This window comes from Megalops cyprinoides, chromosome 10 (assembly GCF_013368585.1).
Source record: "Megalops cyprinoides isolate fMegCyp1 chromosome 10, fMegCyp1.pri, whole genome shotgun sequence".
Taxonomy (NCBI): domain Eukaryota; kingdom Metazoa; phylum Chordata; class Actinopteri; order Elopiformes; family Megalopidae; genus Megalops; species Megalops cyprinoides.
In genome coordinates this window covers 7,910,172-8,051,582 of record NC_050592.1, presented here as the reverse complement: position 1 = coordinate 8,051,582, position 141,411 = coordinate 7,910,172, and the positions used below count along the sequence as shown (strand labels likewise).

General features: G+C 40.5%; 8 protein-coding genes, 1 long non-coding RNA gene and 1 pseudogene across 9 annotated transcripts in view; 4 read left to right on the top strand and 6 right to left on the bottom strand.

Annotated features, from left to right (window-relative positions):
- LOC118784406 overlaps positions 1–1,821 on the bottom strand; it is an 8,249-nt gene extending 6,428 nt beyond the window's left edge. Inside the window, exon 1 of the mRNA XM_036538638.1 lies at positions 1,153–1,821. The gene's annotated coding sequence lies outside the window, so the exon portion shown is untranslated. The remainder of the gene's footprint in view (positions 1–1,152) is intronic.
- A 5,278-nt stretch (positions 1,822–7,099) lies between these two features.
- On the bottom strand, positions 7,100–15,818 carry LOC118784405 (annotated as a pseudogene).
- A 4,633-nt stretch (positions 15,819–20,451) lies between these two features.
- Positions 20,452–32,193, bottom strand: LOC118784404 (carcinoembryonic antigen-related cell adhesion molecule 1-like). The gene is made up of 5 exons (XM_036538637.1): positions 32,148–32,193; positions 29,654–29,932; positions 29,064–29,321; positions 21,496–21,774; positions 20,452–20,732 (listed from the first exon to the last, which is right to left on the bottom strand). Exons 1-5 carry the CDS (start codon positions 32,191–32,193, stop codon positions 20,452–20,454), a joined length of 1,143 nt encoding a protein of 380 aa, XP_036394530.1.
- Positions 26,645–27,177, bottom strand: LOC118784241. The gene is made up of 4 exons (XR_005005239.1): positions 27,167–27,177; positions 26,983–27,050; positions 26,830–26,883; positions 26,645–26,724 (listed from the first exon to the last, which is right to left on the bottom strand). It is a non-coding gene; the product is annotated as an uncharacterized LOC118784241 (long non-coding RNA).
- An 8,759-nt stretch (positions 32,194–40,952) lies between the features above and the next one.
- Positions 40,953–43,461, bottom strand: LOC118784403 (V-set and immunoglobulin domain-containing protein 10-like). The gene is made up of 5 exons (XM_036538636.1): positions 43,399–43,461; positions 43,087–43,168; positions 42,051–42,389; positions 41,243–41,521; positions 40,953–40,990 (listed from the first exon to the last, which is right to left on the bottom strand). The coding sequence occupies exons 1-5, from the start codon at positions 43,459–43,461 to the stop codon at positions 40,953–40,955; spliced, it is 801 nt and encodes a 266-aa protein (XP_036394529.1).
- Positions 43,462–48,622: 5,161 nt separating this feature from the next.
- Positions 48,623–59,437, bottom strand: LOC118784402 (carcinoembryonic antigen-related cell adhesion molecule 1-like). Its single transcript, XM_036538635.1, has 11 exons — positions 59,333–59,437; positions 58,600–58,935; positions 56,971–57,249; positions 55,979–56,071; positions 54,780–54,790; positions 52,145–52,238; positions 51,169–51,507; positions 50,532–50,810; positions 50,072–50,323; positions 49,480–49,625; positions 48,623–48,795 (listed from the first exon to the last, which is right to left on the bottom strand). The coding sequence occupies exons 1-10, from the start codon at positions 59,379–59,381 to the stop codon at positions 49,483–49,485; spliced, it is 1,875 nt and encodes a 624-aa protein (XP_036394528.1). The 5' UTR covers positions 59,382–59,437; the 3' UTR covers positions 48,623–48,795; positions 49,480–49,482.
- Positions 59,438–66,826: 7,389 nt separating this feature from the next.
- LOC118784177 (carcinoembryonic antigen-related cell adhesion molecule 5-like) lies at positions 66,827–77,044 on the top strand. The gene is made up of 7 exons (XM_036538243.1): positions 66,827–67,087; positions 68,737–69,015; positions 69,326–69,583; positions 69,980–70,088; positions 73,592–73,626; positions 74,778–74,809; positions 75,914–77,044. The coding sequence occupies exons 1-7, from the start codon at positions 66,841–66,843 to the stop codon at positions 76,076–76,078; spliced, it is 1,125 nt and encodes a 374-aa protein (XP_036394136.1). The 5' UTR covers positions 66,827–66,840; the 3' UTR covers positions 76,079–77,044.
- Positions 77,045–92,750: 15,706 nt separating this feature from the next.
- Positions 92,751–97,023, top strand: LOC118784401 (carcinoembryonic antigen-related cell adhesion molecule 20-like). Its single transcript, XM_036538634.1, has 6 exons — positions 92,751–92,822; positions 93,578–93,625; positions 94,455–94,703; positions 94,990–95,253; positions 95,797–96,075; positions 96,923–97,023. Exons 1-6 carry the CDS (start codon positions 92,756–92,758, stop codon positions 97,021–97,023), a joined length of 1,008 nt encoding a protein of 335 aa, XP_036394527.1. The 5' UTR covers positions 92,751–92,755.
- Positions 97,024–99,681: 2,658 nt separating this feature from the next.
- Positions 99,682–110,828, top strand: LOC118784399 (carcinoembryonic antigen-related cell adhesion molecule 5-like). The gene is made up of 8 exons (XM_036538631.1): positions 99,682–99,763; positions 103,915–104,223; positions 104,805–105,083; positions 105,284–105,550; positions 105,866–106,168; positions 106,529–106,807; positions 107,182–107,421; positions 110,761–110,828. The coding sequence occupies exons 1-8, from the start codon at positions 99,682–99,684 to the stop codon at positions 110,826–110,828; spliced, it is 1,827 nt and encodes a 608-aa protein (XP_036394524.1).
- A 2,941-nt stretch (positions 110,829–113,769) lies between these two features.
- On the top strand, positions 113,770–120,906 carry ceacam1 (CEA cell adhesion molecule 1). Its single transcript, XM_036538630.1, has 13 exons — positions 113,770–113,780; positions 113,840–113,964; positions 114,878–115,156; positions 115,508–115,771; positions 115,891–116,166; positions 116,262–116,513; positions 116,912–117,187; positions 117,283–117,534; positions 117,804–118,079; positions 119,066–119,317; positions 119,748–120,023; positions 120,407–120,661; positions 120,806–120,906. Exons 1-13 carry the CDS (start codon positions 113,770–113,772, stop codon positions 120,904–120,906), a joined length of 2,895 nt encoding a protein of 964 aa, XP_036394523.1.
- The last annotated feature ends 20,505 nt before the right edge of the window (positions 120,907–141,411 follow it).

The following is a 141,411-nucleotide window of genomic DNA, read 5'->3' as shown; positions in this document are numbered from 1 at the left end:
ACTCATAGTTGAACCCCACAGTTTAGATTAGACGTGCCAAGATTATGTCGATCAAGTACAAAATTAGTCACAAATATTCGTTCACATAGTCTTATTGTCGTATTCTGTTGAACTCATTTATCATCCATTGAAACACCAGAATGTAGCCTACTGATGTTAATAGTTATCTGTGTATGACTTCATGCCAGCGTTTGAAGAGGACCATCGCATTACAGCGTTATATTCACAGTTCATTTCAAACGAAGCTGTTTGTCATCCTGTGTTGTCATTCTAAAAATAATAGAACCAAAAAAAAAAAAAAAAACAATAGAACCAAAATGCTCACTGGGTCTCCAATTTAATTGTTAATATTGCTTTTTGGTGAATTCACAAATTAGGTAATTGTTTTCCTGACATAACCATAATTTGATTACATCCTAGAGCATTGTCTACCAGAACAAATTGCAAATGGCTAGCTAATAGTAAACGGACCGTTTGTGTACCAGGGTTTGATACTACAACTTACTAGTAGTAATAATAACAACAATAATAATATGCGGGTTCGGATCCCTCATGAATCATTTTACCGAAGTACAGTCCTTTCACTGTGGATAATAATAATAATAATAATAATAATAATAATAATAATAATGAAATCGGTATTTACAATGACGCTAAGAAATGAACCAGAATGGATTTTATAGCCATTTCCTCAAGCTGTGAGAAAAAAATCGGAACAAAAACAATTAGTTTCCTAAATACCTGTGTGTTTGGTCTTCTAATCAATAAAAATGATAACCATAACAGCGACGGAACTCACATCGTCGGTGATTTTTTTAAAAGAATATTTAAATGAAAATCTTATGAATAACTTACCTTTATATCCTATATTCATATAGCATATACTTACACGTATATACCAACAGCGGCATACTTGGAAACTGTTCTACATTTTATTGCTAATTAACCGCTGGCTGAACAGAAATATTGGGTCTTGTCATTTACTAAAAAAAAAAAAAAAAACCCTTGCAAAAAATGAGATCTTCAGGATTATCACCATCCGAATACAATGTCTAACGTAACTGTATGACATGAAAGTACATTTATTAAACTAAATCTCGCTGCTTCGAACAGTTACACAAATAAACAGTTAAACAAATAAACGTTTCTTACCTGTGAAAAGTGACACGCAGCAGTTAAACACAAACAGAAGGTCACATCTACTCAACTCCATGAGAGGTACTTTTTAAGGAGATGACACCGTTGAAAGAGAAGCGTTTCAAAAAATGTCCGCATGTGGTTTCAGCTATCCGCTTAAGACGGAGGTTAGATTCCAGCTGTAAAACGACGCACTGGATCATTAATTTATTAGTACCTTTGATTTTAGACCCTACTGAAATGTTTGGTCTTGTTTTCTATAATTACATCAACTGTAAGATGTTAAACGACAAGATGTCTGACTTAAAGAGGAAGAAAAAAGCGGAACCTCATCAAAAAATGTTCTTACTGCAGACATTTTGCAAGTGATGTGGAAATGCTCTAAAATAGAATTTGTTTAATGATGCACGTGTCTAATTCTTCCGTTTATGCTACTGTTATTTCACCTTAAAATCTATATCATTGCCCCAGAAGCGAAACTGCTCCAAAAGCCAAACTGAACGCTGTTTCTGCCATATGGCTAACAACTGCATACCTTACTTCGGCATTTAATGTACTGTGATACCACGTTTACAGCATTCTCATGTAGGTAATAAATTAATCCGTGGCTAACGCTTTCTATGTATTAATGTGGTCTCTGTAATCACTGGTCTGATTAGGACTGCCATCGTTCGTCACGCACTCCGTACGAACCCTCTGTGAACCCTGGCTGAGTTGCGACATTCGCATAATGGATACCATGGATTACGGAATACGGATACAACTTCGTCTTTCTGATTGAGCAAATGAAGCAACGCGTCTGTGTGTGCTCACAGTAATGCAATGATGACGCACTAGCTTGTTAGAGATGAGGATGACAAAGGGTGCGCAAAGACAGTCCGAAAGACACCGCAGGACTGCGTGCAAGTGTGTGTTGGTAGATACTGAATATATAATCTACCACTTACTATATAATCTAGTTCCTCTTCTTTGCATACAATGGGTTTCTGCACCTGCTATTTATTTTCAGGAAGTGCAGATCCACACCTGCTATGCAAAAGTAATGAACACGCTATATAAAATTCATGACAAAAAAAGGTATTTTCCCCAGGCTAAGTCCTTACTGACTCTGAAACTACGTGGGACCCCAGCAACTCCTTTCTTTGGCAAACATCCACCAAACAACGCACTTATTTAAGTGTACTCCTTCCCAAAAAAGAAAAAGAATAAACAAGTAATGTACAATTTGAAGGCATGGAGATATGCAGATATAAATGCCTTTAAATTTGACTCTATAACCAATTAGCAATATTAATTAGGAGAAAATGATTGATTAGAATAACTGCCTATATCTAGTGTAGAGAGAATACTAACAGAGGGTTAGTTTATTTCTGGGAATGGCTGTAGAACAATCTAACCCAATCGGAGAAACAGGGCATAGAATAGGGCAGTTTATACTGTGGCATTTCAAAGCCAAATTAAAATTGCAGTAAGTAGAACATGTGCTGATCAGCTACACCTCCAGGTGTACGGGTACGGTAGAATATTAAACATAGCGTTTGGTGTGTTATCATTGAAAGCATGGCATTTTCCCCAGAAAGAGAGGCTATTCATCTGCCAAACTAAAGAGTATGATGTAATTGGTCATGGAGAAAATGTTAATGATTAAATGCTTTAGTATTTTAAGATTTGTAGTGCTCATGGCACTGCTCGAATATGGATTTGATGAGGATCTCGTGTGTCTTTGAGAAGTTCTGTTCTGCGGCAGGTCTATGAATGACACATCAGCCCACAGAGAAACTGCACAAGCTGCTGAAAATTACTGCTCCTTACTGCTGTTTGTCTCCAGCTCAACTGGTTGAAGGGTGTGGGCACTCCTAGTTCATTCAACACTAATTCACAATTTCATTCCATAATTATTTTTATTTTATTTCACATACAAAAATAATGACAATAATAAAAATAGAAAGCATTGACCTGAATGCTTTCAAAGCACTGGGGCTGAGTCATCAAAATAACTGGTTTTCAGCGAGTTCCCGACCTAGAGAGAGAAAAAAATTAAAAAGATCATTAGATCAAAAATAACCTGAAAACAGGAAGTATTACAGTTACATAGCAAGGAGATGAATAGTATAGTAAGGTATTACAACAAAATAAAGAGAATGAGAGTAGGATCCAACTGAGAGAAAATGCACTTCCACAAAAGAACATCATTTTACGAGCACAGATTTAGTTAAAAAAAAAAAAGATCTGTAATTCTCTCTAAAAGTCTTGGAATGTTTGCATGCAATCTGGGGAGGAGGATGCCTTGTCCATAAAAATAAGGACAAAAGACTGAAATAATGATCAAACTGTTGACTACTGCAGGCCAGAGCAGTTGTAAGATCACGGTCTTAACAAGGGTTTTGTATGCTGGGTTCCTGGGCCTCAAAATAACATCCAAGTCGCCCTTTGTTGTGGGGGGGGGCTAAACCTGAAGACAGTACTGTTTAAGCTACGCGAAACAGAATGAGGGTGATGGTATTCTGCTAGGTGCATTGTAACTGAAGTAAGCGTGGATTGTATTGCATGCGAATGCTGAGCTGTAATGCACACCGTCTGTAGGACAGGCCGGAATCCATGATTACATCTGGAAGTAACCAAATCAAAGCTGCTATCAGAGGTGTAAATGCCTGAGCCATCCACAGAGAGAATGTATGTAGAGGGACATAAATGATTCACACAAGAAATAGCAAGTCACCGTGGATGGACCCTTAGAGGGCTTTTGGTGATAGCATTTGGTATGTTATCATTGAAAGTATGGCATTTTCCCGGAAAGACATGCTATTCATCTGTCAAGCTAAGGAGTACAATCTAATTGGTCACAGAGAAAATGTAAATGATTAAATTGCTTTTGAATTTTAAGTTTTGGTATGTTCATGGTACTGCTCGAACATGAATTTGATGAGGATCCAGTGTGTGTTTGAGAGGGTCTGTTTTGCGGAAGGTCTATGAATAACTGACGGCCCTGCTTGGCCCTGCTGGGCCCGCCCTGCTCTCTCTGTTCGTTTGCTTGGTCTGTGTGCTCTCTCTCGTTTTTCCCGCAGTGGCCTGCAGGTGGGGATGTGGAGTTGGTGCTCAGGTGTGGGCTGTTGGCGTGGAATGAAGGTTATTGAGAAGGGGATAAGAGGAGCCTGGGTTTACAGCTGGGGCGGCTCCCCCTTCCCCCTCTTCCTCCCCTGTTGGATTTTGTTTACCTTTTTGCATGCATATCCATGGTCTGACTTGCACTACACTTTTTTGGTTTGTCTCACAATTACTGACTTTTTGTAATTACTTTATTTACTTAATGAATTTCTTTAGTTAAATATACTTTGGTGTGGTCTCCCCTTCATGTTGCGCCACCAAGAGCCAGGTGGTCGTAACAATAACACATCAGCATGCTGAGTGTTATTGGAGGGGATTTTTTGATGTCTCTTTTGTAGGTAGGAAGACAACACTGCTAAGAAAAGGTGAGCTTCAATTATTGGAGTTAATTAGCAGCAGACCATGATTATAAGCAGCAAAACCATCTTAAAATCAATTTAAATTTTGCTCCTCTCACTTCTCTGGAGATACTTTTCTTCCAAGTATGCAGTTAGCTGGTTTAATGAGAATTTCTGTCAAGGATTTTTGACATCAACATGGATGCTTATGTTTATGGGTCTGTAATTGGTTCCATGTGTCAGGTCACTGGTGGGACTTACTAACAGAAAAAGAGACTTTTGACAGCATAAATTGACAAGATGAGGCAGGAACGTACTTAGGATGGTTTCAAGAAATTTAATATTCAGACCATGGGTGGGTAAAATCAGTTTGGGTTTGGGCCAATTGAAGCAGACTTCTTGTTTTAAAGAAGTGGACGTGGACAACCAAAACAAACATGAGTGTAATTGTAGAGGTAAGTGATTCCACAATGATAACTTAACACTGTGAGTAGTTCACATTTAGCACATAGTATAAAGACTCAGTTAATTAAAAACAGATAATTCAGTCATATTAATGTGCAATATTACTTGAAGGCAGCAGTGTGTGGGTTACGACTGACATTTTGAATCTCCTTGGAAACAAAAAAAAAAAGCTTTCAATAAATGACTGAATCACTAATCTGATAACAGTTAGTTACGCTTTTTAGTATGTTCTAATGCAGGTTTTATGCCATCAGTGGTTTCTTCTTACCTATAAGCCCATTCTTGCTTGCTGGGTTTGTCCACAGAAAAGACCACTCTGCGTGCAATCTCGGTAGGTAGCGGCTGTCTGGTCGATCCCCTTGTGCTCATCTGTTGATAGCGCTTTCTGTTTTTGAGGCGCTCCTCCTTCTCGTAATCTTCAGACACTTTTATCCTGTCCATCAGCTTCTTCTGCTGGTTGGTGCATTTCCGCAAGAGGGTAGCTTCCTTCTGCAAGGGACGTATGAGCGCAAAAAGGTTTGCTTCATCCGCGCTATACTGGGCATTTAACTTGCTGCACAAACCATTGGTGCAAATGAGTGAACTCGCAAGGTTAACCTTGTTTTACGAGCATTATTAGTGACTTTAATGGGACCTTTTCTTCTTGTTAATTTACAGTCATGAGGTACACAGTAATGGCCTGCTGCATGCAGGTACCTTTTTGTCCCTCTTCTCCTGGGCCTCCCTGAGGTACCTTTCCCTGTTCCACTCATGTCTGACTTCGTTTTCAATCCTTCTGAGCCGAGAGCGCTCCTCAATCTTCCAGTTCATCAGGCTCTGGAGCAGTACAGCGTCAGAACATTATTTCATAGGAACAGAGGTCAGTCGAGAACACACACAGGGAAAAGAGGCTGGGAGCATCAGGTATATTTAGGAATATAGTGCCCACCACTCATGGATTCGAGGGCGAGTGTGAACTGCCCATGTCATGGGAGTACAGATTTCCTTGCTGTTTTGTTGCTTTTGAATATGCACACCTATAAAACTGGGGGGTCAGGTACGACACATCCATAACATTTTGGCTCTGTGGTGGTTATGCTTCAGTGTCATGCCTTTTTTGCCCCCCATATACAACCCTGTTTGTATTCACCAATAATAACTGGCTCTTCTCCCTGTGACAGCTTCTGCCTTTGTGCAGAAGCAATAAAGCGACACGAATGCAAGCTTCTGATACACTTGCACACAGCTGATGGTGCACCACACTAAGGGGGGGAGCCAGCTGGAGCATAGCTGCTACTCCACTGTTACCTGGGCAACTAGCCGGCAAGCGCCTGGTGAATTGCAGGGTGCCTGAGAACAGTGAGAAGAGGAAACCCTACCCACCCCTATCTCAGGGGGAACAAACCCAATTTGTTACAGTGCTGTGGGCTCCCAATTATTTTTGGTTGATGACATGGTTGAGATTGAAGGCGGGCTGTAGCCAGTATTTACCAGCCGCCTGTATTTAGGTCTAGTGCTTTGCCATCTGAGGCCTGGCCTCTCCTTTAAATTTACATTCACAAGGAGTAGCTGTAAAAATTCTTACCAGTTCCTTGTAAAATTTTTCGTCTTTGTTGTCTTTTCGTTTTCCCTTGCTTTTTCCCCTTTATATAAAAAACAAAAAACAAACAAAACAAAAGATGTTATTTTTGTGGTAGTTTCATACAAAATCTCTCACATCATGTAAAACACACAGCTTGTTTTCTTAGGATATTATTTTCAACACGTGGACCACAGGTGCCCGATCGACCAGCAGGTGTCGCTGTTGCTAATGGGACCGAAGCTCCTGCCGGCGTACCCACCCCTATCCCCGGCGGAACGAAGCCAATGTGTTCCGCCTGCGAGCTCCTGGTCACTGTCAGCTAGTGACACGGTCGGGATCGAACCCGGGCCGTAGCGTTCAGAGGAAACTACCTTTTACCTCACAGCCCTCTCTTGTTTGTGCTTTCTGTTTGATGGGGGGAAATTCCCCACGTGGACTTTGTCGGTCCTTATCAGTTATGGTCCTTATCAGTTACAGCAATGGTAGTTTATTCCTACCAGCCAGTTTCAGCCTGAAGCTGCTGCCGCAGACCCAGCATTTCCTCGTCCAGCAGAATTTCCCGCATCTCTGCCAGGGTCACGTCTTTGGGAATCCGGCCCTCTTCCCGGCACTCCAGGAACTTCCTCAGCTGGCCCCTCTGCGCAGACACACAGCCGGGCCACTTACTGCGGGCTCACCGAAGACACGGATTCCCGTTTTCTCTGGCGTGATGCGGTGCTCGTGTCGAGTTCAAAAGTGACTTTATTTCGAGCACAGCGTAATGGACGGATTGCACGGTATGCTTCACAACTGAAGCAAGAAGACGGATGTCTCATGTGTATCTCACCTGTATCTCACCGATGGCTTGATCTGAAACGCGCTTGAGGCTTTCCAGGTACCTCTGGTGTGACCTATATTCCGTTATGGTACATAACACCTGGGAAAAAATATAAGAAGAATACTCAAAGTCGAAGAGAATATATACAGTATATGCACATCCATGAAGAAGACATGCATATCAGCCAAATGATCCTTTCCCCAATGCAATTCATCTTTGTGGCAGCTACAGCAGCGGTACAAATCACAATTTAGTAAAAATTATAATTATGCACTACAATGCACTATACCATAGGAACATCCCACATACAAACTGTAAGGTATGTTACACGTTTCAAAACCTTTCACAGACCCTACCCCAAAGTGCCATTTGTACTCTTCTGTACCAATGTCTGACCATATCTTTCACATGGGTCTCAATTTATAAGAAAACATTAATTTATCTGCAGTCTAAAAGTTTGAGTATAAGTTTGACAAGGCACTGCACCAAGATTTAACCCCTTATTTGCTGTGGCCACACACATCACATTTGCTGCCCATTATGGAACATTTGATTCTTCAGGAGTTGTTATGAAGATGAAATAACTACCAGCTAACCACATAATAATAATTAGTTGCAGATAGGAAACAGATAGGTTGCTTGATTTAATTCAGCATTGGAACGTGAATATATCTGGCCAGAATCACATTGGAAAGACTAAGTGGGATTGGTATTATGGATCTGATATGGTTCCGACTTCTGTGTGTACCAGTTATAGCAGTGATTGGAACTGCTGGAACCATATCAGATCCATAATACCAATCCCACTTAGTCTTTCCAATGTGATTCTGGCCAGATATATTCACGTTCCAAGGGAGTGATCTGTGGTAGCAGATTCTTTACTTCACAACTGTACACTCTACCACCCATTGTGTGAAAATTGCAGGTAAGTCATGATCTACAGTTGGACCACAGTCACTGTTTAGCTTATATAAGGTTACAATTGTGGTGAAGGAATCTGGTCCTAAGATCAGTACTTATGGGCCACTGATTGATTCTACCACACAAAATGGTTCCACCCCATACTGGGTCGATACAAAAGGCTGTGACCACCTACCGATGGAATGAAACTGTAGGCATTATTATGACAAAGTGGCCTTACCTCATTCTCCGGAGTGACAAAGCCGTCCTTCCTGAGGCCACTGAGCATGTCCTTCCGCTGAAAGTATTTACGGGAATGTGGATCGTGAAACCTGTTGTAGCTGGGTGTCATAACGTACATGTTTGGGTCGGTGAGGACGAAGTCGCTTGTTATGTTGTAGAGCTGAGGGAATGAAATCGATAACAAGAAACAAGGATCGTCGTGGACATGATCACTATGTTATTAAGATGTGATGCACACATACATGTTGTAATATGTTTTACACTGCAGTTATGCTGGAAAAGAAATGCAAATATTCAGAAGCATTACTGGGCTTCACACATTTTTTAATGGATGAATACCAACCCTTTTGATTTCTATTCTGTATTTCAAACACACACACACACACACACACACAGCATAATGCAGTACAAACACAAAAGCACCACATACTTCAGTGTACTGCTGTATGTAAACTAATACCATAGAAATCCAATGAGACCAGTATTAAGATAAGGTTTATTGCTTTTATTCAAACTGCTTCGACACTTTGTGGTTTCCCTGAAAGAAATAATTGTAGTAATAATGTAACGGTAAATACAGCATTGATGAAAGTTGTCTGGACTTGAGATTAATTGATATGAAATTAGTATGTGCAAATGATACATACCAGGAGTGTAAACCTCTTGAGTAATTTATGCCATGACTTCCAGATGCTTACCGTCTCGCCAAGTCTGGCCCTGAAGACCGCCATCCTGTTCTTAGTTTGACTCATTTCGCGTCTAGCAGTGGGTCCTTGTGGTTATGTTAATAGTTTTCTTCGGTAATGGAAAAATCGGTTGTTGTTCGTATAATATCGTTCGTTTAATATTGGATCATACTGTCACGTCACAAGGGACTTAGCAACAGACGCGAGGCATACCGTTCGGCAGTAAACTACTTTGTGCTTACGCCTGCCCAGTGTTCTTCTTCATTGAGCTCCTTAGCGAATCTGTTTTAAGTATGAAAAAACAACTCTTTCACATACTGTTAGTAAATGTATAAACTGTAAGAAATAAATAAATAAATAAAGTGCAAGACAGGTGTTTTAGAATATCCAGCGGAATTCCTTTCCAAAAAGGAGAGAGTGATCGGGAAAGCCTGCTTCAGTTGCAAGGCGATATCAAACACGGTGAACACCAAGTTATTATTTAAATAAAACGGTCATTTAAAAATAACACATAATACCTGAAACGTAACGACGAAAACGAGTAAAAAACAATCCGGTTAAAAATAAAATATAGAATCAGTTCTGAGTACAGAGCAGATGTAACTACATCATAGAAACCACTAGAGGGAAGCAAGTTCATTTTTAAACAAGAGGTTAACTCGCTGGGTATCTTAAAATGACTTATGTACAAAATTATGGAAAGTCGTTCATTTCAAAATTATCAAAACCTCTCATAACTATACCAGAATATCAGAAATATATAAATGGCATATATAAACTATACCATATCAGAAAAAACCACACCATTGTTATTTTAGCAATTGGTACCGTGTTGAATATGTTTAGCTGTTTTTCGGCTTGTGCATACTTGATGTAATTTTGGCGGGTTTGTAGTACTATGTAACATAGTTGTTCCAGCTTTACATATTTTTTTTTATATATATCAGACATAAATCTTCAGACTCAAAATATCAGAATTTGATGAACGATCGTCACAATGGCTGCCCTAGGGAAAGAAGAATATTATAACGTCACAGCAGAGCACACGTCCGGCGTTCTGATTAAGAGATGCAATATATATGCAGTATCAGTCAAAAGTTTGGACCCAACTTTCAATCTTTATTTTTGCTATTTTCCACATTTTAGAATAATAGTAAAGACATAAAAACTATGAAATAACAAAAATGAATAACACAATCTTATATTTTAGATTCTTTGTAGTAGCCAAAATTATGAAAATTATGAAAAAAAAAAAAAAAAAAAAAACATTTGGAAAGAAATTCATACATATGTATCATCTTATGGCTTTGAATTATCTTAATCAGGTGTGTCCAAACAGTTTGACTGGTACTGTGTTGTGTGTGTGTGTGCTTGTGTGTATCCTTTGGGTTTGTCATTTGTGCCACCTCTTAGAACTTGTTTACACAGAACATGAACATGTGTCTCTACAATACAATTATACAAAAACCTCTACTTTTTATGAGTTTGGTCTTTTTTTGTTGCATTTCTGGATACACAGATTTCCTTTAAATGCAACAAAGTTCTGATGGAAAATTGTAACTTTACATTTACATTACATTACGTCATTTAGCAAATAATTTTACCCAGAGAGAGATAAAGAGGGAGGTAGACTAGAGATAAACCTTGAAGGGATGAGTTTTCAGCTTTCTCTTGAAAGCACCCAGGGAATCTGTTCTACGAATCTCAGCAGGAAGCTCATTCCACCAGTGTGGAGCAAGTACTGAGAAGAGGCGGGTCCGAGAGATGCTACCCTTGTATTTCGGGACGCAGAGACGACCCGAGGCAGCAGAGCACAGCATTCTTACTGGCTTGTAGGCCTTGAATTATGGATTAATGTTAGCATTGTGTATTTCTAAATTCCCCACCCCCTCTCCCCATCCATAGCCCTAATCCCTAGTTTTAAATTGTTTCTTGTCGCCGCCTTTACCCTGACACTCATTGTGCTGTTTGAAGTTGTTGATGTTTGCTATTTGAAGGTGTATCGTATTAGTTGCTCTATACGCTGTAGTTGTACAAATCTGATACTACTGTGTCCTCAGACAGACCTTGCTCTCAGCTGAGAACTGTCTCATCGTGGAACTGTACACATCCTGTCCCCGTACTGTCGCTATACTTACTGTATGCACTCTTGTACGTCGCTTTGGATAAAAGCGTCTGCTAAATAAATCAATGTGAATGTAAATGTAATCCTTAATATTCGTCCCGCATACATTCAAAAGTTACCAAAACCTGTATTCTACACTTTGGGATGAGGCGGGGTGCACATTAGCGCGGTGGGGGGGCATCGGGCACTGTAATGTAAACCATAGATCAGACAGACATCTGCTGCTGAAAGAAACAATATTTGTGAGCATTTATTTATGCAAAGCTTTACCATTCAGTCAGGAGTGACCAAACGGAAACGTTTTAATGCAACGTGCACGTTTAAAGTACCGTGCAAACTGTGCAGCAGCATGCAGTGATGGGTGGTATTTGCTGGCAGAGCATTGTACAGGGCATGTATTCTGATTAACCAATGTTCCATCAGCATTTATTTCTAAATACATCTTTAAATATCCCATCTGCTCAAAATCTTAGGTGTATTTATTAGATTTTTGTAAATTAACGAAATGCATTCGAATTGCCCAGCGTGAAATGCCACGCTCAGCATTCAACCCCCAAACAATCGTTCACTGAAACGCTAAATCTCAGTGAGCGGCCGCCAAAGAATTGTCTCAGCTGTCCTTCTTTGTCAGCAGTTTCTCCTTTTCCAAGGTCAACACCTCCTTCTGGAGGAGGAGGACCTCTCTGTGCAGCTTTGCATTTTCTATCAGGAGTCTGTTTTTCTCCAGCTCTGTCCGCAGAACCTCCTCTTGGTCCGGTGTTCTGCATTGCTCTTCATTTGGTTTGTCTACATCAGAGAGCTGAATCAGTATAAACTTACGAGCAGAATCATTTTCATGCCAATCATATTCCTCCACAATGCAAATTAGGTAAGATGGTAAAAGTCTTGTCAGGTAAATTCTTTCTCATTCTGCTTCAAACGTGGAATATTTGTAAACTCTGCATTTAAAGGTGGAATATTGTATTTTAATGTAGGGCATCCTATATTGTTGTTGCATTAAGGCAAATCAATTCAAGACCAAACTCCATGCAGTGATAATTTTGGTCTAGATATACTGTCTTCTTTGATATGTTTTTATTTATTCTTCTCATTGCTTTCCCAGTTGCTTTTTTGTTCATTGCTGTATTTATTGCCATTGGTGTTTTAATCATTGTTATTACAGACACAGGAAAATTTGCTTTCCAGGATTTACTGAATGTGTTGTTCTTCAGTCATTATAATGTTTTCATGGTCTCATGTTCTTTGCTGCTTTCTCACATTGCATTGAACATTGCACTTGCGAAAACTTCCCTTGGACCAATCAATATTTACTCTGAAACAACAAATGTTTAAGAAGTGTTCTATTTCATTGCAGTCAACACGCCACAAAACTGAGTCTTTTCCAGCTGAAGAGCTGCATTCTGACAAATTAAGCGCTACATGTCAGTAGCCTACAATATATTATGCCACTCAGCCACATGCCAGACTTTTACATTTTACCAGCTAGGGTCCACTGCACATCCTCTAAGTGACTCCGGTATGTGGTGTGTTGAATCTTGATCATAAATCCAAGCATACCTATGGGCCATTTTGGGGGGGTTTATCAATAGTGTGTGTTAAAAACCTTAGTAGCAAATAAGAATAGTACATGTGATGAGGGATGACAGTTCAGAGGTGAAAGTAAGATGAGTACAACAGTAAAGTGTGATTGAGAACCAAAGCAAACTGCCTCACACCAGCCTACTCTCCCTGTGGAAAAAAAACAGAAACCCAGAGAGGGAGCCACAAGTAGAGCTCACTAACCACTCAGCAAGGCGTCAGGCGTTTATGCATGCTTGTGCGCATGTGTTTTACCACAGAGCCATTTAGTTTTGATAAAGGAAATCTCCAGGCTTGCTGCAAGCTTCAGTCAGCCCTGCAGACGCCCCAAAGCAAGGTGCGTGTTCTGCAGCGGGTTGACATGGCGACGTACCGGGGTGCTGCACGCGGTTTGCGCACGCTTCTTTCGGTGCCTTACCTCTGACCACTGCGGTGACCTGGTCCCTGCCGACCCCGAGTTGGTTCCTGACCTCGCACACAAAGGTGGTGTTGACAGAGCCGTCCACCCTCAGCACCTTCAGCTTATTCTCGCTGACCAGCACTGTATCCGGGAATAGTCCTGAGACACTGCGAGACAGAGGGACACAGGGAAAGGGTGTTTTCCAATTGTTGCTGAGGGACAGAGGAGTAACACGTATTACCATGTAATTTACCACGTTATCTACCATGTATTTTTACCATGAAACTCTCAATACCAAAACTCCACCAACACCCAACTGTTGGGTTCAGAGAGCTGACTAAGTCATGGACTTCCTTCCTGGCATAAGTCCAGTATACCCACAAACCAGTCCTTCAAAGCATCACAGGTTGGCAAAAACGTTTTTCTCTAAAATCTAAGACACTTTCAAACTCTTTTAAATAAACACAAACATGTACAGTACATATGCACTGCCCACTGCCACTCAGCACACAAAGCCCACTCTGAACCTCACAATCACCAACAAAGGAATGGCACTCACACTTTCCAGGTGAGAATAGTTGGCACAGGGTTCCCAGTGGCCTGGCAGGTCAACATGGCATTAGTGCGGCCCACATACCAATTATTATCATACCCCTCTATCCTCACCTTTGGGGCAACTGCGAGAGAGAGACAGAGTCAATGTCGACACTGGAATAGTTTGAGTGAGTTTTGTTGAAGTGCATTGTAGTGTTACATTACACTATAGTAGCATGGTGTTGAGGTGTAAATAGTGTTTGTGACAAGAAGCGATGATCTTACACCCAATGACCAGTTTCATCTGGATTCACGCTTGTCTAGTGTGCTGTGCGAAACCACACAAGTGATGTCTTTGCCGTTGTCATCAGCAGTGGGGACCAGGAAATACTCGCTGGTCACAGTGTGAGTGTCTTCTGGTCCTGGTTTTAAATCGACGGTTGCATCACCCCTGACTTCTGTGACCCAGTTTATCTTTGCCGGTAGCCTGCCGCTGGTGGACTCACAGCGGGCAACGACAACCGGTGCTGTTCCCTCAGGAACTGTGACTGCGGAGGCTGTGCTTCTGGGAGTGACTGAGGTAGAGGAAGGCAGGTAGAGAGAAGCAGTGCTGACTGTAAAACACACCTTCAGATGCACTCACTCGCTTGCGTACTGAACCTGAAAGTTAACAGCCACCTCTCCCGAATACTCAATATCCCTGCTGAATATTCACTGACACCGTCATCTCCTCTAACTTACGTGGAATTTCTAGCCGGCCCTGGGGAACTAAATAATCGGCCACTCTGCTTAAAGAAAAGAAACCTGTATACATTCATTTATTGTTTTACACGAGGCAGCATCTGTTGGCTGTTTCCGCTTTTGTTTGGCTTCATAACCTGTCAGGAGCGGACCTTGCCTTGCGGATTTCTTTTTGCCTTTGTGTTATCAGAGCAGGGGGGGACTTTTGGGCTTTAACAGGGAGTGATGTCAATGATTAAATAGGACCACTCCCTTATGTACTAACCAACTGTGATGAGAAGAGTGGTGCCCTGCTCGTTTCCGCTGGGGTAGGTGGCGTATTCACAGATGTACTTCCCCCCGTCTGCCATCCTCACATCAGTGATCACAATGGTGGCGTTTCCCAGCATGGGATTGATGAACTTCACTCTTCCTCTCAAAGGTGAGTCGGGGTACGACGGCCCAAATGATGGATGAAAAAGAGCAATGGCCTCTCTTCTCCCATCCACTTGTTCCCAGATCCATGTCACCTAAAAGAACCTTAATTAGACACACCTTGATTTAAAGAGGCACTTGAAAACAACAGGAAAGTAAAACGGCGATTATGAATGAGTGATGGTTTTACTCTCCAGAGCCGCTGATAAATCTTAAGGCCCACTTTCCTGTGAAATGTGTGTCCTGTTTTTCCGGTTTACCTGTGTAAGCTTTATCCCACCCTCATTGATGAAGCTGCATGGCAAATGAACTGTTTGCCCAAGGTGCGACACAACCTCTTTTTCCACTCTCACCCTCTGATGTGCAGCACCTGCAGCAAAGACAGATTTGCAGACTTGCACTCTAAACACCAGCAACTTACAATGCTTACAGTCCGGTGAGAGGCGGACATCACAGCTCCGCTGGTGGACATTACCACTCCACTACCACACAAAACCTACAAGACGCCATAGTTATGCCAGTTTTGTTTAACAATGCTTACAGTCCGGTGAGAGGCGGACATCACAGCTCCGCTGGTGGACATTACCACTCCACTACCACACAAAACCTACAAGACGCCATAGTTATGCCAGTTTTGTTTAACAATGACATCTTTGTCCTACCTGTGAGCAGGGTTATAGTGAAAATTGTTTTGATGATAGTGTAGTAGCACCTCATGTCTGCAGGGATCCTCTGTTAGCCACAAGCTCAAACACTGAAGCAACTGTGGGATTAAAACAGCTGGAGAGCAAAGGGATCAAAGTCCATCAGCGGAAACAGGAAACTAAGCGCTTGTCCTATTACTTCCGGCACCAGTCAAGCTGGCAGCCAGCCAACAGTCACTTTTTGTCTTGTTTTTTCTCACCTTTTACCATCTTATGATCTCAAAATCTATTTGTTTTATATTTTGCTGGTGTGAGTGAGTTTTTACACTATGGTGTGGTGGTGGAAACTTCTGACACGTTTTTTTTTTTTACACTTTTTACAGTTTTTCTCATTGACACAGGGGATGTAGGTCAGGAAAGAAACGGTGTGCTGGGATGAGGAATGAGCCTTGTCTGCCTTCCATTACAATGGGTAATGTGAGCTGGCATGTGAGCTGGCAAATTGGCAGTTGTGACACTCATATTTCCTTCGAGATTAATAAAGTATTTCTCATTCTTATTCTTATTCTTATTCTTATTCTTATTCTTATTCTTATTCTTATTCTTATTCTTATTCTTAAATAAGATGGACGAACTATCCGTCCTGGTGTGGCCATCCTGGTGCGGACTCAGAGAGATTAACACGTGTTATGTGTTTAACGAAGACATGGCCACACAGGCACATTCCTGACTAATGTGTGTGTGGATGCTTTCAGACCGTTTGAATGGCCCAGAGCTGCACAGTATGTAACAAGAGGAGATGTGGGGGACTTGCTATTCTCATTAGCAACAAATGATGCAACACTGAACACAGTAGCCCTGACTTTGAACTGCTAGCTGTCGGCCTCCATCCGTGTTATATTCCCAGAGAATTCTCCCATGCTATCGCAGTGGTTTTTACATTCCACCGTCAACGAACACCTCATACGCAAGTGATGTCATCCATTCAGTCATTGCGATATTACAGATGCGACACCTGAGTGCTGTCACAGCAATATCTGACTTCAACCACGTCACCTTGGCCTGTACCCTTCCCACCTTCACCCAGTTTTCAACAGGTTTGATGAGGCTGCTCCAGTTCGCCCTCCCCCCTGCCCCTCTGATGACTCTTTCTCTCAACCCTCCTGCCCTGCCCTTTTTTCTTCCCTCTCCCTGACCCTCACAGCAGAGCAGGTGAGGAGAGAGCTGAGCAGACTCCAGCCGGGTAAGGCTGTGGGTCCCGATGGTGTCGGACCGAGGGTACTCAAAGCCTGTGCCTGCCAGCTGCGTGGAGTTTACCAGCACTTATTAAACCTGAGCCTCAGCCTTAAGAGAGTCCCTGTGATGTGGAAGACATCCTGCCTGGTTCCTGCACAAAAGGAGACGCACCCCAGCAACGCCAATGACTACAGACTGGTGGCTCTGACCTCCTACATTATGAAGACACTGGAAAGACTGGTTCTGACTCTCCTGCGGCCCAAGGCGAGGGCATCCCTAGACCTCCTGCAGTTTGCCCACCAAACAAAGGTGGGTGTGGAGGATGCCACCGTCTACTTGCTTCATCGCTCCTGTGCTCACCTGGATCGGCCAGGCAGCACAGTGAGAATCATGTTCTTTGATTTCTCCTGTGCAATACCCAGCTTTCCCTGCTGGGGAACAAACTGGCGATCATGCGGGTGGATGCCCAAGCAATATCCTGGATTATGGACGAGCTGACCGGTCGACCACAGTATCTGTGGCTTCAGACCTGCATGTCAGAGATGTTACTGACTCATCTTAAAGGGTCTCTGGAACTCAACAAGGAAATGTCATATTTAATGTGTGACTTTTATTTCCTCATACTTTAGCTAATCAAATAATGACAACCAAGACTTAAGCAGCAAAATTTTATTTAACAGACACAGTTGTTTCTCCCTGGTCATCTCTCTACCCCTTAAAGCATATATTTCAATCAGATTCGGGTGAGCTTTACAAACCATACACATTGTGGTTTGATTTTTATGCCTGCTTCTTTTTAAAATTATAATACTTCCACATGGAATCTGATTACACTATTTTCAATATCTGTAAACAATTTCTTCCTGTTGTTCTAAAAATGTTATTTAGTATGTAAAAGGCATAGAATGCCCATTTTAAAGCCGTCTTCCTAACGATATATACAATTTTCACCAGACACTATATACAGTACAACTTGAAAATGATTGCAACTTGTTCATATGGCTGAGGCTATGAACCACTAGACTCACAAATGAATGCAGGCAGACACGCACACACATCTTTCCGTGTTTCATACTACGCAAGTGTAAACATTCAAACATTCAGTCTTATGTTGGCCGCGCTGTCATAGTTGTCAAGCTTTTTGGCGCTGAGCAAGTACAACTGCATGGTCTGTCAGCTGCTGTGTCTTCAATACCTTCAGTCACTGTGAACATAAAAAAGGGAAGGAAATGCAACTGAACTCCGCTTATATGGGAAAAAGATTTTTGTAATGCTGACAATTTAGTCATGCTGCGTTCAGCTTGCTCAGTCTTGAAAGGGTGGGGAAATCTACTGTAATTGCTAGCTGACCTTTATCTGCTTGTCGTAAGTGGAGTCCTGGATATCCATGTCCTGTCCCAACAGAGGCAGAAAGTTACAATTAGACGGAGAAAATATGTGGGGGAAATAGCCAGGGCTATCAATCCTTTTCAACAGACCAGCAATCGAAACCGCATTTCTGGTGAGGAACTGATTCAGAGTGCTCAGACACATTAAACTGGATTGGAAAGGAATGATTTCTTACAATGTAGGTGCTGACAGGACTGGGCACCGCGGGGGTCTGCTGGACCATAAATATAAGTCAGTGCTCAGCAAATGAGAATGTCTGCATACATGACCGCAGTATCCCTGCTAATGCACAAACACATACAAACACTGCGTGAACAGTGCGCATAGACTTACTCTTGGAGGTAGCGGTGGAGGTAGATTTTGGCGTCTTATGTTTTCATACACATGAATATGTGATCCTAGAAGACAAAGACAGTTAGTTCACTCGGGAGAAAACGCTGGACGGAGCGATCACCAGAAAAATGTGAAGGCAGCGTTTTATACTCTGACTGCGTGTCCTATGTATTCATGTGAGCGGGTGGCATGCCCTTACTTTGGCCAGGCCTGTTAGCACTCATGTGTTCACTGCCTTCAGGCTGGATGTCTTTGGAGAGTTTTTGGTGCACCTTAGGGGATGGCTTGCCACTGGACCCCTCTCTCCCCTGGACCCTTGCTCTTTCTGTGTCTGTGGTGAAATAGCAAAGCTTTAATCTGCAAACCTGTGTCCATCTTCCACTTGACTCCTCTGTAAAAAAATTTCACACTATTTCACAGTGCTCACACTAATGATTCTGTATTCATGTAGTAATGCTGGATTCAGCTCATTTCTATTTCTCATTACTATTTTCTCTTTTCTAGACAGTCCAGACTATACTGGCAGTCAATATGGGAGGCATTCACTTCCTGTATAAATTTAAATGTTAAAGAACATTTACATCCTTATCCAAAAACAGAGCTGGGATGACATTTGTGGCAAGATCATAGATCTGTTATTGCACATATAATACAATTGTATATGGAGATGGAAATGTCTCACCAATTACTCACTATGTCTCAGAAATCATTTTTCTGTATTGCAAACATCCCTGGCTTAAATGCTTCTGATCACGACCATCAATAGTGTTTGTTACTTGTGTGTGGAATAGCGTCAGTGTTCATAATGTTTGAAAGTTACCTTCAGACAAGTATAATATACTGAATAAAATGCAGCAAGAGAAGTCCATTTGTGAAAATGGCAATAGAAGGCAAGTAGGAAGACAAGATAAAAATCAGACATACTATTTCCAGCACTTTCTTGTCCAGAGCCATGAGACTTGATCCTACACAACACACAAAACAAAGCACACAAAAAAGAGATGTGTGGTCACACAGAGGAAATAAAAATAGTTTTGCAATTTCTTATCCTGTCTAAAATGCTTACTTTATCTTACTTTCTCGGGGCATGTCATCATCCCCTTCGACATGCTCTTAAGGCATTTTACATACAGTACAATAGGCTGGTATTTCATGGAGCAGTTTCACAGGGAAAAAAACAAACAAACAAACAAACAAACAAAAAAACCACTGGCCCCTGGGGTTTGCACCTATCACCTACAGGCGGAGCTCCTACAGCCCAGACCACCATGCTGCATCACCCCATATGTTCTCAAAGCAACCTCACCGAAAGTGTCTTATGCCAAAATACACAGCCAGAACCAAGATGGCCACTCCTGCTATCGCCCCAATGGTGACCCCTGCAGCCTCTGCTGGAGTCAGAGGGGGTGTGGGACAGCTTGGGGCTTCCACTGTAACACACACACACACACACACATACGCACACACACACACACACACACACACGCGCACAGTATTATTAGTCAAAATCGCATAACACAATATCAGTATACTCCTGAATAAGCAGAATATTGGGCTAATTGACATCTTCTTGTCTGAACCGTTTCTTGATTTCTGTTTGTTGGTTTGGTTGAGCGCACATGTAACACTTACACTACAGGATTCAATACGATAACTGTAACACTTTTATACGTATTGCCCAGGCATTCATAAACACTATTGCCACAACAATATAAGTAGCCTACAGACAAATAACCCTTGGAAAAGAGATACTGTACTTGCACATACATACATGCACTCACACATGCGTGCACACCCACACTCCCCTACAGGATACGTTTCTGCATTTCACCTTTAACTGTCAGTTCGTGGCGAGCAGAGGCACTGAGTCCCGTCACGTCATTGGTGGCCAGGCAGGCGTACGTCCCGCTGTCCGTGTCGTTGCTCATCTCTATGACATACACGGCGGTCCTCACGCCCGTCTGTGTCCCGTTCACCTCCCAGGCGAAGGCCGGCGGCGGAACCGAGGGAGCCGAGCAGTACAGCACGACGGTCGAGCCGACCGCTGCCGTGTCCTCTCCCAGGATGACCGCATCCAGTGGTCCGTCTGCAACACACAGCAGAGCCTTACGCCCTCGGTGCCGTCTGGGCTGAGCGTTCACATTCACATTTATTCATTTGGCAGGCGTGGCGCTGTGGGGGTGCTTAGGATTGCACTGCAGCCCTAGAGGGACTTCAGCACACCCCCCCGGGTCTCCTTGTGTTCCGATGTCTACATGGTATTCATGACTTTTTGTGCACCCCCCTGGGTTGCACTTGCACCCCTCTGTATTTTCTCCTGGCGCCGAGCCTGCTTAGAAGTGAGGGCGGAGCACGACACAACAGTCACATAATGAATCAACAATATTAGAGGTGCCGCATGACCAAGTTTCAAAAGTTGACCAGACAAGGTACAAGTTAGCTAGCAGAGATACAAGCGCATGAAACTGTAGACTTGAGTTTTTTTATTCTTTTTTTTATTTTTAAGGAAAACAAAGACTTAGACATGAGAAAGTGCTTTAGGTGGTAGTGTTTTAGGTGTTCATGTGAGTGTGGAAGAGCTGTGCCTTGAAGATAGTGAGGAGCTCAGCAGATGGGAGGGGTCAGCACTGCAGAGGGTGGTGGGCCGACCAGAGGCGGAGTGCCCTGATAGAATGAAATATTGAGGCTGGTGATAGCTCTGGAGGGCATGTTTTTCTGGTCAGTCAGCGCTCGCTGTGCTTTGTTAGGACCACCTGGCTATAAAATGTTCACACAGTCTCAGTGTGTATTAGATAAGCATGAACCCTTGTAAGAATACGTAAGGTAAGATAAGGAAGACCTCTACTCACAGATGACGGTCAGGGCGTAGCTGACAGTTTCAGTGCTCACAGGGTTGATGAGTGTGCATTGGTATTCTCCATTATCACTGCCTTCTACAGGGTTAATGGACACAGAGCTTTTGTCCCCTGAGATGGTGATTCTGTTGCTAGGAGACAGTGGTTGACCATCCTTCAGCCACTGTCTGGAGGAGATGGTGCCAGCGGTTGCCTGGCAGCTCAGGTTGGCAGAGCTGTTACCTGCTGTTAGTGCTGCTGTGGGGCCTGTGATGGTGGCACCAGATATCCTCTCTACAGAGAGAGGAGAAAGGGCAGAGTTACAGACACTGAAAAGTCAGTTACCTCAGACACTCACAATGATTACATACAGTTCCATATCAATAACACACCACAGTGGTTTTGGACACAGCAAAAGACATTGTTACAAAAAGACATGGATCCACATTCACACACAGGGAGAAAATCCTAAAATTTGGTTTTCGCTGTATTGGCATACTATACTTGCACCAATGCTGAAAATGATTTGAGATTTGATATGAAATAATTTGCTTGCCATCCGTGGCAAAAGAAATGCATACTACTTAAATCATTTTAATAAAATGGAAGTCTGTACCCAGGTATAAAACCCATAAGGCATCAGTCATGTGAGATTTGATTGAATGTAGAATGTAATCTTAATAACAGCAAAAAAGAATTAATTCAAAATACATTAAACATTCTGTGTGAGCCAAGTCCCACTTATTGGTGGAGCAGTAAATGATCATGAAATCATAAATGCCTACTACTATGCCTACTAAATACTACTTGGTCAAAGTGGATGTTGTCAAATAGAGACAGAATGTCAACACAGAAGCTCAGCAACAGAATGATGCTACCTCTTTGTTTCAACACCATTTCTGAAGAAATTCTCAGGTTGTACTGATGTTAGCAAACCCGTGTGATTTTGCCTGGATCTAGATACTCTGTAAAACTGGCTGACTGGTAGACATTTTCACAATGTCATAATCATAATCAATCATAAGGCATGGGGTGAGTGCTGCAAAAATGAATCCGTTCATTTTTCTGTACAGGTCTTGAGTGAGGGTGTTCTTCTGTTCGTCAGTCAGCAATCACCCACTGCTCTGCAGATTAATATGTGGAACAAGCACAGTTCATCTGTAAAGTTATTGCCACCATTCACTGTTACATTCTTCACTGTGGCCCTAGTGAGGCTAACTCAGTTATTGACCTTTGGCGAAAAGCCATGAATCTGTCCTTCGTCTTTGGGTCATCATAACTTAGAGCATAATGTTATAGTCACCGTATACTCTCAGTGCAGTCTCTCCAAAAAGGTCTTCAGCTCCATTTGCAGTCAGGTTCACAGTGTATTCCCCAGCATCTCCCAGCGTCAGCTGCCTGAGCTCCAGAGAACCAGTGATATTGTTCACACTGATTCTGCCTTCATACCCAGGTCCTGGAACTTCACCACCAGGGCTAGAGGTGATTACATTTACAGATACAGGGCCATTTTTGAAAGTCCAGATTATTGCAATAAACTGCGGTGCTGTTGAAGGATCAATGGTTGTGTTGAACGTCACATTCCCTCCTACTGCTCCATTCACAGGTCCTGGTGGGAGTACATTCTGCCCAGCACAGCATCCTGGAGGATGATTACACAAGTTAATCAAATCACTGAAAAATGAAATCAAATTCAATCTCTGTCAGAACCCTCTCATTTTATACAGAGTGCGCCATTCACAACCACCCATTATGCCAGTGCAGCAGTGTCACAAATCCATTCAGAGAAAGATTCATTTCATTGGACATTCAGCTGCTTACAAAGTATGAAAATCTAAAGTTAAAAAAAAGGATTTTCCTGGATGTTCTCAATTTAAACATGTGAAACACAGACTTGTGGCTAGTCACAGTCTCCAGTGCTGCAACAATCATTTGTGAAGAGATGAAGGTCTCAACCTTTCCCTCTAAGCTTCCTTTAAGCACCCCCCCCCCCAAAGGTTTAGGTTATACTTAGACATGCAAAGTAAAGTCAGTCACAGATATATGTTAGCTGGGCCTTTCAATCACTGACTAAATTAGAGTCCAATAAAATCTGAGTTTGAGATTCAGTTGGCTTAGTGTTCAAGTACACAACAGAAGTTGATGTCATTACCACTGAAGTGTGTGGGAGACATTTGTACAGGCCTCTTCCAGTGGAGATCAAAATCTTTTAGTACAACAGGGAATAATCTCTTAAAGAAAGTTGTAGGCCACAGTATTGTAATTGTGGAGTGATTTTAAAAGCATGTTAATTTATACTGTATACGTTTCTATTTTAAACTATTGATATCAGTTACATAACACCAAATCAGTTTTTTTGCAGTTTTTTTTTCTCAGCCTGATCAATCTGCCAGTCAGAATGAGCACTGATGAGTGATCACTATGAATTCAATTACAATGCTTACAATAACAGTGGGGTAATAAAATAGCTCCTTAATTTTCAGAACAAGAGTGCTACACATACAATTAAGTTATAATTAACTTTAGAAATGATAGTTTACCTACTTCCTTGTAAGTTTGAGGACAAAACAAAAGTGACATCCATGCAATAGACAACAGTCATGTTTTAACAGATTTGAAACACCAGAAAATTGATACATAGAATGATATAAAGTGCAAACTTACTACAAGCTAGCATGCACTGTTTATATGGTTTTACATTTTGATTGTCCGTTTCAATTTTATTCTTATACTGAGAGCTGTGAAAATTGGGGAAGCATAAACACGAAAATCTCACCTGTGATTAGGGCCAGGGTGACGGCTGTCACTGCTACGCTCTCCATTACACACAAAGAGCCACTCAGTGTCAGACTCTGCGTGAAACTGCTCACGCAGGTGTGGCAAATGCTTAAAGGTAGAAATATGGAACTTCCTCTTCCATGGTAATCAGTGCTAACCTTTGTAACTTCTTAACAGCCCTTCAGGAATTATACATGTCATATAAACCCTTTTGATTACATTTTCATAGAAAGAAATTAAATGTTGGCAGTGCATTTGAAGAAAGAAAGTGAATAGATTTTCATTTATGGTACAGCGCTATGGGACATTGAGAAAGTTACTGTAAATGCCCTTGAAAGTAAGCTTCATATTTACAAAACTGCAAATGTTTGCACACCATTTGTGATAATGCCAGTAATAATTAATCACATAATGAGGAAGTAGACTTGATCTAACAGGGAGACATGCAAAGGTCATGGCCAAGGATGGAAAGAGAAAGAAAGTATGTGTTTTTGTCTGTACAGGATTCATGTTAACAGTATTACCAAATGAATAAGGCAAAGCCTCATATAGAAAACACTGTAATAATACGCAGTTCCATTCAGTTCATAGTGTGATATTATAACCCACAATGTTGTTTGTTGTATCGCTACGGTTGTTTGGTATTTGTTGTTGTCACTTTGACGTTGTATGAAAGTACTACGAGAGACACCGAAACCGGAGTCAAGTTTCTTGCATCCGTAGAAGCAAGCTTGGCTAATAAAGTCCGATTCTGATTCTGACTGTCAGTTCAGGTCAGTTCAAAGGTGTCATTTTCAGCAGGTGAAGTATTTTAATCCACTAAGCTCATTTGTTGAGAGAATTGACTCAAAATGTTTCATGATGTCAAAACTTGTGCTGAAATTGACTTCCTTCAATTGCACTTTGAATACAACTCAGAACTGCCACATTCAGTACAGTATAGTACAGTACAGCACAGTACATTCAGGACAGTACTAAAGGACTAAAGACTTTTATTTTGGCTGATAATGAATCCAATGACATTTCAACAACGCCGGTAATTCACATGTTACATGTGTCCTCTGCAGGTTTGTACACTCAACCTACCAAGAATGCAAGGGCACAGCAAACGCAGGAACACAGGGCACTCTGACCATAGTTCACTGCGATAAATACAGGATCAGGAAGACTGATGCCCTACTTTCCGTCCCAATGTGGCCTTTTGGAAACACTCCCCTGGATCTCACCCTGGCCCCTGTGATGCCCTCTACAGGTAAGAATGCCTGAAAAACACACTGCATGCAAACCACTCGTAGTGCTCCCCCTGCTGGTTGTGGAAACACTCTTGGCTTAGGTTTGCCAACACTGCATAGTTACACAGTTTCCCCAAGTTTTCATCCCCAAGACCCTGACCCCAATGCCTGGCTGAGATCCCACACACGTGCACGCGTACATGCAGATCCAAAGGGGACCTCCTTCCTGTTTCAGTTGCATGTTTTGTGAGGGAGACAGCATAACCACATTTCCTCTGTTGCCTCCCTGTCTGACAAGGATTAGCAAGGATTGTTCAAGTGTGCTTCCACTTTGCATCACTAGAGGCAGCATTTCTAGATTTTCTAGACTGCTAAGGTGATGCTGAACAAAATTTTAGTCCACTTGAGCAACACCTTAACCAAAAACCCTTTCAACCATGAAATCCCCTTGACTTCAATGTTAATCACATGGGACTTCATGGTTTATTGGGGCTTAATAGATAAAACTCACCTCAAGTGCATCTGTTTTTTAAATTTATTCTTAAGAATACTGGAGACGAATTAATTTTTCTAAATAACAACCCAGAATCATATATATGTATGATCATATATACATTTAAGAAAAAAAGCATTGAAGAATTTAGAAACAAAAAATACTTTTATTATTGACGATTCCAGAAATGTTCTCCAATGCGATCCAAAAGCAACTATGAACCACATAAGCCCTTCTAAATTATTGGCATTATTGGAATTCTGATTATTTTTAAATGCAAAATGACAGAAAATGAATGCATTGCAGACATATCGAGAATGTAGAATGCATTGCTGACACATCCAGACACACACACACACACACACACAAGACGCACACACAGTAGCTCATATCTCTTTGTGCTAATTATCATTGTGCAGATGGATTTCACATAGTTTATTGAATAATTTACAGGGACGCTACTCCTTATGTTCATCAGCAACTGAGAAACAGAAAGTACAAGAAGGAATAGGACAAGATGGGAACACGGAGAGAGACATGGGCAGTAGGGGAGATATTTGGAGATGGAGAAAAAGAGAAAGAGACAGGTTATATGACTTTCAGAGCATTTATCAAAAATACAGAACCATGAAGCAATACTTCAGGAAACCTTTGATTGAATTGTGGGAAACTGTTTCAATGTTTTCTATGAACTGACCTGTGCAAAGTGCTGTAAGTGGCGGTATCCTTGAATGTCAATCCCTGAACAGACAAAAAGACATAGAAGAAGATGGCTGAAAGTTCAGTGGCTGTACAAGGTCACGTGTTCTCCAGTTGCTACTGGGTGTGAGGTGAAGAGTTTCTTACAGTGTAGGTGTGGTCTGAGTCTTCTGGAGTTGGTTGATCACCTGGCTTCTGGAACTGGATGAGAAAAATGATATGGTTTATTGAGCCCAAATATAATGATGACCACAAATAACAGAAATGCAAAATTACAAAGCGGACAGCACAAGCTCTCACCCCAGGAAGGTTTCCATACACAACAGGCGGACTCAGGTCCACAGTGTTTTCATACACGGCAGACACATCTGAAACACAAAACCAGAGCAACAGATAGAGAGAGGACGATTCCCCATTTGTCAGATTAATGTAACTGCAGACCCTCAAATTAGGGTGCACCCACTCACAGACCAAATCAACTCACCGTTCCTGGGGGGGGTTTCCCTCCTGCAGAAACACAGACACCTCACATCACCAACTGACACACACAATATTATTATATTACTACATTAATATTACAATATACTACTATGCATCACTATTGGAGATACACTTTATTATTGAAAAACAATACATTCTACATCACTGATGCAGAAACACATAGAATAGAGACACATATTACCACCAGAGACGGAGATAGAGAAACAAAAGTTATGCAAGTGACGGAGACATACACTGTGTTTCTAACACACAAAGTCCCGTGCAACTTTAATTACTGTCACCCTCCATAGCAAACCACCATTGGTGCTGATTTTTTTTAATGAATCTTCTGGGGTAACAGAAGCATTGCTATACATTACTGCGCACTATACATTATTGTTCTCTTTACTGTGTCTGCAGTTTTATTACAGGGAAATGGAATACCTGAGGCTTGTCTTTACAGTTGGAGCATGCTGTGTGGGTGAGTCTTTCACAACTTTTCTGAAAAGGAAGTGCTGTGACATGCAGGAAGGCTTACGGGTTGCAAAAGGCCAGCGCCAATAAGGAAGCTGCGTATGTGCAAATGGCAGCAAATATTAAAGCTCCAATTTGAATCCTCTGCGTAACTACACTGGTAATAATACTAATACTAATATTAACACTAATACTTCTACTACTACCACTACTACTACTACTACTACTACTACTACTACTACTAATAATAATAATAATAATGCCAAAGGCAGAACAGGAAAGGTAATTGTACTAGCAGAAAAGAAAGCCCTAGAATAGGATAGGAAAATCAGAGACCCATTGTACTTACTTCTTTTTCCTCACAATGATAATGACTACAGCAGCACATAAACACCCAAGGACACCACACACAAGCCCAGCGATTGCTCCGATGGAGAGACCCTGGACAGGCACTGTAGAGACACAGGACATAGCCACACAATACCGGTTAGTACAACACTATACAATGGCCAACAATGCAGTTAATTACAGTACAAATGCTGTATTACCACAGTTTTTCCAAGGGGAGTACTACATTATGATATAATACCACTAATCTCAACAGCAAATGAAAATGTACTGTGAGATTCATCTGCGCAGTTCTCTGCACTATAGGTACGATATCTGTGTTGCTGTATCACAATGATTTGCAACACCTCCAATACGCATTTTTACACTGGTAAAATTCATTTTAATATAAATAAAACATCATTCAAAAACTGTGCCACCACGTACTGTAAAATTATGGAAATCAAACGAAAAGTGCAGTCTAGTCATTACATTTTAATAATACCTCTATAGCACAGAACATTACATTAAACTGCATTTCATGCATGTTGCAGACGCTTTTATCCAGAGCAACTTCCAGTACAATAGAACACAAGCATCAGTGTCAGACCAGGCTAACAGCACTCCCAGACCAAAGAGTGTGAGCTTAACACTATTCAAGCTCTACCACAAGTCAACTTGTGCAATCTGACTAAGCAATAGACGCCAAATATACCACCATACATCAGTTGCTAGAATCCAAAATATATCGCAATACAACACATCAAATACTAGAGGTAGAAGGTGCTGGGGACTGAGGTGGAACCGAGATGCAGTCTGAAGAGGTGGGTCTTCAGTCTGTGTCGGAAGGTCGGAAGGCCACTGATTCTATCATCCTAACCCCCGTGGGGAGTTCATCCCACCACTGAGGGACAAGCACAGCCAGGGATCGTGTCCGAGAGGAGCGACCCTGACGGGACGGGACGGTCAGTTTCCTCACAGGTTGCCTCTCTGTACACTGCAGGACTACACAAGCAGTGCAACGCTCTTATTATAACATGTTACACTGAAAAATGCTTTGCTGCATGGTGCATCGCAAAAAAAGTTGTGGGCATTCTCACCATAAACAGCCAAAACGTGGACAGGAGAAGCCTGAGTTGATTCAGTCACTGCATTGCTGGCCACACAGATGTAATCCCCACTGTTGCCATGGGTGGCTTTCTCTATGGTATATTCAGCTGTCTTCACATCCGTCTCTGTCCCGTTGACTGTCCAGGTGAATGTTGCAGGAGGTATCGATAAAGCAGAACATTTCAGCTCCACCCTCTGACCAACTTCTACCTCACGTTCTCCCTGTATGACAACATCCTGTGGTCCGTCTGTAACACACAGCACAGTCTGTTAGAGATGTACACTCTGCAGGGCCCAGGAGGCTGACAGAGGTGTGAGTGACACTGGGTCTGTGATGAAGCAGCTGGTGACTCAGGGTGATGACAGCTGTGAGAATATGGATTGGGACTGTGAGTCAGTATTGACCACTACAATTTGTATCACATCTTTACTATGGTGTACTATTAAGATGGCCACTTGATAATATATGTTTCCTCAATAACTTTAAAATGTGCAAACCACATTTCAGACTAATAATATATATACAATGTATTATTATAATATAATATAATAAACCTATGATACACAGTCCTCTACTCACAGTTGACGATCAGGTTGTAGCTGGCAGTGTCATCGCTCACAGGGTTGATGAGTGTGCATTGGTATTCTCCATTATCACTGCCTTCCACAGGGTCAATGGACACAAAACTGTTGTCCTCTGAGATGGTGGTTCTGTTGCTAGGAGACAGTGGTTGACCATCCTTCAGCCACTGTCTGGAGGTGATGGTGCCAGCGGTTGCCTGGCAGCTCAGGTTGGCAGAGCTGATACCTGCTATCAGTGGTGCTGTGGGGCCTGTGATGGTGGCACCAGATATGATCTCTACAGAGAGAGGAGAAAGGGCAGAGTTACAGACACTGAAAAGTCTGTTACCTCAGACATTCACACTCATTACTCACAGTTCCAAATGACTCAATGCCACATAAATATTGTATGTGAAACTTCAAACTGTTTGGTGAAATATTTGCATATTAAGTAAAATAAAAGACAACCTCTAGTCTAAAATATACTCTGTATCCTGGTATGTGTCAATTTGTCTAAGTCTGGGTCACTCTGTTAATATGAAAGCTGCAACCTCCAAACATAATTTGACTTTAAATCCTCTGACATAGCCCCTGAGCACCCAGAAATTGTAAACACAATTTTAAAAGTCAGGCCATGCCAAAGTCTTTTAAACCATGCTAAACATGAATATTAATGCATAATTTTTAATCCAAACTGTGAAATGAAGACAACCGTGAGGGACCTCACTCACAACCGAACTGCTCAGCATTGGACAATACAGGAAGAGGAAGTGAGGAAAAAAATGAGGACTATGCTGTGTCTCACTAAAGTCTGATACTCTGACCGATCTGTCAATCTGATGCATATATTCCACCAAATACATTATGCAAAACATTAGGTTACAAGCTTACAAACAAAAGAAAAATCAGCTTTTTCAAATTTGTTGTTTCCTGCATTTGAAATAATGCAGTATGACAGAGGACATTGGTGACAATGTTTGTCGTGGAGGTGGTATAGGCATATTATGTCCTCACAATATCTATACAAAGTAGATTTCTTTTGTATCAGGACTTTCCTGTTGTGTGTAAAGGCAACTCAACTATATAGGTGGATGTGTTTTTTTGTAATTTGTTTTAATTTAGTGTGCCAGCAGGTCAATATCTATATGTGTAGTTATATTTTGTCTTTGCAGTTTTTTTCAGCTACACACTCTCAAAGTGTAAATTTTGTGTTTTACCATTTTAAAACACTTTTGTAGTTTCCAAACAGCTTGCCACTTAAATTGGCAATAATGTAAAAAAAAATTATAATAGCTCAAATATATGTGTATTGTTCAATAGATGTGATAGATATAATTGTATGATGCAATGCATGTACACACAAAGTGTTAAATGATGTAAAAACACATGTAGACCAAAATAAACAAGCAATGTTATCTGACCACATACAGTACCTTCTATAAATACCTGGCATACTGGACACTCACCATATACTCCCAGTGTTGTCTCTCCATTCAGTGGTGCATCTCCATCTGGTGTCAACTGCACAGAGTATTCCCCAGTATCTCCCACTGTCAGCTGCCTGAGCTCCAGAGAACCAGTGGTCCTGTTCACACTGACTCTGCCTTCATACCCAGGTCCTGGAACTTCACCACCAGGGGTAGAGGTGATTACAGTTACAGATGCAGAGGCATTTCTGAAAGTCCAGGTTATTACAATAAACTGCGTTGATGTTGAGGGATCAATGGTTGTGGTGAATGTCACATTCCCTCCTACTGCTCCATTCACAGGTCCTGGTGGAAGTACATTCTGCCCAGCACAGCATCCTGCAAGAAAATCATTATTTCATCGTTATATGTTCACCTTAATGATAGAGGCAATTTCAGCTTCTCTCCTCACTGGCTGATCCCAAAACATTCAGTAAAACCTGTTATAAAGGGAACGGCTATGAACTTTTTTGCATTATTTTTTCCATTGGTAGCTTAGTTGTGAAATATTGACTTCATACTGAAAATAATTCATTTTGCATTTAAAATCATTCAATAATTAATAATCATTCTGTGGTACCCAGGGGAACTGTAGCATGAATTAATGATCATCAGGGAAATCAAAACACAGATGTGACCACTGACCACTACAGCACCCATTGGGTTACAATACGTTTAAAGCACAGCAAATAACATGAAGTTAATCATTAACTCTGAATTTTTAAAAATATTTGTAAATATTTTTAATACTATTTTAATACATTTTGAATAGTTTCATTAGAGAAAACAACAAATGAATTCAATTAAGTACAGCATGCAATAATACAGTATATAATCATTTTATGTTTTCATGAGAAAACCTTGATCAAGCAGTAGAATGGGTTACTCTTATTCACTCTTGGGCAGTTCCTCCTGCTCTAACTGCCTTTGGGTCAATGTTATACTTCCTGAAAGTACCTTTACATTACAAGACAGAGCTGTAGAAGTTATGAATCCACGATTAGTTTCCCTGTTGTAAGTTTGATTAAAAAAAAAAAAAAGTCTCACCTGTGAGTAGAGCCAGGATGACGGCGATCAGAGCTACAGATTCCATTAGACTCGAAGTGAAGCTGCTGAGGCTCTCTGTAGACTGTGGTAATGTGACACAGGAAACAGGACCTGTGCTCATAGACAGATGTCCTTCCTTGATGCAATGAAACCTGACTGTCTCACAAGCGTTTGCAAGGGTTGTTAAAGGTGGATGCAACATTATTATGCACGGGGAAAACATCATTCGTGAGTGAAAACATAAAATGTGATGTTAATGAAAACGTGTCTTGATTGATCTGAAAGATTGGACTGAAAGTGCAGTGTAATGTAGTTGTTTTACCTTTTTGACTCTACTTTGTTTTTTCCACATCAGCTTAGTATGTGGTATTTATGTTAATATTTTAGGGTGCATTGATAGTTGCAGATAGTTTTTATTGGCCTATTGTGTAATGATTGATAGATAGAACTATCTGTGAGATGACAAGTTATGCTGTTTTGATAGACGTATTTGTTTTTGTGGCATGCATCTATTTATTTATGAGTGTCTTAAAGCATTTTGCAAATGAAATGTGTCATTTTGGCAGATGCGATTCAGTTTTTGGGACTGTGTTAACTGTTTTGCAAAAATGACAAAAATGTCTGAAGTGATGATGTGCTCAAGCCATTGAGAAACACTAAGATTCTGAGTGAGGTGAGAGCCACGTCAAATCAAGACCACTACCATGAGTCAAAACAGACACTTTTTACATGTAACAAAGAGACATTTCTCTCGGAATGAGCCGCTGGAAGCACTGGAAATACTTTTGTATGTGATATACTAAATACAGTATATTTCTAGTATATTAAATACTAAGGACAATTGGCTACAATGAAACCAATGCGAGACACATCACTAGGCATACCGGAGTGTCTGCAATGCAAATTACCAACAATTAAAACTGAGATGAAGAATAAAGCCAGATGAGGTTATGCTGCCTTCTCCTCTAGTGTTTCAATGCTGATAAGCAATCATGCAATCATCATAATCATAATGTTAGAAACACTCCATGACCAAAGTCATTATTGTTGTACTGCAGTCTTGGGTAATGTGACACAGGGAACAGCAGCTGTGGTGATGTACTTCCACTTTGCAACACCAGAGGCAGCATTTATACTACAACTCTGAGTGAAGTGACAAAACCAGAAATGCTCACACTCAGAATTTTTGCATGTCACACAGATTCACTTTCTTGCAAATGGAATAAGCTGTTGGAAACACACACACTTTTATTTGTGATATTTGTGATTTATATACTGAATACCAAAATGGAATGGTTACACAGTTAATTCTTTAAATCAGTGTTTTCCTTTCACTTCTGATTTTATAAATAAGCCATTCCTTAAAAATGCACTCTCACATTAATGTACTAGATGATATTTTTACTCCTTATATTTCTAAACTTTAATGCCATCTTTAATGTCTTCCTAACATTTAATTAGTTTATTATTTTCTTGGTAACGTTATGCTGGTCAGGACACGCTGCCTGAGGAGAGACAAAAAATTGTTTTCTCTCCAGCTCTTCTTCGTTTGATTAGACCAGTTTTTTTCAGGTTAGCCTACACCCTCACTTGTGGTTCAGGACATGTGTCTATAATAACCTCTGCCCCCTAGTGGTGGCTCTGTAGATCATGAGTGAACAAGCAATGGCAGTGACAGAAGGCACCTAAATGAAGCCTAAATTCTATTCTATATTTTATGTATAACAGAAATATAGTTAGTAAAACTGACAAAACCTTCATGGGATTCTGGGACATCAAAATATATTTTATGTATTTCCATTTGTACTGCTTACATTCAATGTCAGGACAGGCAGGGTAGTGGAAAAATAACAGGTGTAACTCATGAGGTGCAAAGACATAAATGCAGCCCGAGTCAAACCACAATGCTGGTACAGGTCCTGTCACTGTATTCTGTCTGAATTTTGCTGACTGTTCAATAGCCAATCATAAGGGTTGCACCATATTTAAAATCACTAAATGCTGACTTTCTAAGCTCAAATGTTGTTCCTTTCTTTCTTTACCACTTGAACTAAAGGCGACAAAATTCAGCTAAATTGTTTAGTTATATTTAATGCAAATAAAATTGTTAATAAACAATTTATACTGAATATACTGAACAGTTTATATCAGGATACTTACATGAAGGCATTCATTTCTGTGTGCATTTTCTGTTTTTGATTAAAGAATTGGCTACATTATTTAATTTACCTCATTCACAATTACTTATACAAGCAAAAAACAAAATCTGAACAGGCACTGTGCTAAAATAGTTAGGAAAATACATTCATAACACATACATAAAATACAAATGTGTCAGAGATGTTGTGATTTATATTGTTTTCCTTTGTCTGTCTAAATTAGCTTCTGACTTTTTTGGACAATAACAGAAACAGGGTTCAATTAAATAAAGCAGTTTATTTTCTCTGAGTTTCAACATCAACTCATCAGTGTCTCCAAGTTTACAAATATAACATGAACCTTACTGAATAGATTGAAGCTCAGTAATTGACATTTCCCCAAATGAAAGCTCACATTTATTTCCAGCAATAATAGTTTGTATGATATTCCCTGTAAACTTTGTGTAGTTTGCCTTGTTGGCAGTATAGTTGTATTTGATTAAGTTAGAAGTTCAATGGCTGAGAGAGAAAAAAGACAGAGAGAATGGGGGAGGGATATGGAGAGACAGAAAAAGAGATAGGTTACTTTCTTCTTGACACTGAGCTCAGAACAGTAATCAAAAATACTGATTCTGACAAACACTTTTCTCGTAATATTCCAGTATCCATTTGCATGGACATGCTCTTGAACTGACCTAATATATGTGCTGTAGGTGGCGCCATCGTTCACTTGCAGTTCCTGAAACAGACAGAAAGAGAGAGGGACAAGGTGGCTTTGTTAATTTGGTGGAGGTAAAAAGCCATTCATCAGTTTATAGCTTTAAAATTTATGGCCGCGAGGTGAACAGCTTCTTACAGTGTATGTGTGATCTGAGTCTCCAGGACCGGTCTGATCAGCTGGCTGCTGGAACAAAGCAACCCAAAATGTTTGACATGATGACCTCATCAATAACAGAAATTACAACTTAATAATGCACATGTATTTCACTAGCAAATGGGCTGTGCCGCGGAAACACAGGTAATTGACTGTTTTTACTGTAGTGACTTGGTAAATGGTTAACGAACACACAGTCAGAAAGTAGAAGCTGAGATAAAGTGAATAACACAGTCTCTCACCCCAGGCAGGTTTGCATACATAACAGGTGGACTCACATCTCTGGTGTTTTCATACACAACAGTCTGATCTGAAACACAAAAATCAGAGCGACGAATGTAGAGACTATGATTGTCATTTGCCCGTAATACCACTGGTTATACCCATACCACACTCATCAGTCAAAGGTATCTTAAAGTGTTTAAATGCAAGATGTGGGGACACCCAAACCTAGACACAAATGTCCTGAGAACACAGGTCCATTTTGACTCACCTGTTTGAGAGGGTTTGTCCGTCCTACAGAGACACAGATAGACATTATAACGACATCCGAGAAACACAATATCAGTGACACACAGACACACATTGCTGGACTTTACCCTCAGTGACACTCTATTACTCACCCACAGAGGCACACTACTGTACATTACCATTGAATACAATGTTACTGACACTGAGAAACAAACTATTTTACCTTCAGAGACACATTCCAGTCTGTTACTCAGGCACAGAGACATACGGTACATTTTTGTCAGTGATTGTGACATATCTTATTAGTGACATACAAAGGCATACATAAGCATTACCTATGCCACTATAACTATTAGAAAGAGACTACCTGCTTTGTCATTCCATATTTTATATCACAGACAAAAACACACAGAGTTACAATCCAAGAAAGGTACTTGAAATAGGTAGGGGTATTTGGAATACAGAGACAAACCTATGGTAGTGACAGAATGAACTAGCTTTCTGACATACAGATTCATGTGCAAGATTACTGAAACTCTCCAAAGCAAATGGGCAGCTCTTTCTTCTTTGTACGTTTGCATACCCTAAACCAGGGAAACTTTAATCACATAAATAAATATTTTGCTGGTGCAAAAGGTGCATTTTAATACAGAAACACATACAATGAACATTTTTGTTCATATGCCCACCTACTAATACTAATTATAAAATCAAAATTATAACATTAAAAAGTATCTGAAAATCTTCAAGCTGTTGCTTACAAACTTCCGCCCTTTTACAGGCTGCCAAATCAGTTTGGTAAAACCTGACATTCAGAAGGTCAGTATAGGCTAAAGGTACAACTGAAAAGGAAATGACAGTTGTGCACTTGTAATAAAAGGGGAAGACTCAGAGGCGAAAAGGAAGCCATGGTTTATGAAACATCCACCTCCAGAATGAAAAAGGCAGATTAGAGATACCCATTGTGCTTACTTCTTTTTCCTTATAGTCATGATGACGATAGCAGCACCCAACCCTAAACACCCCAGAACGCCAAACACAATCCCAACGATTACTCCTGTGGAGAGACCCTGGGCTGGCACTTCTGAAACACACACACACAGCAACATAATACTGGTTAGTGCAACAATATACAATGACCGGCCTGTGCACAATTAATGTTGTTAATTACAGTACAAATGCCATAATGCCACAGTTTTTCCAAGGGGAGTACTCCAATATGATATATTACCACCATTCTCAATAGCAAATGAAAATACACTATGAGATTCATTTAAGCAAATCTGTGCACTTCAGATATGCTAAATATGTTGCAACATCACAATATCCTTTGCAGCACCATGTTTTTACATTGGTAAAAATGACTTGAATACAAATTAAACCATTCCAATAATTGTGTCACCATGTGGAGTAAAATTAGGGACATCAAAAATATTGAGCAGCCTAGTTATTACATTTTAATAATGTCTCTGTAGTATAGAACATGGTGACACTCTGTACACTGCAAGACTACACAAGCAGTGCAATGCTCTTAATCCATGTTAGACTTGAGAATACTTTGCTGCGTGGTTCTTCACAAAAAAGTTGTGGGTATTCTCACCATAAACAGCCAAAACATGGACAGGAGAAGCCTGAGTTGATCCAGTCACTGCATTGCTGGCCACACAGATGTAATCCCCACTGTTGCCATGGGTGGCTTTCTCTATGGTATATTCAGCTGTCCTCACATCCATCTCTGTCCCGTTGACTGTCCAGGTGAATGTTGCAGGAGGTATCGATAAAGCAGAACATTTCAGCTCCACCCTCTGACCAACTTCTACCTCACGTTCTCCCTGTATGACAACATCCTGTGGTCCGTCTGTAACACACAGCACAGTCTGTTAGAGATGTACACTCTGCAGGGCCCAGGAGGCTAACAGAGGTGTGAGTGACACTGGGTCTGTGATGAAGCAGCTGGTGACTCAGGGTGATGACAGCTGTGAGAATATGGTTTGGGTTTGCAGATGAATGTTGGTTAGAAGAGCTGCAATAAACCTGAAACTATTCACCACAAAGGCAACCACATAAGCATGCATGTCCCTTCCATAATTCTGAAATTCACGAAACACAGTTTACAAAGGACTGAAGGGGTTAAAATAAACCTGAAGGCCAAACAGCCCTCTACTCACAGTTCACAGTCAGGTTGTAGCTGGCAGTGTCAGTGCTCACAGGGTTGGTGAGTTTGCATTGGTATTGTCCATTATCACTGCCTTCTACAGGGTTAATGGACACAGAGCTTTTGTCCCCTGAGATGGTGATTCTGTTGCTAGGAGACAGTGGTTGACCACCCTTCAGCCACTGTCTGGAGGAGATGGTGCCAGCGGTTACCTGGCAGCTCAGGTTGGCAGAGCTGTTGCCTGCTATCAGTGGTGCTGTGGGGCCTGTGATGGTGGCACCAGATATGATCTCTACAGAGAGAGGAGAAAGGGCAGAGTTACAGACACAGACCTGAAACATTAACACTCAATACCACATAAATATCATGTGTGACACTTAAAACCACAAAACCATTTGATCAATGACTTAAATATATCCTATATATAACTCATGTTCTGGTATATATAAATTTGCTTTTGAGGCTGGGTCTCTCTGAAGATCACTTCCTATATGGGCTACTGCTAGTGTCCCGTGGTTCTGTTTGAAACACGGAATATTAGAGAATATTGGAGTGTAAATGTTATATTTTTGTCATTATTTCATGGGCAGTAATAGTCACTGATAGGTTTGCACATTTACGGTTACTGCTGAAACAGCCAGCATTACTGAGACTGAAATATGCTCAAAGGAAAACTGAGGTTGTGCTACACTGTTCCACTGATAAGAGTCTTTCTTCCTTATTGCATGGTTCTATTATTAATTGTATTTTTTGTTGTCAAGGGTTTGCCACTAGTTATAACAGTGACTAAATCCTGTGAAACCTAAAAGAATCAACTTTTTTCCAATATACTTGTGTAGACGGAACCTGGCTTACAGTATAACCGGAAGTAATTTAAATTGTACATATCACAAACATGCATGTACAACATTTAATATGCAAGCAAAACATGCTATTGAAACTAGAACAGCTCCAAACGGACCATGTCTCATTCGTGCATATTTGCCAATGGTACAAACAGTGTAATGTCTTTCAGTTTACTTGTAAAGCAGTGTAGGGAGTAAAACATTCACTTTCATGAAATATCAATACACTCAAAGAATGAAAAGCATATGTCACAAATATTATATTTTTCATACCGTAAGAAAGTGAAAAGTTCTGAGCTCTTCTGAGCTCTTAATTTTTTACACAAATACACACTGTGTATATGTATATAAATTCACTCACTCATGATATTATCACCATTGCTGTATTTTACCATACCATATTACTTGGTTTAATTGGCTTTTCCTATTTGTATGTTGTTCATGTACAATCAAAGGTTTCATCTTTTTGTGTTGTTATGAAAATAAAAAAGACTTTAAAACTTAAAACAAAACAAATTTATTTCTGTACCAATCATGGATGGAGCGGGATCAGCTTTAATGTGCTGTATCTCAGTAATCAGGGGAAGCTCTGGTATGTCTGAGAAGTATGCATTTTCAATGAAAGATAGACAGGTGAATTATCTTGGTGGATGAGTGCAAAGTGAAAAAATTGCAAAAATGCCATAGGCTGAATTATTGTGTTAACTCAAACATTCATAAATTAAACATTCTGATAAAGCTCAAAACGTATCGTATTTGCATGCTAAAAGTGTAGACACCATTTTCAAAAGATGTTCCCAACCCCCCTGCACATATGTGTAATACATGAGGTGGACCTTAGATACATCAGACCTGCTCTGCCTTGGACACAATGTAGGAAGTAGAAATGGAAGGATTGAATACAGTGGAGAAAAAGGTGAGGATGTACTGCCTCTTACTAAATGCACAAAGAATAACAGACCTTTTCAGATGTTTTAGCATCTGAATACATCAGGGATTGTGATGGTGCCATAATGTGATAACGTTTAAAAAAAGAAAAAGCTATGCTTTCAGAATTAGCTTTGACTATATTTAAATGCACACAGTCCCAGACTGGAACAGGACCACTGCCTGGCATGACCTCTGAACTTTCTCAACAGACATTGACCAATGGAACATGGCCTCCTTACAGAAAAAGCACAACCACACACTGGCCACAATGTATGGATACGTATCCAAGCAGCAATTCCTTATCTCCCCCATGACATGTTATCATAATCTTACACTAGATAATTCATATGAGATACAATATATCTATACTTTGTCATCAATAGTTACATATTACTACAGCCTTTGCTTTCCGCCACAATTCTATGTACATTATGCCTCTGACTTACCAAGGACAGTTATCTGTGAGGGATCAGAGGACTTATACCTCAGGGTTCTGGTGTTGTGGGCCCAGCAGGTATAACTGCCACTCTGATTCTCCTGAATGTTCTCCAGCCTGAGTTCCTGACCCTCTCTGTTCAACATCCCTCCATTGAAAGCCCACTGAAACTGTGCAGGAGGGCTGGACTGAGCTGAGCAGGACAGGGTCAGGCTGGACCCTGAGATGTGGAATTCCTTCTGAGGGGCCACAGTCACTGTAACTTTTTCTGGTCCAACTAAACACACAGCCCACACAGCTCACGTTAGTGTTTAAAAGGTCGAAACTTCAAAGTGTGACATGAAACTGTATATGAAAATGCTTTTTAAGGGTTTCAGCTTGAAGCAGCTCCATCACCAGCAATGAACCCAATGCGTTACACGATTGGCACAGCAGTCATGGAAGAAATTAGCATATCCTTGAAAATAGCATGAAATGAAGAAAGAAGAAACAACAGGACAAGTTTGCATGAATGTTTTTAACTTTGATGCATTTTAAAATGAATTCATGTACAGAGATGTATGTTTGCTTCTCAAGTATCATTCCCTGTAAAACTCAATGTCCATTTTAAAATGAGCAGAAAATGGTAAGAATTCAGTTCTGCATTCAGATAGTGTGATAGAATGCCAGGGAAATGTGAGTGTTAATGTATTTTATTTATTTAATGTCCATATGGTGAATTTTAATGAAATTATTATACATTTTATATTTAAGGTGCATTTGATGTGGTTTCTTTATTAATTAACAATATTTTGCACTTTATCTAAGTCTCTAAGTGTCTCTGTAAGGAAATGTCTTATTGCAAAGTGACCTTTTAATATACATCTACTTAATTAAGGCACAGTACAGTGAAAGGAAACATTTTTATAAAACTGCATTTGCCTTTAAAAAGAAAGAAAAAGAAAACCGGGGTTCATTTACATATCATTGTTAAGACACAGGAGGTACTCAAAAGCTGCAAGTATCACAGATAGTCATAAATTGGAACAAAGCAGCTGTCTTGTCAATTGCAAAACAGACACAACATCTTACTTTACATTATGCTAATGGAGTCAGATGAGCAGACTGGCAGTGCAAAGCAGCAAATCAGTACCACAGTTTAAAAAGGGCATGGCACTAAAGGAAGACAATACAAAGCAAACACTAATTATGTATTATTGTCTACAGTCAGAGAAGTGCCATGCATGCAGAGCTGACAAAGACTCACAGCTGATATTGAGGATGACGAGCCGGCTGGTGGCTTTGCTGATGACGTTTGACACAGTGCAAGACAGAGATCCACTATCAGACCTCAGCACACTGGATACGGTGAGAGTGCGGTTATTATCACTCAGATGGATACGGTCGCTGGTTATGATGTCAGAGCTGCCATTATGCCATCGGAAAGAGAGGGAGGTGCCAGAGGCAGAGCATGTCAGGCTGACAGTGTCATTGAACTCCACTAAGTCAGTCCCATTGGCTGTTACTGTCACACTGGAGACTGGCTCTGTGGGTTAAAAACACAGAGAGTAATAGTAATATTGCAGTACAGGTATGTATACGTTATGGTTTGAAGACCCGCTGAGGTGTCTTGTGTAATGTCTTGTGCAGTTTGTGTAAAGTGACACAGGCTAATTGTTTAATGTAACTCATTTTATATGAAAAAATGATTAAAGACCTGTTTCTGCTTTTTAAGGTCATGTGATGAAAATTGCCTCTATATGTTGGTTACACCAAATGCCGTTTGATAAAATATTTCAGTGATAAAACTTATTTCATTCTTTTTTTTTCCAATCACATACTTTCATAAATTTAAGCCAAAGTGATTCAGCTACAGTTCTGTCCTTCATTTTACCATTTTAAAACACTGTTATTGTTTGTAAACACCTTGGGAGAGTTTAACATGTGAAGTGCCACATCAATAATGGTAAAGGAAAAATACAGCAAACACACATAAATCAAATGTAGAGGACAAGAAACACACAACATCACATGCCATGTACCATTTGTAAATACCTGGCATACTGGACACTCACCATATACTCCCAGTGTTGTCTCTCCATTCAGTGGTGCATCTCCATTTGGTGTCAACTGCACAGTGTATCCCCCAGCATCTCCCACTGTCAGCTGCCTGAGCTCCAGAGAACCAGTGATCCTGTTCACACTGACTCTGCCTTCATACCCAGGTCCTGGAACTTCACCACCAGGGCTAGAGGTGATTACAGTTACAGATGCAGAGGCAGTTCTGAAAGTCCAGGTTATTACAATAAACTGCGTTGATGTTGAGGGATCAATGGTTGTGGTGAATGTCACATTCCCTCCTACTGCTCCATTCACAGGTCCTGGTGGAAGTACATTCTGCCCAGCACAGCATCCTGCAAGAAAATCATTATTTCATCGTTTTATGTTCACCTTAATGATAGAGGCAATTTCAGCTTCTCTCCTCACTGGCTGATCCCAAAACATTCAGTAAAACCTGTTATAAAGGGAAGGGCTATGAACTTTTTTGCATTATTTTTTCTATTGGTAGCTTAGTTGTGAAATATTGACTTCATACGGAAAATAATTCATTTTGCGTTTAAAATTATTCAATAATTAATCATTCTGTGGTACCCAGTGGAACTGTAGCATGAATTAATGATCATCAGGGAAATCAAAGCACAGATGTGACCACTGACCACTACAGCACCCATTGGGTTACAATACGTTTAAAGCACAGCAAATAACATGAAGTTAATCATTAACTCTGAATTTTTAAAAATATTTGTAAATATTTTTAATACTTTTTTAATACATTTTGAATAGTTTCATTACAGAAAACAACAAATGAATTCAATTTAGTGCAGCATGCAATAATATATAATCATTTTACGTTTTCATGAGAAAACCTGGATCAAGCAGTAGAATGGGTTACTCTTATGCACTCTTGGGCAGTTCCTCCTGCTCTAACTGCCTTTGGGTCAATGTTATAATTCCTGAAAGTACCTTTACATTACAAGACAGAGCTGTAAAAGTTATGAATCCATGATTAGTTTCCCTGCTGTAAGTTTGATTAAAAAAAAAAGGTCTCACCTGTGAGTAGAGCCAGGATGACGGAGATCAGAGCTACAGATTCCATTAGACTCGAAGTGAAGCTGCTGAGGCTCTCTGTTGACTGGGGTAATGTGACACAGGAGACAGGACCTGTGCTGATGTGATTCCACTTTGCAATGTTACAGGCAGAATCTATACTTATGACTCATAGGGAAGTTCGAGTCTATATACCTATACATATATAGACTGAAGCAATTAGCAAGCAATCAGGCTGAGCTGTAGTTTAAAGCTATTTTTTTATTATTTTAATTAAGTAGGTTTAATAATGGATATGCCATGGGTTCAGGCTACCTTGACTGGGTCCTGACTGGCATTGTTCCTGTATGTGGCCTTCCTCCTCCTCCCTCTGTGCATTTTGCATTATTAAAAATGCATTTTGAATAATTCTCGCTCGCTTCATTCACACTGTGCAGCGTGGAGTGAACGGGAAGTTAAACATTAGCTGCTTTCACTTTCATGCCAATAACCTCTTTGGTGCAGTGAGAAGAGGCTCACCTTTGAATTCATGTAGTCACATGTAGCCTTTGGACAGTGAAGAAGCAGGGGGAATTCCCTGGAAAACAGTTCCTCCTACCAGCTAGAAAGGGATTAAAAGTATGACTATGTAAGATGTAAATGTATTTATTTATTTAATAATTGTAGTACTTTCCAGTACCTTTCAGGTCATTAGATATATGATTTTATTAATCAGTTTATCAGCATGAAATATTTAATTTGGGAAATAATCATATAAAAGCATGTGCTTGATGATATCAGTTATTGGTCACACACCTTTCCCTGATCTTTTAATATACAGCCATGTTTACGTCTCAGCCCTGAACTGACGAACTAGTGCACTTTTACATCGGTTGTGGTGCGAGTTGTGGTGTTTTCGAATGCTGGTCCTACCATCAACTTTTGTGAACTTTACTCTTATTGACCAATTTACTGAACCTTTTTATTTTATTTTTATATTCCTCCTTTATTTCTATCTTCTTTCCTACTTATCAGATAATCTTCTGCCAATAAATGCATTATGAACTAGCACTATCTGACACGTGAGAACTTCACGGATTTTTTATAGCCTACAATTTGCCTCTCAGTGCACATGTGCAGCATGGTGTTATTGAACACAAATATTTGGTTTTATATACACTATATGGACAAAAGTATTTGGCCACACCTGTTTTTCAGGGTTTGGGCTAGGTCTCTTATCTCCAGTTAAGGGCAGTCTTAATGCTTCAGCATACCAAGACATTTTGGACAATGCTATGCTTCCAACTTTGTGGCAACAGTTTGGGGAAGGCCCTTTTCTATTCCAACATGACTGTGCCCCAGTGCACAAAGCAAAGACTATAAAGACATGGTTTCATGAGTTCAGTGTGGAAGAACTTGACTGGCCCACACAGAGCCCTGACCTCAACCCCATCGAGCACCTTTGGGATGAACTGGAACGGAGATTGCGAGCCAGGCCTTCTCGTCCAACATCAGTGCCTGACCTCATAAATGCTCTACAGAATGAATGGGCACAAATTCCCACAGAAACACTTCAAAATCTTGTGGAAAGCCTTCCAAGAAGAGTGGAAGCTGTTATAGCTGCAAAAGGGGGACCAACTCTATATTAAAGTATTGTATATGTATTTGAATACAATGTCATTACAATGTAATGGTCAGGCGTCCAAATACTTTTGTACATATAGTATATATATGTGTGTGTGTGTGTTTATCAGCTAAACTGAAATCATATATATAAGTGTTTGTGTGTAGTTATTTCCATTAGCACTGTATTCATATTCAAGTATATTGTATTACTATGGCTGTAAGTCTAACCTATCTTTTTATACAAGTATCAGTTTAAACATTCCTTATCAAACAACACTGCAATAGTGTTCATTCAAATCTTTCCTCTGATCACCATAAAGTATTGCTGCTGGTTATAGCCTTGTTTAACTGCAAGTACTGCAAGATTACATTGGGAATTGATGTTGTTCCATGGAGTTCTATGGAACTCCATGGAACTTCATGGAGATGCTCTATGATCATCACATAGCTATAATAGAAAAGTATCTTCATGCATGGTGACATCCCATAAAGAAAATATACATTTTAAATGCATTTTCTATATATTCAAATATTGGAAATGGATCCAAAAATATTTCTTTGTATAGTAGTCATTGATTTTATTTGCATGGCTATATATTTTGCGATAGAGTACTTGTCTAAGGGGAATAATATTTTTATGGATGTAAGCATTCAAAAAGCAGCTTTGGGGGCATTTTTGTAAGAATATGGCTAAATCTCTACATTTAAATTGGAATCATAAATTAGAAATCCTAATGTAGCACAACAGAAATATAGTAGCTAATAATTTAAAACATCAAAAAACAAAATGTCAGTAAAATCATTTCATTCAAAATGCTCTGGATCTTTTTTTTTAGGTGTCTGAGTGCTCTAAGCGAGTTCATAAAGAGAGGATGCCTTCTTTCAAACATAAAGGACACGTTATTTGAACATTAAAAATATATTTAACCTGATTTGCCATATAATTGCTAGCAGTTTGAAGTTATGAACAGGGAATAGTTTTTGTTTTAACAATAACTTATTCAGTTTGAAAGACACATACAGCCAAAATGGGATGCAACTAATATTTTAAATGAAAAAATAATCATACACAGAATTATATAGACAACTGTAACTTTTTAGGTGGCCAACCAATTAATGAAATTTTATTTTGAATAAAAAAATAAAATTTGGCATGAACTAGCTGTTGTCATGCCTCACACTTTAGATACATTTTTACCTGCATCTCATTAGTTTCATGATTAGTTGCCATGGTGCTGATGGCACGGGCAGCCCAGTATGCTTTAGTGGTACCATTTCCTGGCCAGATAAGGTAAGTGACCAAAATTAAATCCTCTTTGGTTTCACATGGATGAGTCTACAGAAGGAAAGTTAGGATAATTCCTCACAGCACAAAACAAATGATGGCAGCTGATTTAGGGGGGAGGTCTTCTCTGAAAAAAATGTGAGTGGGCAGACTGTTACATGTGCAGGTAAAGCAAATGTGGCAGGCTCATCGTCTGATATCATGCTTCTGAAGGCAGCAGTGAGGGAAAGCTGTTTGATAAACCAGAACCTACTGTTAAAACCAGCTACTCCATGTGCCTCCTATAAATTTTTTCTCATTTGTTTACTCTTAAACTTTGCCTCTGACTTCTCTGCTTTTGAAATGATTTTGACCTGAAAGTAAAAAATATGAGTACTTTTTCCATTTTGAGTCTTTCAGCCACAATTTTACTGATTTCAGAACAATTTCTGACAAGATATTGTAGTGGGAAAAGTGGGGAACACAAAAGATTCTCTTGTATGTAGTTTTCATTGCAGTCAGATTTGTTTTTATGTATAAAAATATTGCTGACCTCAAAAAAAAAAAAAAAACTATACACAATTACAGGAATACAGAATGAAGAGTTACAATGAGCTGTGAATATAATCAGTGAATAGATAATTCATTGCCAGTGGATACAATATTTATTACCATTCATTAATTTGATCTGGAGAGGACATAATCAAAATGTACAACCCATTTGTGGCATCATCAATCAGTGCTCAATGCTCAGTCCTGATCACCACACAAGCAATCTATCCCTGGATGTTCCTAAAATGAATATGAGGTCCTAGTGGTCGGTAAACCTGAAGAACAGACAGGACACAGGCCTTGATCCTTGTGGTTATTTATGTAAGAAATCCTAAAAGGGCATAACTCTCAATGTTATATAGGTGTGGGCTGCGCACCACTGACCTGTAATCTCATGACACCTGTCAATTATGCCAATTATGTCAGATGAGCATATGCTATCCTGTAATTCTTGTCTATGTTTGAGATAAGGTTTAAATGCTGTTAATCAATCATCATGATTGATGTTAGAAACCCTCCAATGCGCAAAGTCACTAAAAGGGTAGTCTCCCACATTACCAATGACCCCTATTTGTTAATGACATGTAGTGGTAAGGAAAGAACAGAAAAGGTTTAATAAAAGAGTTTATTTAGATGCTAGATAGATAATGACTCATTCCCTGAAATGACTGGCCTTCCTGCTGGGGTCTCTAGATTTTTAAGAACATTTAAAAAGAGGAAACTCCAGAGTAGGGGCAGAGGAGAAAGTTGAATTCTTGCTTGCTCAAACATGTCTTCTCTTTAGCCCCCATTCAGAAAATCAATAGACAGATATTTATGAAAAAAAAGTGTTCGGCTCATGTCTTCTGAAAGGATGCTACATGATTTTGAATATGTTTAAATTCACTGTAGTCCATGTTGTGGGCTTTGGCACAATGTAAAAAGGTTCACATTTGAAGTTTGAGCAGAGAAAACACAGCAGGAATTCCCCCTCTATGTTATATGCTCAATAACATCCTTATATGGGCCTAATAGTAGATAGAGAGGGATAGAAAGCATGACTTCATATCTTCAGGTGATTAGATATAGGTTTTAATTTATTATTCTATCAGCACAGAACATTTTTATTAGGGGCATAATGATATAAAAGCAAATGATTGACAATGTCAGTTATTAATACAAATTCTGGAGCAATGTCCAGGGCCTTGATCTATGAAAATGAGCTTGTTTACCTCATATTTGTGTCTCTCCTGCCTGTTTTTCCTTATTATTTTTACTTTTTGTGAAGGCTCGTTTACCTATCCAAGGTGGCTCCACTTGTTTTTGGGTACACTGCAAGGACATGTGGCTCCACTCCATGGAAGCCATGGCGTTTTCTTTGATTTATTGTTTTATCACAGTACAGATCTACAGGACCTTCCGATGATTAGATATATGTTTATTAACTATAATTCGGGATGGAATATTTTGTTAGGGATGTAATAACACAAAAACACTTTTTTCACTTTTCTTCTAAAGGTTTGGTTACTCATAAAATGTGTCTGCTCTTCTTACCTCAATAATTCTTTGGACTAGTAGTGCATTTACAGTCAAATGCTATGTTTTAAAAAAAACAGTCTGATTTTTTTTTTGTAAAAATGCTAAAACTCACAAGCACCCGGTGTACAATACATGCTCAATCACTTTCTTATAGGGGCCACTTGTAGTGTTAGGTTTTCCCACAAGTATCAGTTTAATCATTGTCAGACCTTAGCTGATGACATAATCATTATTCCTTATCAAACAACACTGCAGTAGTGTTCATTCAAAGCTTCCTTATAATCACCACAAAGTATTGCTGCTGGTTATAACTTTATTTAACTGCAAGTACTGCAAGATCACATTTGGAATTGATGTTGTTCCATGGAATTCTTTCCTCCCTCCATGATCACCATATAGCCATAATAGAAAAGTACCTTAATTTACATTTATCAGACGCTTTTATCCAAAACAACTTACATAGGTTACAGTTCCTAACAATGTTATCCATTTATACATCTGGATATTTACTGAAGCAATTGTGGGTCAAGTACCTTGCCCAACAGCAAGTGTCCCAGCGGGGATCAAACCGGCAACCTTTCGGTTACGAGCCCTGCTCCTTAACCACTATGCTACACTGCCGCCAATGATTTGATTTGAAAAGGACATCATTAAATTGCACACCCCCTTTGTGACATCATCATGTAGTGCCCAAGATGTGAGTCATGGTTCAGTCCTGTTAACCATCCAAGCAGTCTCTCTCTGGATGTTGCTAAAACAGCTGAAATGGGGGCCTTGTGGTGAGCGAAACCAAAAAAACAAACAGGAAACAGGCAGATTTAGACAATGCAATGAAGTTCAGTAAAGAGCCACTGGTCAAGACATATTTTACACCAGACACTATTGATCACACTTTATAAAGTTACCTATTCTATAAAAGCATATGTCCCCTTATGGAGAAGCATTTTGAATAGCCTAATTTGCCTTCCATGCCAGGCACATAAGGTGAGTGAGTTTTAAGCAAGAAACATTCAATAATCAATCACGACTTCCATATAGTTTCACTGAGAAATATGCAAACTGACTTAAATCTATCAGTCATGTACTCTGATGATGCCACCTGGTCCTGTTTTTGTTCTAACCTCAATGGCTAAACATAAATTCAAGCCAACAAAGCAAAGCATGGAAAAAATGGCCTACAAGAGAGAAATGTAAAGAATGAGAGAAAATAAATTTCATCTGGAGTTTTAAAAATGCTGTGATTATCAGTACATATGAGAAAATGTAAAATTATTAGATATTACACAAAACGAATGAAGGGGTGTGGGTTTGTTTGAATATTTGCTATAAGCCTGCCTGAGATCAATGCAGCGAGGAAATAGAGCACTTGTGTCCTTGGAGCAGTCGGCCTCCGGAGCCGACTTTCAGTCTTTCAGTGTGATTATTCATATGAAACAGATGCAGCGGCTGAAACTCACCTGTCAAAAAAACTTTTTCCAAACAAAGAAGCCCCCAACGCCGAGGGCCCCCACTCCTAACAAAGTACCGATCACAATCCCAGCAATCGCCCCTCCAGAGAGAGAAGAACCAGGATCTGTAGTATCAGGACCTGGACCTTGGCCACCTGAATGTACATGAAAGAAAAAAAAATCACCCTAAATACTATGCCTCAACAAAGCTATTCTCTCTTGTGCTGGATTACATATTCAAACAAAATGGCCAAGTAACATGAAGGAATGAAGGAAATTAAGCCTAGAATTTTTTTTGGAATGCTGCATCTCATTTTGGGAGGTTATGTGACTTAATCTGCTAGATGGATCTTACCATCACACCAATACTTTGAGTAGCAAGGCTGATTGAGTATTTTTGTTGATGTGGAAATTCTGAACAATACAGGAAATATGTTTGAGAAACATGTCTACATTTGACAGCATTTTACCAGTATTTTCAAACAGGCTAAATATAAACACTTTTCTATCAAGATCTGGGTCTTTATTAGATTGCAGATCTATATGTTTTGTTCTAAAAATAATGACGATGCAGAAATATTCAGTAATAACTGTGTCTCACCTGTCACAGTCAGATAATGCACAGCTGAGGCCTTCAGTCCAGTGACATCATTGCTGGCCATGCAGGTGTAACTGCCAGAGTCACTGTGGGTGAGCCTCTGTATAGTTATACTGGCACCCTTCTGCTTCTCTGTCCCATTCACCCACCAGGAAAACATAGCAGGAGGTACCGATGTAGCCGTGCACTTAAACACTACTGTTGAGTTGAACTCTGCTGTCTCTTCTCCCTGTATGGCTACATTCACTGGTCCATCTAGAACACGCAACACAGTCATCAGCTCTCAGTTCTTTTGGAGCTTAACTAACTACAGGATATGGATGATTTATATGTGAAAATGCCTTATGATTCAATGATTGCTGGCATTGAAAATGACCGGACATGTGCTTAACAGAGGATGAATGGAAGTATTTAAAAGGCTAAATTCACATAATTGAATTAGAAAAACACCCAGTCTACTCACAGTTCACAGTCAGGTTGTAGCTGGCAGTGTCAGCGCTCACAGGGTTGATGAGTGTGCATTGGTATTCTCCATTATCACTGCCTTCTACAGGGTCAATGGACACAGAGCTGTTGTCCCCTGAGATGGTGGTTCTGTTACTAGGAGACAGTGGTTGACCATCCTTCAGCCACTCTCTGGAGGTGATGGTGCCAGCGGTTGCCTGGCAGCTCAGGTTGGCAGAGCTGATACCTGCTATCAGTGGTGCTGTGGGGCCTGTGATGGTGGCACCAGATATGATCTCTACAGAGAGAGGAGAAAAAACAGTTACACACAATGAAAAGATATTCATTCTTAGTGTTTGGGGTAGTTAAGTAAAATTGCGTATTATTCATACTTCAAAACAGTCCTGAAAATAGAGGACATGGTGATGTAAAGCCCTATATAATTTTTAAGTTTTAGGACAGACAATATAAAATGAACATTTTACTTCCACATCAGCAAGTAATCAGCATCATTTTCCATAATCGTATGTTGTTGAGGTAGGTGGATGCAACATGGTAGATATATCACTTTAAAATCATCCTTACACCCTTTTTTCTTTCACCATTACCAAGAAATGTTAATGATAAAATCATAAAAATGTTCACATTATACCCACCATACACTCCCAGAGTGGTTTGCCCGTTCTGTGCTGTGCCTCCATTTGGTGTCAACTGCACAGTGTATCTCCCAGCATCTCCCAGTGTCAGCTGCCTGAGCTCCAGAGAACCAGTGATCCTGTTCACACTGATTCTGTCTTCATATCCAGGTCCTGGAACTTCACCACCAGGGCTAGAGGTGATTACAGTTACAGATGCAGAGTCATTTCTGAAAGTCCAGGTTATTACAATAAACTGCGGTGCTGTTGAAGGATCAATGGTTGTGTTGAACGTCACATTCCCTCCTACTGCTCCATTCACAGGTTCTGGTGGGAGTACATTCTGACCAGCACAGCAACCTGGGGGAAAGCAAGGAGCAGTGTTTCTTCTGTCAGTAATGGATAGACTGTAGCTTTTCAAGTCAAACTGAAAAGCAGGCATCCAATATTTCACTATTAATGGATACTGCAACTGCTGTTACTGCCAGGCCATTACTGTAAATAAGAATTTGTCCTTAAGTGACCAGCCTGGTCAAATAAAGGTTAAATAAAATAAAATAAATGTACTAATATGACCAAAAAAAACTATGGTAATTATTATTTACTACTACTAATAATCATAATCTTGCTTACTTTCAGTTTTCATATGAATTAATCCCAGATTCAAACTACGCATAAAACAAAACACAATCACAATTCATTGCGAGTTTTACGATACGTTTATTTTAAAAATATCTTTTAAGCTGTCGGCCATTATTTAAAACAATCCATACAGCCTAATTTTGTTTTAATTTCAATTTCTGCGTATTCATATATTATGAAAATTAAAAACTCAAAGTAACATTCCCTATCTGAGAGACTCTGAGAAAATGGCAGTTATGTTTTCGCCAGGATTTAAGTGATCTACAACAAAATATACGAAAGAGTATAGTCTTGTACATTTTATGTAGTTACAAAACATTCAATTAAAATAATCTAGTGGTTAAATAATAGCTACCTGTGGTCAGCAGTATGAGGGCTGCAGTAAAAACCGTATCTTCCAGCATGTTCACTGTCTTTGTAAACATAATGCACTTCCCTGTGTACTTTGACTGTTTTTAACAGTATCATTTGACGTCATCGTGACTTTAGCGCTAGATAGGTGTGAAAGGAGGAACGTTTTGCATGGCGCATAGGAGCAAATGAACATCTGCACATTCCCCGTTATCTTACGCTTTCAACGAAACGTAAGCCAACACTATATATAAAATATATATATATAAAAAAAAGATGTAAAAGATACGCACTTTGTATAAGGTGAAGTCAGTAATTGCTACATTATTCATGTATTTGCGTTTTCCTACTGACAACAATTCTGGTAAATCGATAACAGAAAAAATATTCTCTCGTCATGAAAAGCTATGATTAAGAACATGATAAAATTCATAGGCCTATACCATGCGACGATGAAAAACTAGAAATAGAACAGAGCATCCATTTGCTTACGGCGACCTCTATTGAGACTCACGTGTTAATATAATAGTTAAATGATACTCATTTCAAACTTATAAAAACGAAAATAGCAAAGATGTAATGTAAAGTGAATAAAATTACAAACAATATATGCTAATTTCAAGAACAAAAATGGCGCATATTGCAACATAAGGTAATAATAGTTGCAACATAAGGTAATAATAGTTGCAACAATCGTGTATGCATCATTACGCGATTCTCGTAATAGGGGTAGGTAGCAGTATCTTCCAATAGCCACACAGGGTGTTATGCTTAAATGTAGGCTACTCTATAGGTGAGTGTTCTCCTCACCGTGGTTTTAACCTCTTCCCGCATTTCTAACGTTACACCCTCTGTGCTTCGGTGGCCACGACATAATAGCTGGGAGCACCACGCGTCATTGTTGATTTTATTATTGTTATTGTTTGTTATTGTTATTTTATTTATTTATTTATTTTTGGTAAGACAGTACAACAATTATTTTGTTGAATCACATCATGTGGCAACTGGAGGTGGGAATTTTTGACCAGTGACAGAACTGTGTGCCCAAGCAGAGTACTCGTCTACTACTAATTCTAGTTTTTCCTTAGGCCTCCCTGCATGTATTGTTAGAATTATATAATGCCATCCTATTGGAATTAATGACTCCAGTCATCTGGTTAACTGGGGAGCTATACAAAGAGCTTCCTTGTCCTTTCTTTATTCCTTTTCTGGTTGGTCTGAGCCACTTTAAAAATTAACTAAATGTAAGTCATGAGGCACTGATGGTATATACCCAATACCACCCATGAATCCTCAAGAATGAGGAAAGATTATTGATAAACCATTAACAAAAAATGTAATTATTTGTAACTGGTGAAATGACTGGAAATAAGGCCGAGCAATACTGACATATAGGGAGATTGCACTGATGCAGGAAACCTCAGATGCAAAATGCAATGATCTTTTGCATCTGTTGTTTGGTCAGTGTGGATGTATACGGTGTCAGATGTACCCCTTAAATTTCATTTTTTGTGTTTTTGTGATTTTAAATACCAGTTTGTTATTGTATTTTGTGTTTGGTTTACTTCTATATTGCAAGCTATGCAAAATGAGATCGGTCAGTATTCACTGTACGATGCAGATACTGTTGCACATGATGTTTTTCCTCTGTCCTTGCTTCATCTCCTCCTCCATTACCCATAAGTGCATCATTTTTTTGTTTTGCACAGATGAATGCCTAATTGCTAAAATCATCCAAGTGATAATATATGTATATAGTATAAATATATACCCAGTGGTAACTGTATAATTACATTACATTACATGCATTTAGCAGACACTCTCATCCAGAGTGACTTCCAGCATAATACAACATTGAAGTGTATTAGTATATAAGTGTATCCATTGAATTTAAACGAGCAAACAGTGTGAGACCAGGCTCACAACACTCCCAGACCAGTGAGTGTTAGCATAACACTATTCAGGCCCTGCCACAAGTTAACGTGTGCGATCTGACAGAACCCAAGTATACTACGATACAAGTCACTAGAGCACAGAATAAAAATACACGACTATACTACACGTAAAATTAACATCAAATACTAGTGGTAGCAGGTGTTAGGGGGGTGAGGATTGAAGTGGAAAATAATTGCTCATGTGCCTTTGCTGTTTTTACAAGATCGGAGTGCCTACAGGGACCCCTGGTGGATTGAAATACAGGTTGAACGCTCTGTGGGTCATGTGGTGCAGCAAAACTCTTGTGTCATACTTACAAGATTACAACACAATCATATGAACATTAGGAATGTCATAAATAATGACATCATTTTACAGCCTTTTTTTATTTATTGCAAGATAACCTAAGGAACTCACTGAGGCTTTTCCATGACTTTTCTCCTTCTGTTGTGAGCACAGTGCTGTAATAGGAAACTGCATGCTGACAACCAGTAATTGAATATCAAGTGTGCAACCTATCAGATTAACTGTGATGCAGTGAGACTTTATAAATGAGAATAATTTATTAGAAAACATAGCATTATACAATAGAATTAGACATTACCAATAATTTTCTATATGAAAAAAATAAAATGTCAGTGAAATTCTTTAATTCAAAAAGCCTCATCATATTGTATATTACTGAGTGACAAAGAAACTCTGACCTCAATCAAACCTGTGTAAAGGAAAATAGCCCTATTCAAAAATCTAGCATGGCGTGCTTGACTGACCATGTTATTTTCCCATCCTGTAGATTGGTATAGTGGTATAAGTAATCATAGTGATTATGATTCAGTCCGTGGTAAACATTTTCAATATGTTCAATATTCAAACATGACGTAAACAGTCTACAGTAAAGTGCATTAAATAGCAACCTCTCCCCACCACCACTTGTAGTAAAACAGTATTCTGATAAGCACACCTGACACTCAAAACACAGCTTAAACCTTTTCAAGTTTCTATCAGTTGTTCTATTGAATTTACCATTTCAGATAAAGTATTGTTCTTTTTAACAATACAGAAAAGGGGAACATGAAACATCTTTTTTGTATTTGCATGAATTCTAGTGCAGTCACAATTGTTTTCAGAAATAAAAACTTGCGGTTTACACGAAAAAAGAGAGAACTAAGCATAATTACAGCAGTACTGAAACTGCAGTGAGCTATGAATATTAATGTACACATCATTCATTGTATCATTTCTCTCACATCTAAAAAATGCAAACACTGACATCATCACTTAATACCCAAGCTGTATCTCATGTTAAGACCAGACCCGAATCCAAGCAATCTCCCTCTAGATGAAAAGCTGAAAAAGTAGCTCAGCTGTGAGAGGAATCGGAAACAAATGTGAAACAGGGTTATGCAGATATAGACAGTGCCTTGCAAGTGTAGTACAGTACATTGCTGCTTGTAAAAATATAGTACACCACATGTACACTAGGTATAATTTCCCAAAACATTATCTTTCTTTGTGATCACCTACTATATAAAAGGTCAAGTAGGTTTACCTTTGCTTATGTATATTGCCTACCATAAGTCTTACCTATCCTCTATACTGCAACTAGTGGGACATAGGTTCTCTAGCTAGGTTCTCTAGCTTTCTCTGATCAAATGACCCTCAGAGCTGGGAGGAGTGGTTCAGTCAAAGCAGTAATTAGTTAAATCAGGTGCCTAAGTGTGTATTAAGTGTCTCTCCTTGACTCCTGCCCTCCAGGATCAGGTACGGTTCACTGTCTACTGCTCCATTTAAAACAACTGGTGTCAAGAGCACAACAGAGCTGTGTTCATTTTTCTGTGGTGTTCCTTCATGTGAAACATATTCAGCTGCTGAAACTCACCTGTCAACGATACTTTTTATAGGCAAAAGAGGCCCCTGCCGCTGAGGAGCCCAACTCCTACTAAAGTACCGAACACAATCCCAGCAGTCGCTCCTCCAGAGAGAGAAGAACCTGTACCTGGGATATCGGAGTGTAAATGGATGAAAAAAATTCAGGACACCTACACACAGGTCAGTATTTCACAATAATCATTAGACCATATCTTCTATATTGTACTGATTTACACGACAGTGCTGAGATACACAGAAGGGATGAGGAAATATTGTAAAGAAAAGTGCATTTTTCGTGTGTGTGGTACTATGGCCTCACTAAATTATTGCTGTCATATTGGTAGTACAACTATGAGTAGATTAGATTTTTTTTACAAATGTGGCTATGTGTCAGAGAATATGATTTGTGGTGAATATGATTGTATTTCTGCACACAGCACTGTGCAGAATCTTTTTTTGTTCAATATTTTTAAAGTTTTAAATAGGTGAAATATATACATTGGTTTTCGTAGGAACTGAGTCTGTGCTAGACAGCAGACATTTTCCATAGGTAACAAAGATGAAATATTCAGCAGTAAATTTCTAACCTGTCACAGTCAGATAATGCATGGCAGACAACATCAGTCCAGTGACATCATTACCACCATTATTACCTGGCCATGCAGGTGTACAGTTAGCTAAACTGTTCTTCCTATATTTCCCTGTCTCAGTCACCAACTGGGAAAATGTAACAGGAGGTACCGATGTAGCTTTGCATATTAACACCACTGTTGGGTTCAACTCTGCTGTCTCTCCATGTATGACCACATACACAGAGCTGGACAAACTGCAAGGTATTGGAGCCATTTGTTATAGTGGACAATGAAATGTTTGTATTTAGTGAAAAAGCTTATGGATGAAAGGCCACTGGCACTGCAGGGAAAGAAAACCCTCATCAGTTTCTACTAAGTGAACTACATAATGGAAATATTTTAAAAGCTGAATGCATTCACTGAATGAAATAGACACAGTCAACCCTCTACTCACTGTTGACGATCAGGGTGTAGGTGGCCATGTCAATGCTCACAGGGTTGGTGAGTTTGCATTGGTATTGTCCATTATCACTGCCTTCTACAGGGTCAATGGACACAGAGCTGTTGTCCCCTGAGATGGTGATTCTATTGCTAGGAGACAGTGGTCGACCACCCTTCAGCCACTGTCTGGAGGTGATGGTGCCAGCGGTTGCCTGGCAGCTCAGGTTGGCAGAGCTGTTACCTGCTATCAGTGGTGCTGTGGGGCCTGTGATGGTGGCACCAGATATGATCTCTACAGAGAGAGGAGAAAGGGCAGAGTTACAGACACTGAAAGGTCCATTATCTCAAACACCCAACAATAACATACACAGTTCGGTATCAGTCAATACCACATCACAGTGGTCCTGAACACAGAACGACATGGTCACACAAAACCCTAAACTTTTGAGTCTGAGTCTACATAAGACACAGAACAAACATATGACCTTCAGAGGCACATATAATTAGCACCAATCCCCACAATCATAAAAAATGTTCTGAGGCCCAAAAGTGGATGGAAGGCAAACCACCCTATTAGCTCACATTATTAACCATTTATATACAGCTACATCAGGTCAGAGAAACACAGAATGTAATATACCACCAAGTAAAACAGGGATATAACCAGGGCCATGTCCTTTTCAGATAAAAAGGCAAGCGATAATATTTATTTTCAAAGAATTTACCCATTAATGTAGACTTATGTGGCAATTTATTTTTTTTAAGGTAGCTTTGCTGTACAGTATCTAGTTCACTTAATCTGGGAATTAAAGTGGAACAATTATTGATTCTTTTCATAATTTGAGCTATGATGGGGGTGAGTTATGACACGATTACAGGCTTGATGAAGTCCCAGTTGCAAATTATCAGGCCATATGTTAACCCAATGTCAGTCAACTCTTATCTCTCTGATATGATACAGGCGTTTAACATAAGTAACTTTAGATGTGCACATTTTTACAAATGTTCCAAAGCAGTGCTATAACGATGACAGCACATACTAAGAAACCCTTTGCAATTGAGGACAGCATGCTGCCAAAATAAATTGTAACATACATACACATCTTCTTCTTCTCATTATTATTATTATTATTATTATTATTATTATTATTATTATAACAACTATTAATATGTTTTTGGACGAGATGTTAAACTACGGCCCTGACCCTCTATAATCATTAAAGATCCCACGGCACCTCTCACAAAGAGTAGGGTGTTCCCAAGTGTCCTGGATAAATTCCTAATCGACGTTTTTCACCTGGCCATTGACTAATGCCTAAGTTTAATTGTCTAAATAATTCATTCCCTCGCCATCTCATCTGAGGTGGGCTGATCATTCTGGCACAAAATGGGTATTGTGCATCTCCGAGGTAGGTGTTACACATTAGCTCCCTTTTCACTGTAAAAAGTTTTGTGAACCCTGAAAGGCACAAAAAGTAATCCATTATGTATATTATTATTGCTACAGTTTCAGTGAGAGATTAGGGCACCGTCTTCACAGTACCTACTCAAAAACATACAGTATGTTCATTGCTGTTCAATGGTTTGTAAAGCCCGCAGTTTTGGGGTACAGCTAATGCTGTAAGTTTCACATCATACCCACCATACAATTTCAGAGTGGTTTGCCCATTCAGTGCTGTTCCTCCATTTGGTGTCAATACCACAGTGTATTCCCCAGCATCTCCCACTGTCAGCTGCCTGAGCTCCAGAGAACCAGTGATATTGTTCACACCGACTCTGCCTTCATACCCACGTCCTGGAACTTCTCCACCAGGGGTAGAGGTGATTACATTTATAGATGCAGAGGCATTTCTGAAAGTCCAAGTTATTACAATAAACGTGGCTGTTGATGGATTGATGGTTGTGTTGAACGTCACACTCCCTCCTACTGCTCCATTCACAGGTCCCGGCGGTAGTACATTCTGACCAGCACAGCATCCTGTGTAGAATAAGGGCTATATGTACTGTATACTGCGTCGAGAAGCCATTTTACATTAAGTTAAACAAACAACTATATAAACACTGATCGACAAACTGCAACCATACCTTTAAGTTGTATAGTTTAAAGTTATCGATATCGACCATTAAACAATATTATGTATATTTTAGATATATCATGACTATTATACAAGTGCGAGACTATTGCGGTACAGCATAAATAAAAATGCATTTCCGCAAAAACGTCTTCCGAGTGACTCAAAATATCCATTCGTCACAATTATCGTTATCTAGGCTACAGGAAGTAAAAATCGTCAGAAATTAGACTGAAACTAAAATGACAACATTATAGTGTCCGAAAAAATTCTTGTCAGTTTACTAACGGTTAAATAACATACCTGCGGTCAGCAGCATGAGGAGTGTAGAAAGAAATGTATTTTCCGACATCAGTTAAGTTAGGTTCACCGCACCGCTACCCTCACATGTGCTGTAAGAAACCCGGAATTCAGTTCTTGTTACAGTCAACCTCAGTTCCCCGGGAGACGCCTCATTCGTCGTCAGAGGTCTGAAGACGGCGCTCCCACCCAGGGTAAGTCCCTTTCTGGTAATGTATATGCGAGCACTACTTGTCCCCGCCAGATGGCGTATTATAATGGCGTGAATGTCTCTCAGATGTCAATGACTAATACCAAGTTAGTCGATTAATTCTTAAGCTTTACTGTGAAGAAATTAAATTGTTAATCTAATATTTACGTATTAAAACAATGAGAATGTGTTCTCTTTACGAATGAATGAATGAATAAATAAATCTAGTAAATGGAATCACACAACACAATGGGGGAGAGATTGTCTGTTTTAATTTCATAGTGTTGCTCCAACGACATTAATTAGAATTGTTTCACACTTTCACTAATGACCTTTGCAATAAAATAACCAATTTTTAAATTGATATGACTTTAATTTTATGTCCACAAATGTAGCACCCTTCCTTACTTTTCCTCATGTAGCTACAATAAAATAAAGTTTCACATACAGCAGTGTATTATTCCATTTTTTTTTTTCAAAAGAAGTGTTTTAAATATTATCCTGTGTACGATTGCAATAGTGTTTTAAACATACATAGACTGTTAATTAAAATGCAGTAAAGGTTCAGGACGTTAAATTATCCATGCATACATGTGGTTTGTCTTCCCGATTAAGCATCAGTGTTCTAGCTTCTAACAGAAAACGGTAATGATCTGTGCTTTGCTGAAAAGTAAGCTACTGAGCAACTAAAGACACATTGTTAGGTAAATTGTTCGAGTCGGAAATTAAATTTGTCATTTCATTGTCAGTGCAGTTCATTGACACTGGAAGCAAGCGGTGGTGCATTTTCACCGGATTATGAGTGATACCGCCGACAAATTGTGTAATAGGCGGTATCTTTTACGATGACAATCTAACTACGGGGACTACGGGGTGTGGTCTTTTTTTTTCGAAATGGTGTAGGACACTTGAGCCGCTCCATGGGCTTTTACCGTTTGGAATGGATTTGCACAACTCCAAATTTTTGGCGGCGCTTTGGCTGGCAGCTGTGGGTAAGAGGAAAAGAATGCTATTTCTTATTGACATTATAGTTGTACATCTCTGACACAAGGGATGAAAACATATTTTGGTATTCGTACGAGAGCGCAACTTTACTTTCTCTGAACCAGAGAAAATTTCATTTGAGTGCACACAGGCACTGAAGAGGCTAGTAGATCTGAGCAATATGTGGGTCCTAAAGGCAGTAATGAAGACTTATTTCTAAGTCGCGTGTCATTTATCGCCTGGTTCAGTGTACTGTCAGTATGAAGCTGTGCTGGTGTAACGGCTGGTCTGTGTATATCACTCTCCGCACGTCACAGTCTCTGCTCTCTCTCGACACAACGAAACTTTGGTTGGTTGTATATTTTTCGTCTGGCATACAAACCAATCAGACATTTGTTCCATTAACTGTAAAAGATGAGAGCTGAAAGTCACGATTTTTCAGGGAAGGATCTGTTGGGTTGACATGAGATTTAGTCAGCTTTATATTAGTAAGAACGCTAAATAGATCATGGCTATGGCTAATATATTACTCTATTACTTCTTCTTCTTCTTCTCTCTCTCTCTCTCTATCTATCTAACACACACACACGAGTTTGTAATATTATTAATCTGTATGCATTTGTATACATATGCATATGTATTAGTATTATTTGTATGTATGCAGTTGCTCCTCTGATTTTCTATTTGTTATGATATTATCTTCATATATAAGTATTGATCAGTTGCTCATCTGTCTAAGACATTTTGGGTTTTCTAGCTCTGGGTTTATTAACTGTAATGTTAATAACGTTATAGGCGCTCTACTCAATGTTTAATGGACGTTATATTAATGTTTTCGTTAGATGACAGTTACAGTGGTGTATCCAGTTCTGAGGACTGCAATACAAAAAGGACATAGAAGCACAAGGGCAACAAGACTGGTTCCAGGTGTCAAACAGCCACGTTATTAGCTGTAAAAGACTCTAATCACACAGCCTGACTTTCAGAAGAGGTAAATTAACAAAGTAGAAGTTCTAGTGAGTTTTAAGTGTAGCGTAATTTCTTTTGCCCCAAAACTATATGTTTAATTTACAATTTAATAAGGGGAAGGTTTATTGGTGTCCCCTGCAAATGGCTGATTTAAGTGAACAGACAGTTAATTTATAGACCCGATACAAGCTAATTAGTAACATTCCAACAGTAAATTGCCATTTAATGAGTAAACCCCAAGGTAGCTCATGTTGAGAAATCACAATGATGGAGAGAAAAAAAAAAGTTTTTACCCATTTATATAATCATTATTTTGCAATGAAAATGACCTTTCCTGTGGCACAATGTGGCATATGGCACAAACATATTTGTATATAAGGGAAGGACAGCTGAGCATTGGTATGGTTTTTTAAACATGCACTGTTATACGTGTGTGTGGTTGTAATTGACCATGGGTATACTTCAATTTGCATAGGGATGTCTTAATTTTTACCTTCAACCAAAAGACTATAGGTTCAGTTCCCTGGAGGGTCACAGTTGTTGTACCCTTGAGCAAAGTACTTAACCCAATTTGCTGTAGTAAATATCCAGCTGTACAAATGGATCATACTGTACATAAAAATATACCCTGAGTTGCCATGGATAAGGTTGTCTGCTAAGCAAAAAGGACATGACATATGTAAGTCAACTGAAATTCAGCTGAATTGTACTTGGGTAACAAGCAATATTTCCACTGTGTCACTTTTGAAAACACCTCTTGGCACCTGGTGCAAAGGCGTGTGTTTAGCCTCTCTGAATATCAGGCAGCAAATCTCTCAGCAAAAGGAGACTTGGAGGATATGATTGATATTTTTACATTTTAAAACAGAAAAAGTGGATAACGGAAGTTACTTCAAGGTTAGTGCAGCAGAACAAGAGGACCTTGGTCAAAATGTAAAAAAATAAAAATTTGACACTGGCATTAGGAAGAACTTAGTCAGAGAGTTTAGTGCATGGAATTGTAATTGTTTACCAGGATATGTAATGGAAGAAGAGACCCTTACAGTGTTGAAGACCAGGCTTGTCAGAGGGCTAGGTGCACTCTAGACTCTAAGACAAAAAGGTGAGCTCAGTGTTCCTGCTGTCATCATTAAAATTCTTGTGATCTCATGAAATTCAGTTGGTCATAACATTGGTCAGTTGTTCTTAACCAGAACAATTATAAAGAGAAAACTGTACCTGTGCTACTGACACCTGACAAATTATGGCTGTGAATGTGCACTAGTGCACTGAGGTGCTGTTGACAGTTTCCTGTTTGGAGTTGAAAGGCAAAATACCCATTCTGCAGAAGCAACAATCAACTATATTGATTCTGTCCACTTTTGTTAGATACTCTGTGTTTTAATAATAGTTTTATTCATAAATACTGTTTTATTTTAAATACTCTCATTCTTTTCTCAAATATTCTATTCTTTTGTCTTATTTAGATTAATTTTAATGTGCATTGTACAAGCATGGTTTTATAGTTAGACCATGGATGTCTCTTGTTACTCCAGGTTGCTGTGCTGGTCAGAATGTACTCCCACCAGGACCTGTGAATGGAGCAGTAGGAGGGAATGTGACGTTCAACACAACCATCAATCCATCAACATCAACGCAGTTTATTGTGATAACCTGGACTTTCAGAAATGCCTCTGCACCTCTAACTGTAATCACCTCTACCCCTGGTGGAGAAGTTCCAGGACCTGGGTATAAAGGCAGAGTCAGTGTGAACAAAATCACTGGTTCTCTGGAGCTCAGGCAGCTGACACTGGGAGATGCTGGGGAATACTCTGTGCAGTTGACATCAAATGGAGCTGCAGCACTGAATGGAGACACAACACTGGGAGTATATGGTGAGTGTCCAGTATGCTAGTTAGTTATAAATGCTACATGGGTAGATAACATTGCTTGTTCATTTTTTCATTTAACATCTTTTATGTACAAGACTGAGCGTATTTGGTGAGTGTCCAGTATTCCAGTTTTTTATATATGATACATGGTCAGATAACATTGCTTGTTTACTTTGGTCTATGCGTTATTCTTCATTTAATACTTATTATGTACATGCACTGCATTATGTAATTATGTCTATCAAATCTACTGAACAATATACATATATTTACTGTATTATTATTTTCAAATTATTGATATGACATTTTAAGTGGTAAACCGTTCCAGTGTGTTTACAAATTACATCAGTGTTTTGGTAAAATACAGGACAGAACTATAGTTGAATCCCTGTTGCATAAATTTATGAAGGTATGTGATTGAACATGAATAAGTTTTATCCTGAAATATTTTATCAAATGGCACCAACACACCATGGTAACCGACACACAGAGGCCATTTTCATACCCGTATGAGTGTGACAGTGAGGAAGCCAGTGGAGGATCCACTGGCTTCACAAAAAGGTTGTTATTTTCCTTGAATGTTGAATACAATTTCATGACTACACAACGTACTTAGAACATTTAACTTTGCCGATCAAGAATAGCTGGTATTCACCTCTCTCTCCTTTCTGTCCCACCACCAGTGTTGCTCGAACTACATACAGTTATCATGATACAGATATCAGATTGTATCATGTACAATCAATGCCAATACAATGTTCATATGTAAAAAAATACATTCTCTGTAAGTCCTTAAAAAGCAAAAGCAGGTATTGTTATTTTCATATATGTATTTTCAAAATGACTGACACTAATTTGCCTATATCACCTCACACAAACTGGGCAAGCCAGTATACAAGGCAGTTCAGAAGATCTCCAAACCATAATGTCTACAGCTTCGTTATTACTATTACTCTCTGTGTTTTTAACCCACAGAGAGAGTCTCCAATGTGACAGTAACAGCCAATGGGACTGACTTAGTGGAGTTCAATGACACTGTCAGCCTGACATGCTCTGCCTCTGGCACCTCCCTCTCTTACCAATGGCATAATGGCAGCTCTGACATCATAACCAGCGACCGTATCCATCTGAGTGAAAATAACCGCACTCTCACCGTATCCAGTGTGCTGAGGTCTGATAGTGGATCTCTGTCTTGCACTGTGTCAAACGTCATCAGCAAAGCCACCAGCCGGCTCGTCATCCTCAATATCAGCTGTGAGTCTTTGTCAGCTCTGCATGCATGGCACTTCTCTGGCTGTAGACAATAATACATAATTAATGTTTGCTTTGTATTGTCTTCCTTTAGTGCCATGCCCTTTTTAAACTGTGGGACTGGTTTGCTGCTTTGCACTGCCAATCTGGTCATATGACTCCATTAGCATAATGTAAAGTAGGATGCTGTGTCTGTTTCGAAATTCACAAAACAGCTACTTTGTCCTAATTTAGGACTGTCCGTAATACCTGTAGCTTTTGAACAACTAAAACTGCTTCTGCTTCTCAACAATGATATGAGTACCAAAATTCATGCCGCTTCTTGGGTCCCTGTTTTCTTTTTTTTTAGTTTTTGATGGTAAATTCAGTTTTATAAAAATGTTTCTATTCACCGAACTTGGTGAAATAGATGCACTTCATAAGTTGCTATCAGACATTTCCTTACCAGAGACATATAGGATATGTATGGATATATTTCAGTACTTTGGATAATGTGGGGTGCTATGCAAAATATTATTAGCTACTAATTAATCAACATCGAATATAAATAGAAATATAAAATGTACATTTGTGTAAGAATGGACACAGAAGAAAATACACAAAAACTTACATGTCCTTAATGCTGTAATCAAACTACCTACATGCTGCACTGAAGACTTCCCCTTTATATCTTGATTTCACATGGAAATCGGGGGTCAAAGGGAGCAATACTTGAGAAACAAACATACATTTCTTAAACTAAACTCCTAACATGTACATCAAAGTTAAAATTAATCATGCCAAACTTTAAATGTAAATATTTAGTTGCATTGTGTAGAGATACAAAGGCATTTCAAATGTAAAGAAATCACGAGCTGTACATACGGCAGACAATAACAGTGTTAACCATCGACATAGCCTCATTGGCTAGCAATGCTAATAAGCCATAGTGCTAGCAGAGATGACTAACAAAAGATCCAAGCCAAATAACAAATGTTGAAACAGTCTTCACCCTGATGAGGGGATGAGGAGATGACTAATTAAAATTATTAAAACATAAAAGATAAAGCATTTTATAAAGTTTGTACATTTTAGCTGTTTAAACTGTTTGTCTTTCATTTGGTTCTCCAGTGGGATGGTCTAGGACAGAATTCAGGGGTACAAGACAGTAATGCAGGAGTTAAAAAATGAAAAGAAAGACTGAATGCAGACCAAATACATCCCTATTGCATTATTATGCCTGCTACTTCTTTTTAAATCCATAGACCTTCGTCTTCCTTTTTGGTTGAAATTAGTCAGAAGTGACTAAGGGCTTGACAGACGTCCCTGAATGATTGGTAGAAACAGTTCTGTTTCACAGGCTGCTGGGGATGGCCATTATGGGTCACTCAAAGCATGGATGGACTTTATTCGTGGTTACTTACTTGTTCTAAGAGAATAATTTTTTTTTTGGATATTCACATCATTACTCTATGTGGATGATGTTTATAACTAGTTGTTAGCCTATGTGTGCAAGTATAGAGGTCCCATAGGTTCAAAACACAAACTTGAATTTACATTTAGGGTTAGGGATCTTGGTCCTGTCTGAACATGAATGTTAATGGCATTTGTTCAATAACTTAGTAAACAATGTTGTCAGTTTTTAGGAAACAGTGATAATGTTTAGTAACTTACATGAGCTGGATGTGCAATATCCTGTGGTGTGAAACCTATACCAAAACAGACTTCTGCTTCATCCTGCAGCCAAAACCTTCTCTGTGTGTTCGGTTAGTCCATTGTTTAATGCAGATCTGGTTCATCTCAGTGTGCAAAACTAGCCCTGTCAAAGTCATGATATTACATTTGTGGCAGTTGCACTGAAGCGCTGTTTTATTATCTTCCTAAAAGTAAAATTTGAACTTAGAAATTCACAGCCAATTCTGTGTTTTTGGTAATTCTACAACTGTAGAAAACAAGGGGCCTGAGCATCTTTAATACTTTATCTTTCTGTGATTTTTGCTGCTCAATGTCATGCTGTTTTTCTTTGTTTATCTATTGCTAATTTCAACGATGTGCTGATTGCTTACATTACTGCTGTGCCAATCACATATTGCATTGGGTTGATTGCTGGTGATGGAGCTGCTTCAAGACTCAGCAGAAATATTGAAAAGCATTTTCATGCTTTTATCATGAAACTAAATGCAAAGCATTTAGTTTCATGCTACACTTTCTTGCCTTTTTAAACACTAACAATAACTGTGTATTTAGTTGGACCGGAAGAAGTTTCAATGACTGTGGCCCCTCAGAAGGAATTCCACATCTCTGGGTCCAACCTGACCCTGTCCTGCTCAGCTCAGTCCAGCCCTCCTGCACAGTTTCAGTGGGCTTTCAATGGAGGGATGTTGAACAGAGAGGGTCAGGAACTCAGGCTGGAGAACATTCAGGCGAATCAGAGTGGCAGTTATACCTGCTGGGCCCACAACATCAGAACCCTGAGGTATAAGTCCTCTGATCCCTCACTGATAACTGTCCTTGGTAAGTCAGAGGCATACTGTATACAGCATTGTGGGAGAAAGCAAAGGCCCTAGTAGTATGTAACTGTTGAAGGTGTGGAAATATTGTATCTCATATAAAGTAACTAATGTAAAATTATGACAACGTGTCATGGAGGAGGTGGATACTGGTTGGCTGCTTGGATACGTATTCATACATTGTGGCCAGTGTGTGGTTGTGCTCCTTCTGTAAGGAGGCCATGTTCCATGGGTCAGTGCCTGGACTCTGGTTGTTGAATAAGGTCAGAGGTCATGCCATGCAGTAAGGTAGGCAGTGGTCCTGTTCCAGTCTGGGACTGTGTGCATTTAGATGTAGTCAAAGCTAATTTTGAAAGCATAGCTTTTTTTTTTTTTTTGAAAACTCAGCACTTTATGTAACCATTACTATCACTGATGTATTTTATACTGAAAAGCGAATGCTGGTCTGTCATCTTCTTCCCCACTGTATGCAATCCATCTTCCATTTCCACTTCCTACTTTGTGTCCAAGGCAGAGCAGGTCTGGTGTATCTAAGGTCCACCTCATGTATTACACGTGTGCATGTGGTTGGGGATGATCTTTTGAAAAAGGTGTCGACACTTTTATCTTGCAAATATGATGCATTTTTGTGCTTTCTCAGAATGATATATTCTGATATATTAATGAAATACAAATAGGAAACACCAATTAAACCAAGTAATGTAATATGGTAAAATACAGCAATGGTGATAATATCAGTAGTATAATACATAAGTGAGTGAATTTTATATAAATATATACAGTGTGTGTTCATGTAAAAAATTAAGAGCTCATTGGGAGGAACTAGTCACATTCTTATGGTGTGAAAAATATAGTATTTAATATAGTATAATTAATATAGTACTTAAGACATATGCTGTGAGTTCTTTGAATGTTTTAATATTTCATGAAAATGTGTTTTACTCCCTACACTGTTTTACAAGTAAACTGAAAGACATTACACTGTTTTTACCATTGGCAAATATGCACGAATGAGACATGGTCTGATTGGAGCTGTTCAAGTTTAAATTCAATAACATGTTTTGCTTGCATATTGTGATATTTACAATTACTTGTGGTCATACTGTAAGCCAGGTTCCATCTACACAAGTATATGGGAAAAAAAGTTAATTCTTTCAGGTATCACAGGATTTAGTCACTGGTATAACTGGTGGCAAACCCTTCATAACAAAATACAATTAATGATAGAATCATTTAATAAGAAAGGAAGACAGAGACTCTCATTAGTGGAACAGCGTAGCACAACCTCCACAACCACAAGTGTTCCTTTCAGCATGTTTTAGTGTCAGCAGTGCTGGCTGGGTGATATTACTGCTCATGAAATAATGACAATATTTACACTCCAATACTCTCTAATATTCCTTTTTTCAAACAGGACCACAGGACATTAGCAATAGCCCACATAGGAAGTGTATTTCAGAGAGACACAGCTTAAAAAGCAAATTTTTATATACCAGAATATAGGTTATATATATCTGATATATTTAAGTTATTCATCAAATGGTTTTGTGGTTTTAAGTGTCACACATGATATTTATGTGGTATTGAGTGTTAATTTTTCAGGTAACAGACTTTTCAGTGTCTGTAACTCTGCCCTTTCTCCTCTCTCTGTAGAGAGGATATCTGGTGCCACCATCACAGGCCCCACAGCACCACTGATAGCAGGTAACAGCTCTGCCAACCTGAGCTGCCAGGCAACCGCTGGCACCATCTCCTCCAGACAGTGGCTGAAGGATGGTCAACCACTGTCTCCTAGCAACAGCATCACCATCTCAGGGGACAACAGCTCTGTGTCCATTGACCCTGTAGAAGGCAGTGATAATGGAGAATACCAGTGCAGACTGAGCAACCCTGTGAGCACTGACACTGCCAGCTACAACCTGATCGTCAACTGTGAGTAGAGGGCTGTTTGGCCTTCAGGTTTATTTTTACCCTTTCAGTCCTTTGTAAACTGTGTTTCGTGAATTTCAGAATTATGGAAGGGACATGCATGCTCATGTGGTTGCCTTTATGGTGAATAGTTTCAGGTTTATTGCAGCTCTTCTAACCGACATTCATCTACAAACCCAAACCATATTCTCACAGCTGTCATCACCCTGAGTCACCAACTGCTTCATCACAGACCCAGTGTCACTCGCACCTCTGTCAGCCTCCTGGGCCCTGCAGAGTGTACATCTGTAACAGACTGTGCTGTGTGTTACAGACGGACCACAGGATGTTGTCATACAGGGAGAACGTGAGGTAGAAGTTGGTCAGAGGGTGGAGCTGAAATGTTCTGCTTTATCGATACCTCCTGCAACATTCACCTGGACAGTCAACGGGACAGAGACGGATGTGAGGACAGCTGAATATACCATAGAGAAAGCCACCCATGGCAACAGTGGGGATTACATCTGTGTGGCCAGCAATGCAGTGACTGGATCAACTCAGGCTTCTCCTGTCCATGTTTTGGCTGTTAATGGTGAGAACGCAGCACAAATGTTGTGACATAAAATATACTAATGTAGTAAAGTGTTTTGAAGTGTCACATCGTGTAATAAGTGGTGTGTCATACATTTGTAGACCTAAAATGTGTGGAAGGGCACTGTGTCCTATGTGATAATGACAGGGGGAATCCAAATGCAATGAATGGGCTAAAAAATTAAATAAAATGCTGTTCAAATGTATAATGCGGCGTTACCCTGAATGTTGTGATAGAGCAACATATAGTATATTATAGTACTGCAATGCGTGGAATAGGTTATTGGAGTCCCACAGAAATTAACTAGTTTATTGTGATTATTGTGATAAACATTGCCAGTAAGTGTATAGTGTTGTACTAACCAGAATTGTGTGGCTATGTCCTGTGTTCCTGCAGTGCCTGTCCAGGGGCTCTCCACAGGAGCAATCGTTGGGATTGTGATTGGCGTTCTGGTCTGTGTAGCAGTGGTAGCTGCTATAGTCATCATCACCATTAAGAAGAAGAAGTAAGCACAACGGGTCTCTCTGACTTGGCTATTTCATACCAGGGGGCCAGTGCACTATTGCCAAAAGCTATATCATTCTTCTCTGCTCTGAGCATTTCCTTCTTGTTGTGTATACACACAGTTTTTCCAGCTCTGCTCCAAGTCTGTTTTCACCTTCTGAAAGTAATGTTTCACCAAATTGCTTCGACATTCTGTAAAAATCGGGATTTTTTTTTTGTTTATCAGAAGCTGGGGAACTTGTTTTTATTTACCGATTTTGGTATTAATTGTTTTATCAATTTATTTATTTGCTGGACTGACTGAAGCTGAGCAGCTGCCACTGCTTTCCTTCTTCACAGCTGTGACATATATTTTGTCTAGACCACTGATTCTCAATCCTCCTCCTGGGCCCCCCCTGCTCCGCACGTTTTCCATCTTTCCCTGCTCTACCTACCTGACTGAACTCATCAGTGGCACTTTTGATTAGCTGAGCACACCTGATTTAATCAAGAGCATGTTAATCATTTCAATCAGGTGTGTTGGGAGCAAGGATAGACTGAAGATATGCAGGACAGGGGGGCTCCAGGAGTAGGATTGAGAAACACTGGTATGGGACTGCAGAGAATCCAGCTTTTTCACAAATTATTTAGCTCAGCTTGATATTTACATTACATTGTTGTCATTTATCAGACGCCCTTATCCTGAGGTTATCCATAGGTTACAATTTATACATGTTATCCATTTATACAGCTGGATATTTACTGAGGCAATTCTGGTCAAAGTACCTTGTCAAAGGGTACAGCAGCAGTGCTCCACCGGGGAATCGCACCAGCAACCTTTCAGTTATGAGTCTGTCTCCTTTACCACTATGCTACACTGCTGCTACACTGTCAATTCTTTGAAAGGTTTCTTTCAAAGAATTAACATGCCTTTCCCACAGTTATCTGTGCATTGTCTTTTACAGCTATCTGTGTTTATTTGGTTTAACCTATAGACTGTGAGCATGTTCTAGCACATAAGTAATGGTGGCCTTACTTACTTCACTTACTTGTTCACTACTGAGCCTGCACATTGCTGTGAAAAATACATGTGCTTGTAATTTCTTGGTTGTATTACATTTATGGCATGTGTTTTGGTTGTGGTATATATTCTCAGTTTGGGAACTGCTCACACAGTTAATCTTAATCCATATAAAATATGGTGCTAATGCTAAAGTGTGTGCATTGGTTTAAAGGTATGTGCTTGGTTGTCAATCAGTCATCTGTTTTAGTTGTGTTTATTAATAGTGCCCTGATATTGCTTTGGGATATGTGTCATTTTAAGATAATTTCAATATTGATCTCATATCCAAAGCACAAACGGAGGACTGAAAGTAACTGTCAGATGCAGATAAAGACAGATCTAACAAGGCTTATATTTGTCTTTTAAATTCCCATGTTGCAGACTGTTATATAAACACTGTGCTTATGGCCTTTGATTCTGGCTACAACACTGACTAATTCCCAGCACAAAGCAGGTGGCCTAGTGTTTCCAGAAGCTGTGATGTATGTGGTTGTGGGTAAACTGAAGACTAAGCATGTGGAACAGACAACATATGAGGCTTGGATGCCTTTTGTATACATGTACTATACAGTACATTTCTCAATGTAAAGTGCAAATTTCACTGGCACTGTTTTGTCAGTAACTGGTTCTGGTAAAACCTGATAACAGACTTTTAGTGCATAAAGCCTTACCATCAGTCTTATCTGGAAGGGATTAACAATGCTGTGTTACCAAGAAACTTGAATGAGTAAATGGTTCACTACAGTGAGTCAGGGAAAACTTCCCGTATTATCACAGAGGAATAGACAGAAATGGACGCATATATCAGACAGGCAGTCTGACTAAAAACCATGAAGCAAAGGTGAGAGGCAATGGATATAATAACGTTTTCATACAAAAGGGGTATGCAGAACAGTAGAAACCTTACTGCCTGATTTAGTGTTTCCTACCCCCACAAATTCTCCTACGCTGTCAGTTTTTACAGGTCCAAACATGTGGGAAACCCCATCCCCCACACCACTGAACAAATGTCACTTAAAGCTTAAAGCTGCTCATCCGAAAACACTCAGTTACAATTTTAAACGGTACTGTTGTCGGTGTCAATTTACTCAGCGAAAGGGGGGGAAAAAAAGAGGCAAAAAAATCCAACCCCCTGTCTGGGGGGGTAATATTTAAAACAGATTTACGGTACAAAAATTGGGATAAGGACTGACCTAATTAGCCAGCCAGAACCTACTTCATCTTCCTGAGGTTCAGCTCTACCTCACAACTCAGCAATGAGTAGGCAGGTCTGACACATTCCACAGTATGGAATCACTTTATAGTTTATGGCAGGGACCTTGGTTCCTCTGTAGAATTTACTCTCTGACAAGAACAGCTGTTCCTATCAGATTCCTGTAAGAATTTGATTAACAAAACTGGTGGCTGGATGCTGAGTGCTAGACTGCAGGCAGGGGAAATTCAGAATGCCTCTGAGGATAAAAAAAGATTCACAAGAAGGAAGGAGAGCGGTCATTTCTTCCCTTTTTAAGATTTACTGGCAAAAATTAGATATGTGTACTACTTTTGGGGAGCGTCCACTCCAACGCCATGCCCCATAAACATGTTTAGATATGTAATGTAATATGAACTGAAGATGGTTAGGCATTCAGATAGGGTCAGACTGATGGGTGGAAGGAGGTGCATTGTGACATCACAGGTGACATAAATTATATTTGCCACTGAACATGCCACTGAACTTTGGCAGTTATTGGTGGTAGTCCACAGATGTGCATAGCCATAGCAATAGGCCACAGCTTAAAGGCTCATATCCAGTATGGTTTCCAAATGCTCATGAACCAAAGAAAGAGGGACTCTGGGGCCAGTTGTGCCAGTCAGGTAGCACTGTTTTTCCTAATGCAAGGAAAATCTAAATATTGGTAATTAGTTCATTTTGGAGGCTAGGGACAGCTATGTCAAACAAATATTTTGCCACACGTGCAATTTGTAAAATTTTGTGAATTTTTATTGAATTAATATTGTGTACTTAAGATTAAGAAAACCAGTCACATACTGAGCATATAAATGTATGAAATAGATTTTCCCTCTGAATATGTCCTCTTTCTTCTGGTCATAGTTTCTGTTAAAACCTAGTTATAGTCATAGTTATTAAAACCTATATTGTGAAATGCTTCCCATCTACTTTCAGTACATTAAGTCTTGTTTAGTGTCTTTCATGTTATGTGCTTAAAATGGTCCCCTGAAAGGAAAAACCTTCTGTTGTCTCTACATGTTTTTCTTAAATATGGTCTCTCTGCTGGTAATTTCTTGAATACATTCTTTTCAAAATATTCTTAAAGCCTGTAAACAGATGTAATACTGTAAACACAGAAATACTGTATTATGTATGCAGTACAGATAAACAGGATCAGGCTGATACAGAGACACAAAAGATTGTTGCATAAAAAGGGGTCAAAACTGACAGCTGTCTGTTGTTTTCCTAGGTCCAGTTCCCCCACAAGCGGAAGTACTGGCAACAGTAAGTACAGCACCTTCCTACACCAGATTTCTGCATGTCTGTCCATCTGAGTTTGTCCTACACCCTCTGTCGCCTTGCACAAGCAGTGAGGGTGATTTCAGTTTTCCAGACAAGAGTTTGTGATGTGAAAGCATGCAGGGTCCACAATGAACTGTGAGCTGGGCCAACCACCACCCATCTCCACTCACTTCTCCAGGCCAGAGATTTTACACACAATCTGAACACAGTGCTGCCATTGTTCCTGATCACAGTACTAACACATAAACACACACACACACACACACACACACACACACACACACCAGACTATAGACTGCCAGCTAGTCCTCACAGTACCATTCAGAGCTCTTCTCTGCCTGGTAAGCAGGGATTTGTGTGAGTCAGAAGGGCATTGCTGTGTTTCAGAAGTGCCCTAGAAATGGCTGCAGACTTATTTATTAAATGGTAATGATAATGTTAAAAAAATCCCTTGCTTTGCACAGCAGGTTTATTTGTTTAGCCATTATACCTCTTTTTAGACACACACATAAAAGCCTTCAAGGTGAAGGTATACTGTACATGGTATTTGCTTACAGTTCAGTGCCCAGTCTGTTTCTGCTGTTCATGCACACAATTCCTTTTCGAGGAAACTGTTAGCTTATCAGTCATCTGAAATAAAAACTGCATTGAAGAATAAAAGGTCACCTTTTTTTAGACAGCCAACTTCACTTCCAAGAAATACTGAAATTTTCGAACTGAGTACCACCTTGCGTTAGGTCTGCCATTGCTATCCATACCCCGCAGTGAGTGTATAACGTTTGTCCCATTGTTAATGTGAGATGGATAATGTGTTAATGCGGTCAGCAGTTAAAGGAAATGGGTGCTTAAGGTTCGTGAGGTTGCATTCACGCACTGACAAGTTGCATGTTTTTGTAAATGTCAATGATGCCTTTCGATCCTGTCCACTACTCCGCAGTTTGAAAACGTGGTGATGTCATCTGCACATGCTGTGTCCCTGCAGTGATTAAAAAGACATATTTGGGTGTTGGGGAAGGGGGACTTAAGTAATGTCGACTTCAATATCACTTAGATCGCTCCTGTGACATGGCAGCTAGCTTTCGAACAGTGCGGCGTTTAACACTTCCCCTTTCACTTTTGTTGTGTCTTTTCAGCAACAAGTCCCTACGCTAATGGAGGGGAACCGGTGAGCTCTGCTTCCTCCTTTCTCAGTTTGTTTTTGTATGTTTCAAGATGTCAGAGACTGTAGTTACTTCAGTACTAGTACCCTGGTGACAGTTTCCTTCTCAACAGCACTTTGTGTTGCCATAAAGTTCCCCCTGTCATAGAGCTTTTGTTAAAAGCTGCCATTTGTTGCCATTTGCCACACAGCATTCATTGTACCCATGCAAATGAACACCTGACCTCTGCACACAGGTGAATATAGATTATGTATATGGTTTTGTATATGGTTTTATTAGTAATTACACTGAGAGATTGGCACATGGCATGAGGAAGTGTCCTAGAAATGTGTGGTAGGCCATATGCTGTTTGACTTATCATTCATTCACTACAATACAGCACAACAGCCAACCCTAAAGGTAGCAAACTAAGGAAATATGTAAATGGACTTTAACAAAGCAACCTGTCAGTTTTTACTGTTTGAACATGGCCTAATGATTCACTGTAGACAACAAATGTATTTGCATGAAGGTAGCGTTGGCTAGCAGTGCCATTGCCCTTGAACAACTATATCTGTTTACCCTGTGCACTTTGTCCAGAGTTATTACAGCAAGGCAATTAAGTGACGTGTGAACATTTCCCAGCAGTAATGCAAACAATATTTTACTTTAAGGAAATAAGACAGAAACTCTCAGAGAATACTGCTCTCCTGTCAAGCATTTCAACACACAGACACACACACACAAGATACAACTCCCCACTTATCTGCCTATTGATTAGTTTACTGTGACCTTGAGAATACTCTAAAAAGCCTGGTTTGGACTTAGAGTGCATTTGTAACATTACACATACACCTACACACATTATTCAAAACAACATGAAAATAACTAGTGAGGCTTGTTTATAGATTAATGTTATACATCTCAAAATATAATATAGGTATAGTCTATGATATGCATAGAAAACATAAGGACAGTAGTAGTAACAAATGAGGGAAAACACAGGTTATATACCAAAAGGAGCATTTGACTGTGCGAAATGCATGGCAGCATACATTATACTGTAGTATTCCAACCCAACCAACAAAGCCACCGAGCCTTGACATATTCATTTCTTTTTCTTCCTCTAGGAGTTGGCCTATGCCGACATCAGCCATTTTAAGAAATCTGACGGAGGCAAAGTCCAGGTGGGGAACGCCGCTACTGAGTACGCAGAGGTTACAGTCGGCTCCCGACCTGGCCGGCCCCCCTCCAGCACGCAGGAGACCTCTTATGCAGAAATCAGGAAGAACTGACCACATCCCAAACTTTACTGTACTCCCGCTGTACCTCTCCTGCAGCACTTCACCTCTTCTGCCTCTATCTGTGAAGTCTGTTCACTGCCCATCAAAAAACAGTGCCATCTTACTGTGCATCCAGCTGCCTTCATAGCTTGTATGTTTTCATTTTTATTCGAACGTGGAATGCGTCTCTCGAGTGTTCCAGTCCCCGACATCTTTCGTATCTGCCATTTTGAAAATTGTTGATGTAGAAAAATAACTCCCCGTTCGTGCCAAAACAACAGGGGTCTCTGTTTTATCTAATAGGACTGAGTATGTAACTGGTAAAGTTGACAATAAGTGACCTTACACTGGTAAGAATGCTCAACCCTGAAGCTGAACAGCACTCTGCAAGATAGCAATTGTTTAAAATTCATGCACTGCCACAGCAGCAATGTCAGCCATTATCTTCACAGCGTATGTAATTGTTGTTTATTTTATTATAGTTTTAATGTACTGTTGCTTCAGATGTCTAGATAATTTAATAAAACATAAGACGTTTAATGTGAGCAAATCATTCATCCCAACCAGGCTCATCATTTTGTCTGTAGTATAGAGTGTAAGGGTAGTATAAGGGTCTCTGCTTCTACTAAGAATCATGGCTTCAAATTTAGCTTTAATTTTTAACTATACTCTGTTGTTCTGCTGACAAAACTAATCTTATAATAGCCTATATTGCCTGCTTTTTTATCCCTTTTTTGTACATTTAAAAACCTCATTATCAAAAATCATCAACTCTTCTTTTGCCAAGACTAAAAAGATTAAGTGTATTGAGCTTTTCTCCATAATTTATGTTTGATACCTGGAACCAGTTCTCCTGCTGTTATCTATACTCTAGAGCTCACATCTCCAAATAGGGGAATCTTAAGGGCATGGCAATTGACCGGCAGGGTGTAGTTACTCATTTCTGTGGTCAGCTAAAGGTTCAGAAAAATAAAATGAAGCACAAGTGTTATTTATAGTGCATATTTCTGATCAATATGTCTTAATGTTCAGAGATTGTATATATTTTACTGTAGAAATGTATAACTTCAGCAGCTGTTTTTATTTTGAGCTAGTAAGAAATGAATGATTTTGAGTGTTTGTGCAATGACATATTTTTATTTATTTATTGGAATGGTTAAAGTCTATTTAAAAAAAATCTTTTAAGAAATGAGCCATTTTTGCTAAGGCAAGTCATTATAAGAGAAATACTGATCATTCTCTAATAGCTGAAATTCAGGTCAATCGCATTTCAGACTCTGTACCACTATCATCTTCTCCCTCTTCTTCAGTAGCCCTTCACAGCACTGATAAATGTGATGTAAAGAGTAAAATGTATGTTGAGAGACTTTTTTAAAAAACAATTTTAAAAAAGTCACTAATATAAGAATATTACTATAATACTAGTATAAGAATCAAAGTCACTAATATAAGAATCAAAGTGATCAAAGGCCCTTGGCCCTTGGATCTTTTTTGCACATTCAGCCAGTTTTGTGCAGTGCTTGTCTGCCTGACAGAGGATTCCATTGTTTTTGTCTGAAACTTGACAGTGCTGAAGGAGTGGGAGTGAAGAATAAATTTAAAGGAATACCATTGGAGCTGTAAGGTTGTTTCTTTATTAAAATTGGGTTTTAAATAAACATATCTGCTGTGTGTAAAGCGCTTGTTTTCTGCCTCAGTTTACACGTGATCATAGAGTTTTGATGTTTCTGTCTGCAAGATGGTGCCCAGATGGCTTTATGAAGAGCTGGCTACGGTGTCTGCTAATAAAATCCAAGTAAATGAGTAATCAGTCAGTGTGCTCTTTACCAGAAACAGTGCTTGCATTCCACAGTGACCTTTTTTTTCTACAGATCACAGTTTACCATCACACCGCGTCCCTTCTATAACCTTCTCTGTACACGCGCCAATTTATATTTCAATGATGTCACAGCACTTCACATGTCTGTTAAAAAAAAGACTGCAGTGCTTTGCAGACTTTTAAAAAGTTTCATTTCTAGCACGGTCAATCAGCTTAAGCAATTGCCATGAAAGTGCAAACAAAAGTTGTGAGTCATAATGAGGTCACAGAATGTTACACAGGAATTCCGAAATGCCATGGGAGCAGTGACCCCTCTGAGCTACTGTCTGCCCAATAACATCTATAGTGCACTCAAGTAAAGGTCTTATGCCAACACTCATTCAACACCAGAGTGCGGTTTAGGGCAAAGGTGAAGGTGTGAAGCTCTGCCAAACTGATAGAGAGAGAAATTCAAGTGATAGGTAATAAATTATAGACAGTACCCAGAGTGTAACTTTGTTTATAATTTATTACTTTTCACTGCATAGAAACATAATAAAAATGCCCAGCAAGTTCTACTTTGGCACAACACCACAAGCCACGGTGCAGTTATCTGACAACATTAATGTACTGTCACAGTTCTCTGCTGTCACTTAAGTAATTACCTACGGTGGTCATACCCGACTTATACTAAAACACATTATGTCAGTCCCTGCCTTTTGGCTTTGCCTCACAGTCCCCTGCCCTTAGAGCATTGCCAATCAGAGATATCGGTGCCCTTTCTTTTGAAAAGGAGGGAAGGACAAAGGAAGAGATCCAGGACAGAGTTGATATCTTGCGCTGTATTTTCTTGTTTCCTGTATGATACATCTTTTCCAAATTCATCAGCCCTCATGACTGAACTGCACTATAAATTGTTGGTCTTAAGTATTTCTTCAGTCCTATCCATTTAACTTATACTTTTCAATCAGACTTAAATGTAACCAGTAAGCAGTATCTGTGCACACATGCATCTTGTTTGTTTGTTTTAAGTTATTGGAATGTACATCATTTAATTCTGTCTATACCATCTTCAAGTGTGTAACCCTCCAACTGACAGCTTCTCTTAGAACAATTACGACGCTTGGATTCTCTTACATCTTGCGCAAAGACCATGCCATAATTTCCTGTTGTGGCAGTTATTATCAGAAAAACACAGGAAGTAACACACAATGGGAAATTAGGTAAACACAGAGCTGTGAAATGTTCTTTCACAGGAAGTCCTGCCTCGGCCACTGCATGAACCAAGGGACGACAGAAAGAGACCTGCGAGAGACCTAGAATTACGTTTCCTGTCTACCACCCCATCCACCCCTCACCCCCATGCTTTCCCAAAGCTCTTCCTTAAGCAAGCTGCAATGACATATGAATAAATATTCATCACTCTTACGGTATAGAGAGTAAGAACATGGAAGACTGCTGGTCATTCACTGCAGGATGGAATGGTGGGGGAGTTAGTGAACACGAGTGAGGGCGTCACTCTGTTGATCATTTTTTCCACTGTTTCACAGTCAGCAGTGGGGAGGGAATTAAAAATATCCAATATGGGATAAACTGATTCCTTCCTAAAAAAGGAGGCTCAAGTTAAACTTGAAATGGGAAATAAATGAAAGGAACAGAGTTTAGTGTACAGACATCACTGCTTAATCAGGGCAGCTTGGGAGTCAGAAAAAAAAATCAATATGAACCTGGGTTTGAAAATATACACATGAATACACATTTTACACACAACCATTCAGTGCTCTCACCCATAATTTTAATGCACTTAAACGTGCATGTGCCTATTAGTGAGAACACAAAGGACAGCTTTTTAATGTGCAGAATTTATTTCTATATATATATATATATATATATATACACTGTATGTCATGTATATAGATACACTTTACATTCAGGTTACATTAGCTTAGTTAAGTTATCATAAATAAATGGTTAACTGATACATTTAGAAAGCATAGACGGGCCTGATGAAGACAACAAATTGATAACAAGTACATAAACATGAATAATATTAATAATATTATTCTAATAATGAATTCCCACATCTGAGGACAGCCTGTTAAGAAAACAGCTACATTTCCTGGTTCACTTCCACAGAACTACCCATGGGTGTGTGTATGTATCTACTGAACTTGTGATAACAGGGAAAAACAAAAAGAAACCTTCCACAAAATTGTGCAACAAAATTTAAGCCTTTGGAATTACCTGATCATAAACTCTGATCGTAAAGATTGTCAAAAAAAACTGTGATTGTTTAAACCGTGTGTTCAAAGAAGAGATGAAAAATACAATTTTCTGTGTGTTGTTTAATCAGATTTCATTTATCTATTATTATGACCTAGATGAAGATCAGAAAATGTTTTATGAGCAATTAATGCAGGAATGCAGGTTAATTTCAAAGGGTTCACAAACCTTTTCTCACTGTACCCTTGGTCACCTTGGAAGAAATGAATCCCCCCAAAATTATATATATATATTTTTGAAAATTGAAAATTTTATTGGAAAACACCACCCTTGTGTGCTCTTTCAGACTCTGGCAGTGGCTTCAGGGCAGCTGTGTGTATGCAGTGGGGCGGCAGTGTAGCATAGAGGTTAAGGAAAAGGATTTGTGAGGAGCAGGGCTCATAACTGAAATGTTGCCAGTTTGATTCCTTGCTAGGCCACCGCTGTTATACCTGTAGGAAAAGGTACTTAACCTACAATTGCCTCAGTAAATATCCAGCTGCATAAATGGATAACATTGTAAAAGACTGTAACCAATGTAAGTCGTTCTAGATAAGAACGTCTGCTAAATGCCAGTAATGTAATGTAATGTAAGGCAGTGGCAGGAGGTCAGCACCTCAAGGGAACCTCTGGCAGGACACAGCTGGACTGCCTCTCTCTGGATTCCCGCTTGCTTTTTTCCTCATGTAGTAGATCACCCCTGTCGTCACCATAGTTACCTATTCCCAAATATCCCCCCCTCTGCTAGTTCGCTCGCAGCCATGTCTTAACCCTCACTGTCGACCCCAAACCACGGCATGCGGTGAAACCATTCAGACATGACCTGTGCTGTATCCAGGAGCTGGGGTTAGATATTAACACTACCAAGGAATCACAGCAGAAACTTCACAAAGCAACTGCTGGAAGTAAAATATCCCCAGTATGTCCTGTGTAGATAGCTTCTGCTGAACAACATACAGAAGAAAGATAAAACTTAAGTTGGTCAACAAAAGCTGGCACAGAGCAAAGACAGTGCTCACTCAGTTTTATATGTTTTGCTTCACTGAATATACAAGCTTCCTGTAGCAAGAGTCAATTTAGTCCAGGCCAGGGAATGCCATCTACCTGCCCTAAGATTAAAGTAAAGTAACTATTTAATGGAGACATCTTGCCTACAGCTGGTGTTTCCTTTGAAAAATAACTTTTTTTATGTAGCATCCTGTCACTGGAAGCGAGAGGTCAGGCTGAGAGCACATGAACCTTCCATCGATGGAGCATCAGGTCATGTCCCACACACAAGTCAACCTAGCAGCCACGAAAAAGAATCATCGAAAGCTGATTCACAGAGGTCATGAAGAGGGAAGCATGTCCCCTAACACAGAATTATCCCCTCTATATATATATTAATTATATAATTAGTAGAAATCATAGACTAACTCCACAGCGCATGATAATGAAAGCTGATTGTCTTTCTTTAAAGCCTGATAATGTTGAAGGAGGCTGATGATATGCTAGGTTACATTAGGGAAGTATACTGGCTCGCGTAGATGATATGAAAGTTAGGTCCGAGGAGCTGAATGTTATCAGAGAGCAAATATATATACCTGTAAATGATTAATCCAGCTGCTCACATTCATTTCGCACATGAATGCTGTATGCACCACGCAGTTCTTAATTCCACATTGTACATCAAAGAATTTGGATGAATCAGAGGGTATGACAACAGGAAGCCTGACAAATGATGAATGAAACATTTTGAGGCGTTAACTGTCAAAACTTGCAATTGGGTGAAGTGAAATTTCGTAATTACCATACAGAACAGGTTGTGACCAATTTCTGTTCAAAGCCTCACCTGTTCATTTTTTTGCCTGCACATTTTCACTGTCCATGTTGTCATTAGAGGATTGCAGCCAGCGTCCACCTGGTCCACTGCCTTCCAATATAAGTGATATGATTATATGGTGTGCAAAGTGGTTAAAAACCAATGGCTACAAATCAATAATGCGGAGCAAAGTGAAGAATGATCCATACCTCACACCATAAAAACAAATTGTTATGATAATAGAGACGCAATTCTGAGATAAGCACTGGACCCTGGCAACCACACAGGACACTGCAATTTAGTTTTTATTGCAGTCGTGCCGTGGGTAAGTAAGAGCTGAACTATTGCGTGGCCTGTTCTACTGGCCAGCTCTTGGCAGTGTTGTGGGATTGTGGGCCTCTGCAAAAAGTCACTCAACAACCTTTATGCAGCTTGTCAATGTGTATGCCTCTTTAGGTCTGGTGCCAAAAAAGGAGTCTGAAAAGCCAGCAGTGTATGTCAGATTAATCCCAGTTTGACATTACAGGTCATAAGGCTTTCTTCCTCCTACTGACCTGTTTTTAAAGACAGAACACAAAATGTAATAACTGCTCTTCAAAGAATTCCAATTGCTCCTACAGACACAAATGCTTCACTTTTACAAAGACTACCTTTGGGAGAGTGACTGTAGTGGGTCGCCCCCCCAATTTAAAAATCAACTCAGCGTGACGCTGAGGTGTTTATCTGTAGAGCACTGCCCGCTCTTGCCTTCCAGTCAACCTTTGATCCAGGCTATAAACTCATTCACGGAAATAAAAGGCCTTACAGCGCACCAATGTATCCAGTTTCGGTTTAAGGGCCAGAGCTCTTCGGAGTCATGCATAACTGCTGGCTATAACTGTTGCTCTGACAACCATTCATAATAACGGAGGTTTCACAATGCAAACCCACTCTATAAAACACACGAACAAATATAACCCTTCTCCATTTTCGATATGGATCAGCAGTTAAAATAATAAAACTGTAACACTTCCAGTACAGAAGAGATAGTTATAATGATCCACCGTGTGTAAATGTATGTGTGTCTGAACATGTGCGAGGTACAAGAAAAGAAACATGAGCTGGTATGTTGCACTCAACCCTGTCATATGACTCAGCTTTAGTCACCAGAATAACAACACACCCGGAACACAGACAAAGCCTACGGTCAAGATCACAGATACTGATCAGAGCGCCACCTGTTGGCTGACAGATCGGCACAGTGCTCTTCTTCTCCCTGAAGCATTAAGAGATAACAGGTTTCCTTGGATACGGTAATGTGTCAGTGCCTGGTTCCCTGTGCTCACTTTAGTGTCACCTTACAGCATTATTTAACAGGAACTGTATTAACAGAGGACAGGGTGCACTCTGCACCCTAATGCACGTTTTCAAGCCCAGAGGCACCAGCAGTATAGCAGGTGTTGCACCCCGAGTTATGGAAAACAAGCTGAAATATAGCTGCAAGCAGCGATAAGGGGGCCAAGCAGTCCAGCAGGGCAGAGTCGTCATGGTAACTTGATCTGATCGTGTTAAAATGCCAAATTTGATGAAGATTGGACAAAATTTGTGGCCTGTAAAAATGTTCTTACTTTTTTTAAAATAAAAAAAAACAAAATGGCGGCCATGTCAATTAAGTTTACGTGACAATTTGTCATGTCTCATCTTTGGGACAAGAGTACACAGTCTCAAGTTTTTGGGCCTTGAGTGGAGGGCTACTGGGCACCATCTGTTGAAGAGAGGAAACGCTGGAGTCGGATACTGTCATCATGCTCACCCTTCAAGTTCCGGGCATGAAGCAACAGCGACCACCACAGCGAGATCAGAATTCCAAACGTCAAGTCTCCCACGTACCTCGTTTGATCTACCATTGCCAATGTCAAACTTTACAATAAATGGAAACGTTCGATTTAATTTCAATAAATGAGTATGATGTAGCTTATAGTCACCATTCCCACACACGTACGTTTAAGATGACGGACACGAATGTAACATTATCCAACACCAGCTAAGCGGACACTGTACGTGTAGCTGGCTATATCAGAAATTTCTAGTTAGTGGGCTAAGTTACTGTAGTTTCAATAGCTAAAGCCTAGATGTGTAACGTAAAGTATTTTTTAATGTAGGCTAATATAGTACATTTTAAAATAATTAAATTTTAAAGTTTGGATGTGTCAAGCTACCTATATGAATGGACTATATTCTGCGGATGTGCACATATTGTAATATATATTTTTGTTGAAAAATAATAAAATAGTAGCCTAATTTAATATGAGTGCTGAATTATTTCTTTGGTAAGTAGCTGTGGTATAAGAAGATATAAATCATTCCTGGCGGTGCAGTTCTATGGAAAAAAACCACTTCAGGGTGTTTAACGGCCTCACACCACCATCACCACCCTGTCATGGTTTATTTCCAGAGAACTGCACCGCCAGTCGTGGTTTATTCCTTACTTAGAAAGTGTCTGGTTATAGTTCCATGGTGTGAATAGTGTCAAAGAATGTTAGCTGACGTAGTTTGCTAGAGATTATCAGATAATGCTAGCCTTCTGAACTAGTCTGCTTGCACATTTGCCAGCTAAGGAGCTATCTGATGCACTTTATTATTTTAGCTAAAGTAGTCACAGTGTTTCTTATTCTGATAGAACTGGGCTTTATGGTATATTTACAGTACATTTATGGACAGTGAATTGAAGCATTGGAACAAACCCTGACTCATTGGAAATGTCTGTTTTTCCATAGATGGATGTACAATTTTTTAAAAAAGAAAACAGCCAGATTCAGGTGAGAGAGTAAGGTCAAAATGACGTTACCTCACTGAATTGCCCACAGCAACCCAATATTCAATTAGAATAATGCCATAAATTGATATGGATCAATTTATACCTTTTATTAGATTATAAATTCTCTGTTTGGTTGTTACGTTTGCCTTTTGGTTGACAGCACAAAGAGGGAGAGAGGACGATAGAGAGGGAGAGAAGGAGAGAGAGCAGGATGGAGTCGGCAGAAAGAGAGCAAGCAAGAAAAATACTTTTGTTGTAAAACTCATGTTACTTACTAGTAATTCATTAAAAAAGTATTATTGTTGTAAATTAAAATATCATATATGGAAAAAAAATAATGTATTAATTGTTATCGAGTGAAATGAGTGATTTAGGGATGAGCTCCCCTAAAGGTCTGATCCTAGAATTGCTCCTGTCTGACACAAGAATCAATTTTGTCAAGGGAAACACATCAACACTTACAACGCAAAAAGATGTTTTTGCTTATTGCAGTGCCCCCCAGTGTTCAAATGAAAAAAAAAATAGCACAACCTCAGGAAGGCGTCCCGAGTCCATATACCAAGTTTGGTGTCAACACATCAAAGCGTTGCTGCGATATGATCTCACTCCCTGTTTGGTGGCTTCTCCTCCGATTTCAATTGGCTGTAACAGACAAACGGTTTTGAAAATCAAAAATCCATATTGTAACTTTTTTGATGCTTGGTCTGAAGATCACCTGTAGCAAATTTGGTGAAAATTGGCCAAATTTTTTTGGCCTGTGAAAATTTTTTTTTTTAAGGTTTTCATAAAATCCAATATGGCAGAAAATCCAATATGGCAGAAAATCCAATAAAGCACAAATTGACATCATGGACTATGTTAACTTGGCTTGATCCAAGGAATCCAATGCTACCTCATTTGTGAAAATCGGGCATATGGTTCAAAAGTTACGTGCATAAAGGTACCTCCAACTTTGACCCGATGGTGGCGCTAGAACGTTCGAGGCGCTGACATTAAACTCGGTGAAAAGAATCATGGGACCATCCCCAATCAGTGTGCCAAATTTCAAAACTTTTTACCATACGGTTCTAGGGGCTGCGATAGACACCCTAGCCAGAAGAAGAAAAAGAATACCAAGAAAAGCTACAAACACAATGGGTGCTTACACAGCTTTGCTGCTTGGCACCCAATAAGCATACTGAAGCCACTGGCCACAGACATCTAGTTCAGGAAAGGGGGATGCATAATATTGTCAAGGGTCAGGGGTCAGAGGGTACTCTGTAACTGTCATGGCTGGCATGTGTGACTGACGTTCCTTTTGAAGCTCTTAACTGGGTATTCCACGGCTTCAAGGGGTACTTGAAATCAACAAGCTGTTCACTGTCCATCAGCATAACCAGGAAACAGCAGGGTCAAAGGTGAACTGGAAGGGCTGAATTTGCACTGCATGCTGCTGTTCTGCATTTCTCTTCTCTTACCTTAAATGTTAATGTCTGGCGGTATTTTATGAAGAGGAAGTTGGAGCAGGGCTTCAAAAAAAACAAAAGAAAAAAAAGTGACAAGTGGCAACGAAAATGTGAAGAGAAAAGGAAGTTCATTTTTTGACATTGGGGATGTAAATAAGCATGATAACCTTAGTTAAAAGGGAACTTGCTATGCATATAGATTAGATCTGTGGGAGGTTCAAGTTTCTATTGACTAACTAAAGCAGCTCACTTAGTAGATACTAATTTCATAAATGCTTTTCTTTGCTCATTAAACAGATTATTGCCACATCTGACCTAAGGAATCCAGTTCTGGCAGCCACAGAAGAAATAGATTTGAGAGATAAGATCTAACCTGAATATAATTTCTCCATAAAACAAAAAAAAAACACACAACCACCGTTGCTCAGTATTTATTTTTGACAACACACAGCACCGATCTCTTGTCTCCTGTTTTATTAATACAACATGCCCAACTGACAAGATACCATATACAGTACCAGTTGACAAGTTTTGACATGCCTGATTAAGATAATAGTAAACATCCATTCAAAGTTTGTTTCTTCAAAGTTTCTGTTTCTTAGACAAATATAAATGGTGAAGTTGATGCCTATGTATGAATTTTTATTTATTTTGCTACTTTGAAGTGCTGTACATCGATTCAGCTCATACAGTTTAAACCAAACCCTCTAATACCAGTGAAGCATGGCTGACTGGCATGTTGAAAAATTGTGTGGAAAGGAGGTGCATCCACTTCAAAACCCTGTGCTGGAAATGTGGAATGTAGTTCCTATCAAGGGACAGCACTGCATATCACTCTTTTAATACTACTTTCTTACAATTCTCACTCTTAAAAATGCAGCCTACATATTTCTGAGTGTGAAACTTTCGATTCTTAACTCCGAAAAGTGCAAAGAATTCTTTCATACGTGTATTGCCACATCAGCTGCTTTAATCTTGACCCTTCTTTTCAGTTTAACCACTTCTCTTTGCAGTCTTACCAAATTCTGTTGTTCCTCTATTTGCACATAACAATTCTCAGTACATGTTTAGCATTCCATGAAGGGTACAGATTTGGGACAATGCAGCAAATAACTCAAAACTGACACCCTGATGAAAATGATTGTTTCAAATGTTAATAGTTGGATTTATTAACGGTACTTTGATGGATCTGAAACATCTGTCTCCTTGGTGAAAATTAAAATATATTTTAGAAATACTGCAAATTGAGGCTCATGAAACCTGATGAAAATGGAATATCATGAGTTCCTTTAAGAAAATGTAACATAAATAGGCATTAACTAGGTGAAAATGGCTCTGATAGTGGTCTTAATATGAGTGCTCATGTTTGTCATTTCAAGCTTTTCAAGAGCACAGAAATCGGTTGGATTTGAAGATCCCAAACATGTCTGTTTGGTTCCCATGACTCTCTCTGGTGTGCAAAGAATAGAGATAAGGAGCACAGGGTATGGATTTTTCAGGCATTTCCGAGTAGGAAATAGTACCCAAGTGCTCAGAAATTCTGAGAGTGATGTAACATTGGTCCTACTTTTATGCCGAAAAATAAAAACTATTTATCAGAATTTTGTAGTCTTAAACATACTCCTACCTTGAAAACTCCTCACGAACTATATTAACCCGTTACAAGTTGCCATGAAATGGCTCCACTGAGGCGGCACTGTGCATGCACTTTTCTGAAGAGGAAAAATGTTTTGTCAGCATGGCACAGCCTGGAGCTGCTGAAAAATATCACAGATACTGGACTTGTCAGAGACGTGGTCACTTTGTCTACAGGAAAAACGTCATCAACATCGTAACGGAACTAATTTTAACTTTGAAAGTTGTGGTAATGGGAAAAAAGGAACAATGCAATAGTTGCAATTTGAATGCATCAGCAGAGCAATAACTGATGGAAAAACAATTAACAAAAAATAGTCTTTACATCCCCTTTTATCATCTAGACACTTATTGGTTTCCCCACCACCCAGAGCCAAGTTAATCAATAACAAGCCACATTTGTGCACATTGCTGGCTTTATGGGAATTTTGGATTCATTGAGAGCACCCACAAATACATCATTGCCCCAGACGAGGAAAATCGCAACATCAATACCCAAGTGGAATCTGATACTGACCACATGAAACTTAATGTAATGTAATGGCCTGGGTTGACACCCATGGATCCTCACTAAGAGTGGCCTCAAGCTTTAATATGAACATAATCTTGTCCTGCTACTCGATACTAAGAGATACCCCACAAAACCATCTGATAATTCCATTCCTATGGCCACTTGCACAGATCAGTTATGACAGATCAAGCATTGATGTTGCACTTCAGTGTTCATAGCAACATATGAGAATGTATGAAACCCTTAAATGACCTAAACAATATTTCATATATCAATTATATCAACAGAGGAAGCAGGATTATGTGTAGTTTCCTGGAGTGGGGAAGTGGGCAGTTGCAGGGCAGAGTTCATGTCCTCCACAGAGAAATCTGTCACAGATTCAAAAAATGTCAGCCACATAGTAACAACTTGTGCAATTCTGTACAGTATCTGCAAGGTGTGGGCTCATGCTGGACTCATGCCCCCTACCCTCTGGAGAAATCTGACGTTAATAAGGCATTGCACATTATCATAATGAGCATAAATATTTTAACCTCCATTAAGCAGCCTGACTAAGGATTGTATGGGGCTTTTTCGGTCGGGTACAGTACAAATTGTTCTCTTTGTATTGTGAAAGGAACTACTGGGGTGACAGTGTGGAGTAGTGGTAAGGGGCATGACTCACAACCAAAAGGTTACCTGCTCAGTTTCCTGCTGGGACATTGCGTTGTACCCTTGAGCAAGACACTTAACCTCGAATTGCCTCAATAAGTATTCAGCTGTAGACATGGATAATTTGTACCATTGTAACCTACTGTATGTAAGTCGCTCTGGATGAAAGCATGTGCTAAATGACAATAATATAATGTTCCATCTTATCTTCTGTAATTGTCATTACTCCAGGCTAGCTGCTCTACTGTTGGCAGAAGCCAGTTTGGGAATTCATTTGACTGCTAAAGCTTGTGGTGCTACCCTCATGTCTTAAAGCTCCTTGGCTTTAGGTTTCAGTATCATTAACCTCCTGAGTCAAAGATGATCTTTAGTGTCTTCCTCCGCCTGACTGGTGCTGTCTGTCATATGACGGCAGCAATGCTCACCCACTGGTCGCATGCATGTTGTGTAGACTGTTTTAAGGTCACCTATTGGAGTTGCAAACCTCATTAATGCTTTGCATTTCCCGTCCAAGGTCTGTCTGTCCCTACAAACCTAAAACCCTTTTGAGAGTGTTGCAGCAACAGCCTAATGCCATCTATTCTTAGATCAAGGGAGGTGGGTGGGTTCTTTACAAAGCAGACATTAAGTGGTTTGCACTTTGTAGGGTTACAGTTCATCAAGATCACCACAATCTTGTTGCATTGTGCTGGGCTCTTGAATTTTCCTCATCTCTAACAGGTTTAGCTCATCACCAACATCAATCTTTGTGTATTTACTGATAGAGAGGCTTGATTTATCTTGGCAAGGACTATGGGACCAAAAATTGACCTCTGTGGTGGTTTATTTGAGAGTGATGTAATGTTGTAGAGCAGCAATGTGAGACGACATTTGCTGTCCTTTCACCATGGTAAGATTTCCGCAGCAGCCTGTTTGAGGAGTTTTTGGCTTAAAATGTTGTTGATGACTCAACTGATGACTACTTGTATTTTGACACATTTATTTACTCTATGTCTGCACCCTCTTGTCTTTCTTAAGACTTCAAATTGTGCCAAAAATTCCTTCAAAGACAAGAGATCAGTCTTAGAAATTTGGCTTCTTAACTTCACTACCGTATTTCTTGGTATACTCACGTTTCCCATCCACAAGCAAAATTTCCCAATCCAGCTGAAAGCAAGACTACGCGTATTTTAAACTACATTACATTGCATTACTGTACATGCATTTAGCAGATGCTCCTATCCAGAGCAACTTCCAGCACATCAGAACATAAATGTATCCATTCAAGTTGAATGAGCAACAGTATCAGACCAGGCGAATTAAACTCACAGACCAGTGAGTATGAGTATAACGCCATTCAAGCCCTACCACAAGTTAACTTGTGCAGCCTGACTAGACAAGGGAAGCCAAGTATATTACCATACATCAGTCACTAGATCACAGAATCCAAAACACATCACAATACAACACATAAAATAAACATCAAATACTAGAGGTAGCAGGTCTTACCAGGTGGGGATTGAGGTGGAACTGAGATACGACCTGAAGAGTTGGGTCTTTACTTTGTGTCGGAAGATGGCCAGTGATTCTGCTGTCCTAACCTCCGTGGGGAGTTCAAACCACTACTGAGGGACTAGTACAGACAAGGATCTCTAAATTGCAGTTAAAATGCTACATCTCAACTTTTCTGAAAGAGACTTACAAGAATGATTTAAATATGGATCTAAAATGACATGCTACCACAGTTGTTCAAGCAACAAACAAACAAAAGACACAACTAAGCTGCATGTCAAGGGTACAAGATTATGATGTGATAACAGTTTTGCCCTAGAATATAGCCCCAGTGGTGATGAGTCCTTGAGATGGCAACGCTCTCCTTCTGATTAGATGGAACACTTTAAAAGTAGCACATTTAGCCAAATTTATAACAGGCAACAAAAATAATTTGCAGATGAAATATTACAGTTTTAAAGGTGCTATATTTTTAATAGCATGTTTTTAAATGGGCTGAGAAACATATTTTTAACAGATTCTGGTTGAAATGCCTCCACAGTCAATGGCTTCTATCAAGGTGATCCATGATCCATGACCCCCCAGTATAGTCTAGACATTACATTACATTATTGGCATTTAGCAGACACTCTTATCCAGAATGACTTACATTACTTACAGTTTATTTATTTTACAATGTTATCCACTTATATAGCTGGATATTTTACTGAGGCAATTGTAGGTTAAGTACTTTGCCCAAGGGTACAGCAGCAGTGCCCCAGCAGGGAATCAAACTGGCAACTTTCAGTTACAAGTCCTGTTTCTTAACCACCATGCTACACTTCTGCCCCAGACAAACATTTTATTACTGTAATTATTAATTAAGCAATTTAAAATAATTTTTTTTGGCATTTGGGTCAAGACCAAGTTTTGTTGGCAAGATTTGTTGGGATTTTGAATACATTATGAAATGTTTGATTGTGTTTTACAAATTGTGGCAGTATGACAACATCAATTCTTGGTGCAACTGCATTTACTGGCCATTTTCTCAATAACTGAGCTGAGAAGAACATCAAGCTGTTGTGTGTTTGCGGAACTTCCCATGTTGCACAAATAAACCGAAACCTATTTGTGGTAAATCAAGCAGCACAGTGTATTCTTTCTAACTACATCAGCGATGTTTTGATATTTTATATACTGTAGACAAATCCACTGATTCAACAAATCTGTTGTTTTAACAGTATAGAACAGAAACAAAAGGTACTTGAGTAATGGGTCTAACCAATACCCAAACACACACACACACACACACGCACACACACACACACACACACGCACACACACACACACACACACACACACACACACACACACACACACACACACACACACACACACACCTCGCACAATATGTACTAAACCATATCCTGTCTGTATTGTATTTGCACAGGTATTGCCATGGTGCAAAGCTTCTGTTGAAGAAGAGGGATGGCTCTTTCATAAAATATGATACAAGACATTATTTACTGCCAAATGAGGTGTGACAACAGTCAATGTGGTTATAAAACGTCCCAATGACAGTTTGTTAGAACACAATATGCAGTTTGCAAAACTGTTCCTGTAATTTGGCTAATTTATGCAGTGGTTTGTTGGTATAGTCCTGCTCATAGTTTTATATTCCACATCAAGAGATTACTGAGCATACATGTCAACAGGATGCCAACCCCGGATAAAAGGATAAGAGATTACCTCCTTGCAACATGATATTGAGCTTAGAGAGACTTAAGAGGATTTTCTCACTTGAACTGCATTTGATCCAGGAATAAAACCAGAACCATATAGCATATGTGTTACTACAAAATAAAAGCACTTGTCAGACTGATCATGTATCTAGTAAGTACATGATGAGAAAATATGGAAAATATCTAATAAAATTGCTAACTTTTTACATTTATGGAAAATCAAGTAAAGTAGAAAACGTTTTGCCATTTCTCTTAATTTCTCGCTGATATAGCTTGGAACCTTTGAGGGAATTCATTGCTCCAATCAACACACCAAAATGAACAAAAACTGAAAATTCAACTAAAGTTTTAGCAAATGGCAATGTCATTTCAATCCCAATCTCAATGCAGTTTGGGGGAAAGAAATCCATCTAGTATAATTTCAGTTGCTCTGATATTTGGAGGGGCACAGACACAGCAGCAAAAGAGGAACAGATTTCATGTGTTGGCAAATCTGGAATTCACCAGAAGTGCGCCATACCAATATAAATACCTGGTGTCCAAACTGTCAAGGAAAAAAGACCACTGAGGCAAGCTTATGTGTACCACACCGACGATGGGGAGACCAGCACCTCTCTGGGCTTTTACTGTACTGGCACTCACAGGTAATACCTCTGCGTCTGTTACCCACAATGCAATGGGCACACAAGTATGGGAGACAAATTCAAAGAAAGTGCAGTGTAGATATACAGTACCAGTCAAATGTCTGGAATAATAGCAAAGACATCTAATCTATGAAATAACACAAAACGGAATTATGCAGTGACCACAAATGTGTTATCAGCAAATCAAATCTATCTTATATTTTAGATTTTTCAAAATACCCAACAAGTAATTTTAAAATCAAGATTTTTTTGGAAAGAAATTCATATATACAGTAAGTATCAATGTCACCATTTATATTTCTCTGAAACAAATTTCAAGCATTTGAGCATGTGTCCCATTATCTTAATCAGGTGTGTCCAAACTTTTGACTGTGCTGTAATCATCTTGAATGAGTATTGTAAGAATCTTTTTTTAAAGACTGTTATCATAGGAAGATGGAACATTCCATCGAAGGTTCCCTTTGGTATGCATGTTTTAAGTCAAGTGCATTTTTTTTTTCTGCATTTGAAAATTTGACTTGCATTGAAATATTGCCAGGAGTTCTTTTTCGGAGCACTTTTCTTACATAATGGAAGCCGCAGCTGAGGACACCACTCAGACATACAGCCATACACAACATTTATGAAAACAATGTCTGGGAAATGCACTTTCGTGGATGTAGCACAGTGTACAGAATTGTATGGTTCAGAAAGCGCTGATGAAAAGTCTTTGACCATCTTTTCTCTTCTAACTTTTACTAACTTCTTTTTTACAGGAGCAACATGCCTCCTCTTCCCTCTGCAGGTCTCTGCATTTGGAGATAGTAAGCTCACTTCCATTGCCTTTTGAAATTATATATATATATATATATATATATATACACACAAATATCTTGCTTATCTACACAAGTAATTATAATATGAAATGGATACCTTTCATGTAGACGAAATGCCATTTGTTTCTTGTAAATAACAAGTTAACACTAGTTGTCAGTGAGAAAAAAATTTGATTAATTTTGAAAGACATGGATTTTAACCAAGTCACAACAATAAATCAAAGTTGTCTCTGAATTTGAGTTCCACATTGTTGTGCTATGTTTTACATGTGTGTGTTGCAATGAGGGATTGGTTGGCAATATACAGCATGACAATATAATTTGTTGGGTTCAATATATACTTTTCGTCTTCTCATGCATTCCTTTCAATGACCATTAGAGGTCCTTACACACTGCTGATTATATTCAGCATACAGTACCCACAAATAGAGGTAAGCTGAGGTATACAAATAGAGGTAAGTAAATAGAGATAAGATGTCCACACAGTACATTACCTACAGTACAAACTTTGGCCTTGTGAGAGAAACTATTGGGGTGGCAGTGTAGCATAGTGGTAAGGAACAGGGCTCATAACCGAAAGGTTACTGGTTCCATGCCCTGCTGGGGCACTGCTGCTGTACCTTTGGGCAATATACTTAATCCACAATTGCCTCAGCAAATATCCAATACAATGTATAAATTGCAACCTATGTAAGTCACTCTGGATAAGAATGTCTGCTAAATGACAATAATGATAATGATAATACAATGTAATATAACTATGGCCGTGAAGCAGACGCATTGGGTTTTCACTGAGAGCACTGTCTGCTTTCCCCAGCGAAGCCGCTGTTTGTCAGGATCACTGGGCCCGACAGGGTGACAGCAGGAGAGAAGGCCAAATTCGAGTGCTCAGCTTACTGTACCCCTCCCTGCAACTACACCTGGTCTCTGGGTGGCGGGACTTCAAAGGGCCCGACCGTGACGCTGTACGCTGCCGGGGGCAAAGACACACTCGATTTGGACTGCATCGCCCTCAACCCCACAAGCAAGGAGACCACCAAAACGACCACAACCATCAAAGTAACAAGTGAGATTACATAGGCTTCTCATTGGTCAGATGGAAGGTCAGGGATGGGACAGGCCATTGGATCTGTTGGACATAGATATTAATAGGAAGCATTTATGGAAATTCAGTCATCAGGTGCTGGTAGCTTTTTGCTGTTTTTTTGTGTAAAAGATCACAGAGCTTCATATTGCTCTCCAAACTTCCATAGCGCTGGCAATTACTGGGATAGAATACATGCACCCTGACCAGGCAGGGAACTAAAGTCACTGTGAGCGCTGAGGCTGACTGTGATCCACCCTTGTTTCAGATGTACTTTTCGTCCGGCCCGTCTCTGACAAAGAGCCTGCTCTCTCCGACCCCTTCAGCCTGACCTGTGCGGGCTCCATCCAGCTATCCGCTGTCCTCTGGTACAAAGACGGTGAAGTGATGACCGGGACCGCCGAGACCACTCTATCCGCAGACAATTCCACGCTCTCTTTCGGTGCCCTGCTGCCTAATCACCAGGGCTTCTACCAGTGCGTGGTTTCTGCCAACGGCAGAGAAATTATAGCTAATGGATACTCGCTTGTGTGTAAGTACCGACCAACATATCCGTAATGGTCATGGATGCATTCACTGCATGTTTCTTGTGTTCTCACGTCTGCTTCAGATGCGGCCTGTTGTGTGCTGCATGAACCGTCAATCCAGTGACTGTATTAGATTCACTTTTGTGTCACTTTTGTACTGTTGCATTCTAGATGAGAATGCCAAGTGGCAAAATGTAAATGAAAATGTTTCATATGTAACTCTTCCTTATACACTATATATATATATATATATATATATATATATATATATATATATATATATATTATAAATAAATGTGTAGACATTAGTAATAATGTCTGTCAGTTATAATGATTTAGAATGTGTGTTAGTTTATGATAAACCCTTGAAGGCCTGAATGTAAATTTATGAATAAGCAGCACGTTCATGTTACATTCATCATAGGAGATACTAACACAAAGAAACATGCTAAAGCTGTGTTCCAAAATTGCTAAAGTCTTATCTTACTATATCATAAGGATTGTCTGTGTGTGTGTGTGTGTGTGTGTGTCTTGTGAAATCACTGTAGATGGATCACTGAGTGTCAGTATCAGCGGGCCAGACACCATAGAAGTTGGGAAAGAGTATGTCTTTGAGTGCATGCCCAATTGTTCAATCGGCTGCTCTGTCAGCTGGACCTTTAGAGGTGGATTCCCGCCCGCCTACTCCTTCTCGCTGCAGAAGACTGTGATTAAATGGGTTCCGTCCGAACCAACAACTCAGCTCCTCACCTGCGTTGCAAGCAACACCGGTGCGGCACGAAAAGCCACAGCCACCAAGACGGTGAAAGTCATCAATAAACCTTCAGGTATAACGCAAATTAGCGCAAATTAGCCATCTACTGAGCTAATATACTGGTTCGCGTCTGCTGTAATAAACTATGTGTTTTTAATTGAAAATGTGCATTCACAAATAGTTTCCTAACAGACAGACTAGGCTATAATAGCCCTTGGCTACTATCCTTTAGGATACCTGATATTTTTTAGACTTCATCCAATCATTTAATTCTAAGCGAACTGGAACAATTACATTTCTGTTGGCATAACATTTGTCTCAACCTCGTGGTTAATATACCGACAGATACCTCGGCATGTCTATATGGACGCCACGAGTAACACAGAGTACAATTCTCATCTATGGATAGTAGCCCGGTTCAGTTCCAGTTGGGACAGTGTTGTATTGTGGTCGAATCAAGCAATCTCAAATAAAGTGTAACAGCAGAATGCAAAGGAGGCCATTGGCCAGGGTCACTAGGTAAATGGATTTTAATTTTAAAAAATATGTTTTAGCCTATTTTTAAGAATCTAAAATATAAGACAGTTTTCATTTGCTTCATGCATTTTTGGTCACTGCATAATTCCACTCGGGTTATTTCATAGTTTTGATGTTTTTAGTATTATTCCAAAATGTGGAGAATAGCAAAAATAAATAAAGAAAGAAAGACTTTTGACTGGTACTGCAAATGTTACTCTCCACTTCTCAACAGCAAAATAGTGTTAACTTCCATTACACCTGATTATACATGTATTGTTTAGTGCTTAAATCAGAAATTGACGGATAACCAATGCTAAATTGACTATACACAAATACACAAATGTTGGATATACAGTATCAGTGTATATATACATATTTACAGAGCCTATAATGTATTTCAGATCACACAGATCCCCCAGAATCTGGATCCGAGGGGCTGAAACCTGCAGTAATCCTGTGCCTCGCCTTCACCACAGCGCTGCTGGTTCTTCTGGCCTTGTAGAGGCGAATCCCTGGACTCAAATGGGTGAGCTATGTTTTACTCTCGGCTTTTGGGCTCCTGTCTGTGGCCATCAGTACTGTAACCTGGGGGACAGCAGTGTGGCAAGGAGCAGGGCTCATAACTGAAAGGCTGGGGGTTCAATTCTCCACTGAGGCACTGTCGTTGTACCCTTGGGCAAGGTACTTAGCCCAAAATTGCCTCAGCAAATATCCAGCTGTATAAATGGATAATATGTAAAACTATAATCCATGTAAGTCGTTCTGGGAAAGAGCATCTGCTAAATGACAGTAATGTAATCCTGCTGTTTTGCTAATAAATATTCCTTTACTCTGAAGAAGACTTAATCACCACATAAAATCTTCTCATAATTTCTTTCTAGCTGACTTTGGTTTAGCAGATCCTCACCTCAAGTGAATACATAGATGCTTCTTTAAATGTAATTTTTTTGCAGTAGAACTTATAGTTGTGTTTGTTCCAGAAGAAACAACGGAGACCAATGCGCTTGCTAGTTTGAGCTAAACAGGGTATAGCATATATGTTGACAGTAAGGTGTGATGAACTCCATACTGAGTGTGGGGTCTAGGTTCTCCACCTCTATTGCCATATGTAAAAAAAAAAAAGCTGTATAAATGGATTGCAGATTTTAAAAATGAAAAATGCTCACAGATACAACCATTTGGGCCTCTGAGATAAAACAGACAAAGATCAATGTTGGATTGTTTTTCTCTCCAGGTCTACATGATGGCAGACGCTCCTGCTCAATAACTTCTACATAAACCCTCCAGCGTAATAACTGTGTGATGTTCTGCTGCTGTTAAATATACTTACTGCTTCTTTTGTACCAATACTATTACTGTGTAAGGACATCAAGGGTAACTAAATTTCACACTAAAATGTATGTAAAACAAACTAAACTCTGAAATTCAGTTAAGAGTATGAAATCTGACAGACTGAATAGCACTGATGAAACTTTGTGGGACTTGTGACTGATGTGAAACAGGCACCAAGGCCCCTGTTGTAAAACCTCCACACGCACATATTTGAGGGTTAACTGTACATGTTGAAACAAAATTATAAAATGCGTGATTTACTAAAACTTGAATGTGATAGATAATGTTCACTCATTATATACAATAGTTTTTTTATTATTATTTATAGCATTTGCTGACATCAATACATGTACCGCCTACTAAAGTAAAAATGAGACTTGAGAAATAAAATTGAATTGTTAGGAAAGTGTTGCAACATATAGCTAAGGAATAGCCTTGGCCAATGTGAGAATTAATCGTGATTAAAATTATTTTAAAATCAAACTGGCCAGGAGAGGTCTATCTAAGCAATGAAGATTGTATACATGCCCCAGTTATCTCTTTATGGATGGTCCACTGGCACCCCCTGTTGGATAACAAGATAAGTGAACTCAAATGGCTAGAAAACTCCAGTATTCCTACAAGTTCATTTATTTCAGATACTCTGGTACATTTACGAGTATAAATTTGTCATAACCTGTTTTGGTATTAATATAATACCTATATTTTTTAAGCACACAGAGCATATGTTTTAGAGAATGCGACAAACTGAATATATAACCAGATGACCTGGTTTGTTGACATTATTAGAGACAAATACCATTCTGTGTTTTATAAAGTTACTTGATAGCAGGCATGTCACGATACCATAAATTTAGTAGTCGATACCAATACCAGTGAAATTCCACGATTCTCGATAACCAATTCGATACCACGGTAAAAAAAAAACAAAAACGAAACAATAAATCCCATGCACTTCAACATACACTCCTTTATTAAAAACATTTGAACATTACAAAAAACAACAACAGTGGCATGTAGCCTTCAAGTATTTAAACAAACAATACTGTACTTCATTACAAACAATCAACTTTTTATGGTGGCACAGCATTTCAATTGCAGTACCTGGCCAAGACATGAAAAAATATGGAAATAAATAGGCCTTTAATATAATATAATATAATATAATATAATATAATATAATATGTCTCTCTGAAAAGCTTCTGATATGGTTGGCCGTGTTTGTTGACTTTGCTCCTGCCTCTCCTGGTCGACATCCTCCTCTGGCTGATACTGTGAAAGGAAAATTAGGAGATTTCAGTTACACGTATAGCTCAAAGGCTGCATACACAATGTACTAACACACACACACACCTCTATATACTCAGAGTGCAAGCAGTTGTTTAAATTTACTGACATGGTGACAGATCATTAGTCCGGAAATATTTATTTAAAATGTCACGTTATGTTTTGATGACAGATGACACCGACTGAACGGTAAGGACAGTAGCCTACTACTAGCTATGGTTACATTACGTTAGCCGAAACACGGTAGCCTTTAGCGTTTAGCCATTGCAAACGTCGTATGGAACATAGTTGGCTACACAGCAGTATGCCATCTGTCTCAAACAAAAATAATGGTAAGGTGTGTTTCAGGATGAGGATAACAGGAACGTTGATAATGTAATGTTAACATGAATTGAAACTCACTCACCTTGAATTCTTTGAATAAATCTGGATGTCTGTCTTTGAGGTGCTTCGCTACGTTGGAAGTGTTTCCTCCTTTCGTCTGAAAAGTTCGATGGCACCGTTTGCATACTGGTTTTTGCGAATTTATCATTAATCCCCGATGACCCGCCTCGAAGGCAAAGTAGGCTACTTCCATACATACTTCCATACACGACGCTGCAGCTGCATCCCCGGTACCTACGGTACTGTAGAAAAACGAGTACCGTCACGTTTTCAGAATTTTGGCATCGACTTGGTACCGAAGTATCGGTTCTCGTGACACCCCTACTTGATAGGCTTTCATTTTTAGTCAAATCAATATTTACATTGTGAAAGGCTGTACGCCAAAAAAGGACTTGTCCCTGTTCACATTCAATGCGCACCAATGTTTGCACACTGTCCCGGGCAGGTGCATAGTATGGTTTCCACATCCGGAATGTTTACCAAGAGTGTTTGATGAATACACAACCACACAATCAAACAGGGAATTTACACAATGGCCCCCATATGGCACTCGGACTTGGCCCCTGTGGGAGAGGAGAATTGGATGACCAGCACAGGATCACTGTTACAACTGAACGAACATCAGAGGCTTCTAAAACGATCCTGGTTTCAGCCTTGTGAATTTCAGATGACCTGACAAGGCACCACAGATGACACAGGTGCCATGCTTCCTTTATGAGCCAAATACTCAGAAAATCCCTGCCTCACGGATCAGAACATTCCACTTCACACCCTTCCTCGTGTTACATGATGTGCTCGTAAAGGTGGGCCTTCCCGCACGGTTCCAGAAGTGAACGTACATGTCACTTCCTCTGTCATTATTCAATCAGTCATGAGGTGGACTGAGCCAACCGCACTCCTGCCACACAGACAGCACACCTATCCCAGATACTGAGATAGCTGTCGGGAACACTTATCTCAGCTGTTGTGAGGTAAGACGTACAAAGGTGTGCTCGGGAGCCCATGACGTGACACTAATGACAATGCCAGAGCTGGGACACTTTATCCAGTAAATGGTGTGAAAAGGTGGGATTTTGTTTGCCTGGAGATAAGTGACTTTGCAAATCTCTAAATGCTGAGGATGGCCCAGGAGAAAGTCAAGTACTACTGAGAGTTTGTATCATATGCACCTTGGGGTCAGTTTGTTTGTGTACGTGTGCATACACATATCCATGTGTGCGTATTTATGCGGGTGTGCTTGTGCGTGTCTGCGTGTGGGCATGCATGTGTGTGTGATTGTGCATGTGTGTTCCAGTTATTGGTTTAGTGATAAAAAATTGTTGCACGTTTAATAAGGAACCTGGGAATACACCTGGCACAGTCACTGTTTAAACAAAAGGGAAGTGAATGTAACTGGCGGTTTATCTAATTTGATTAAGGTACAAACACTTGTTTTTTTAGAAATGAAAAGGGTGGTTGTCACAATAGCTTTGCCATGTTCGCCTTTTGAATATCATGACATACACATGAAAGTGTGCTGATGAATCCATGTCAGTATGTAAAGCAGGGATTTCTTCTTTCATGGTCAGTCATATTAAATATTTAACGTAATAATATATCACCCGCAGAAAGTATATTTTTCGGTGGGAAATCAGTTCTGTGGTTTAAGTTCTTCATTGGGCCAAATAAACCCCAGTGCAGGCTCTCTGTGGAAAAAGATGACCTTAACAGTACAAAGGCTGCAGAGTATAAGTGTCGTGGCTGATTCTATCATTGTGCTGTGAAGCTGAGCTGGAGTCTTCTGCATGGGCAGATGTCTGTGCTTTACTTACTAAGTAAACTTACTAGCAGATGCACAGTATCTCTACGTTGTAGACGAATCGTTGCTTCAGTTTGCGCCTAAACTTATAATAAACAATTCCAGTCAATCTGATGTCTACCAGGACAGCAAAACAAATGAAAATGCAAGAGACAGAACACAGGTGTTTTGCGTTTTTGTTACTGCCATTTTAAATGGTGCACAACAGAAAGAGAAATAAGGGCAATGGTGTTGATCTCTGGAAAATGATCCACAACAGACCCCTGGATCATCATCATGTACCATATACTGTAATGATAAAGGATGACATGTAGAAACTTAACATTTTTATATCAAAACAATTATTTCAATAAGGAATCAAGAGTTGCTGTAGCAAGCTATAATAATATCTGTATTAATACAATGTATACACTATAGTTACAGACACAGCTAACAAACCTCAGTGCAATGCTGAAAGCCAACTTTCAGTATTACACGGTAAGACAACTCTGCTGTCAGACTAATGTTACAACTTATATTGCTCCCTTTTGATAGTTATTTATCTGCCATGTATGAGCTCAGATAAGTATGAGCCTTTAACATATCATGACTATGCACTCAACAGTATGAAATGACAACACCATTACATAGATTTTGATTAATGGAAATAAAACTAATTTTAATTTTAGTATCAAGTATTATGTACTAAGTATTGTGTACAACCACTGGTATATTAACAATAAATTCACATTCAAAATTTAGTTTTGTATTTTCCTATCAACCTGAGCATATTTTATCTAAATGTAGGCAGCAGTGTGATGTAATGGTAAAGAGCAGGGCCGGATGCCAGTTTGATTCCTTGCTAGGCCACTGCTGTTATAGCTGTAGGAAAAGGTACTTAACCTACAATTGCCTCAGTAAGTGTCCAGCTGTATAAATGGATAACATGTAAAACTGTAACTGATGTAAGTCGCTCTGGATAAGAGCGGCTGCTAAATGCCACAATGTAATGTAAAGTAAATGGATCTTACAGGACATATTTTGATAGTTAACCCCAAGGAAAGTACTCGTTTGAATGTACCATTGGCACACCAAGTCATTGGTGTTATAGCGCTGGTTTACAAGCCAGACACCTTTTCTGCTTTATTTACCCCTGGTTTCAAGTCTAGTCACTTTTGACAAATTCTTTTAACACATGCTGAGACTAGTACACATAACCTCCAATGCTTCCAGTGCAGAGAAAGGGAAACCACACCCATAATTCCTCATGCTACCGATCATGACTATTTACAGTAAGAGTTCATGTGAAGTGCATCTACTCTTTATTCTACAACATCCTCATTCTGATCCCAATAACTGAGAGAGAGAGGGTGAGAGAGAGAGAGAGAGAGAGAGAGAGAGATATGAAATAAGTGAGTTGAGTCAGATTTGAATTGAAACACCTTGCAATGTGAGAGGGACATTCAAATACAAACACCAGTGGAAAAGCCAGTCTTATCCATAGCGTTGTGGGCCAAAAAATGTGAGAGGAAAAGCAGAAGTCTTAACTCTACCATTGTTAAGAAATAGCAATATGCGGTTTGACCAAATATTTACTGATAACAGGGCTGACTAATACATTGTTTCACAAAAAGACTGACAGGGGTTGGACATTGATATTAACAATATAATCGACATGAGGAAGCAGGGATTTTTCTTGATCAAGCAGCAATGGAGAAAAGATCTGCCACACGGTTCTTTACCCTTCTGACTTTCTTACAAGGTAATTTTGGTGTTTTGTTGATTTTTAAAAAATACGAATGTGTCAATATATACAATATTAAATAGTACTACTGTAATAATACAGTAGGAAAAACACAGCAAAATATTTGTTGAAGTGAGAGAGTGTTTATACAATTTAAACTACAGTATTTTCTCTTTTTTTCTGTTTTTGCAGTTGCCATTTTAAGTCTGTTGCTTACAGCTTTGCTGGTCATAGCTTAGAAAAATGAACTATACGGAGCTCCACGCATTGAACCATTATTTTATACCTCTATTGAATATGTTGTGTCTTGGTTATAAGTTTAAACTGAGGTGCTGTAATTTGAAAGAAAATTATATGAAATTATCACTATTTATGAACTAACGTCCATGCATTAGTTGCGATTATGGAAAGAGGGAATTTAGTTTTGTATTTCATTTCTAAAAATAACCACATCATCATATCTATAAAGGCATGTATCTATAAGAACTTGGAACTGGGAAAAGGTATTGTTAATTAATATTCCATGCATGTTTATGACACATGATTCATGTTTTACCATTAATGAGAAAAGTGTGTCATTAAATTAAAATGAGCTGTATTTTATTTTTTCATTCACATGGAGACTCAAATCAGTAATATGAGCCACATTAAAGAATGACAAAGAGAGGGAGAACAGGAGTCAGAGGGAGAGATATAGAGAGAGAAAGGAGAACTAAAGAACTAAAGGGGGTGATAGAGAAATAAGCAACAGCACAGATCGACGTCGAAAAAAAGGAATCCCAGTATTTACACAATGCATGCGTCCTAACGTGAACTAATGGTTAAACAGTGAGCCCTTGAGGTCAGGACTGCTCTTTCTGTTCCCCTAGGCCTCGGTGGTGTGGCTCCTGTTGAGGTGAAGCCCTCAGCGAACCCTGTCCAAGTTGGAGACAGTGTGACCCTGGCCATCTCTCCCCTGACACACGCGCAGGCTGGGAGATGGGCATTGGGTGCCGATCCAATTCTAGTGTGGTTCGGGGACAGTCAGGATGTGTTCCCCAGTTACAAAGGCCGTGCCTCACTCAACATCAGTACTGGGGCTCTACTGCTGAAGTCAGTGACTGTCGCCGACTCTGGCATCTACGTTGTCGAAGGCAGCAACCCTGCGTTTTCAGCTAATGCCAGCTTGAAAGTTCTCGGTAGGTCTCCCCTCCGCACAAGGTCCAGTAGTGATATCCTGATATATACTATAGCAGTGAGCACGGCTCACTGACTCCAGAAACGAGAGTAAACACCAGAGTATTGATTCGCTCGGCCCGTTTCTGTCACAGCGGCAGATGGCTAAAACTCTGAATACACAATGAATGTACACCTGTCACCAGACACATAATTTATGACAATTAAAATGCAGCTTTGTCCTGAAGACTTGGAAGCAATATTTTGGTGGTCAGTAAATGCATGGATTCAATCTGATATTTTTCATTTCACCAAAAACAAAATGCAGCTACTGACTGCTCAAGGTGTTACTAATTGAGATGAGAATGTCCTGTGTGCGCACGGCAGAAAATGGCTCAAACATAGCTAACAACAGGAACAAAAACAGTACAGATCAGAAATGCCTGACTTGAGATAAGTAACACATTTTCTAACCTTGCCAGCTTTCTCATGCAGCATATTTTGGTTTTCTGCAAGTTGTGGCCTGTAGAATCCCTGCGTATATTTATGCATTGGACTCATGCCCTCAGCTGGTAACTGTCATCTTCGTTTTCCCATCTCACAGCGCCAGTCTCCAATGTGACAGTAACAGCCAATGTAACAGACCCTGTGGAGTTCAACGACACCGTCAGTCTGACATGCTCTGCCTCTGGATCCTCCCTCTCTTTCCGATGGCATGATGGCAGCGCTGACATCAGAGCCAGCGGGCGTGTTCATCTGAGTGATGACAACCGAATTCTAACCATATCTGGCGTACTGAGGTCTGACAAGGGCCCACTGTACTGCATCGTGTCTAATACCATAAGTAACGCCACCAGTAAAGGTTTCTCCCTAAATATCAGCTGTGAGTATGCAGCTACGCATTATTTGTGCATTTCGAAAAGTTAATTCATTTGGGTGTCTATTTATCATGAGTAACTCTGTAATGTAGCTGGCGCAATGTCATATACCACACTGTCACTGTAAGTATGTATGGATAAGAGCATCTGCTAAATGACAATAATGTAATGTAATGATGTAATAACGCATTGTTCTCTTTCACAGATGGTCCAAACGACGTCAAACTTACAATTAGCAGATCACAGAAGGATGCTTTTAAGACTGGATCAAACATCACGATGTCCTGCTCAGCTCAGTCCAGCCCTCCTGCACAGTTTCAGTGGGCTTTCAATGGAGGGATGTTGAGCAGAGAGGGTCAGGAACTCAGGCTGGAGAACATTCAGAAGAATCAGAGCGGCAATTATACTTGCTGGGCCCACAACACCAGAACCCTGCGCTACAGCAGTTTGACAATGCCAATCACCATTACAGGTGTGATAAAAAAAAAAAAAATGTATTATTGATTTATTTATTCTTAAGTAGAGGAAATATGGGGAGGTTAGTTAAATGACAAAGAAAAACATGCCAATTGAACAAATACATTATTGTTCAAGATTCTATTTCATGGGGAACCCAAGTCAGGAATATGAGCCACACAACAGAAAGAGAAAGAAAGGGAGAGAAAGGGGGATGTCAAAGAGAAAGAGCTTGATATTGATAGAGAGAAGAACGAGTGCTAGTATTCTGTGCGTCGTAGAAATTAAACAGTGAGATATGGATCTCAGGCTAGTCTCTCTCTTCTTCCAGGTAACTCTGAGGTGTCTGTGGAGGTGAAGCCCGCCGACCCTGCCCGTGTTGGGGACGATGTGACTCTGGCCATTTCTCCCCCGCAACACATGCATGCTGGGATATGGATGATCGGCAACACAGTGATTCTAGTGTGGATCGGGGACAGCCAAGACGTGTTCCCGGCCCACAACGGTCGAGCCTTAGTCAACACCAGCACTGGGGCTCTGACGCTGAGATCGGTGACTGTTGCTGACTCTGGCGTTTACACTGTCCGAGGCAACAGCCCTGAACTTACTGCTAATGTCAGCTTGACAGTTCTCGGTGAGTCCCCCTCCCAAAAACAGACCTGTGGTAACATGGTGACATGTGTTACAGCTGGACTAAGCAGGGCACTCTGACACTGAAATGAGTGCAAACACTTGTTCTCATTACAACAGCAGACAACAGAAACTTTGACGATATCTCATAAGTACAAGTGTCGGAACACAACATTTATTATCATTTAAGTGCTGAGTTTACCCAAGAGATAAGCTGTGAGCACTATTACACTTGAAATGGTTGGACTCAACCGGGGATATTTTGGCTGACAACATGTTATGTCTTATGAAATCCTTCTGTATCTTTTTTTTTAGACTAAATACCTCAGCAGGTAACTGTCAGCTGTGTTTCTCCTTCCGACAGAGCCGGTCTCTAATGTGAGAGTGACAGTCAACGTGACAGACCCAGTGGAATTCAACGACACTGTCAGCCTGACCTGCTCTGCCTCTGGCTCCTCCCTCTCTTTCCGATGGCATAATAGCAGCTCTGACATCATAACCAGCGAACACATTAAGCTGAGCAATGGCAACCGCTCTCTCACCATATCTAGTGTGTTGAGGTCTGACAAGGGGCCTCTGTACTGCGTTGCATCCAATGGCATCAGTAATGGCACCAGCCAGCCCGTCCTCCTCAAGATTAGCTGTAAGACTCATATCTACTGTCACCATAGAGCTATACAATATAATTGTACGTCAAACTTGCAGTGGCATTGAAAGGGCAAAAGAAAAGCAGCCGTGTCACGTTTTTGGACGTGTAATGAGATATAGTAAGACGTGTGGACAAGAATTAATCAAAATATGTTTTAGACTAACTGTGATTTAATATAAATACTACCATGGCACATTTGTAAAGCAACAGGTCAGTAACAAGGAACAGGTTTTGCCTTGAGAATCCTTCTTTATAATAACTCGACGCATTGCATTGCTAAATTTTACCCTTTTTTTAAATGTTCGTTCATTTAGTTGTCTATGTATTAGATGTCATGTAACGTAGTTGTCATCTGCTGCATTTCATAGATGGCCCAGATGAAATGACATTTACAATCAACGGAACACAGAACGGCTCCTTTCACACTGGATCAAACATCACGATGTCCTGCTCGGCTCAGTCCAGCCCTCCTGCACAGTTTCAGTGGGCTTTCAATGGAAGGATGTTGAGCAGAGAGGGTCAGGAACTCAGGCTGGAGAACATTCAGGAGAATCAGAGCGGCAACTATACCTGTTGGGCCCACAACACCAGAACCCTGCGTTACAGCAGTCTGACAACATCAATCACCATTAAAAGTGTGTTTGTAATAAATAAGATTAATGATAACAGGAAAACTAAAATTGTTTGATTTTATTTTTTGTGTAACACTAGCCTATAAGTAGAATATATGTAGAAGTATTACGTGTAAGAAATGTGAATATAATATATAATTATAATATACATCTGTTGACATAAGGTTACATCTATTGACAGAGGGTGTTTAGAAACACTGATATTGATCTATCTGATAATGATCTATTACCCACAGATCACTCTAGGTCACTGAAACCTGCAGTCACAGTTGTGGCCCTCTTCAGCTTCCTCTTAGCTGTACTCCTTCATTAACTCTTTCACTGCCGCCCCCCTGAACGAGCATTGGTAAGTATGTCACACAACAATGGAGAATATGTGTTCCACAATATTCTTTTTTTTCCCCTTGTATTCAAATGACATAGAGTAGACATATATATACACACAGCATATAAACAGCAACTATAAAAATACTTCTACAATAGCCTTAACTTTAGTGTTGATATTCATAACCTCATTCTGTCCACATGCCTACAGTTCTTTTATACTAGTGTTAATAGTCTATTTGAGACTGGAATGTTTCTTTTTCTTCTTTAGCTGTAATCTGCTGATTGATTTATGCCCTTTTTGTGTTTGGTTTGTTCTACGTCCTAGTTCAGGATCAAAGGTACTTGTGATTCTGAAGTGATTGAATTGGGAGGTTGAAAAAAATAACTTGTCAAGAAACATTTATGTTCTACAGAGTGACTTATGAAAAGTGCATTCAGAAAGGTTAGGCAAATAGCCCTATAGACACCTAATCATTAGTGCCATTGAAATATAGTGCTATTGTGGGCCACCATTTTCCAACCACCAAGCTTGTACTACCAAAAGCATGTATTGCTACATTCCAAGTCCTGATGTGATGATTTTATCATCATTACGTGAGCTGCTGTACAGTTTTCCTTATGTTTAATCTATACACCTCGTATTGTTTGCAAAGGTGGGACCAAAATGCTTATTAAATCATATCATACAAACAGGTGTGACTTACCATAACCATTTTGGCTTTAGACTCAGGTGAATGATATCATTGGTCTTAATATAAGATATGACTATTTTTTGTTGCTTTCCAAGAATGAAGCTAAATTAAACACTAGTTCCTGTGGTCGCAAACATACTTATATGAACATATTGCAACTGCATTTACCTATTCCCCTTCTAAATATTTAACAGAGAAAAACAGTCTTATAGGGACTTCAAACAAGACATAACAGCTTTTCTCAACCTTACAGAACTGTGAGAGGACTTCCACTGCTTTGCTCAAGTTCCTTCCAAGGAATGTGGAACATTCCTCTGCATTATGAAGAAAAGAAACTACACAAACTGGCTTTTTTCGTGTAGTTACTGTTTATTTTGAAGCAAAAAACAGAAGAATATGCCATACCTCTCTCTCTATCTCACACACACACACACTCATACACACTCATACACACTCATACACACTCATACACACTCATACACACTCATACACACTCACACTCTGTAATAAGCCTCAAATCTATTTGTGAATACTGTTTTCTGTCATAATTTGTGTGATCTGTCTGTTAATATATGCATTCTAATTTGATTTTAAAAGATCATTTACATAATCTACAAGCTAATTTAATTTAACCCTTGGGACACAAAGTTGTTCTTTAAAAGTGCTCATAATGACATTGCTCCAAAACCTCAATAAAAATCTAAAATTTAATAATCGTGTTCCTTGCCTTTGGGTTCAGTAGCCATGCATACTGAAAAGCAAAGAGCTGTTTTCACTGCCTGGAAATCTCCAGTTCCTGTCCCTAGAATGTCATCCTCTGAAATCAGCTATGAAGTGACACTTGATTTCTAACACCCTGGCGCAAATGGAGTTTTCAAACCATCTAAAACTGATGGTCCACAACAATACACACCATTTCCTTTTATATATATACCCTGATGTTCCCTGTGTGCCTCCATTTTCAAAAAAATATATAACACTTGTGTACCACTTGTGTATGATAAAAATGCAGATTCCATACAATAAGACTGAAACATCTTAGCATACAAAAAGTGAACATTATCCATAAATTAGCAGAACATTTTAATAATACATATATGCATTTAAGCGATCACAATGTTTGTTTAATCTACATAATAGAATGAGTAACAATGCTATTTTCAGAGAGGGAGGGGTGGAGAAATGATTTGTCAGAGCTGTATGAGATCATAGTCATGAAATTTGGAAACCACAAGGATTTTTAAAATGAACTTGTGTGCTCAGACAATTTCAACAAATGAGGAGCTTTTCTGCATGCATACCTACAATAAGTAAGATAAGGAACACCAATACATTTTAGTGAGGTTTCCCTTAAAATATTAAAAACTTTTGTTGAACATGTTTTGTTGAACATAACATGCATAAACCCAATAGAAGGCCCTTCTATGATTGGTAGTTTGGTTGTGGCCCACTTTCTATTGGTCTATCCTAATTAAAACAACAGCTGGAAATTTTCAGGGTCAGTAGTGGATGTACTATGGCTCATTGCTGGCTTATTTCATCCAAACACCTTCCACATTTTCAGACTTGTTCATATGAAGGCCCAGGTGCCTGATTTAGAGAAAATGTTTACAGCCCTTATGATATTCACGATGGAATCCACATCTTATTTTCAATAAACTGAATAAAGACATTATACTGGAAAACATGACTCCAACATCATGGAGTGACATACGTTTAAGTAAAGTTAAAAGTGTTTTAATTACTTTCTTTCACGTCATATCACACCCCTCACACACACACTGGTGTGTTTTACTGTATGTGTGTGTGAGTGTCTGTGGGAGAGGGTAAATTAATCAATAACTCAATGAAATCAAAATCAAACAATCCTCAACCCACCTTGTACTCTAAGGAACTGTATAAATGATATAGTTATAAAAATCATTGATATGTGAAAACCTTATATTGACAGCATACATATATAGTTGATAACAATGTATTACTTTTGAAACAGTGGAAAAGCTAGTTTAGACAAACTTCCTTTTTTGACTCATTCATGGTCCCACCATACATACAGACCACATATTTTCATCATCTGATTATCTGGCAACCCATAAGCAGAAGAAAATTGTTCTGTTCATGTAATGATTGCACAGGGTGGTCTGTTTGAACTGTTCAGCTGCGTGTTGCAATTTCATCTTCAGCTTTCTGGTTTCACCCAGCCCTGGGAGTGGCAGTTTCTGTGTCCCCTGCTACTGGCTTTAAAAAATGGACATCTGTAAGCCCTTAACCCTAGGCTTCCGGGTTTGATTCGCAGGTGGGAAACTTTCACTTGATGTCATGTTGAAGAGTGTCAACCCTGGCCTGTGGTCAGCCCTCAGATGACAGCCTACAGTAAAACGTTGAGATTTTTGTCCCCATACTTGCTTGGTGGTATGAACACTCCTATTGCTCGTCAGCTGTTAGCATCACTTTCCAAGCAACTGTTCCACTCTGTGGAAGTGATTTTAACTAGATGAGTTTAACTTGTTGTAGCAAGACAATGTTAGTTGGATAAATCGTTTGTTCACTAATTGTTTGTTCACCATGAGCAGCAGTGTAACATGGTGGTAAGGCAATTCAATTCCCCACTGAGGTACTGCTGCTGTACCCTTGGGCAAGGTACTTAACCCACAGTTTCCTCTGTAAAACCATCTGTATAAATAGATAACATCTACTTATAACAGATAACTGCAACCTATGTAAGTCACTCTGGATAAGAGCTTCTGCGAGATGACAATAATGTAATGGAATGCTAATTAACATTTTTTTTTGTTTCTGAGTAGTGCAGCTTCTTTAGTTAGCTTGCCAGTTACATATGTAACTACGTATCTAGAAAGCTAAAATTAGCTAAAATTAATTATGGAATATTTTTGAACTATTGATTGTTATATCACCATTAGCTTGATATCATAGAAACTGCAACACATTAGTTTTAAATCAGTTACATAGCAATAATTGATTCTGTCATTTTTGCTTAGTATAATGGTGTCTCTGATAAAGTATCAACAATCTGGCAGACCTAATGCTACAATTAATTTGCCATATATGATGTCTTCATCACAACACACTTTTTTCACAATAGTAACATTGGACTTTATGGAAGCTTTAACTGAACACACACAAATTATCATGTACTTCAACTGAATGAATAGGTACATAAAAGTAGTAATGGATAAAGGAGCAAAGGTTGGCAAAAAGTGACTCTGACACTTCAAAATGATCTCACTGCACCTTAATTTAAAGGACCTGCTCCAATAACCATGTCTTACAAAGTCAACTACTCTTTAAAACCATTATTCAATCAAATTGTCAAACTAGAGTAAACAAGTGAGACGTACATATTCTCAACACTGAGTTAAGCCCATTAGTCTGTGTCATTGTTCAGGACACCATACCTAATCCTAAAGGCTCTGATGCACCATGCATAATAAACAAGTCCACAATGTGTAATGGCATTATCAGTCATTTCTCACCACCACAACCACCATCATCATTATCATGATCATCACGGTGAGCGCTGAATACTGCGGCAGTTCTGAGGGCTGTCTGTAAGATTATGGAACGCTGTGAAAAGTATTATACTACTTGTGTAGCACACAGCTTCCCCAAGAGCAACTTACACAAATTAACATCCATACATAATAAAACAGCTGGATATTACCTTAAGTTTGGGTTAGTGGTAATGGTGGTTCACTTTATTGGCCCCCGTGGGGAAATTCGTCTTCTGCATTTGACCCATCCGAAGCAGTGGGCGGCCGCAGTGCAGCGCCTGGGGACCAACTCCAGTTCTTTTGTCAGTGCCTTGGTCAAGGGCACTGACAGGATTATTAACCCTAACATGCATGTCTTTCTGATGATGGGAGAACAGATGCTGTGCTGCTGTTAAGAGCTGTACCTTGCTCAAGGGTACAACAGCAGTGCCCCGTCTGGGAATACCCTCCGTGCAATTGCTGGGTTATGAGCTCCCCTATATGGCAATGGGTGGTAAATGTGACAGACAGCTCTGTTCCACTCTGAATCTGAGGCCTCATCTGTTGATCTGAATCTGGGCTCCATAAAACAAGTTGGAACAAAAATGTGAATATTGTGATAGTTTCGACAATCAATGTACAAACAGAAATGGGGGATTGCCAAGGGCAATCTGCTGAGCGCCTGCATGGTATCCAAAAGACCGAGAGGCAGCTTGAACTGGGAAAATAGGGCAATGGATGGCTGAACAAAATGTTCAACAGGCAGCCTACACAGTGCAACAGCATCAAGGAAAAACAGAATTCCAGTAAGTCTTTCCCAATGTGAACACACCTTTATGTATTTACCAAAACCAAAAGAGAAAAATAGAACTGAATAAAGCAGTGGGAGTGTATGCAATGATGTGAGGGCTGGGGGGGGCGGTGGACGGCCAAACCCTTCAGCATCATCCGAATGTGGCAACACTACAAGACCTGAACAAATATTTGTACTAGTACAAATAGCTGATGACTGTATCGTTCATTTTTACATTTTACCAGGAGGCTGGAAGGTATCCTTACATACAGAAAGTGTCCATAGTCTTGCTCCATTTAACGTCTATGATGGAGTACACAGTCCGATGCGTCGTGGTTTTAGTGCTGCTGAATTTCGCTAAAGGTAAGGTGAAATGGTTTGCGATTCTTGAGAGGTGCAATATTAACCTGTATCTGATAACCACAGATCTGTCAATAAGACAGGCATGCTAACACAGACCACTATTTCAATATTGAGTTTCATTAGATATAATCAGAGGTGTAGCAGAACATTGTTACATTAAAATTAAATATTTTAATCTATTGATGTAAGCCTGTTAAATGTCAGTCTCATTAAATGAATTCTCATCTATTCACCTGTGGATGAATTCACTTCTATTTTGAAATATGGTAATGCTACTGTCACATCTGAAAATATGAACAAATAATCAGTGGAACCGTTTCGATAAAGCCTTTTATCAAGCCCTGCAACCATTCCACTACAACATATAACATTTTACATGTTATTTTAAAGGTAGGATATTTTCACACCTAGGCAATGGTAATACATTTGAAAATTTGATTTAAGCATTTCACCAACAAATGCGCAACAATGCTCTCACAATGCTAGTAATTACTGGTATCAGTTTTGATACAGCTATGAGTTGATCATGATGAGTACTCCTATTTTTCAGGTGTTTCTTCTCTGGAAGTGAAGTTCTCCCACAACCCCATCGCAACTGGAGAAAATGTGACACTGGAAATCCTTCCCCCAACTCGTATAGAAATCGGGACTTGGAGTCATGAAACTGATGTGATCGTGCTATGGTTTCCAAATAACCCACCACAAGTATCTGACAATTACGTTGGCAGACTCACATTCGATGCTTCAACTGGGACGTTGATTCTAAAAAATGTAACGTTGGAAGATTCTGGAAGTTACATCATACAAGGACTGTCCCCATCACTTCGTGCCAGCGCAACTTTGTCTGTTCAAGGTAAGCATTTTAACACTACAATCTACACTACAATGGAAAAAGATGACATGCCAACTTTGCTGACCAAAACAGAACAGTAATATTAATGGCACGGCTACAAATATTTACCCAAAGCTTACTGACATTTTCCTTTGAGCCATACATAATGCCTTTGGAAGTGGCTCGGCCTCTATACAGCAGTGACAGCCTATTAATTTCTACTAGCTTTAGAAAAGAATAAATAAGACCGAGCATCCAATGAACATGGGTGTAGTTCCCATAAAAGGCAATGATGCACTTTCCTTTTACATTTGTAAAAAAAAAAAAAAAAAAAAAAATCATTTCAAAATAATGCCCATATTGGGTCCTGTGAATTTAAATATACTAAAATGAATATTTAATTAAATGCTTAATTAATCATTAATTAATATTTCCTATTAGAAGTATGACTGATAATATCTGTGAGCTACTCTTAGAGGGCTACAATACAGCAGGTTTTCTACCTTTTTTAAAACAGTAAAAGGCTCAGAACAGGGAGAGAAGGAGAGAGGGAAAATAAACTAATTTATACAGCAGTAGCACTGTGTGATGGGTAGATATACTGGACTCACAACCAGACTGTGGTAGGTTCAAATCCCATGTGATGTACATTTTACCATTGAGTAAACTACTTAATTTGTCTGACTAAACCTCCAGGCATAAATGGATATTATGTCAAGTATGACACATTTAGGTTGCCCTGATTAACAGCATCTGCTAGCCAAATACATAACGTTCAGTGAGCAGAGCAATGCTTTCATTCTGACGGTTAAACACCTGGCTAAGTACTAGGCTGGAACAAAAGCCTGCGAAACTACGGTTGAATATCAAGGATGAAAACTTGATGTCAGCGGCGCAAACACTGTGGTGCTCCTTCTCTCTTTTCAATCTCTAGAGCCAGTTTCCGACGTGAGAGTGAGTGCCAATGACACCAATTTGGTGGAATTCAATGACACCGTCAGTCTGACGTGCTCCGCCTCCGGCTCCTCCCTCTCTTACCGATGGCATAATGGAAACACTGACATCACAGCCAGTGAGCGCATTCAGCTGAGTGATAACAACAAGACTCTCACCATATCCAGTGTGTTGAGGTCTGACCAGGGGCCTCTGTACTGCACTGTGTCCAACGGCATCAGTAATGGTACAAGCCAGCCCGTCCTCCTCAATATCAGCTGTAAGTTTCATATTCAGATTACTATATTGTATGACAAAAAATACGGTCTTCTTGCTCAAACTTTCACCAGCAATGAAATGGCCACAGAAATGCTCGAGTCATTTCGTTGACATGAAATCAGAATTGTGAGCAATGTAGACAAAGACTGCACAAAACATGTTTTTTGACTGTAAGTACTATCATTAATAACATTAGTAAACTTTAGTCAATTAGTGGCAGCGTCTTCATGTGACTGTACAAGTCACTGACAAGGGGCTGTTTTTCCATGTGGTACATTGGCACCTCCTGTTTTTGTTACCAAAAACTGCTTATTGTACTGTTTGACATTATCAACATTTTCTTTCTTTATAGATGGCCCCAGTAATCTTAAACTGACTCCAAACCCATCTAAGCCAGTCTACAGGGCAGAATCAGATTTGGTTCTACGCTGCTCTGCAGATTCAAACCCTCCTGCCTATTATTCCTGGGCATTTCAGGGAGCACTCATTAACCAAAAGGGCCCAGACCTTAGACTGGACAATGTTCAACAGAGTCAGAGTGGGAACTACACCTGCTGGGCCCACAATGATGTAACCCTCAGGTATGCTAGTGTAACTACATGGATAAACATCATAGGTAAGAAAGATATCTTTAATACATGTTTGATCTGTTGGTGAAAACCATAAATGAATCACAAAGATTCAAACAATGTTTTCAGTTGCGCCTCACACATGGGTTTCCATTTGCTTGTACAGAGCCAATATCAGAGATAGGTGTAAATGCCTCTGGGAAACAACCGATATTGAACGAACCTTTCACTCTGAGCTGTGAAGTATCAGGACCAGCAGACTCCATTCTGTGGCTGAAGGATGGCTCGTTCCTACCAGTCAATAACAGAACAACCTTCTCTGTGGACAACAGCACAGTCACATTCAACCCAGTGCAGCTCTCTGATGATGGAGACTATCAGTGTGAAGCTTACAATGCAGTGAGCAATGGAACTAGCCCCAAACACCAAGTACTGGTCAACTGTGAGTATTCAGAGAAGCCTGATTGTCACCCAGGAGACTGTACTGTACTAGGATAGGATTGGGTTGAGGTTTCATCACTGTCCTGTGTATTACAGATGGACCAGAGCAGCCAGTCATCACTGGACCCTCTTTAGCAGTGACAGGATCAACTGTGACCTTCAACTGCACTGCTACCTCTCGGCCACCCAGTCAGTACAGCTGGTACTTCAATGGCACTCGGGTGGCGGAGAGTTCAGTGTATGAAACAGGCCCACTGACCTCAGCCGGTCACAGGACGTACACCTGTATGGCCTTCAACTCTGTGACTGGCAGGAACAGCACTGCAACAAAGGAGCTCAATGTTATCTGTGAGTCAGATTTTGATCTGCCAGTGGCTTCATTTACAGCATTCAGAGTCAAGAGCCAAAGAGATTTTATTTTCAGCCCTTTCATATGCAGCATACAGTAGGGTTGAAATAACATTTCCCTGGGACCCATGGTGCTACATTCAATACAACTGAATAAATACACAAGACAATATCATCCCCAGTCCTTACACTGGAAATCAAGCTTTTCTGACTGTGCAACTGCAAAGTAACATACGGATAATTCTCAAAACAGATCTACTGTCATGATTAAGGCTATGCTCTGCAGTTAAACATACACTTCCTATTAAGCCATACTCAAAACCTGCCTCATTGCACACGCTTCATATTTATTTTTCCTGTTGTTTAACTCAAGACCAAATGTATATCTCACTTCACAGCCCCTGTATCCCCAGTCACAGTCAGTCCAAGTACGTCATTCCCAACACTGTCCTCCAGCCTCACTCTGACCTGTGATGTCACTGGTGCTGCTAACGCAATTCACTGGCTGAAAGACGGCCAAATCCTCGTCCCGGACAACAGAACAACCTTCTCTGTGGACAACAGCACAGTCACCTTCAACCCAGTGCAGCTCTCTGATGATGGAGACTATCAGTGTGAGGCTTTCAATGCAGTGAGCAATGGAACTAGCCCAAAATACCAAGTGCTGGTCAACTGTAAGTATTCAGAGAAGCCTGATTGTAACCCAGGAGACTATACTGTACTAGGATAAGATGGGGTTGAGGTTTCATCACTGTCCTGTGTATTACAGATGGACCAGAGGAGCCAGTCATCACTGGACCCTCTTTAGCAGTGACAGGATCAACTGTGACCTTCAACTGCACTGCTACCTCTCGGCCACCCAGTCAGTACAGCTGGTACTTCAATGGCACTCGGGTGGCAGAGAGTTCAGTGTATCAAACTGGCCCACTGACCTCAGCCGGTCACAGGACATACACCTGTATGGCCTTCAACTCTGTGACTGGCAGGAACAGCACTGCAACAAAGGAGCTCAATGTTATCTGTGAGTCAGATTTTGATCTGCCAATGGTTTCGTTTACACCATTCATCCCCAGTCCTTACATTTGAAACCAAGCTTTTCTGACTGTGCAACTGCAAAGTAACATACGGATAATTCTCAAAACAGATCTACTGTCATGATTAAGGCTGTGCTATGCAGTAAAACATACGCCTCCTATTAAGCCGTACTCAAAACCTTCCTTAATGCAAATGCTTCAAAATTTGTTTTTTCTGTTGTTTAACTCAAGACCAAATGTATATCTCACTTCACAGCCCCTGTATCCCCAGTCACAGTCAGTCCAAGTACGCCATTCCCAACACTGTCCTCCAGCCTCACTCTGACCTGTGATGTCACTGGTGCTGCTAACGCAATTCACTGGCTGAAAGACGGCCAAATCCTCGTCCCGGACAACAGAACAACCTTCTCTGTGGACAACAGCACAGTCACCTTCAACCCAGTGCAGCTCTCTGATGATGGAAGCTATCAGTGTGAAGCTTTCAATGCAGTGAGCAATGGAACTAGCCCAAAATACCAAGTGCTGGTCAACTGTAAGTATTCAGAGAAGCCTGACTGTAACCCAGGAGACTGTACTGTACTAGGATAAGATGGGGTTGAGGTTTCATCACTGTCCTGTGTATTACAGATGGACCAGAGGAGCCAGTCATCACTGGACCCTCTTTAGCAGTGACAGGATCAACTGTGACCTTCAACTGCACTGCTACCTCTCGGCCACCCAGTCAGTACAGCTGGTACTTCAATGGCACTCGGGTGGCAGAGAGTTCAGTGTATCAAACTGGCCCACTGACCTCAGCCGGTCACAGGACATACACCTGTATGGCCTTCAACTCTGTGACTGGCAGGAACAGCACTGCAACAAAGCAGCTCAATGTCATCCGTGAGTCAGATTCTGATATACTAATGGCATCATTTACAGCATTTATCTTCAGTCCTTGTACTTGAACCTAAACTTTTCTGACTGTGTAACTGCAAAGTGACATTTGTATAATCCCCAAAACTGATCTACGGTCATGATTAAGGTTGTGCTATGCAGTAAACATATGCCTCCTATTAAGCCATACTCACAAGCTGCCTCAATGCACATGCTTCAAAATTTGTTTTTTCTGTTGTCTAACTCAAGACCAAATGTATATCTCACTTCACAGCCCCTGTATCCCCAGTCACAGTCAGTCCAAGTACGTCATTCCCAACACTGTCCTCCAGCCTCACTCTGACCTGTGATGTCACTGGTGCTGCTAACTCAATTCGCTGGCTGAAAGACGGCCAAATCCTGGTCCCAGACAACAGAACAACCTTCTCTGTGGACAACAGCACAGTCACATTCAACCCAGTGCAGCTCTCTGATGATGGAAGCTATCAGTGTGAAGCTTTCAATGCAGTGAGCAATGGGTTCAGCCCCAACTACCAAGTACTGGTCAACTGTGAGTATTCAGAGAAGCCTGACTGTAACCCAGGAGACTGTACTGTACTGGGATAGGATTGGGTTGAGGTTTCATCATTGACCTGTGTATTACAGATGGACCAGAGGAGCCAGTCATCACTGGACCCTCCTTAGCAGAGACAGGATCAACTGTGACCTTCAATTGCACTGCTACCTCTCGGCCACCCAGTCAGTACAGCTGGTACTTCAACGGCACTCGGGTGGCAGAGAGTTCAGTGTATGAAACTGGCCCACTGACCTCAGCCAGTCAGGGAACGTACACCTGTATGGCTTTCAACTCTGTGACTGGCAGGAACAGCAGTGCTGTGAAAGAGCTTACTGTCATTGGTGAGTTAAGGGCTTGTAATAGCCCAGTGTTTATTATGTAAAGTGAATAATTTGTTCATCAGTTGCAAAACATTTTAAGTCCTTTAATATTGTGTATTTTTGGTAAATAAAGTTAATGGCAAGGCTAATTTGTTGAATCAATTTGTTGAATTGATGACAACACAAATAACAAGAAGAAAAGTTTGAGGACAAACCTTAAGTTGGCTTAAATAAGCGTAGCCCTGTTGGTAGCTGGTAGGTACAAGCTTTATTTGTGGCTGCTGTAGCAGGCCCATTGTGACGTCAGCTGCACATGTTAGAATATTCAGATTTGGAATGTTCTATCCATGTCAGTCGATGAGAATTTTTTCAGTGTAAAACAGTAAATAAAAAAGGAACAAAAGCATGTTTCTGATCACCTTATAAAAACACTTTCTCTTTGTCTTCACAGCTCCCATATCTTCAGTGATGGTTATACCAAGCTCATCAATACCGATACTGTCGTTCAACCTAACTCTAACTTGTGATGTCTCTGGTGTCTTCAATTCCATTTATTGGATGAAGGATGGTCATGTCTTCTCTGAGAATGAGAACAGGACCTTCTCTGTGGACAACAGCTCAGTGTCTTTCAATCCAGTCCAGATATTAGATGATGGAATCTATCAGTGTGTTGCTTCAAACTCCTTCAGTGAGAAAACCAGCCCTGGATATAAACTGCTGGTCAGCTGTAAGTATTCACAGCATGATGTGCTTCCTTTTTTCAAAGAGGAGTCAATACTGCCCATGAATTTTCATTTCAGTAGAATTATGCTTCATTTACATGCAAAGAATGCAATGGATTCAGTTGAACTACCAATGCCTGTTTTAATAGCTACTGGTAAATAATAAATAAGCTCTCAATAAATGTTATAACTGTCACCACAGGACTGATACACGAATATCACACTGACTGTTTCCAGTAATACTTTTAAAGGTTATTCAGGAATAAGGACAAAACCCACACTGTCAGTGTCTACCTGTGTGGACTACAACATCATTGAGACATACACAGCCACAGTAAAAGCAAGTTTAATAAGCCTGTTAAAGCTTCTCCCCTACCTCTCTTTGCAGATGGGCCAGACACCCCAGTGATTCAAGGCCCCCACAGCGTGAAGGCAGGCTTCCGAGTCACACTGACCTGCACTGCCTTTTCCCAACCTCCCAGCCATTACTTCTGGAAATTTAACAACAACACAGACATCCTGTCCACTACCAATGTGCTGACCATGACCGCCTCAGTGTCGAGTGCAGGCCATTACACATGTGTGTCCAGGAATCCTCTGACCAACGTCACAGCTACGGCTACCTTTAGGCTAGATGTCACAGGTGAGCGATCCCAACAGCTTTGATAAGTCGAGTCTTTCCCACTTTTGACCCTGATGACAGGGATGGTCAGTGTGGAAAGTGCCCCTGCTGGGCTGGTCAGTCACTAAAGCATTGTCTCTTCTCTCTCTCTCCTGCCCTACCCAGAACCCTCTGCTGCCCCTGGGCTGCTGTCCAGCAGAGGGCTGAGCCTCACAGCTTTGCTGGGGCTCTCTGTCCCACTACTGACCAACTGGCTGTCCCACTGAGACCTCCACAGTAAATACACCTGCCATTTCAAGTTATCTCTTGCCTCCAGCTGTATAAGCCAGCACATCTCTCCACTGAACTCTATTTCTCATCCAGATACAAAGAAGACATGAAATGAATTGACTTCCTTGGATAGATGTTGTTCCACTCTACTTTAACATGGGTTCTTGTACTGTGTTTTTTTTCCCTTGGTTTCAGTGTTCTTTAGGCATATTTGAATGTACATATATATTAATTTATTTCAGGCATGCAAATCCTTCTAAATGAGATGAGGTTATGGATGACATTGATGGGGGGACAGCCAATGTGCAAGCACCTCATTGCCTTTTTATTTTTAATTTAATGTTTAATGTTATTCACCATTAAATATTGGTTACGCTCTCTTCCTTGTCTCTAAAACCAGTGACACTCATTGCTCCTTCTCTTAAATTAAATGAGATGGTTTCGCTGACAATCATAATCTTTAGCCATTGTGTGCATTCGGTACCCAGGTTTACTACATTACAGGATTCCCAATAATTGTACTTACAGCTGTTTTTTGTCATTTGCTTCTCCCCTTTAAAACCATGTTAGATGGCTTCATGCTGCACAAAATTCCCACTGTCCCTTCCTATGCTGTCAATAATACAGACATGATACTCAATATTACTGACTTAAAATATTGCTGCCTAATTTATGAGTGTGACTAGTCAGTCTTGTGGTATGAGATTTTACTCTCCTGACAAGCATTATAAAAACAGAAAACAAGATGGCAAATCTAAATGTGAGACATTATTTAGATATGGGTGGGCTTTCCAATGTCTTGGAATATGCCATTATATTCACAAAATATTAGGAAACAAATCATGTATACACCCATGCATACAATACATAACTGTATAGATAAATGCTGATACAGTTTCAAAGCCGTGAATTTCCAGCCAAATTTCATTAAAAAAAACGAAAACATAATGAAATTCTGCATATTTTTTGCTGTGCAAATAATAATGTCCAGATCCAGTGTCAGAGATCTTCCTGCATATTAATCTTTGTTTAGAAAGCTATAGCTACTATATATACATGTGTGTGTGTGTATATAAGTATATCTCTGTATCTCCACCTGTCCACATGTAGGTTTTTAACTAAGACAACAAAATCCAAAATATTCATTTTAAGGCTGCACTGACATCAGTTAATCTCTCTCCTTATTCTTAAATGACACATAACTGTTGTAAATCAATAAATGCTGTTTGTAACATCCCTGCCCGAGTCTGAATTCTGTAAATTTCATATACTTAATTTTTTTTGTTGTTACTTAATTTTCATTTCCTGAACATTGGCTCCAAACTGGCTTTGTTCCATCAAGGATAGGGTTGGGCACGTCAGCCAGGGTTTGTCCTCAGTGTAGACAAACAACCCCTGTGATCATTCAGGTGCCCGCAGTTTGCCTGTATAAAGGTGCATATGAAGTGTCTTCCTCTGACTCATAGGATTTCTCTGGGTGTTCCTGGGTTTGCCTTTGGTAACCACTGATAGGTTATCATAGGTTATCAGACTCAGAACACTACTCATCTCTGGAGGTGGGTCTAACCTGGTAAATTTCCAGGTCTGCTTCAGTGTAAAAGGAGAACTCGGGATTCATTATTTTCATAAGGTATACTCACTTTTGGACCCACATCTGTCTATTATTGGTTGCCCCTACACTCAGGGCCAGCCCCAGGCATAAGCAGTATAAACAGGTGCCAACATTCATCACCTGAAGCGTTTTTTAGTATTTATTGGTAAGGCAGTTGCGCCCTGCCTTTGGGTAAAAGTGTGTTTGTGTGTGTGTATGGGGGAGGGCTCAAGGTAAAGCCCCTTGGGAGACAGCAGAACCTCAAATAGGACCTGCCCCACAAATACTCACAGTTCCTGCCAGGAATGACATCAGAAAAGCTCTCTCTAAATTGCATTCAGATTTGCATTATATTTTAACTAACAGAGTCTACTGAGAAAACCTTTAGGCCACTGTATTTTTCTCAGTCATACAGGTGCACATTTTAAGATGCAGAATTGTGCAACAAATATCAACATAAATATATCTAGTTCAGAGTCCTGAAATGTATAACTAAAATATAAAATGCTATTGTGCTGATTGGTTTTAAGAAATGGACCAGACCTGAAGTTACAGGTGTGCCGTTTCATGACCATTTTAAAGAGCGATGCTGAAGAACTGAAAAACATGGTGGAGTTGGACATACAGCAAACGTGTGTGGCTGACAGACTGTTCATGTGTGAACTACCGCACAGCTGTGGCCTACAGTTGAAGGTGAAGGTGAAGTTGAGGGTTTTTGAAAGGACTGTGCTCTTTCTATGTCTATCTATGTAATTGAACTATGAAACTAAACTGTGAAAAACACAGGATGTAGATTTGTTACAGTACCTGAGGGACCACACAGTACTGAAAGGTGACACTGGTACCACGTGGGAGAGGATTAAGTCTTATTTGTTTTATACAGGGGGGGGGGGGTCTGTGATTTTTAACTGTATGCTCAGGGATGGGTACTGTTGTTTTAATTGTTTCCAAGTAAATCACCACCCGCAAGATTTCCCAATAATGAGGATGCAATTATATTTAGGTGGCAGAAGGTTTATAAAGTTTGGACGAAAAATTAAATTCGTGAGCAGAAGCAGAAAAATAGATGATTTTTAATAATGAGTTACACGAATTCTTAAATAAGGACACAAAACAGTTACAGTTCGCCATCTATTGGAGATGATGGAGCATGCACGCGCGCGCACACAAATATGCTATGAAATTAGCATGGATACTGAATTTAGTCTACCTGGCTGCTTTGTACATGGGCGTATTTCTCACTATTTTTACGCAACTGACAACGTAATGGAGGTCTAGGCCAATTTTAACGGTCTCCTTTGGGTGTTTGAGCATAACCACATCCATATAAGTTCCTTACACACTATTCAAGTATTCTTTCAACACTTGAATAGTGACAATATTATTAATACATATATATTTACAGATAGGCATGTTTTTTTAAAGATTTAATCCCTTAGACATCAATGTTTGATTTCGTTACTGCCTACGTCATCCCACCTACGTCAGTCTCTGTAGCCAGACAAGCGCCAGATTTGTTGAGCACGGGCTAGCTAAGGAAACAAAAATGTTTCAAGAATTAATATACATGTACGGGCTATTCCATCTGTTGGGATTGGCAGGACAAAGTCATTTGCGACTTGCATAAGAGCGCAGGACAAGAAGAAAAAGGAAGAATGTTAGAGAAGCATTTTTTCGAGCGTTGGCTCGCTGTTACCAAAACATCAACCACGTCCTCCATTGATGACGTATTTTCCTGTTACGTCCTTGTCGGGGATGCATCAGGACGGATCAGCGTTTACACCACAAAAGAAATGTGGTCAAAAGCGTCCCAGACCACCTCGGCCAGTGGTTTGAGTGATCGGATCACAATGCGTCTTGGTGGTAGTTTACACTTGTATTTAGCGTTGTCCACTTGTGATCCGATCGCCAAAGACGCATTTTAAAACCAACTGTAAACGGGGCCTAAATTTAGCATTCATTTAGCATAAATGTAGCAGGGCTGCATATGTGATATCATTGACCCCGACATATATCACCTTACACATACGTAGACAGCCACAATACCAAACAGCTGTATTAAAAGTTTCGCAACCATCCTCCCTCAAGTCGAACATTTACCGCTCACTGTAGCCCACAAGAAACCAGGCATAACACCGAGTTGTAGCCTAAAGATACCGTCTACGTTTGATAGTAGATAGGCCTACAGTAGATAATAAACCAAACCACATCACACGCTCATAGCTAGGAGACACACGAATCGCTTTAGCGTGAAATCAGACCATCTCAGCTTCCCAACTGCTCGTACACGATCAACATTAGCTTGAGTTAATAATAGCAGCAAGCACTCACCATAGCATCACTTCTGAACGAAATACATCTTTTCTTCTTTCTTGATGAAACGAAGAATCACCTCGGAGTGCAGTTTCTTTTTGTCCTTCATAAAAGCATGAATGAAACGCTACTTTCCATATTAAGTGGAGGCCGATGCCGACAGCCGTGTTTGTCCAGCTTTGTTTTGCTGTAGGCCTACGTCCTTACCTGTACGTAAAGATCCGCTCAACAGAAGCGGTGGTTAGCAGAACAGACAAAACTAGACGCAATGTGGGGCGCAGTAATAACTAAATTACCCTGACAAATAATTTTGATAATAATCATCATTTACTGTGTTCTACCTTATAATTTATTGTGACACTATCGTGATCGATAAGGAGTGAATGCTAAGTGGGGGGGATTCGCTTTTTAATCGTACGATAATAATATACAGAATGGGTGTACGTCATTGCATTTTTGTTTTATGTTGCTAGATAGCTTGCTGCACATCTCCTTTGTCATCCAAAGTATTTAAGTTCGTTTCAGTTGTTAATAACGTAACGTTGTTGGCTAATTACAAAGCTTAAGTAATGCAGTGTAGCTAAACAACTAGCCAGCCAAATATTAACTGCAAAAAAGCTAAACGTTAGGTACTTGAAGCGTGAGAAAACCACCATACTATAGTATAGGCTATGGTTCGCTAGGGTTTTGTGGTGCCTATCCTCCGGGTTTGGGCCAGAGGGACCAAGGGCCTTCCTCCACACTTCGGTGCCTTCTGGAAATAAATAAGAGTTCTTACAGAGTCTGATGTAATTAAGCTTTTGGTTTATTGCATACGGTGATCAGTCATATACAGCAAACCGGGTTGGTCCGCGGAGCAACAGGTTACAATGCATTCGCAAGCATATCCCCAAGCATTCTGCCCCCCCCCTCCTGCATCCATCCTGTATGCCTTTTCTCACTCCTCCCATCTCAGACCCCAACTTCCGACTCCTCCCAGGCTCCCCCTTCAAGATCACTCCATCTTCCATTTTATACACCATTATTTGTATTTATTTAAGGGTCAAATAACTCAGTTAGCCAGACAGCGGTGCTGCAGACTGTAAAAAGGCACACAGATATCTATGTGCCATAAGCTACAAGGTTAGGCCTTAAAACAAAGGGTTAATGTAAGAACTAGGCCCCGTCTGGACACGGCCCAGGAGATGGGCCAGAAGAACTGAACCCTGCAAAGGGGGGCCATTAGCTCAGCACTACTATGATGGGCAACTATGACAAATTGCAGTAAATCCACATACAGTTTGCAAGCATTTTGTCAGTAGATGTCAGCTAGGCCAATGCAGGCAATCAGCTGTTATTTTCTAGCTGTATACCTCATAAAAGAAAATATAAAACTAAAATGGGATGCATATGTTAAAGGGGCAAAAACAGGCTGACATGCTGTAGGGGCATGTCAAGGGGAGGAGATACAATAAGCGAAGGTGGCATGACTATGAGTCAGAGGAAAAAGATACAATAAGCGTAGACCGTAAACCAATAGGAGAAGAGAAGGGAAAAAAGATACAATAAGCGTAGACTAGGAACCAATAGGAGAAGAGAAGGCATGACTATGAAACAACAACATAGCGCACAAAGGTTCTGGGGTGACGTCCAAGGAGGGGCAATGCTGAAGGCAGTGTTCCTTCTTCAAGGTTGCATACCCTGGCATCAACTGTCCTGCAATAGCTTTCAAATACTTATAACCTAGAATAACCCCTGGCCTTACCCAAACCCATGATCATACAGAATCACAGCATATTAATAACAGTACTTAATGCTTTTCCAATAGCGGCACTTTAATCAATACTATCATTAAATGTTTATTCATTGTAGTGCTTATGTAGTAAATCAACAATTTCATGTAATGCTTATTATTGTAGTACTTAATATAATGCCTTTCATTAATAACAGTGCTTTAGTGCATACTAGTGCTTTAGGCCTCACGTAAGGCCTCACATTCTCCACCACATTTCCCCCCTTTGTGACTTAAAAGTCACACCAATCAAGTATCCCTACGTCTGTTGTCAGAGTCCGTCTGGCCTGGTAGCAAGACGCCACCAGAAAGCCACAGCGATCATCGAGACGATGACTATCGCTTAGAGGGAGGTCTAACAGCAGAGGAAAGCACAGTGTGGAAAACATCCCCTCCCCAATTGGCTGGGAGTGGGTAAAAGCCACTCTGTGCTACTGTCCCTACAGTAAAACAATGAATGTCAATAACAGTATGTAACATGAGCCTGCCAGCAGTCGAACCTCACTCTTAAGTTTGCCGAGCATGGTTACATCAATAATGGGACCAACCACGGCATAAAAGTATCATCAATTTCATCAATCACAATTATAAAATCATCTGAATTATTAAGTTATAAAAGCAGCTTCAGCAGAGTCAGCTCCCCGTCCATGGCTCGCCTGGGCGTTGGACCAGTGGTCAGAGGAGAGGTTACCAGCACTTCACTCTGCCGTTGCTGATCATGATTCTTCTTTGGCAGTGATTCAAAAATAATTATGTGTAAGCAATCATCTAGCTGCCATAGGTCAGGGAGCATTAGGCTCCTGTGTATGGTTATCAGCTTCTGTCTTCGTGTGAGTACATAGTCAGTGTAAGTGTATGTGTAAGGGTGTAGTTTCTTCAGCTCAGGCGTTTTGTGCACCGTTGAGAGCCACCACTGTGGAGAGGTTGCTAGCACTTACGACGCACAGTGGTTTGGAGGTTTTAGGTGAGCATCAGCCAATATGCTTGTTCCACTTCTGCCGTGCTACACTCCTCCACAGGATCGTCCTCGGGTAACAGCGGTTGGGGATCTGTAGCAATACTGAGACTCACAGGAAATTGTCCAGTTACAGCAGTTATCATCCTCTTAATCATTGAGTTCAGCAACGGAAACACACAGCAGGAGGCAACAGCCAATATCAATAGCACTAGTCCTAACACTACCCCAACCTTTATCATGTACGCCTTCCATGTGGACAAATTCAGCCAGTCCCACCACGACGATGGTTTTGCTTCTCCCAATGTGTTCCTAACATGTTCCTCTCTCAGCATTTCCAGTGCATTCAGTGCAGTAGTAATGTTACCCCCTTCTCCTGTGTGCATTGGAATAACCGTGCAACACTCCTCACCGATGCGCTCACACACTCCTTGCTCTTCAGCTAGCAACGTATCCAAAATAAATCGATTCTGTAGTGTCATGAGTGAGGTGGCGTGCAATTGTTCTTTTACCCCCAGCAAAGCCTGCACTGTGTAGTTAATAAACCTCTGCTGATTGTACCACAAGTAATTCACCCATTTTGCATTTCTAGTGGCCGTGGACCCTACGAGTGGACCATCCATAATGTAGCTTTCAGGTATTGCTCTATGCTCATACGGCACACCAACAGGTCCAATCCACTGTGATACCCATACATGCTCATCCTCCTTCCACGCCTCTCTCTTAACCCTCAAGGTCCGTCTAGCCAAGGCCACTGAGCTTAGTTGAATTACCATCAAACGCCCTGTTAGCGCAACCGGGGCACAAATACCTGTCCAATTCTGTTTCAGCACAGTAGCTACCTGCATACCTTTTCCACAATACCAAAATATGTCTGCTAGTGGGTATGTTCCCTCAAAGAAGTTTGGTACACTAAAGGAGACTTGTACTTCAGTTCCGTTGTCCATTGTACGGTTAGCTGTCCACCCATAACTAACAACTACTTCCTGACATCTGATGGGTGCTACTTTTGTTGTGGTACACACTCGGTTACCCTGTTTGTCCCACTCTCTACAGCTTAGCCATGGATCTGAGGTACTATTGGATCTCCCTAGTAGATAGTGACCTATTTCTCCCTCCAGGGTCTCGTGTCGCACAATACAAAATGGAAACACTGTGTCATCACGCACTTTAACCACAGGGGGTACTCCTACATTCTCCGCAGCCATCTGAACGAGCACTTCTGGAAATCTTTGTTTACACTCACTCATGTGTTTCGCCTCTCCGCCAATCTCAGGCCAGTTGGCCGAGTTTTTCACACGCAAAGCAGGTTCTCGCCATTGTCCTTTAGCCATAATCCACAGGATACAGTATAATCCACAAATTTTATCTCGCGTACAGTCCTTTTGTGTAAAAGGCAATGGTTTCACCTGGGGGCTTCGTCTGGCGTCTGTGTTATAACACGTTATGCATGTTTCCTGCGATACTTGTCTAGCTGAGAAGTTCATCCATTGATAAAACATGTTTGTCTGCCATTGTGAGGTGCTTTGTCTGCTCAGAGTTTGTAACAGTTCACCCAACTGACCTCCACTTATAGCTGAGGATGAGGCATGCACTGCTGGACATAACTCCATTAGTAGCAACATTAGTAAGTATACCCGGGGTGGCCCCCCTCCCCTTCTATAATGCCCCCTGTTAAAGCTCTTTGGCTCCTTGTTCTCCTGTTTCCCCTGCTTTCTCACCATCTCCTGAAGGTGGCGACGCTCCTGCTGCAGACATTCCTGCTCCTTCTTCTCCATCGCCATCGCTTTCTCCTGCTGCTTCCTCTGCTGTGTCATCCTCGTCAGCTCCGGGTTCCCCCCTTTGGTCATTATCCCCTTCTGGCACTGCTTCTTCATTCTGAGCTGCTCTTATGTCTTTCAAAGTTTGTCCGGGCTCAGGTGCCCTGCAACAATGAGTTAAGTGAAACCAAACAGTTTTACCTTCGACTTTAAGTGCAGTGGGCGTCGTAAGAACCACTTTAAAAGGTCCTTCACGCCTGGGCTCACTCCACTTCCGCTTGAAGCTTTTAATGTACACCCAGTCCCCAGGACGAATTTCTTGATGTTCTCCTGGGATGTTGCTTTCTCTTCCCTCAGTGGCCCCTTTCACCTGTTGGAAGATTGTCTTGTGTATTGCGGTTAGATGTTGGACATAGTGTGACAGTTCTTTTTCCAGCTGTTCAAGCGGTGGCCCATTATATGGGCCTCTCAAGTATGGCACTGGCATGGGCCTGCCAGTCAACATTTCATGTGGAGTGAGATGTGTACTTCTATTAGTCTGCATTCTCATGCTCATTAATGCCAAGGGCAATGCATCTACCCAATTAATATTGCCATCTGCACAAATTTTTGCTATTTTTGCCTTCAAAGTTCCATTTGCCCTTTCTACCATCCCTTGTGACTGCGGATGGTAGACACACCCAAACCTTTGCCTAATCCCCAACATTCTAGTCAGAATCTTCATCAACTCAGCCACAAAGTGCGGCCCATTGTCAGAGCTAAGTTTATCTGGGATCCCGAACCGTGGGAACACCTCCTTGCACAAAAACTTTGCCACCGACTTTGCATCTGGGCCGCTAGTCGGTACTGCCTCTACCCAGCGACTAAACCTGTCGATAACCACTAGCATATATCTTTTCCCCTGGACCCGTACAATCATATCTACATAGTCAATCATCAGGTGTCTAAAGGGTCCATCTGGTGCTGGAATGTGCCCAATGGGTGCTGAGAAGGCCTTTCTAATGTTGTACGTTACACACACCTCACACTCATACAATGCACGGTCTACCATGCTTGTCAGATATGGTGACCACCAAGCTTGTTGTATGCGCTTAATAACCTCCCCCCTTGCGCAATGATCTTGACCATGGGCATCTTGAATCAAAGTGCGAACTAGTGATGTGGGTGCAACAAAATGACCTGCTGGTCCTCTCCACAACCCCTTGTGTGGTCCCTCCTGAGTCTTCCTTGCCCCCCTTTTTATCCACATACTAATTTCATATATGCTTGCTGCTTGTTGGGCCTGAATAAGAGAGACTAAATCTGCTTCAGGAGGAGGTACATCCTCCGCTACCACTACTGGCATGGTGCCCCAGCCGCTACCTCCATTTCCTAATGCTACTTTTCGAGCTAATTCATCTGCCATGTTATTTCCCCTGGCTATTAAGGTGTCTGTTTTTTGGTGTGCTGGACATTTAACAATTGCTACTGCTGCTGGCAACTTCATGGCTTCTAATAAATCTGAAATGGCTTCCCCATGCATAATTGGTGTACCGTCTGCCCTACAAAACCCTCTCTGTTTCCAGATTGTACCATACACGTGACAAACGCCATAGGCATAGGCTGAATCCGTATAAATGTTAACACGCTTATCAGCTCCCATATGACAAGCGGCTGTTAAAGCCTTAATTTCTGCTAATTGTGCAGAGCATGGTTGTGCTACTCTTTCTCCCTGCACTTCAGTAAAGGTTGCCCCATCTGCGTTCAGCTGCACTATGCCGTACCCTGCCTGGTTCCCTTTCTCAACTCTAGTGCAGGACCCATCTACAAACAACGTCATGTCAGCCACAATGGGTTGATTATGCAAGTCCTCACGAGCCTTAAGAAAGACCTCTGTTTTTGGGACACATTCATGAGGACTCCCTTCAGTGGGCAAAATCATTCTGGTTGCTGGATTAACAGTTGTACATCTCTGAATGTTAATTTCAGGGGCTGAAAGGATTACCTCATAGCCAGTTTTCCTGGCTTGGGTCAGAACAAATCTTGTGCTGGTTAACAAGGCATGCAGCTGATGAGATGTATACAATGTTACTGGGTGCCCCATTGTTAATGTGGAGGCCTTCTGATAGGCAAACACAGCTGCTGGCAGACCCTGCTCCACTGGGTCTAATCTTGTGCTATAATAGGCTAATGGTTGTTTATTACCCGTAGGTGTGTCCTGCATTAATACTGCACTAGCAAAACCTGCACGTTCTGCCACGTACAGGTGGAAAGGTTTGCTGTAATTGGGATTTCCTAATGCTGGTGCTACTTGCATCTGATTTTTTAGTGCTTGAAAGGCATCTTCTGCCTCTCCTGTCCATTGCAGCTCTGCTGAGCTGTTATTCTGACCAGCTGCTCTAATTAGTGCTCGTAGGGGTGATGTAAGTATTGCATAATCACAAATCCATGGTCTGCTGTACCCCGCCATTCCTAAAAAAGAAAGCATGTGTCCTACTGTTTGGGGTTTTGGAGCTTTAGTAATGGCTTCTACCTGTGATGGGGCAATGTGTCTCTTGTCTCCACTCAATTGTCTGCCTAAATATTCTACCGTTTGCTGACAGAATTGTAACTTATCCCTACTAACCTTGTGACCTCCCTCTCCTAGGGCTGTCAATACTGCAATCGAATCTGCTTCACACTGTTCTTTTGTTGGGCTGCAAATTAATAAATCGTCTACATATTGGATCAATGTGCTGGTTAGATTTAAATGCTGCAAATCCTGTGCTAACACTCTGTTAAATACTGATGGGCTCTCGCAATATCCCTGTGGCAGTCGAGTGTAAGTGTACTGTTGGCCTAGGTATTTAAATGCAAAAAGGTACCGTGAATCTGGGTGAAATGGTACACTGAAAAATGCAGAACACAGATCAATCACTGTGTACCATCTAGTGTTAGGTGGAATGTTGGAAAGCAGTGTGTGTGGGTCTGGGACAATGGGTGTCTCTGCTTCTACAATGGCATTAATTGCTCTTAAATCATGTACCAATCGATATTCATTGGAGTGGGGCTTTTTAATTGGAAAAATTGGAGTATTGCATGGGCTCCTAGTTCTAATCAACACACCCGCCTGTAGGAGGCCTTCTATTGTAGGTTTAATGCCCTCTATTGCCTGCTGCCGGAGGGGATACTGTCTATGGTATGGTAAGTTAGTTCCTTTCTTTACTGTAATACGCACTGGCTGTGCGGACCTTACACACCCAACATCTGTTTTATGCTTTGACCACACATTTTCCGGCACTTGTTGCAGCAGGGCTTCATGTTCTGGCATGATGGGCAATTGCGTTGGTGCTTTTTCTTCTAGCAAAACCTTTTCTGCCACGACTTCGTCGAATGCCATTACAGAGATCCTAATAAATTGTCCATCCTGTGAAATGTGAATGCGCTTGTTCACAGTTGGTGTCCACTCCTGCACAGAAAGGGCTTGTCTAACCATGGGTCCCAATTCATGTGATTCATGCCCTTCTGCAATCAGTAACGTCACATGTGGGGTGGAGCCACGGACCTGAAACCACTGTTGTTGTGACAGGGGCTGCGGCATCTTCATCATTGCTGCTGCTCCTTGCGGTCCAATGTAAATGTCCTGACTTGCCATGTGGTATCGACGTCCATTAATCAGCTCGTCCCAACATTCTTCATAGTCCTCATCCATTTGGTATCTGTCATACTTAAGAGTGCAGTGTAATGGTAATCGGGGCTCTGCAGCGCTTCTGTATTGGGCTTGCACCCATGGCTTCCACATGTCCCACTCATGTCGCAGCATTGAATTGTTAAACGTGAGACGCAGCCAGTATACTTTGGCTTGCACAAATTTTTGATCGTCCATTATGGGCATCATTCCGTAATGTAATTCTTCCGGAATATCCACACAGATGCCATCTGGTGTACAGGCAATTTTGGCTTTCAGTGAACACAGTATGTCTCTTCCTAACAAATTAACTGGGGTTTGGTCTGAATAAAGTAACGGGGCAACTATGGTTTTTCCTGCTATTCGCATTGGAACTGGCTGTGTGAGTGGAATTATCTGTGGCTTACCCGAGAAGCCGACGGTCTTGACAGAAGAGGGGGAGAGGGGGAGATCAGAACCTGTTCTTCCAATACACGAGTAGGTTGCACCCGTGTCCACCATAAATTGATGCTCACGTTGATTAATGACCACTGGTATGGTAGGCTCATCTTGTGGTCTTGTTGAAACAACAGGCAACATCCCTCTCCTGTATAAAGAAACCGAACACAATAATCATAAGTGCATTTATCAGAGTATTTGTTTTTTTTTTTTTAATTTTATTTCATTTATTTATTTATTATTATTATTATTATTATTATTATTATTATTTTTTTATATATATAAGGTTGAGTGGGGAAGCCAGTCCATCAGCGTATGACAGGCTGACTGATTTTTTTTTTTTTTTTTTTTTTTATAATCCCCAATCTGCTGCCGGTCCGGTCCATTGGTTCTGCTGAAATGGTCCTGCCCCAGATCCAAACAGGTGGTGGTCCTGGCCATGGATTAATTGGGTCACTCTGCTTTTCTGTGTCCTGATTGCCCGCATCCCCAACAGGGCTGTCCTTGGTTGGGATAGCCTGGCTGCTGGCCTGCTAGGCCCAGTCTCCCGTCTTGTTGTCTCATTCCTCCCCTGAATCCTCCTCTACCTCTTCCTCGTCCTCTTCCTCGCTGAAATCCGCCTCCTGCTGTATGCATATGCACATGCGTGTGTAAGGGTTGTGCTTGTATGGCTGGAGTCATCTGTGTTGGTCCTGTAAGAGGTGGCACTTGAGAGTTTGTGTTATTTGTGGCTGCGGTACTTGCATCATATGCGGCGGCACTTGCATCATATGTGGCTGCATTGTTCATTACTTGCGGTGCTATTTGTGGTTGTGGTATCACTGTTTGTAGTGGTGCCATTAGTTGCATCACCGGTGGCTGCAGTGTCACTCCTGGCACTGTTTGTGGGTGCGGTGCTGCTGCCTGGATCACATGTGGTTGAGGTGCGTGCTGTACTTACTGGGGCTACAGTAGCCGGACTGGGCTCAGTTGAGTCGGTTGAGACCACTGGTGCTTGTACCATTTCCCTTGTCTTTCTTGGCTTTGGACAGCTCTCCGAGCTGAAACTGTGCAAATTTTTTGCTCAGTTGCTTGTCTTTTCCTCTTCCTCTTTCTTCACTTTCTCTTTCCGGTACTGGTCCACATGATGTATCACATGCTCTGAGAATGGTTGGCCAGTTAAAGGTCATCAGTCCCACAACTCCCTCCAGGCGCCTCTGCACCGGCTGTGGCATGCTTTCCTTCACCATCATTTTGACAGGTTTTCTGTTGTAGGGCTTGCATCCCAGGTGTCCCCTGTTTCTTCTTTCCATCTTCGTTGGAAATTGTGCAGAATTTTCGTACATTTTCCTCTTCCTTCAGTTCCTCTTCTTTCAGCTTTGATGGATCCATTTTAATTGGGAATTGTCGTCTCAGTTCTGCCCACACTTGTGCTCTGTGTCCCTCAAATCCTACGTGGTCCACTGCGTGCCCCAGCACCAACCCGTTCCATGTTGGCGGCTGTAAAGACTGCGTCAGTTACTTGTTTTCCTGCAACATGCATTAACAGGGCTTTGATGTCTCCAAGGGCCAGTCTGGTTCCCCCGGTGCTCTCTTCCAGGGCTGTGATCCACTTCTGAGCACCCGCGGTTGAGGTCCGGCAGGTCGTCCTGCCAGCCCTATCATGTCCATAAAATTGACCATGGTATGTATTGCGGCTGCCCCCCTTTCTGGACCAGGGGCATCTGCATCACTCTCGCTTCCTCATCACACCGCCTGTCTTCTGTTTCCTCCACACCTTTCTTCCCTTGCCTCCGAGATATTCTCCTGCCACTTCTTAACATCAGGGCGTCTAGTGCTTCAGCAGTTTCTCTTTCCATCCGGCTGATTTGTCGGTTGAGGCGTTTTTCATCATTCAGTAGCCTGTGCAGTGCCCTCTCCTTTCTCCTTGCTTCTTTCCGTCTGGCTCGGGCTTCATGTACTGATTCTATGGATAGTGTCCCATGCACCAGTCGCTTTCCTTTCGTGGTGGGTCGTCCCCTTCCTCTTCACTGGACAGACTCTCATCTTCATCCTCACTGCTTCCGCCAGCACTTTGTAAGCCTCTCTTTCTGGTGTGGGACAGCGGGGTTCTTCACGCTTTGCTGGAGACACATGCCGTGGTGTGGGGTGGCTACCTTCTTCACGCTTTGCTGGAGATGAATGCCGATGTGTGGGGTGGCTACCTTCTTTACGCTTTGCTGACAATGCATGTTGTTGCTTTTTCCCTTCCTCCATCACCACCCTTGCATACTCCTGTCGATCCTGTTCAGCATACGGGCACTCACCCACTTGCCTTGCCTCCTGCAACATCTCTGAATAAGAGACACCGGTTAATGACATGTCAGTTAGTGACCTGGTTGTTCTCACTGCTTGAGGTTCGGATTCCTTGGTCACTACCATCTTCACCGTTCCCACCACCGGTTCAAATTCCATTTTACCTTGCATCTCCCATGTGGCTCCTGCTTCACCTGTGAGTGGATATTGCCCCACCTTCTTCAAGTGGCTGCCGTGTGGGCCTGCGGGTGGGTTCTGACCTTCCTGAAATGGATTACTGTTGCATGGTAAAAATGGATTAGTGTTACTGTAAGGTGGTGGTTCTGGAAAGCCCTCTTTTTCTTTCTTCTCTTGTTCCTGCTCCTTTTTAAACATGCTTCTTATTGTTTTCATAGATTCCCCAAATTGTTTCCCCTCCTCTTTAAACCAGCTCAACACCTCTCTTTCTCTTGCTCTTTTGCCTTCACGTCTGTCACTCACATCTTTTGCTTTGTGGTATTTAATAGCAGCCTCCACCTCCTCACAGCAGGCAAGATCAAAAGTGCCCTCCTTTGGCCATTGTGAGACACCTGCGGTTCTTTTATGCCACTTCTCCATACACTTTTGAATCAGTTTCTGGTAATTTGGATGACGTTTTATCATTATTTCCATAGGAGTAGTTACCCTCACTCCCACAGCACTCCTTTTCCTCACCATTTTTCCTGTCTGTGATCCCATGTATGCCTGCCTGGCGCTGCTGGGTAGTGACCTAGGAATCTCTGGCTCCTCGTCTGTTTCCCTTGTCCTGATTAGCACAAGTGTTTTCCCTACTGTAGTCCCAGTTTTATACTTTCTGCTAGGTCCTGGATTATAAGTATCTAATTCCAATTGCTCTGAACCATCACTTTCTTTTGTTCTTTTAAGCTGTGCCCACTTTCCTGTTTCCCACCTAACTTTCCTGGGAACAACAGTAATACACAGTCTGGGGTTTAACAACAGTCTATCCTGTCCCTGTACAGCAAACCCTTCTGGTATTTGCAAAAATTCTGCAAGTGGTAATGTTGCTATCCCCTCTGGGTTGTCACACAGCTGAATCAATATTAAACTCAATGTTTTTTCTGTCCACAGCCTTCGCAATAGCGGGGCCCACTCTATGTCTGGAAAATCCCTCTGAACCTGCTCCAAATTAAGCCACTTAGTGGGTTGCCAGAGCTTTAAGTTAATCAATGGTGTGTCTTGATAGCACTCAACCCCTGCGGAATCAATGTAGGTACGTTCTAACCAAAAGTGTGTTCTTATTCCCCGAGTCTCTATATCCCCCATTTATGTTCAATCATCCACCTAATGGTTGCTACCCACAACACTACAAAAGAAATGGCCCAAAGTACTAAGAATATCTGTACCCCTTTGCGTGTTTGTCTTTTTATGGCCACACCCACCGGGCACTCCCCTTCTACACCCACTAGCCCTTCAAGGGGCATCCACTTCACCTTCGCTGCTGCTGCGCTTTCTCTTTTTAACTCTCTTCTCTAACCATGTGGAGGGGGTTAAATGAACATATCTGTAACTAAGTGCACACTTTACCCAATGAGGTGCTGGGCCCCCATAATAGCTTATTCTCAGTGCTGCACACTCCTGTTCGTCTCTATGCTGCTCCCAAGGTGGAGGAGGTATTCTATCAGTTTCAAAGGAAAAGTTTCTGGGGTAATCTAATCTCAGTGACAACAATTCTCTTTCTGCCTCCTTCCCGTGAGTCTGCCAAATTACAAACTGGCCTACGTGGATTTTTATTACCTCTATCACTCGATTTATTTGCCGTGGACTATTATCAATACCTGCACGGTCTAGTCTCAGTTTAAACTCAATCTTTATTCTTGTTATTAGAATGTTTCCAATTTCAAAATACTCCCATGCATGCACTTCGGTGCCTTCTGGAAATAAATGAGAGTTCTTACAGAGTCTGATGTAATTAAGCTTTTGGTTTATTGCATATGGTGATCAGTCATATACAGCAAACCGGGTTGGTCCGCGGAGCAACAGGTTACAAAGCATTCGCAAGCATATCCCCAAGCGTTCTGCCCTCCCCTCATCCTGCATCCGTCCTTTATGCCTTTTCTCACTCCTCCTATCTCAGACCCCAACTTCCAACTCCTCCCAGGCTCCCCCTTCAAGATCACCCCATCTTCCATTTGATACACCATTATTTAATTTTTAAACTGTTACATTTACCCCGCCTAGAAAATCCCATAAACACCATAGTCATCAATTGTATATTATTCTTAAACATAACACTTCTGAAATTTCCCATTAATTCCACTCCACACCTATATGATTTTTAAACATAATTAAATTATATAGAGTTCATTTTATTTTTAAGCATATATGCCTGGAATATCACCATTATTTCCAGGCCCATGTTTAAATAATAAAAAGGGTCAAATAACTCAGTTAGCCAGACAGCGGTGCTGCAGACTGTAAGAAGGCACACAGATATCTATGTGCCATAAGCTACAAGGTTAGGCCTTAAAACAAAGGGTTAATGTAAGAACTAGGCCCCCGTCTGGACACGGCCCAGGAGATGGGCCAGAAGAACTAAACCCTGCAAAGGGGGGCCATTAGCTCAGCACTACTATGATGGGCAACTATGACAAATTGCAGTAAATCCACATACAGTTTGCAAGCATTTGTCAGTAGATGTCAGCTAGGCCAATGCAGGCAATCAGCTGTTATTTTCTAGCTGTATAACTCATAAAAGAAAATATAAAACTAAAATGGGATGCATATGTTAAAAGGGGCAAAAACAGGCTGACATGCTGTAGGGGCATGTCAAGGGGAGGAGATACAATAAGCGAAGGTGGCATGACTATGAGTCAGAGGGAAAAGATACAATAAGCATAGACCGTAAACCAATAGGAGAAGAGAAGGGAGAGAAGATACAATAAGCGTAGACTATGAACCAATAGGAGAAGAGAAGGGAGAGAAGATACAATAAGCGTAGACCATGAACCAATAGGAGAAGAGAAGGGAGAGAAAATACAATAAGCGTAGACTATGAACCAATAGGAGAAGAGAAGGGAGAGAAGATACAATAAGCGTAGACTATGAACCAATAGATGTGAAGGGAGAGAAGATACAATAAGCGTAGACTAGGAACCAATAGGAGAGGATGGCATGACTATGAAACAACAACATAGCGCACAAAGGTTCTGGGGTGACGTCCAAGGAGGGGCAATGCTGAAGGCAGTGTTCCTTCTTCAAGGTTGCATATGTAGCGGAGCTGAAGTGATTAGCTCGTGTGAGTCCTGCGTAAAGCCTTAGGTAGCGGGTAGCAGGTAGCCGAGTGGTTGCAGCGGCTACGTCACTCCCTCTGAGACCTGGCTAAGTAGCGTTGTTGCCGACAGGCTAACGGCAATTTGCCTTTAGCTCAACTGGCAACGACGCTGGCTTTAAGGGGTTGGCAGCGAGCAGTAAGAACCTCGGTTCGAAACTCGCTCGCTCGCCGACCCACGTAACATCATATTAAAAAAAACACAACGCCAGAGACCACCCGTTACATTGGTGCCGTGACCCGGATCACTGGCTAAAGCACAGCTTGGCCGCCAGTGGTCGCTGAGGAGTCAGAGGAGGTCAAAGGGGGGTGAGTGTAGCGGAGCTGAAGTGATTAGCTCGTGTGAGTCCTGCGTAAAGCCTTAGGTAGCGGGTAGCAGGTAGCCGAGTGGTTGCAGCGGCTACGTCACTCCCTCTGAGACCTGGCTAAGTAGCGTTGTTGCCGACAGGCTAACGGCAATTTGCCTTTAGCTCAACTGGCAACGACGCTGGCTTTAAGGGGTTGGCAGCGAGCAGTAAGAACCTCGGTTCGAAACTCGCTCGCTCGCCGACCCACGTAACATCATATTAAAAAAAAAACAACGCCAGAGACCACCCGTTACACATATCCTGGCATCAACTGTCCTGCAATAGCTTTCAAATACTTATAACCTAGAATAACCTCTGGCCTTACCCAAACCCATAATCATATAGAATCACAGCATATTAATAACAGTACTTAATGCTTTTCCAATAGCTGCACTTAATCAATACTATCATTAAATGCTTATTAATTGTAGTGCTTATGTAGTAAATCAACAATATCATGTAATGCTTATTATTGTAGTACTTAATATAATGCCTGCAGCAAAGGGCGAGAGCAGTCACCCCACCCGGCCTTGAACCCGGGTCTACGGGGTATCAAACATGCGACTTTGACCGCGACGCTAAAGAACCAGGCTCGTTGGTTTGGCAGTCAGAGCGCATACTCAACCGTAGTGACGGCACAACAATGCCTTTCATTAATAACAGTGCTTTAGTGCATACTAGTGCTTTAGGCCTCACATAAGGCCTCACATTCTCCACCACATAATACTTATTAGAAAACTCAGGTAAAAGTCTGTCCATTGTTGAAACGGCGACGATAAATGCAGTATAGCAGCTAGCTAACCTGCGTGAAGTTGGCACCTCAAGTTCGAAATGGTATTACTGTTCGTTTGTGCTACTATGGTTTTTTAGATATAACAAATTATATTGTATGTGCTGTGACGTCACCCTGCACCCAACCTTCTCCGAATTGCTCCAAAATGGTCTCGTTCGTTTGTGCCGGTTTGTGCCGTAAAAATTTTCGTTTGTGCTGCTATGGATTTGTAGATATAAACATTATATTTTTGAGCGATGTGTGACGGAGCGCAGCGCGTCCGTTACTGGGAACGGCGGCTTTTCCGCCTCCTCATGAACAAGGACATGAATTAAACCGCAAATATTGCGTTACCGTCTGTTTGTATGATAATGTGTTTTGCTGGTATGCTGTAGGATGTATGGTCAAGGTCTGGGGTTTAGCTAGAATCTGTGATAACACTCAAAATTTGTAATGTATGTAACGGAATCAGTGAAAGACGGTTCATTGTAATTTAGAATCGTATTTTATTTAAAGCGGCTATGTAAGAGTTCTTTAAGTGCGTACATTTAACATCAGAACACTTGCTAGTTGGCTGTTATTTATGCTGCTTCTAAATGTATGTACCTACTTACTGGTGGTTCCTGTACTCCTGTTGTCTTCTGGGTGTGAGTGAGCAAATTGGGGTGCAGGATGGGGAAGCTTTTTCTGCGCTCTTTTCACGCTCCGATAAGGAAGCGCTCACTGGTGCAGGGGTGCTCCGTGCGAATTTATTTTAATCGTTAAAGACGTGTCTAAGGGCATTGATAAAATAAACATCTGATTGTCTGTAAGGAAATTGTTTTGCCTAGGTGCTTTGATCAATGAAATATTGCGTGTAGTGGTTAATTGATTTATGTCTGTGCAATGGTTGAGACCGGGGTTTCATATGGTTGCTGTGTAGCTCAGATGGGGAGATGCCTCTGAAGTGAGAGGTCATGCCATTGGACCTTTGTAATAGGGTCTAGTTAGTATATGGGCATTGTCTCAGTGTTCTTTTCCCTTTTTGCCAAAGTGTTTTGCTTGTTTGTCTTTAGTGTCTGCATGCTTATAACCCTGCCGGTAGCCTAAAGTAAAATAAAAAGTTTTCAAATTGGAAACTTTTGTCTGCAGTTGTCCCTCATTCAGTCTTGACCACATCTCCGCTCGGGCACACTCCTTTACACAATGACATCACCCAGCACCCCAACCTTCTCCAGATTGCTCCTAAATGGCCACGTTAGTTTCTGCTACGTTTGTGCTGGTTTGTACTATGATAATTTTCGTTTGTGCAGTCATGCTTTGGATAAACACTGTACTTCATGGCAAA

Bases quoted from the DNA above. Each gene is read 5' to 3' on its own strand.
- LOC118784177 (XM_036538243.1), top strand. From the start codon at position 66,841: ATGACTGTGGCCCCTCAGAAGGAATTCCACATCTCTGGGTCCAACCTG. The intron at 69,584-69,979 runs GTGAGAACGCAG...GTGTTCCTGCAG, and splicing joins CCATGTTTTGGCTGTTAATG to TGCCTGTCCAGGGGCTCTCC. The intron at 74,810-75,913 runs GTGAGCTCTGCT...TTCTTCCTCTAG, and splicing joins ACGCTAATGGAGGGGAACCG to GAGTTGGCCTATGCCGACAT.
- LOC118784402 (XM_036538635.1), bottom strand. From the start codon at position 59,381: ATGTCGGAAAATACATTTCTTTCTACACTCCTCATGCTGCTGACCGCA. The intron at 58,936-59,332 runs GTATGTTATTTA...TATTCTACACAG, and splicing joins CCTCATGCTGCTGACCGCAG to GATGCTGTGCTGGTCAGAAT. The intron at 50,324-50,531 runs GTGAGTAGACTG...TGCGTGTTCTAG, and splicing joins CTACAACCTGACTGTGAACT to ATGGACCAGTGAATGTAGCC.
- LOC118784404 (XM_036538637.1), bottom strand. From the start codon at position 32,193: ATGGAATCTGTAGCTCTGATCGCCGTCATCCTGGCTCTACTCACAG. The intron at 29,933-32,147 runs GTGAGACTTTTT...CTCTCTCTGTAG, and splicing joins CATCCTGGCTCTACTCACAG to AGATCATATCTGGTGCCACC. The intron at 20,733-21,495 runs GTGAGTAGAGGT...TGTGTGTTGCAG, and splicing joins CTACGCCCTGACCGTCATCT to ACGGACCACTGGATGCGGTC.
- LOC118784403 (XM_036538636.1), bottom strand. From the start codon at position 43,461: ATGCACAGAGGGAGGAGGAGGAAGGCCACATACAGGAACAATGCCAGT. The intron at 43,169-43,398 runs GTAGCCTGAACC...ACATTACCCCAG, and splicing joins CCAGTCAGGACCCAGTCAAG to TCAACAGAGAGCCTCAGCAG. The intron at 42,390-43,086 runs GTGAGACCTTTT...ATTTTCTTGCAG, and splicing joins CATCCTGGCTCTACTCACAG to GATGCTGTGCTGGGCAGAAT.
- LOC118784401 (XM_036538634.1), top strand. From the start codon at position 92,756: ATGTGTACCACACCGACGATGGGGAGACCAGCACCTCTCTGGGCTTTT. The intron at 92,823-93,577 runs GTAATACCTCTG...TCTTTTTTACAG, and splicing joins TACTGTACTGGCACTCACAG to GAGCAACATGCCTCCTCTTC. The intron at 95,254-95,796 runs GTAAGTACCGAC...AAATCACTGTAG, and splicing joins TAATGGATACTCGCTTGTGT to ATGGATCACTGAGTGTCAGT.
- ceacam1 (XM_036538630.1), top strand. The intron at 119,318-119,747 runs GTGAGTTAAGGG...TTGTCTTCACAG, and splicing joins GAAAGAGCTTACTGTCATTG to CTCCCATATCTTCAGTGATG. The intron at 120,024-120,406 runs GTAAGTATTCAC...CTCTCTTTGCAG, and splicing joins ATATAAACTGCTGGTCAGCT to ATGGGCCAGACACCCCAGTG.
- LOC118784399 (XM_036538631.1), top strand. From the start codon at position 99,682: ATGACCCGCCTCGAAGGCAAAGTAGGCTACTTCCATACATACTTCCAT. The intron at 99,764-103,914 runs GTACTGTAGAAA...CTGTTCCCCTAG, and splicing joins CTGCATCCCCGGTACCTACG to GCCTCGGTGGTGTGGCTCCT. The intron at 106,808-107,181 runs GTAAGACTCATA...TGCATTTCATAG, and splicing joins CGTCCTCCTCAAGATTAGCT to ATGGCCCAGATGAAATGACA.